The sequence below is a fragment of the Erythrolamprus reginae genome, chromosome 4, assembly GCF_031021105.1.
Source record: "Erythrolamprus reginae isolate rEryReg1 chromosome 4, rEryReg1.hap1, whole genome shotgun sequence".
NCBI lineage: Eukaryota > Metazoa > Chordata > Lepidosauria > Squamata > Dipsadidae > Erythrolamprus > Erythrolamprus reginae.
The window spans coordinates 22,613,230-22,757,408 of record NC_091953.1 but is presented as its reverse complement, the minus strand read 5'-3'; the positions used below and the strand labels follow the sequence as shown (position 1 = coordinate 22,757,408).

At 41.4% G+C, this 144,179-nt stretch overlaps 1 protein-coding gene across 1 annotated transcript; it reads right to left on the bottom strand.

Moving 5' to 3' along the window:
• Window positions 1-69,407: 69,407 nt before the first annotated feature.
• FGF9 (fibroblast growth factor 9) lies at window positions 69,408-138,479 on the bottom strand. The gene is made up of 3 exons (XM_070751687.1): window positions 137,095-138,479; window positions 109,228-109,331; window positions 69,408-70,674 (listed from the first exon to the last, which is right to left on the bottom strand). Exons 1-3 carry the CDS (start codon window positions 137,369-137,371, stop codon window positions 70,429-70,431), a joined length of 627 nt encoding a protein of 208 aa, XP_070607788.1. The 5' UTR covers window positions 137,372-138,479; the 3' UTR covers window positions 69,408-70,428.
• Window positions 138,480-144,179: the final 5,700 nt, after the last annotated feature.

The following is a 144,179-nucleotide window of genomic DNA, read 5'->3' as shown; positions in this document are numbered from 1 at the left end:
TAGCTTTACTAGATAAATGGTCTAAGCAATGGAAACTGCAGTTTAATGTTTCCAAATGTAAAATAATGCACTTGGGGAAAAGGAATCCTCAATCTGAGTATTGTATTGGCAGTTCAGTGTTGGCAAATACTTCAAAAGAAAAGGATTTAGGGGTAGTGATTTCTGACAGTCTCAAAATGGGTGAACAGTGCAGTCAGGCGGTAGGGAAAGCAAGTAGGATGCTTGGCTGCATAGCTAGAGGTATAACAAGCAGGAAGAGGGAGATTATGATCCCACTATATAGAATGATGGTGAGACCACATTTGGAATACTGTGTTCAGTTCTGGAGACCTCACCTACAAAAAGATATTGACAAAATTGAACGGGTCCAAAGATGGGCTACAAGAATGGTGGAAGGTCTTAAGCATAAAACGTATCAGGAAAGACTTAATGAACTCAATCTGTATAGTCTGGAGGACAGAAGGAAAAGGGGGGACATGATCGAAACATTTAAATATATTAAAGGGTTAAATAAGGTCCAGGAGGGAAGTGTTTTTAATAGGAAAGTGAACACAAGAACAAGGGGACACAATCTGAAGTTAGTTGGGGGAAAGATCAAAAGCAACATGAGAAAATATTATTTTACTGAAAGAGTAGTAGATCCTTGGAACAAACTTCCAGCAGATGTGGTAGATAAATCCACAGTAACTTAATTTAAACATGCCTGGGATAAACATATATCCATCCTAAGATAAAATACAGAAAATAGTATAAGGGCAGACTAGATGGACCATGAGGTCTTTTTCTGCCGTCAGACTTCTATGTTTCTATGTTTCTATTCTATCTATTCTATTCTATTTTTTCCAGTCAAGGGCCATCTTTAATATTATTCATGATGTCACAATCTGCAGGTCCAAAGTACATGGAGCCCTCTTTTCTTTTCTTTTTTTAAGGCATTGAAGCACTGGAAAGAGTTACATATTAAGGAATACTTCACTCTCGTCCTTCCCTTTCCCTTATCTCCACCACGAGATGAACTTTGCAAACGATTTCTTTGCCCACACCTTTTAGTCATAAAAAGAAAAACAAGTTACACTTTTTGGATCACTCTGTTCATTTCTTTCCGGACTTCTCTAGTAAAAATCACACTTTGCTAATAATTAAAACTTGAAATCACCTTTGCTAGCAATAAAGGTTTGCTTGTTCTATTTCTTTTTCCAATCCTTACATTTGATTTTCTGCTTCCCAATCTCTCACTTCCTGGTTTTCCACACATTTTTTTCCCCCTTGACAAACAATTTCTGCAACTTGGGTTAAGGTGATATGCCTATGCCTCCGAAGATCAGAATCATGCAATCCATGAATTCCAAGTGACACTCTTTATTTATTTATTTTATTTATTTATTTTATTTATTTTATTTATTTTATTTATTTTATTTATTTTATTTATTTTATTTATTTTATTTATTTTATTTATTTTATTTATTTTATTTATTTTATTTATTTTATTTATTTTATTTATTTATTTTATTTTATTTATTTTATTTATTTTATTTATTTTATTTATTTTATTTATTTTATTTATTTTATTTATTATTTTATTTATTATTTTATTTATTTTATTTATTTTATTTATTTTATTTAGTTTATTTAGTTTATTTAGTTTATTTAGTTTATTTAGTTTATTTAATTTATTTAGTTTATTTAGTTTATTTAGTTTATTTAGTTTATTTAGTTTATTTGTTTATTTATTTATTTAGTTTATTTATTTATTTATTTTGTCCAATACACAATGAGGGTTTTAGTGGGTATATATCTATATACACATAGTAAAATACATGATGAAGGTTATAGAGGAGATACTCATAGTAAAATATAACTAAGAAATAATGGAAAAGAAGGTATAGTAATAGAACATATCAATGAAAGAATAGAAGAGATATAGGAATAGAAGAAAGGGATAGGAGATATAGGAGAGCAATAGGACAGGGGACGGAAGGCACTCTAGTGCACTTGTACTCGCCCCTTACTGACCTCTTAGGAATCTGGAGAGGTCAACCATAGATAATCTAAGGGTAAAGTGTTGGGGTTTTGGGGATGACACTATGGAGTCCGGTAATGAGTTCCACGCTTCGACAACTCGGTTACTGAAGTCATATTTTTTACAGTCAAGTTTGGAGCGGTTAATATTAAGTTTAAATCTGTTGTGTGCTCTTGTGTTGTTGTGTTTGAAGCTGAACAGGCAGGACGTTGCAGCATATGATCTTGTTGGCAATACTTAGATCTTGTTTAAGGCGTCTTAGTTCTAAACTTTCTAGGCCCAGGATTGAAAGTCTAGTCTCATAGGGTATTCTGTTTCGAGTGGAGGAGTGAAGGGTTCTTCTGGTGAAGTATCTTTGGACATTTTCAAGGGTGTTAATGTCTGAAATACGATATGGGTTCCAAACAGATGAGCTGTATTGGAAGTGAAAGTTGGACATAAGATAGAAGCCCTTCAATTTTGATAGCCATTTGGTAGCATGCAACGCATTAGAGTAGGTGTTTTGCAGAACATACTTAGAAACATAGAAGATTGATGGCAGAAAAAGACCTCATGGTCCATCTAGTCTGCCCTTATACTATTTCTTGTATTTTATTTTAGGATGGATCTATGTTTATCCCAGGCATGTTTAAATTCAGTTACTGTGGATTTATCTACCACGTCTGCTGGAAGTTTGTTCCAAGGATCTACTACTCTTTCAGTAAAATAATATTTTCTCACGTTGCTTTTGATCTTTCCCCCAACTAACTTCAGATTGTGCCCCCTTGTTCTTGTGTTCACTTTCCTATGAAAAACACTTCCCTCCTGAACCTTATTTAACCCTTTAACATATTTAAATGTTTCAATCATGTCCCCCTTTTCCCTTCTGTCCTCCAGACTATACAGATTGAGTTCATTAAGTCTTTCCTGATACATTTTATGCTTAAGACCTTCCACCACTCTTATAGCCCATCTTTGGACCCATTCAATTTTGTCAATATCTTTTTGTAGGTGAGGTCTCCAGAACAGAACACAGTATTCCAAATGTGGTCTCAGCACGCCCTATATATCGGGATCACAATCTCCCTCTTCCTGCTTGTTATACCTCTAGCTACGCAGCCATACTGCAGATCACCTCCTCTAATAGCAATAGCACATAGTCTTGTATGCTTTACAGCCCTCTCTGAGCACTTTACAGAGTATATTGCTCCCAACAATCTGGGTCCTCATTTTACCGACCTCAGAAGGATGGAAGGCTGAGTCAACTTTGAGCCCGGTGAGATTCAATCTGCCAAATTGCAGGCAGCCAGCAGTCAGCAGAAGTAGCCCGCAGTACTGCACTCTAACCACTGCGCCACTGCAGATTGCTAATGCATTGCACACAGCACTAGTCCTCACAGTTTTTTCACCAGTAGGTAATAATGGGCTCAGGTATGCAGAACCAGTAGAAAAATTTTGATTTTTTTTTTTTTTCTCTCCTGGGCTCTGGGTATGTTTTTCCTATCGCAGTAAATGAGGTTGAATGTATATAATTTTAAAACAGTTGTGCGTGCGTGTGTGTGCGTGTACATACACATACAGTTTATATAGTAGATAATGTATATTCTTGCGTGCCCATGTGTAATATGTATGTACACATATGGCATATATACATAGAATTAAATAGTATATTTGGGATCTTCAGTAATAGTAAATAGATAGAAAAATTGTATCTCTTTCAGGTGAGGAGAGGCCAGGCACCCTAACCCAAACCTAAATCCTTAATGTGAGTGATGTCAAGCTGGCCATCCTTAAGCTAGTCACATGACCTTTAAGCCACCCCCCAGTCACATGCTCATCAAGCCACTCCCCCCTGGTCACATGGTTGGCAAGCCATGCCCACAAAATAAGCCACGCCCACAGAGTGTTAGTAAAAAATGTGTAGCCCTTCACTGTCAGTAGGAGCTATTTCTTCAGTGCTCTCCAGAAGGTCTCCAGGATTAATGTAATTTAGGCAATGCAAAGCAGATAACACATTATCTCCATATTGCATTTATGTAGCAATATGTCTATTAAGATTCTCAGTCACCCAGATCACGGTTGTCCTAAATGTGCTTTTTCTAAAGGCAACTGAAGCAGGTAGCAGCAGCAGCAGCCACCTTTTGGTCAAAGGAGAGGAGGTTCCCTCCTGTCGCCCGCCTGGGTTTCTCTCTCTGGCACAGTGTATGGGAGACAGCTTTGCGCTGGGTGTATGGGAGGCACATGCTCCTCCTCGCCACCTCAGAGTCCCTCTTTTTTTTTAACCCTTAAAGTTTTGGATGTTTTGATTCCCCTCACCTCACTTTCTTCCTTCGGCAGCAACTGTTCTCCTTTTATTCCTCCTCCTCCTCCTCCAACTCAAATTCAGAGCTTTTATTTCTTTCCTAATGGGTTTGCACGCATTATTTGCTTCTACATTGATTTCTATGGGGAAAAAATGCTTCTACTTACAAACTTTTCTACTTAAGAACCTGGTCAGAGAACGAATTAATTTCGTAAGTAGAGGTACCACTGTATATATTTTTTTTCTTTTCTTATTCCCCTTGCTAGGACTAGGTTATCTAAACAAGCAGATGCAATATATAAGTATACCCAGCAGTAAATTCTTCAAAGAAAGCAACTTTCTACCTCAGCCAAGGCTTATGCAAATAAAACATTTTTGTTTGCTCACAGTTATATATATAGTGCTGATTCAGTGTGATAGGGAAAAACCCCAAGGTCTTTAAAAAGCCAAGCATTTTTGCATTAGGTTTGGGCTCCAGAAGAAGTTTACAAAACAGCTAAAGCCATATCTTCATTTTTACTATTACCTGATTTTGTCATGGACATGACTTGGTATTTTCTAGGTCTGAGACATATACACACACTTTGACAAATGAATAAGGACAAGATAGTAAAAGAGCTTCATCCAAGCTTAACAGAAAAAGCATCTGAATGTCTAAGCTGTAACCTTTAATAGAAATATGAAGGTCGCCCAGAAAGTAATGCATCCCTTTTTTTTTTCTCAGCCTACAGTAATGGTACAAATGCGAAACTTTAGATATACATTATTTGAATTGTCAGGAGTGTGTGTGTAAATTTTGCATTTCTTCAGACAGATTACATAGCTGCAGCAGTGTTTTGAAAAGGCGTTTGTAAGTGATGTACGTTACAAGCAGCGTGTCGACATTGAATTTCTCACTGTGGGGAAAAAAACTGTTTGGAACATTCACAAACATTTGTGTACAGTTTATGGAGAATCTGCAGTCGACAGAAGTACGGTTAGTCACTGGGCACAGAGAATAAAGGTGAAGAGATGATTCACACAGTGCAGAAATGGCTTAGTGACCAGAATAAAGAGTGGTACCAACAGGGCATCCACACCCTTGTGTCTCGCTGGAGGAAGGTCATAGAACTGGATGGAGATTACATGGAAAAATAGGGAGTGTAGAACAACCATCATTCTTTCTTGTGTGTAAGTTTCATTGTGTTCAATAAATAATTGTTGGAGGAATAAAATGTGGTGCATTGCTTTCTGGGCGACCCTCATAGCTTCTGATATTATGTCTTTCTGTTTGACTTCTATCTCACATCTTTCAGAGTCATGGGTCCCCTTCATTTCCACCTGTGTGTGGAAGAGGTAAACGGTTGCAACCAGCAGTGGGTTGCTCCCAGTTTGGCCCAGTTCTGCAAACTGGTAGCGGAGATTCCTCCCAGCCGTCCGGGACACTTCTGCGCATGCAAACTGGTAGCAACAGGGTTTAGGATCCACCATGGTTCAAACAAAACAGATGAGTAATTTCTAAGGAGAATTGCATCACCCAGGAAGAGCTAGAGTTGCTCTGCTTATTAAAAGCAAAAAAATCGGTAAAATCTCATGCGCACATCCCTTCGTGAGATTTTGGTGCATTTTTGCTTCATCTGCATGTGCAAACAAAATCAATCTGGGAGCATGCACTAGCATACAACACAACCTATGTTGTGTGTGCGGCACACCAGTAGCAGCTGGTAACAGCAATCCATCCCATTCAACTCCCTCTTACTGGTGGTTGACCAATCTTAAAAAAAGCTTGGATTGGATAAGTACCAGGTTTTGCAAGCAAAATTAATATTTTCATTGAAATATTTATTTATTTATTTATTTATTTATTTATTTATTTAATTATTGGATTTGTATGCCGCCCCTCTCCGGAGGAGTTGATTACATTTGTATCATTCCTATATGAAATGCACTACATTCCTATATGAAATGCCTGCACTGGTTGCTGATCAATTTCCGGTCACAATTCAAAGTGCTGGTAATGACCTATAAAACCCTACATGGCATCGGACCAGAATACCTCCGGGACCGCCTTCTGCCGCACGAAACCCAGCGGCCAATCAGGTCCTATAGAGTTGGCCTTCTCCGGGTCCCGTCGACTAAACAATGTCATTTGGTGGGATCCAGGGGAAGAGCCTTCTCTGTGGCGGCCCCGGCCCTCTGGAATCAACTCCCCCTGGAGATTCGAACTGCCCCTACTCTTCCCACCTTCCGCAAGATGTTGAAGAGCTATCTATGTCGCCAGGCATGGAGGGAATAACTATCTTGTCCCCCCAACACCACCTTTTTCTGACTGTAATATATGAGAATGATATGATTGTGTAGTAATGATCGTTTTATAATATTTAGGGGTTTAAAATTGCTTTTAACTTATACAGTGATCCCTCGATTAGCACGGTCTCGATTAGTGCGAAACGCTACAACACGGTTTTTCAAAAAATATTAATTAAAAAATACTCCACGGTTTTTTTTGCTATACCACGATTTTTCCCACCCGATGACGTCATACGTCATCACCAAGAGTCACTTCTCTGTCTCTTTCTCTTTCTTTCCTGTCATTCTCTGCTTCAATCATTTTCTTATTTCTCTTTTTTTCTCCACTTTTTTCTATCATTTCTCTCTCTCTTTCTCTCCCTGTTGCCGGCGTGGTATATGAGAGAGAAAGAGAGAGGCAGAGGTCGGGCGCATTACCGGGAGGTGGAGGCGGCGTGGGGACGCTGGGTGCCGGGGACACCGAGGAGGGGGTGGACGTGGCCTCTCAGCTGCAGAGCCGAACAAGGGCGGAGGCAACGGCGGAGTCCGGCGCTGGGGCCATGCGGGGCCGCTCATCCAGGGGGGCGTGGACTGGCAAGTCGCCCTCCTTTCTCTCTCTTTCTCTCTCTTATACCACACCGGTAACAGGGAGAGAAAGAGAGAGAGCGGAGGGCACCTTGCCGGTCCACGCCCCCCTAGATGAGCGGCTCCGCATGGCCCCAGCGCCGCCCAGGCAAAGGGGAAACCCCAAGATCGCTTGCCGCTTGCCGTATTGCAGCGAAGGAGGCGAAGCAAGGCTCCAAGCTGCAATACGGCAAGCGGCAAGCGGCAAGCGATCTTGGGGTTTCCCCTTTGCCTGGGCGGCGAGAAGACCAAGGGAAGGTTCCTTCAGCCGCCCAACACCTGATCCGCTCCGCAGCGCAGCAGCAGCGAGGAGCCGAAGATGGGGTTTCCCCTTTGCCTGGGCAACGGGGAAACCCCATCTTCGGCTCCTCGCTGCTTCCGCGCTGCGGAGCAGATCAGCTGTTGGGCGGCCGAAGGAACCTTCCCTTGGTCTTCCCCGCCGCCCACACGCAAACTCCACCATCTGCGCATGTGCGGCCATGAAAAAAAAAAATGGCGCGCATGCGCAGATGGCGTTTTTTACTTCCGCACCACTATAACGCGGAAATCGATTAGCGCGGGAGGTCTTGGAACGTAACCCCCGCGCTAATCGAGGGATCACTGTATTGGATTTGTACTTTGTATATTGTATTGCTGTTGTTGTGAGCCGCCCCGAGTATTCGGAGAGAGGCGGCATACAAATCTAATAAAACTAAAACTAAACTAATATACAGTTAATATTAATGTAATTGCTCTACTATATATCTTTTTTCCTTACTGCAATGTTTTATTCCTTGCAGAATTTTGCACCTTTTCTTGCACCAAAGCCGGGGTGGGCAACAGGCAGGACGGGGTGGAACACAGTTCCACTGGCGGAAATGAAGATGTGTGCGCAGCTCCAGCTGATTGGGGGCTGTCATTTCCTGGATCATTTGTCTTTGCTCGGCTCTCCTTTTTTTTTTCCCCTGCTGCTGCTGCTGCGTCTGCGCTCCTTGCTTTTTTCTTCTTTTCTCCTTCCTGGCCTTGGACGAGCTTCCCTCTCTCCTGCTTGGCTCCTCTCCAGCTCACGCAGCCACCTCCCGCCTGAGGTGCAAGCAGAAGGCGTGGATGGAAGTGGTGTTGGCAGCATTTATGCTTCTGGCAGCACCCGTTCGCCTAGCTACCCAGCCTGAGGGGGGGTGACCCAGGAAGGAGAGTGTGGGAAACACAAAGCAAATTGTCGCCCCAGCGAGCGACACTGGTAAGGTTATAAGTCGGGGGCTTAACAGTTCACTTGAATGATGATAATCGTTCAAGCCACTCCCACCTGATCACATGTCCAGCAAGCCACTCCTACCCAGTCACATGACCATTAAGCCACACCCACAAAATAAGCCACACCCACAGTGTGGCAGTAAAAAAATTGGCTGCCCATTACTGACCAAAGCTACCATAGAATTCACATAGACAGGGTAGATATGATGGTTAAGTGGAGATGCAGATCAAAGACTAATGAGTAGCAAGAACTATTAAGGGATTATTTGATTTGATTTTGATTTTATTTTATTGGATTTGTTAAAAACCCTTCTTGTAAAACCAAGCATACATACAGACATACCATGCATAAAATTGTAAAGGCCTAGAAGGAAAGAGTATCTCAGTTCCCCCATGCCTGGCAGCAGAGGTGGGTTTTAAGAAGCTTACGAACGGCAAGGAGGGTGGGAGCAATTCTAATCTCTGGGGGGAGTTGGTTCCAGAGGGCCAGGGCCACCACAGAGAAGGCTCTTCCCCTGGGTCCCGCCAAGCGACATTGTTTAGTTGACAGGACCCGGAGAAGACCCACTCTGTGAGACCTAACTAGTCGCTGGGATTCGTGCAGCAGAAGGCGGTCCCTGAGATAGTCTGGTCCGGTGCCATGAAGGGCTTTATAGGTGATTATCCACTACCTCTATTTACCCCATTGAAAACATCAATTCACAGGTCCCTTTTTCAAAAACGAAAGTCACATTCTGTTACGTAACGCAAACACAGAGCCACTTTGAAAGAATAGGCAAGAATGAAATATTTTTAAACTGGATTTATTGTACTAATAATTATAAATTGCAAGCAGATATACATGAGAGATTCTAATACTATTTGTTTTAGATGGGCTTGAAAAGATGTAAACAGCACTTTTGTTGCTAGAAGATGCAAGAAGTGATGTACCTTTTAATTGATTATTAATTTTTAATTTACATATTACAATTCTACCCCAAGGCCCCTTTCCTCCTCCATCATCCAGATAACCTGTAAATTAAGACTGCGTGTGACATAATATATCATAGAATTGGACCAGAGTACCTCTGGAACCGCCTGCTACCGCACGAATCTCAGCGACCGATAAGGTCCCACAGAGTTGGCCTTCTCCGGGTCCCGTCGACTAAACAATGTCGTTTGGCGGGCCCCAGGGGAAGAGCCTTCTCTGTGGCAGTCCTGGCCCTTTGGAACCAACTCCCCCCGGAGATTAGAACTGCCCCCACCCTTCCTGTCTTTCGTAAACTACTTAAGACTCACTTATACCGCCAGGCATGGGGGAGTTGAGACACGTTTCCCCCAAGCTTTTTTATACTTTGTTTTATGTTTGGTATGAATGTGCTGTTTGGTTTTTTTAAATAATGATAGGGTTTTATATGTTTTTAATATTAGATTTGTTCCACTGCTATATTGTTTTTATTGCTGTTGTGAGCCGCCCCGAGTCTTCAGAGAGGGGCGGCATACAAATCTAATAAAAAGGAAAAGAAAGAAAGAAAGAAAGAAAGAAAGAAAGAAAGAAAGAATAGCATAAACACAGGCATGAAATTAATTATTGCTATAATTAAGATTTATAAATATTATAAATTGAATCATTCTCATGTTAAAGGCTAATCTGTAACTAAATTCACTTGTTTAGTCTTGTAGTGTCATATATAAAATATTTACTTTCTTCACCACCACTTGAATTGGGAGAGGGCATTTCAGGGCACTCCGGGTTTTTTGCACTGTGGAAGGTGATCAAGGGAAAGAGGTCAGACTCAAGATTACTTAAGAGGTCACTCAAGAAGTAGTTATGACTGCAGTTTTTGAATAAAACCACAGTTGTTTGTTTTCCCGAGCTAAAATTAGTTAGAGCTATCAGAAAAACGGCCTTGTATACCTGCAAGAAATTGTGTTGGGCTGCCCACACTACCCACATGGAGACAGATCGCAAGTTTAACTAGCAATTTGGAATAATTTCAACATTTGCCCTCATTCCCTTCTCAGGTGATCACATGAGTAATTGAAGATACTTAGAGGAGGACAGTGATGGACTACTGCCCCCACGGGAAGGGGGGGCATAGTGGGGGTACTAAGTTTATGCACTATTTATTGAATACTTAATAGCTTTTTAAATTGTCCTTCCTTCTCTAGTACTTTAATATGTACTAGAGCATATGCCCTTCAATATGATCTTTAATTACTTTTAAAATATGAAATAATTAAATAGTACATTTTACCCATAAATGCTTTAATCATTTTAATCATTATCCATAACTGAACTTTTATAGCAACTAAAGAAAATTGAGCTACTTGCTTAATCTGTTATCATACCGAACCTTGTGGGTTCAGTACAAAACCTTAAAATGTTACTGTGCTCCTCAACAAATAATGCTGTCTATCATTTGTCCTTTTTGTGGCTATTCAAGTAATATGACTTAATCTTTTGCTGCTGCACCTGTGGAGGTAGCAAAATTGAACATGGAGCTGCAGGTTTGCCCGTGTTTCAGCGAGGTTTTACCTATGGCTCCATGCGCGATTTTGCTACTTCCACAGTAGCGATTTTGCTACTTCCTCATAGCCCACCGCTGGTTTACAGGTTCTTTCAGAAAGGGGGGCAATATGAATCTCTGGGGGGAGCTGATTCCAGAGGGCCAGAGCCCCCACAGAGAAGGCTCTTTCCCTAGGCCCCGCCAAGCGACATTGTCTAGTTGACAGGACCTGGAGAACGCGGACTCTGTGGGACCTAACCGGTTGCTGGGACTCATGCGGCAGAAGACGGTCCCACAAGTAATCTGATCCAATACCATGTAGGGCTTTATAGGTCATAACCAACACTTTGAATTGTGTCCAGAAACCAATCGGCAGCCAATGCAGTCTACGGAGTGCTGGAGAGATATGTGCAGTCTACTTTAGATGTAGGGAGATAGATAGATAGATAGATAGATAGATAGATAGATAGATAGATAGATAGATAGATAGATAGATAGATGATAGATAGATAGATAGATAGATGATAGATAGATAGATAGATAGATGATAGATAGATAGATAGATAGATAGATAGATAGATAGATTAGATAGATAGATAGATAGATAGATAGATAGATAGATAGATTAGATTAGATTAGATAGATAGATAGATAGATAGATAGATAGATAGATAGATAGATAGATAGATAGATAGATAGATGATAGATAAGCAAACAACCAAACAAACAACCATATTCCCATATTTAAAGTTGAGGAGTAGTAAATAAACAGAGTGGGGGTCTTTATAAGAGCATCCTAGCATTACCTAAAACAGATTTTTTTTTTGTAGGAGCCATCTTACATTGACCTTTGACACCGAAACCTTCTATGCCCATGTTGTACCCTAGTTTCTACCTCCTTTAGACTAAAAATAGAATATTAAGAAATGAATTTGACAGAAGGACTAATGTGAACCCCCATGCCTGCTAGAAGAGTTGGCAGAAGATCAGCTCAGAATAGACAGCACCCATGTCAAGAGAAATAATGTTATATGTTTGTATGTTTGTATACATGGGGGGGAGGGAAGAGAAAGAGAGAGACCACATAAGGATATGAGATATTTTTTGCTTCAAGTCAATGGTTGTTCTACACGCTCTTACCAAAAGGCGAAGCTTTAAATCTCGGAGGTGGTCTCTTGAGTCTAGGAGTTTCAGGTCCTTAAACAAGTCCTTCTATGTTAACCTGTATATTTGTTTCTTTAAGTGGCCACTTGATCTCAAAAATTCCCCTACATCTAAAGTAGGTGTGGAACTATTTATAAATCAAGGCTGGTTCTGAATTTTTCATAAGGTGGTTTATATTGCATATTTGAAATCTGGAGGTGTTTCAGGAATGCATCGTAAAACCACCTTCCATAAACTCTCTCTTGGGCAGCAGTCACGATAACAGAGGCTGTCAAATCTCACTTTAAACAAGTTACCGCTTACTCCTGATCTTCTAAATTTCTGGAATAGTTTTCTATCCGAGAGCAAAACCCAGGCAATGTTTGAAGTTTTATCAGCTGCGTGTTCAGAAGCATTAACCTTATGTTCACATCTGTAGTCATCTGCTTACAAATGATGCTCTCTTTTTTTTTTGCTGTATCAAATGATAGAGTACCTGGTAGAGAGAGCACTGTTAGTGGGTGCTTCTTCTGCCTTACTTTTATCACTTGTGCTTTAAAAACAGCTTATAAAAAGTTCTATCGTCTCTTATAAACATAGAAGACTGGCGGCAGAAAAAGACCTCATGATCCATCTAGTCTGCCCTTACACTATTTTCTGTATTTTATCTTAGGATGGATATATGTTTATCCCAGGCATGTTTAAATTCAGTACCTGTGGATTTATCTACCATGTCTGCTGGAAGTTTGTTCCAAGGATCTACTACTCTTTCAGTAAAATAATTAAAACTAAGATTGCCTTAATAGAAAACATATGGATCATTCATTGATGCCTAGACCCCTAAATGGGGATATTCTACTTTGACAAAGTTTGCTTTTAGAAACATAGAAACATAGAAGACTGACGGCAGAAAAAGACCTCATGGTCCATCTAGTATGCCCTTATACTATTTTCTGTATTTTATCTTAGGATGGATATATGTTTATCCCAGGCATGTTTAAATTCAGTACCTGTGGATTTATCTACCATGTCTGCTGGAAGTTTGTTCCAAGGATCTACTACTCTTTCAGTAAAATAATTAAAACTAAGATTGCCTTAATAGAAAACATATGGATCATTCATTGATGCCTAGACCCCTAAATGGGGATATTCTACTTTGACAAAGTTTGCTTTTAGAAACATAGAAACATAGAAGACTGACGGCAGAAAAAGACCTCATGGTCCATCTAGTATGCCCTTATACTATTTTCTGTATTTTATCTTAGGATGGATATATGTTTATCCCAGGCATGTTTAAATTCAGTTCCTGTGGATTTATCTACCACGTCTGCTGGAAGTTTGTTCCAAGGATCTACTACTCTTTCAGTAAAATAATATTTTCTCATGTTGCTTTTGATCTTTCCCCCAACTAACTTCAGATTGTGTCCCCTTGTTCTTGGGTTCACTTTCCTATTAAAAACACTTCCCTCCTGGACCTTATTTAACCCTTTAACATATTTGAATGTTTCGATCATGCCCCCCCTTTTCCTTCTGTCCTCCAGACTATACAGATTGAGTTCATGAAGTCTTTCCTGATACGTTTTATGCTTAAGACCTTCCACCATTCTTGTAGCCCGTCTTTGGACCCGTTCAATTTTGTCAATATCTTTTTGTAGGTGAGGTCTCCAGAACTGAACAAATTTTAGTTTCAATGTTCCATACATCTCTCAATGCTTGTGGATGAGTAGCACTTTCAATGGCTTATGTGATCTTCACAACTCAAAGTACCTTTTCTCACTTTAGGTTGATAGGTTAGTTGTGACTATACTAAGATGGAGAAAGTTCCTACAAATCACTAAATATAATTCAATGTAGAATAAAAAAGAAGAATATGTTTAATGACATATTTCCATATAAATTTCCATATAAGAATCAATTTTGTTTTGATGCCTCTGCATACTATTATGTCTCTCAGTTGTTACTCATATTGTATATTCCAATGTGAGCAAACAAAATGAGTTACATAAAAATATGTAGATATTGCATTATTGAAAGAAAACTGGAAAATAGGTTCTTTGGAGACTAAAGATATGTTCAGAGGAGGGCATAAAATCCTTTATAAAATTGTGCAGTATTTCAAAATTGATACAGTACTGTAGTTTCCTTTTGATGAAATGCTTGAAGGTATCCCAAGACCCATAGGAGGCATCATACCTCTTGCTTTTTGGTCAGGGAGAAAATCTTACTTTGGAAATCCAGCTGGCACAATGACAGTTCCTGTTCTTTCGAGCTCTCTGGTAGAATCCTACCGAAAATGCACAGATACAATTTCAGACACACACACGTTTGAAAATTCAAAACAATGTTCTTTATATCGAAAATGCAAATTAACCAAGCACTCTTTTTTTATAGCAAAGAGCACTCATCTCCAAACAAACTGGTAATTTGTACAAGTCCCTTATCAGTTCTGTGATACTTAGCTTGCAGCTGTGAGGCAATTCACAGTCCTTCTTCTTTCACAAAGTGAAACACCCTTTGCTCTGGTTTAGTTTCAAAACGGGGAAAAATCAGCACACAAAGGTCAAAGCCAGCAAAGCAGGCACGAAACACAATGATCAGATAATCCTCCACAAAGGCCAAACCCACAGGCTGCTTTCACTAATTACCACAGCCCCACCCAACCACAGGTGGCCTCATTTTCTTTGATAATAATCTCTCAGTTGTTGCTGCCTATGCATCGCTCTCCGCATGCGTGGCTTTATCATTAACTCTTGTTCCGAATCCAAGGAGGAGCTAGATAATTGATCTCCTTCTGAGCTGTCTGCCACACTCTCCTCCTCCCTGTCACTCATGTCTTCTTGGTGAGAGGAGCCTTCATCAGCAGAGTCCACCGGGAGCAAAACAGGCCTGCAGCATGTGGATGTCTCCCCCACATCCACAGTCCTTGGGACAGGAGCTGGGCCAGAGCTAACCACAACAGTTCCCAAGTCCAATTCCGTCCATCAGGAAAAATAAAAGACCAATAAAGGCCAGAAAGAGAGATTAAATACAGGCCAGGGAATTAAATATAGTGGTCCCCTAGGCTTCTAACAGCATGAAATGTATTTATGGATTCGTTGTGAATTAGCCATACATCTCACATAATAACCGTGGGTGACTTCCAGTGGATAAATCCGTACTAGCCATGAAAGGCATGGGTAAATCCCTGTTTAATACTTGCAGGGGAAGTGAAATTCTGCTTATGAAAACAAAAGAAAAATAATAATAATAATCAGGAGATTATTTGCTATGTTATGCGAAACAGAATTTCTTGATGCAGAGGAGAATCCAGAGGAAAGATATCAGACATTTAAATAATTGGAACGATAACATGGCCTCATCAGTTTATCATTAGCAATTTCCTCTGTCTATGCAAAACTACAGAAGGTAAACAGAGATGTCTCATGAATTTGTGAGAGCAACTGACTAAAGTACTGTAACTGCACATTTGTGACACAACATATGGTATTTGTTTTGCAACATTCATACTGAGCACTAACCTCTGCTCTCTGAACAGCTTACGATAAAAATCAAGATGATAAAAATCTCTATATTAACAACAGCATAAACCAAGGTGAAAAGAATATAAATACATCGGGATTTGCGCATTTGCAAAGGAAAAAAACTAGTCAATTATTTCTAAGGCTAACCGCTTGCAGGGAAGTCTTCTTTTGGTACTAAAAGCAACATTATATGGTGCACAAGTAAATCCCACCGGAGAGAACGTTTCATAATTAGAAACTACCTCTGGGGAGATTATCTTGCTAGTGCCAGCCAGTCAAGACCTGATTAAAAAATCCAGGCATACATACAGGGGAAGAAAATGTCTTTGCTTGTTTCAGCTGATTCCTTATTATTTAGGATTTATAGATCAATAGATGCACTTCAGATGGATCTGGAAATAAGTTTATTTAAGAGCTGTGGTGGTGCAATGATCAGGAAGCAGTATTGGAGGCTAACTCTGCTCACTGGCAGGAGTTCAATCCTGACCAGCTGAAAGTTGACTCAGCCTTCCATCCTTCCGAGGTTGATGAAATGAGGATGCAGATTGTTGGAGGCAATTTGCACTGCAAAGCAGTATATAATAATAATAATAATAATAATAATAATAATAATAATAATAGTAATAATAATAATAGTAATAATAATAATAGTAATAATAATAATAGTAATAATAATAGTAATAATAATAGTAATAATAATAGTAATAATAATAGTAATAATAATAATAGTAATAATAATAGTAATAATAATAGTAATAATAATAATAATAGTAATAATAATAATAATTTATTAGATTTGTATGCCGCCCCTCTACGAAGACTCGGCTCACAACAACAATAAAAACAATATTATAATGGCACAAATCTAATATTAAAAAACTAAAAACCCTATCATAATTAAAAACCAAACAGCACATACACACCAAACATAAATTATAATAAGCCTGGGGGAAAGATGTCTCAAATCCCCCATGCCTGGCGGTATAGGTGGGTTTTAAGGTAGTTTACGGAAGACAAGGAGGGTGGGAGCAGTTCTAATCTCCAGGGGGAGTTGATTCCAGAGGGCCGGGGCCGCCACAGAGAAAGCTCTTTCCCTGGGGCCCGCCAGATGACATTGTTTAGTCAATGGGACCCGGAGAAGGCCAACTCTGTGGGACCTTATCGGCCACTGGGATTCGTGCGGTAGCAGGCGGTTCCGGAGGTACACTGGTCCAATGCCATGTAGGGCTTTAAAGGTCATGACCAACACTTTGAATTGTGACCGGAAACTGATCGACAGCCAATCGGCAGCCAATATAAGTTTAGTACTATTGCTATTACCCATGCTTCCCCAAAAATGAGACCCTGTATTATATTTTTTTAACCTTGACATACCGTATTTTTCAGAGTATGAGATGCACATTTTTCCTCCCTAATAGAGGCTGAAAATTTGGGTGCGTCTTATACTCTGAATGTAGCTTTTTTCAAAGCTTTTTTTTCCCCAGCCCAAACTAGGTGCTAACAATCTTCCCAGCAATTACCTTGCAGGCTCTTATATTATTACTCTCTGCAAGGAATATTTTCGAAGGCCTTAGTCTTTACAGGCTTTTTTTCATTGCTCTATTTGCTCTGAATGTTTCTTTCCAGCCCTAACGAGGTGCTAACACTGTTCTCAGCTCTTACCAGCTTGCAAGCTCTTTCATTGTTACTCTCTCCAAATAAGGTTTTTTTAAAGCCCTAACCAGAGGATAAAATAAGGTGCTGAAGCTAAACAGTCTAAGGATGCTAGAGAGATGAATATCTGGTAGGCAGATGTTTTTTTCTCTATTTTCCTTCCCCAAAACTAAGGTGTGCCTTATACTCCAGTGCGTCTTATACTCCAAAAAAATGTGATAAGCACTTGGTCTTATTGCCATGCACTCAAAATGTATTATTTTGGGGAAAAGAGGGTATTTGTTTGCTTGTTTGTTTAATTTTTCTGCCACCCATCTCCCCTATAAGGTGATTTTTATTTTACATGAAAATAAATCAAAATAGTCAAGAAAGAAATGGATCAGTCCAGACTCCAGAAAACTGAAGGAGTAATCATAATATATAATAGTAGGATGTATGAAAATATTTCACTATATACCCCATTGTTCTATGGTCAATTAAATATTCCACTGACTTCAATTGTGCTTACTCCTGATCTGTGTCCAATTAATCCTAAATCTTATCCAATCCATTTTTAATTCATATGGAAATTAAAGGAAAAGGTATGAAAATTTACTTTTATATTTTCATATTCATCTTCAAAACATACATATTTTGTAATTATTGGGGAGTGGAGAACTCTTTGAAAAACAATTTAGAAGCATACACAATCTGAAAGAAAATTGTTTTGGTCTGCATGTTAATTTAGAAAGTTCTATTTCATCAATTTGTTTAAAAGATGCAGGCCCAATGAAATTATGTCCATTTTTATTCTAGAAAAATGAATCCCTGGCTCTACCGGTATTAATATTTCCCACTGTTCAGAAATTCATACCAGGAATGAGCAATTCCTGACTTCATTCATTTATTCGTCTTTGTTGTGATTATTATTCATAGTCATTTATGCAGCTTTCAGTATGGACTTACAATCTCCAAACAATTCTCAAGTCCTGCTTTACAGAATTACACGATAAGGAAAGATGGGAATTCCTTTCCCCAAGGAATTTACAACCAATATTTCAGCAGTGGAGGAGATAAAGGAACACGGAGGGAGTGGCGAGGGTCATAAACAACAGAATTAGAGACAAATTGAGAGAAAATATGTCTTCAATACCTTCACTGATGTTTCGGTTGGAGAGAAAGAGGACTTAGGAGCTAATCTAAATGGACACAGAAGCAGTAAGGCAAGGTGCTAAGTGATAGAACAATGGCTTAAGTGAGACTTAACCTAGAAGGATGTTCATGGCTAGGCCCACGTCATGCAACTTATTTATAATATGTCATCCAAAACAAACTTCATGTCTTACTGACTCACCCTAATGGGATCTAGGATTTAGAGGTGAAACTAAAGTCTTGTACTTTGAATTGCATCATGCTTGTACCTGGTAAACAGCAACTGAAGTGTTCCAGATTATAGTAGCCCAGATAGTTGCTCACTGATATCCACTATTTCACTGTTGTAAGACACAGGGGCAGAGCAGCCTACACTATTCTGTGGGAATCCCCAACACTGGAGACTCCAAATAATCAAGTGACATCCTCCTACCCTTACTTTGTTTTCCTTTTGATTTCATTTTTTTGAGGGGGGGGGGGGGAGTTTTCCAGGAAAATGTTGAACCTTGTGGTCTCAAAATTTTAGATGGCACGCAGATTTGAATTTGTCTGTCCCTAATCAGACATACGGTATTTTGGTTGCCGATCAATTTCCGGTCACAATTCAAAGTGTTGGTTATGATCTATAAAGCCCTTCATGGCATTGGACCAGAATATCTCTGGGACCGCCTTCTGCCGCACGAATCCCAGCGACCAGTCAGGTCCCACAGAGTTTGCCTTCTCCGGGTCCCGTCGACTAAACAATGTCATCTTGCTGGGACCCAGGGAAAGAGCCTTCTCTGTGGTGGCCCCGACCCTCTGAAACCAGCTCCCCCCAGAGATTAGGATTGCCCCCACCCTCCTTGCCTTTCATAAACTTCTTAAAACCCACCTCTGCTGTCAGGCATGGGGGAACTGAGACATCTTCCCCAGGCCTATATAGTTTATGTATGGTATGTTGTGTGCATGTTTTTTAAATTATGGGTTTTTAACTTTGTAAAATTAGATTTGTATTGCATATTGTTTTCTATTGCTGCTGTGAGCCGCCCCGAGTCTGCGGAGAGGGGCGGCATACAAATTTAATTAATAATAATAATAATAATAATAATAATAATAATAATAATAATTTTTCAGAGTATAAGACACACCATAGTTTTGGGGGATCAAAATGGGGAAAAGAATCTAATTACCAGGTATTCATCTGGCTAGCATCCTTAGCCAGCACATTATTTTATCCCCTGGTTAGGGCTTTTAAAAAACTTTATTCGGAGAGAGTAACAATGAAAGAGCTTGCAATCCAGTAAGAGCTGGGATCATCATTAGCACCTGGAAAGAAACATTAGGAGCAAGTAAAGCAATAGGGAAAAAAACCTGCAAAGACTTAGGGCTTGGAAAACATTCTTCGCAGAGAGTAACAATGAAAGAGCCTGCAAGGTAAGAACTGGAAAGATCGTTAGCACCTAGTTAGGACTGGGGGGGGGGGGGAAGCTACATTCAGAGAATAAGACACACACTAATTATCAGCCTCTTTTAGGGAGGAAAAGGGGGTGTCTTATACTCCGAAAAATATGGTACACACCCTTTGTCATTGTAAAAAGGAATTCAATCAATCATATTATGGTCCCCGGTGGAATGATACTGTTGTGGTTAGCTCTGGCCCAGCTCCTGCCCCAAGGACTGTGGATGTGGGGGAGACATCCACATGCTGCAGGCCGGTTTTGCTCCCGGTGGAATCTGCTGATGAAGGCTCCTCTGGCCAAGAAGACATGAGTGATAGGGAGGAGGACAGCTCAGAAGGAGATCAATTATCTAGCTCCTCCTTGGATTCGGAACAAGAGTTAATGATACAGCCACGCATGCAGAGAGCGATGCATAGGCAGCAACAACTGAGAGATTATTATCAAAGAAAATGAGGCCACCTGTGGTTGGGCGGGGCTGTGGTAATTAGTGGCCTGTGGCTTTGGCCATTGTGGAGGATTATCTGATCCTTCTGTTTCATGCCTGCGTTGCTGACTTTGACCTTTGTGTGCTGATTTTTCCCCGCTTTGAAACTAAACCAGAGCAAAGTGTGTTTCACTTTGTGAAAGAAGGAGGACTGTGAATTGCCTCACAGCTGCAAGCTAAGTATCTTAGAACTGATAAGGGACTTGTACAAATTACCAGTTTGTTTGGAGACAAGTGCTCTTTGCTATACAAAAAGAGGGCTTAGTTTATTTGCATTTTCGGTATAAAGAACATTGTTTTGAATTTTCAAACATGTGTGTGTCTGAAATTGTATCTGTGCATTTTCGGGGGGATTCTACCAGAGAACTCGACAGAACAGATACCAGCATGGCTCATATCATGCTAACCAATAATGTGGTTCCAATTTTGCCTTAGCAAGGTGCTTGAACTCATGGTAAACCATAGTTTATAGCTTAGTTTGGAATGTAACTGAGACCACTATGGCTTGTTCAGCAAGCCATATTTAAACAAACCAGTTTTGTGTGATAAATTCAGCCAGTGTGGATTTTTGGAGACAAAGAAAGGAATGTCTGTATATGCTCCGAAAGAATCTATCTTAATTTAATAAAATATATTGCTTATATTAATTTGGAAGTGCTGTATTAATTACTAAAACAGAATATATGAAACACGTGGATCTCCCTCATAGATCATAGATTTCAACTTAATAAGAGGGGATATATTTATTCTTGAGTAATTCTGCCCTGCCATCTTGCCTTAAAAGTTCTCAGATCTTTGATAATATATCACTGAAGCTGCAAGAATAAATTGGAGAAAGATTTCTGAACTGTAAACAAAGAGATTAAAATCTCTAATCTGAAGGAAAACATAAGCATTTTTTATCCAAGACACAAATCCATTTCTTTTGTCTGCCTTATTTTTCCTTTTCATTTTCTGACATGTCTAACCAACTATTCTCTGTTTAGAAGAAAGAGGTGGGGTGAGGGAGATTTTTTTTTCTTTAGTTCCTGCATCCTGCATTTAAATTATGGTGATGAATTTTGTTTTAATGTCTGCAAACATCTGCATACATAGTAATTTGACAATAAAGAAAGTTGGGGTACTACATTTGAAGCCTACACAAGTTACTATCATTAGAAGTAACACAATTATTTCTAATATAATTTTCAGGAAAATTCCTCAACAATCAGAACCAGTACATCAGAATATAAATAACATAATAGAAGCATATTCTTGTAAAAACTTAGGCAGTCTGCAACACTTGTTCACTCTAAATGGCTTATTTTTGAGTGTCATTATAGGGCAAACTAGTGATACCCTTTTTGACCAGTAGGTGATGCCAAGGAGCAAATTGGAAGGGCTACCGCCAATGGTAGGTTAGGTCTGCCTAAATAAAGTAGTCTTTACTGGAACCTGTCCATAACGGCCACAACTCATGATGGTCATAAAACAATTTTTGCAATTTTTTTAAATGATGATTGTTAAGTGAAAATCATGGTCATTAAGCAAACCAATGGTTTTCTATGGACCAGTATTGCCAAAAATGGTGGTCTCTCACAAAATTGTTGTAAAATGCTTTGTGTGATTGCAGGATGCTGCAAATGGCCATAAATGTTGGCTGGTAGCTGAGCGCCTGAAACAGAGCCTGAAATGTGATCATGTGACCATGGGGGAGGGGCAACATGGATACTTTGAAACCAGGTTGTAAGTATTCTATTACAGGTCCATCATAACTTCAACCAGTCTCTAAACAACTGATCATAAGTCAAGAACTACTGTACCTGTCCTGTATCTACATACCTACCCAAACACAGACCTACACAACTACAAAAAGTTGCTTTCCTACTGCTGTGGTCAGCTCGGCCCAGCTCCTGCCCCAAGGACTGTGGATGTGGGGGAGGCATCCACATGCCACGGGCCTGTTTTGCTCCCGGTGGAATCTGATGATGAAGGCTCCTCTGACCAAGAAGACATGAGTGACAGGGAGGAGGAGAGTGTGGCAGACAGCTCAGAAGAAGATCAATTATCTAGCTCCTCCTTGGATTCAGAACAAGAGTTAATGATACAGCCACGCATGCGGAGAGCGATGCATAGGCAGCAACAACGGAGAGATTATCAAAGAAAATGAGGCCACCTGTGGTTGGGTGGGGCTGTAGTAATTAGTGAGGCTGCTATAAATAGCAGCCTGTGGGTTTGGCCATTGTGGAGGATTATCTGATCGTTGTGTTTCGTGACTGCTTTGCTGACTTTGACTTTTTGTGTGCTGATTTTCCCCCGCTTTGAAACTAAACCAGGGCAAAGTGTGTTTCACTTTGTGAAAGGAGAAGGACTGTGAATTACCTCACAGCTGCAAGCTAAGTATCTCAGAACTGATAAGGGACTTGTATAACTTACCAGTTTGTTTGGAGACAAGTGCTCTTTGCTATACAAAAAGAATGCTTAGTTTATTTGAATTTTCGGTATAAAGAACATTGCTTTGAATTTTCAAACGTGTGTGTGTCTGAAATTTGTATCTGTGAATTTTCGGGAGGAGTGTACCAGAGAGCTCGACAGAACACCTAGTGAGGAAGCCAAAATGAGTTCTGAGTTTTGCTACCTTTCCTGATGAGAAAAATGATGAGATATGGAACCGATCATGGGAGAAATATCATGCAATCGTTAGGCAAAAGTCTAACTCTCTGGATAAGCTGTAATGTTAGGAAGATTGCAGATTTTTGCTTCTGCACATGCGTGGAAGCACAAATGCCGCCAAAAATCGCCAAAATCTCACTCATGCGTGCATCCTTACATAAGATTTCACTTGATGCACATGCACAGAAGCCAAATCTCGCACCGACGGGCATGCACACACCAAATGGGCACGTGCGGGCCCGCAATGGCTTCGAAGGGCACTCCGGTAGGAGATAAGACGAGCAGCCCTTCACTGGGCCCAATCAATTGGGTTTTGTAATGCACAACAAAGCCCTTCCTCCATGACCAGGGGTGGGCTACTGCCCGGATGAGAGGCAACTCAGTGGGGTAGCGAAAATGGAGCTCCACCCCAGAACACCCAATTTGCACTATATTGAAAGAAAATGCAGGGCGTCCTGCATAAGCCATGCCCACAGTGTGGTAGTAAAAATTTTGGTAGCCTTTCCCTGTCCATGACCCACCTAATTGCGTGGTGTAAGTAGACCAGGCTGTTCTTTTTTTAAAAAAAAAATTTTTTTAATTAAATTTCTTCATTAAAAAACATATAACATACAATAAAAAAGAGATCTCATACAATACACAAATATATTACATAAGTATATATAATCAAAAAGAAACATAATTAAAAAAAAGAAAAAAAGAGAAATAAAAAATAAAAAAAATAAGGGCAACAAATACTAAAGAAGAAGAAAAAAATCTAATCACAACAAGTATTAAATAACAATATATTAACTTATATTTATTTCATTTATTTATTTATTTATTTATTGGATTTGTATGCCGCCCCTCTCCGCAGACTCAGGGCGGCTAACAACAGTGGTAAAACAACATGAACAATCCAATTAATAAAAACAACTTAAAAACCCTTATTATAAAAAACCAAACATACACACAAACATACCATACCATGGGGAAAGGATAACTTAACTCCCCCATGCCTGGCGACAAAGGTGGGTCTTAAGTAATTTGCGAAAGACAAGGAGGGTGGGGCCGTTCTAATCTCTGGGGGGAGTTGGTTCCAGAGGGCCGGGGCCGCCACAGAGAAGGCTCTTCCCCTGGGGCCCGCCAAACTACATTGTTTGGTCGACGGGACCCGGAGAAGGCCAACTCTGTGGGGCCTTATCGGCCGCTGGGATTTGTGCGGTAGAAGGCGTTTCCGGATGTATTCTGGCCCAATATCATGTAGGGCTTTAAAGGTCATTACCAACACTTTGAATTGTGACCAGAAACCGATCGGCAGCCAGTGCAGGCCGCGGAGTGTTGCAGAAACGTGGGCGAATCTAGGAAGCCCCACGATGGCTCTCGCGGCCGCATTCTGCATGATCTAAAGTTTCCGAACACTTTTCAAAGGTAGCCCTCTGCAGAGAGCGTTGCAGTAATCGAACCTCGAGGTGATGAGGGCATGAGCGACTGTGAGCAATGACTCCCTGTCCAAGTAGGGCTTTGTGAGGAGAAAGGGGAAAAAAACAACCTAAGTTTAATCTTGTCTTTCATCTGGCATTGGGTTATCGGTGTTCAATCATTCATCTAGGTTTATTAAGAATTTGTCCATAAGTTCATTATTTGCTTACCGCCTTATGTTAAGTTTATATTTAACATTAGTAACTTAAAAATTATTATTTCTATAAATAAATTAGAAATATATAAATAATGAAGTCCATTGTAACTTTCAAAACGAAACAATAAAAAGAAAATATATATTAGAAGATATCTTAGACCAGGCTGTCCTTAATATTTTTTCCTTTCTCTCTCTGAGGCATTTCTACCATGCCTTAGGGAAACAGCAGTTATTTTGTACCCAAGTTAGAAATTACACCCAATGTTGTTGTTGGTTTGTTTTAAAAATGTGTCAAATAAATATGCCTTAACATCTAAAAATATTTTTCTGAGGAGCAGGAAAAAAAGAATCCCCCGCCCTTTTTTTTTTTCATGCCTTCCATTTTCTGTTAAATTCTGACAAGTGATCTAACAATAAATAATAAAAGAGCCCACTCAAAAATGATTTACAAGAATAAGCTCACACTGCTGGGCTTTGGACTTCTTTAAGTAAGGCGGGAGCCCAAATGGAAGAGACTTGAAATACAAGAGTTGCCATGGCGATTATCTATGTTTAGAGAGCAGTGGAGAGTAAAGTTATGTGTAAGTAATCACACCGAGAACCCATTAAACAAGTTTTTTCCCCCCTTCTTTTGTAGATCCGAACTACAGTCTATCATGGTTTCTCTTCCTCTCGACAGCATTTTCCTGAGAACAGTTAGTTACTCTTCTCAAAGAACTCATATTACAGATCAGCAATATACATCCAGAACTTGGTAGGTGTTCTGCCGGGCTCTCTGGTAGGAGCCTCCCGAAAATTCAAGGGTACAAATTTCAGACACACACACGTTTGAAAATTCAAAACAATGTTCTTTATCACAAAATTCAAAATAAACTAAGCACTCTTTTTGTATTGCAAAGAGCACTTGTCCCAAAACAACCAGGTAGTCTGTACACTTTCCCTTAAGCAGTCAACAAACTGAAGAAGAATCTGAACTCCAAAGACGAACTGAATAATCAAATTATCACAGATAATCCCCACTCGGTTAAAGACCTTGGTATACTAATAACAAAAGATTTAAGTGCCAAAGCCCACTGCAACAATATAGCCAAGAAGGCTTCAAGAGTTGTAAACCTAATCCTACGTAGCTTCTGCTCTGTCAATCTCACACTACTTACCACCAGAGCTTACAAAACTTTTCCAGACCCATCCTCGAATACAGCTCATCTGTTTGGAACCCATATCGCATCTCAGACATTAACACCCTTGAAAATGTCCAAAGATACTTAACCAGAAGAGCCCTCCACTCGAAATAGAATACCCTATGAGATTAGACTTTCAATCCTGGGCCTAGAAAGTTTAGAACTAAGATGCCTTAAACAAGATCTAAGTATTGTACACAAGATCATATGCTGCAACGTCCTGCCTGTCGGCGACTACTTCAGGTTCAACCACAACAACACAAGAGCACACAACAGATTTAAACTTAATATTAACCGCTCCAAACTTGACTGTAAAAAATATGACTTCAGTAACCGAGTTGTCGAAACGTGGAACTCATTACCGGACTCCATAGTGTCATCCACAAACTCCCAACACTTTACCCTTAGATTATCTACGGTTGACCTATCCAGATTCCTAAGAGGTCAGTAAGGGGCGAGTACAAGTGCACTAGAGTGCCTTCCGTCCCCTGTCCTACTGCTCTCCTATATCTCCTATACCTTTCTTCTATTCCTATATCTCTTCTTCTTTTCTTTCATTGATATGTTCTATTACTTTATCTTCTTTTCTATTATTTCTTAGATATATTTTACTATGAGTATCTCCTCTATAACCTTCATCATGTATTTTATTATGTATATATAGATATATACCCACTAAAACCCTCATTGTGCATTGGACAAAATAAATAAATTAATAAAATAAACCATTGGTATACGTGCCATAGGTTCGCCATCACTGATCTAGGCATAGCATAGCAAATTTTTTCAAGGATCACTGACAATGTCACCCTATTCCTACACGATAACCATGTGAAAGGATTATTTTTTAGCAATTATTACTGAAACCTGGCTGGGCCCGGAGGGAGGTGTTCCTCTCTCCGGAATTTGCCCAGCTGGGTTTCAGATATGGCATCAACCTCGACCCCAGGGAAGGGGGGGAGGAGTGGCTATTATAGCCAGGGAGAGCCTTTGCCTGCGCAGACTCATTGCTCCGGAAATTGCAGGTTGCGAGTCTCTCTTGCTGAAGTTGGACTTAGGGGTTCAGGTGGGCTTATTTCGCACGTACCTGCCTCCCAGCTGCGTGTCAAAAGCCCTGCCTGTGCTACTCGAGGAGGTAGCCGGGTTGGCGGTGGAGTTCCCCGGACTCATTGTCCTAGGGGACTTCAACCTGCCGTCACTCGGCGAAACCTCTGGGCTGGCACAGGAGTTCATGGCCACCATGACAGCCATGGACCTGACTCAAGTAGTACAGGGTCCGACTCACGAGGGAGGGCACGCACCTGACATGGTATTCCTTTCCGAGCAATTGAGAAATGGTCTGAGACTAAGGGGCTTAGAAGCATTGCCTTTGTCATGGTCAGACCATTTTCTACTACGGCTTGACTTCCTGGCTCCAATCCTTCCCCGCAGGGAGGCGGAACTGTAGTGAAGGAACTGAGCAGTCACAGCTGGTATAACTCAACTTTATTTAAACACAGAACTGAGGTAACAAAACACAACGACAGGGTTTTATACTTCCCAATTAACCAATCAGAACACAAGACTACTCCCGCCAAAAGTCTCCCCCTGCTGGTAGCCTAGAACATGACACTCCTTTCCCCTAGGGGGGGGAGCATACAAAATCATCCAGGTATGCCGGCCTACGTCTGGTGCGCCCCGAACAACGAGGCATGCTCTGGTGCCCTTTGATTTCTCTAGATAACACTTGTGGGCCCTTTAACTCCACTGTTCCTTCGGCCAAACCCTCGGCTTCGACTGTTGGGACCTTTGGGGGTTTCCCATCGTTCCCCGTAAACATCTGGGGAGGACCCATGTGTAACTCATCCCTCTCTAGGACGGAATACTCCAAACAAGGAATGCCCTCCCCATGGCCAGGACCTTCTTCCTCTATCCCTGGGTCAAGTACATCAGCTGACCTGGCTCTTAATTGGTCCACATGACGATGCCACTCTCGCCCATCAGACAACAACACTGTATATGCTCGAGGCCCCCGGGTACCGCTAACAGTGCCGGCAACCCATCTAGGCGAACCCATGAAGTTTTGGGCAAAAACCAAGTCCCCGGCTCTAAAACATCGAGCAGCTGTAATTTCTCGTTCAGGTTTAGTGTACAAAGGATGAAGTCTGTCTAACACAATTCGCAATTTCCGTCCCATTAAAAGTTCAGAGGGGGCCTTTGATGTTGAAGTGCAAGGGGTGGTGTGTTGAGCCAATAACATCTCATCTACTCTCTCCTGCAGCGTACCTCGGGTGATTTTAGACAGCATCTCTTTAGTGCTGCGCACCATTCTCTCCGCCATGCCGTTGCTGGCCGGATGCCACGGGGCAGTCCTAGCGTGACGAATACCTAACCCCGCGAGGTAGGCCTCAAAACCCCCAGAAACAAATTGTGGACCGTTATCGGAAACGATAACGTCAGGGTACCCGTGAGTTGCAAATAGAGCTGATAGCCCCCTGATAATGTCTCTTGTTGTTGTAGATGACATAATCTTGACCTCTACCCACTTCGAGTACGCATCAACCACTATCAAAAGCATCCTTCCTTCCATCGGACCCGCAAGGTCGATGTGAATCCTGGACCAAGGCATATTGGGATTTTCCCACTGAAGGGGGGCGGCTGCAGGAGGGGCTGTATGATTTTGTTGACAAGGTTGACAACTGGCAACCTTATTTTCCACTGCCTTGTCTAACCCTGGCCACCAGATGTAGCCTCTCGCTAACGCTTTCATCCGGACTATTCCGGGGTGGCCAATGTGTACTAACTCCAACACTCTAGACTGTAAATAAGGGGGAATAACCACCCTTGAACCCCATAACACACATCCCCGTAACACAGACAGTTCCTTTCGGCGGACCCAGTACGGTACAAAAGAAGGCTCACTGCAAGAAGAGGGCCAACCGCGTAAAATCCATGACGTCACCACAGAGAGAACAGGGTCTTTTGCTGATTCGGAAGCAATTGTGGCAGCAGATACTTTGATAGGGCACGACTCTATGGCTAATACGGTGGAAATGGGAGCAGGGTCTGTAACAGGAATAGATAACGGGCATCGGCTCAACGCATCCGCGTGAGGAATGGTGCGACCTGGTCGGTACATCAGATCATATGAATAGTTAGCTAAAAACAGGGCCCAACGATTTAAACGAGGAGAAAGAATTTCGGGCGTTTGTCTATTTCCCGCCAGTATTCCCAGGAGGGGTTGATGGTCCGTAACTAACTTAAATTTGCGGCCATATAAATAATGATGGAAACGCTTGACTCCCGCCACCAGAGCCAAGGCTTCTTTATCCAATTGCCCATAATTACGTTCAGGGCGGCCTAATGTTCTTGAATAATATGCTATAGGAGCTTCCTTTCCTGAAGGTAGAATGTGACCCAGAACTGCGCCCACCCCATAAGGGGATGCATCACACGTTAATATCAATGGCAAGTGTGAGCTATATTGTACTAAAATATCATGAGATACCAACACCTCTTTAATGGCCGTGAATGCGTTGGCCTCCGCTCTACCCCAATGCCATGGAATCCCTTTAGCCAATAATTTATGCAGTGGTTCTACAATTGAAGCCTTGTGAGGGAGGAACATTGCATAAAAATTCAATAAACCCAAAAAAGATTGTAGTTCGGTTTTGGATCTTGGTTCCGGAGCCTCTGTGATAGCTCTTATTTTAGCAGGGGTAGGATGAATTCCTTTGCTATCTATGAGGAAACCTAAAAACTCAACACTTTGAGAAGCAAAAATACATTTTTCCGATTTAACTCGCAACCCCACGTCTTGGAACTTCTGAAGCACGGCTCTGACTCGCTCTAATAACTCTTGGCGGGATGAGGCGGCTATGATCACATCATCGAAATATGGCAAGGTGCCAGGGATTCCATATAGTAGGCGCTCCATAAGCCCCTGGAATATTCCAGGGGCAGAGCTTATTCCAAATTGTAACCTAGTACAACGGAACGCCCCCCGATGGGTAATGATTGTTTGTATATCAGCTGTCTCAGTGTCCACTGCTAACTGTTGGTATGCACGAGACAGGTCAATTTTCGCGAATACCTTTCCTCCCTCCAATGAATGTAATAGATGGGCAACCATGGGTACAGGGTAGGAATGGTGTGCTAATGCTCGGTTAACCGTGCACTTATAGTCCCCACATAAACGCACAGATCCATCTTGTTTAATTGCTACCACTAAAGGGGTTTCCCATTTGGCTTGGTCAACCGGCTCTAAAATTCCCAGGCTAATCAAACGATCTAATTCTGAATCCACGTTACCCTTAATAGCTAAAGGCACTCGCCGGGGCTTCAGGCGAACTGGAGGAACTAATGGATCGAGGGTCAAAGAAACTGGTGTGCCCAAATATTTCCCTAGAGTACCATCAAAAACTGTAGGAAACTCTTTTGCTAACTGTTGAGACATGGTTAAATCATTAACAACATTTATACCCTCTATAGTGAACCCCAATGCTGAAAACCAATCCAATCCCAGTAAACTTATAAAAGGGCCATTTACAATAACAATGGGTAACCGCCCCTTAAAACCTTTGTACTGCACAGGAAAATGACCTTGTCCCACAGTGGGAATGACGTTGCCTTGATAGTCCTTTAAGAAAACAGTGCACGGGCCCAAACGACTTTTAGACAAGCGGGGAAACAATCGCTTGATAGTGCTCCAAGACATCAACGAGACAGAGGACCCTGTGTCGAGTTCCATAGGACACAAAGATCCACCAATTCGCACGTACACAGAGATTTTCGAAGACTTCGCTGCTTTTCCTTGCTGAGATGACAGCTGCGGAGCTTGGAGAGTGTTGATTGGAGTCGCAATTTGAATGACGTTGCAGGAGTCACGGCGGCCGAACGGTTCCCTCTGCCACGCCCTCTGCTGTTGAAAAAATGGCTCTCTGACAGGAAAAGGCTGCGTGCTGGCATTCCTTCGCATACGACAGACCCTTGCTATATGACCTTGCTTTCCACAACGGCGGCAGTAAGCCTCGCGGAATCCACAGAGTGCTCGGGGGTGATCTCCGCCACAACCCCCACACGAGGAACGCGATGCCCCCAGGGAACGGGGATCTCCCGAAGGTGCTTGCCTTTGCCTGGATGAGGTGGCTAATTTATTAATTTCTTCTTCCTCTTCTTGCCTCAAATTTTTTTCTATTTCTGGTGGTAAAATTGCAGCAGCTGCAGTGCTATGCGTAGTGGCTGTGTCTGCAGGCAGATCCATCTCTGCCAATGACTGTGTAGACATCTCTACAGCCCTAGCCTCTTTTAACGCAGCCGCTAGTGTCACTTCAGACATTGTTAAAAGCCTGCGCCGAAGTCTGGCATCCCTCACCCCATAAATTAAACGATCCAAAAGATAATCATCCAAATCTTGAAACTCACAGGATTTTGCTGCGCGCCGGAGGGCTGCCATGTATTGGTTAATTGTCTCCCCCTCTGCTTGATTTCTGTGATAAAATAAATATCTACGAGCGCTGCGAGACGGTGGGGGGGCATAATGGTTTTGTAGAGTTGTGAGGAATTCCCCCCATGGCACATCATGAATAGATCGAGGGGCAAATAATGACAGGGAAGTCTCTAACATGTCTGTCCCACAAAAACTCAAGAAATAAGCCCTTTTTCTGTCTCCAGAAAGATCTTTGTAATCATTTGAAATCAAGAAGCACTCAAATCGGGCGAGATAAGCTTCCCAAGATTCCCCTTGAGGATTAAACGGAGGAAAAACTATTTGTGTTGACATTCTGATTTACCGGTTCTTTTTTCCTCACGACGGCAGCTAGAAATGTGGATTCTGATCCAACTTTCCTTCGTCGCCAGTGTAGTGAAGGAACTGAGCAGTCACAGCTGGTATAACTCAACTTTATTTAAACACAGAACTGAGGTAACAAAACACAACGACAGGGTTTTATACTTCCCAATTAACCAATCAGAACACAAGACTACTCCCGCCAAAAGTCTCCCCCTGCTGGTAGCCTAGAACATGACAGGAACCAATTAAGATGTTCCGCCCCAGACGCCTGATGGACCCAGAGGGCTTTCAGACGGCGCTTGGGGTTATTCCAGAGGCACTCATCCACAGTTCGGCGGAGTCTCTCGCGGAGGCCTGGAACATGGCTGCTGCAGAGGCTCTTGACCGGATTGTGCCTTTGCGACCTCTCCGTGGCGCTAGACCCCGTAGAGCCCCATGGTTCAACGAGGAGCTCCGGGAGTTGAAACGCCAAAAGAGACGTCTAGAGAAGCGATGGAGGAAGAGTAGGTCTGAATCTGATCGAACACTTGTAAGAGCTTTTATTAAGACTTACAAAGTGGCGCTCAAGGCGGCAAGATGCGCGTACCATGCCGCCTTGATTGCATCAGCGGAATCCCGCCCGGCCGCTCTGTTTAGGGTGACCCGCTCCCTTCTTAACCAGGGGGGAGTTGGGGAGCCCTTGCAGAGTAGTGCCGAGGATTTTAACACGTTTTTCGCTGATAAAGTCGCTCAGATCCGGGCCGACCTCAACTCCAATTGTAAAACAGAGTCGACTGACAATGAGTCAGTCGAGGTGACTGGGGCACGTACTTGTCCACCTGTCTGGGAAGAGTTTGATCTGGTGACACCTGATGAAGTGGACAAGGCCATTGGAGCTGTGAGTTCCGCCACCTGTCTACTGGATCCGTGTCCCTCCTGGTTGGTCTCGGCCAGCAGGGAGGTGACACGGAGCTGGGCCCAGGAGATTACCAACGCTTCCTTGGGGAGGGGAGTTTTTCCAACACTCTATAAAGAAGCGCTCGTGCGCCCCCTCCTCAAGAAGCCTTCCCTGGACCCAGCCGTACTTAATAACTATCGTCCAGTTTCCAACCTTCCCTTTATGGGGAAGGTTGTTGAGAAGGTGGTGGCACTCCAGCTCCAGTGGTCCTTGGAAGAAGCCGATTATCTAGGTTCCCAGCAGTCGGGTTTCAGGCCCGGTTACAGCATGGAAACCGCTTTGGTCGCGTTGATGGATGATCTCTGGCGGGCCCGGGACAGGGGTTTATCCTCTGTCCTGGTGCTCCTCGATCTCTCAGCGGCTTTCGATACCATCGACCATGGTATCCTTCTGCACTGGTTGGAGGGGTTGGGGGTGGGAGGCACTGTTCTCCAGTGGTTCTCCTCCTACCTCTCTGGCCGGTCGCAGTCGGTGTTAGTGGGGGGTCAGAGGTCGGCTCCGAGGTCTCTCCCTTGTGGGGTGCCTCAGGGGTCGGTCCTCTCCCCCTTGCTATTTAACATCTACATGAAACCGCTGGGAGAGATCATCCAAGGACATGGGATGAGGTATCATCAATATGCCGATGATACCCAGCTTTACATCTCCACCCCATGCCCAGTCAACGAAGCGGTGGAAGTGATGTGCCGGTGCCTGGAGGCTGTTAGGGCCTGGATGGGTGTCAACAGACTCAAGCTCAACCCGGATAAGACAGAGTGGCTATGGGTTTTGCCTCCCAAGGACAATCTTATCTGTCTGTCCATTACCCTGGGGGGGGAATTACTGACCCCCTCAGAGAGGGTCCGCAACTTGGGCATCCTCCTCGATCCACAGCTCACATTAGAAAACCATCTCTCAGCTGTGGCGAGGGGGGCGTTTGCCCAGGTTCGCCTGGTGCACCAGTTGCGGCCCTATCTGGACCGGGACTCATTGCTCACAGTCACTCATGCCCTCATCACCTCGAGGTTCGACTACTGTAATGCTCTCTACATGGGGCTACCTTTGAAAAGTGTTCGGAAACTTCAGATCGTGCAGAATGCAGCTGCGAGAGCAGTCATGGGCTTACCTAGGTATGCCCATGTTTCACCATCACTCCGCAGTCTGCATTGGCTGCCGATCAATTTCCGGTCACAATTCAAAGTGTTGGTTATGATCTTTAAAGCCCTTCATGGCATTGGACCAGAATATCTCCGAGACCGCCTCCTGCCGCACGAATCCCAGCAACTGATTAGGTCCCACAGAGTGGGCCTTCTCCGGGTCCCGTCAACTAAACAATGTCGGTTGGCGGGCCCCAGGGGAAGAGCCTTTTCTGTGGCGGCACCAGCTCTCTGGAACCAACTCCCCCTGGAGATTAGAACTGCCCCTACTCTTCCTGCCTTCCGTAAACTCCTTAAAACCCACCTTTGCCGTCAGGCATGGGGGAATTGAAACATCCCCCCCTGGGCACGTTTAATTTATACATGGTATGCTTGTGTGTGTGTCTGTTAGTATATGGGGTTTTTTAAATCTTTAAATATTTTAATTAATTGGATTACTTATGATTTGTTTCACTTGTTGTGAGCCGCCCCGAGTCTTCAGAGAGGGGCGGCATACAAATCCAAATAATAAATAATAAATAAATAAATAAATGTGCCAACAATTTTTTTTTTGCTCCTAATGACCTCATAGTTAGTTTTTTTTAAAAAAAAATTGAAATACTGGGAGAGAAATAGAGGAGGTGCTGAAAGCAGAGGAAGATGCCAGGAAAACGGGAGTGACAAAAGTGTCACCTTTTTACAAATATTTTAACAACTAGCTCAGCCTCCATATTTCTCTCAAACAGGTACATTTGGAACAAGACGGAATGATGATGCTGTGAGCAGGGGTGAAATTCAAAATTTTACCCTACCCTATGATTCTTGGCAAATGTATCTTTTTCTTTTATGTACACTGAGAGCATATGCACCAAGCCAGATTCTTTGTGTGTCCAATCACACTTGGCAAATACAGAATTCTTTCTTTCTTTCTATCTATCTATCTATCTATCTATCTATCTATCTATCTATCTATCTATCTATCTATCATCTATCTATCTATCATCTATCTATCAATCTATCTATCTATCATCTATCTATCTATCTATCTATCTATCTACCTATCTATCATCTATCTATCTATCATCTATCTTCTATCTATCTATCTATCATCTATCTATCATCTATCTATCTATCTATCATCTATCTATCTATCTATCTATCTATCTATCTATCATCTATCTATCTATCTACCTATCTATCATCTATCTATCTATCATCTATCTTCTTTCTATCTATCTATCTATCTATCTATCTATCATCTATCTATCATCTATCTATCTATCTATCTATCATCTATCTATCATCTATCTATCTATCTACCTACCTATCTATCATCTATCTATCTATCTATCTATCTATCTATCTATCTATCATCTATCTATCTATCTATCTATCATCTATCTATCTATCTATCTATCTATCTATCTATCTACCTATCTATCATCTATCTATCTATCGATCTATCATCTATCTTCTATCTATCTATCTATCTATCTATCATCTATCTATCTATCTATCTATCATCTATCTATCTATTTATCTATCATCTATCTATCTATCATCTATCTTCTATCTATCTATCTATCTATCTATCTATCTACCTACTCTACTCTATCTATCTATCTATCTATCTATCTATCTATCTATCTATCTGTCTGTCTATCTATGGGCATAGCTTTTTAGGCATGGCAGGGGAAGGATACTGCAAAATCTCCATTCCCATCTCACTCTGGGGCCAATCAGAGGTGGTATTTGCCGGTTCTCCCAACTACTCAAAATTTATAAATAAGAAAACAATCTGCATGCACCGAAGCAAAAAAGTGCCCAAAATCACCCAAATCTTGTGCGCCCATGCGTTCTCTCATGAGATTTTGATTCCCGCACATGTGCAGAAGCCAAATCTTGCTACCGACACGTGTGCCTGTCTGTCAGTCACCTGAAGCTGCACTCACAGCTCCATTTTCACTACTGGAACGCCAGTGAAGAGCTACCAAAATTTTTACCACCACACTGTGGGTGTGGCTTATGCAGGACGCCCTGCATTTTCTTTCAACATCTTTCAGTGCAAATTGAGTGCTCTGGGGTGGAGCTCCATTTTTGCCACCCTACTGCATGTCCCCTCCAGTCCGGGCAGTAGCCCACCCCTGCAAAACAGTATATCCTCTCCCCCATTCCGGTAGGAACCTGATACTGTGTCAAAGTTTCCAAACTACAGTGCCCAATATACAGTATTTTGCTATCATCAAGTTATAGTTCCCTATTTGGGGGGGGGGGGGGATTTTACCCACCATGTTAGAATTCCTCACCTCGGTTTCTGTAAAAGGAAGATCTGTCCCTACCTTGTCATTATTAATAAATTTCCTGATTTTTTCTCAAATTTTATTAAAATTCCTAAAAAATATAAAATACACAAAAAGGGGGTGGAGAAGAGGTGGAGAAACAGAGGAAGTTGCTTTTTTCTGTCCCTTTCTCTTTTTCCTCTAAGCACAAGATCATATGCTGCAATGTCCTACCGGTCAATGACTACTTCAGCTTCAACCGCAACAACACAAGAGCACGCAACAGATTCAAACTTAATATTAACTGCTCCAAACTTGACTGTAAAAAATATGACTTTAACAATCAAGTTGTCGAAGCGTGGAACTCATTACCGGACTCAATAGTGTCAACCCCTAACCCCCAACATTTCTCCCTTAGACTATCCACGATTGACCTCTCCAGGTTTCTAAGAGGTCAGTAAGGGGCGTACATAAGTGCACTAGTGTGCCTTTCGTCCCCTGTCCAATTGTCTTTCCTTTATCTCATATATCATATATATTTTCTTCCTTTCATATATCTTCTCCTCTATTTCTACATATTATCTTTATATATATTACTTCATGTCTATTCTCTTCCATATGTATTGTGTATTGGACAAATGAATAAATAAAAAAATAAAATAAATTGAAAGTGCACTATTTGCCCACAGGCTTTGAAGAGTTTCCACATTACATGGCTTGGTTTCTGGCATCATACAAATTTAATATTGGTTTCTTTCTCTAATATAAATTATTTTCTACATTTGTTTTATGTTAACAGTTTGAACCATTTTATATTGATACAACGTATAGTAACATAATAAATCATATTTCTATTCCTGCTGTAGTAATACAGAAGCACACTGTATTACTGTATTGAAAGTGGGACAATTTTTCATATATATTTCATTTATTTGTGAGCACATGTTAGATTTGCGTTAGATGAATTAGTGTGAGCCTTCCCTAGTGTTTTAGCAGAGTTAGATTTTGCATTGAAATCTTGAAGGTTAGATTTGGTTTAATGTCTTAATGTCATGACGGGCAATGGTGTTAAAAGGAATGGAGGAATTCATAAAAGATTGGTGTCATGGCTTCAACATAAACAACGATGAGTTCATTGGTTCAAAAAGGAACTTGTTTGTTTGTTTGTTTGTTCGTTTGTTTATTTGTTTGTTTGTTTGTTAGATTTGTATGCCGCCCCTCTCCGTAGACTCAGGGCGGCTCACAACAACAATAGAACAATTCAAAACAAAACTAATAATTTAAAAACATTTTAAAAACGCGTTATTAAAGCAGATATACACACACACATACCATACATGAATTGTATAGGCCTGGGGGAGATGTCTCAATTCCCCCAAGCCTGACGGCAGAGGTGGGTTTTAAGGAGTTTACGAAAGGCAAGGAGGGTGGGGGCAGTTATAATCTCAGGGGGGAGCTGGTTCCAGAGGGTCGGGGCCACCACAGAGAAGGCTCTTCCCCTGGGACCCACCAAACGACATTGTTTAGTCGACGGGACCCGGAGAAGGCCAACTCTGTGGGACCTAATCGGTCGCTGAGATTCGTGCGGCAGAAGGCGGTCCCGGAGATGCAATGTATGCATGGGCAATTTATGGGAGTAAAATAGTTTAATAGGTTTGACTAAAAGGCAAAGGGCTCAGAATAGATTCCAGATGCCACAATGGCTAGTCACTTCTGGCAAAATGTAATGGTTCCAAAAGTTTGAAATTATTTCTCACATTCTACGGAGAGGGGCGGCATACAAATCCAATAAATAATAATAATAATAATAATAATAATAATAATAATAATAATAATAATAATTCTCTTATAAAGATCTGAACACTGTTACTACATCTGGAATATGTGTGCAAAAAATAAGTAAATATTTAATACCATATATGAAAAGAAAATCGTAATCTGTGATGAATCATTTTAAGCATTTTTTTAAATCTGCCAAAGTACTAAATAATGTCAGTTTGGTATGGAAAAGCAACATTTTTAATGCATTTGTTGCAAGACTATCCCGGCATCTGCTGTCTAACAGGTTATTGTATGCTGATATCACGTATATATTTGGCCTTAAAATGTTTTAACACTTCCTGCAGATCATGGAAGCAATAAATTATACTGTAATGATGGATGACTGATGGTCTGATGTCAGAAGGCTAGAAATACATGATAATGAATCTGGAGCACTTAGAATGTTCTGAAACTTCATTAAGATTTTCAGTTTTACTCCAGCAATAACCCAACCATAATATACTACATTAAGTGGAAACATGCTTTATTGATTTCCAACAGAATCCACTTGCTAGTCATCCAAAGGGATCAGTAGGTCTTAAACTCTTGAATATCATTTCATATTACCTTACACAGTTTTTGTTGGCGACTATTCTAGGGAAATGCATCTTTTTTTTACGGTGCATCAGAACTACCACTTTTGTTCCAGTTCAAAACCTCCCTCAGTTTTAGTTTAGTTGGACCTAGTTGTTGGATTTCTTCCCCCCCCCCCCAAAGCTGGGATGTAAAGTGGATCATGTATTCCTGAAGTTATGCCGGGCTTCACGTTACAAGCCCCAATTAAATCAGAAATGTAAATTCAAAAACACATGCTGTTGTAAAGTAAACAGAAAAGCCATTTATCCAAAATAAAGCTGTGCAGACACTTTAAACCAGTGGTCCCCAAACTACGGCCCGCGGGCCACATGCGGCCCGCTGAGGCCATTTATCTGGCCCACGGGTGAGTGACAGGAGCACATCTAATTTTCCATGAATAAAATGCGGTATTTTGTTAGCAACTAATATCAATCATCAAAAAAGTTGCAAAAGGTTTTTTTCTAATTTTGTCATCCAGTTACATTCATTTTCTTTTAATTAAATTCCCTCCTCAAAAAAGTACAACACCAATTATATTTCTAACTTATTAACCATTATACCAAAGTGCTTCCTTCTTTCTTTATACATTTTTCTATGAGCCAAGAAAACCTTGTATAGCCAATCAGATGTTAGCAAAAGAAAATTAAAAACAAAACATAAACATATATGAATTTCAAACTTATTTCCCCCCCCCCTCTAAATAGTATGTTCCCATTTTGTTTTTTACTTTAAAATAAGGTATGTGCAGTGTGCATATGGATTTGTTCATAGGGTTTTTTTATAGTCCGGCCCTCCAACAGTACGAGGGACAGTAAACTGGCCCCCTGTATAAAAAGTTTGGGGATCCCTGCTTTAAACTGAGCAAATTACAGTTAACAGTCCTTGAAAGTTGCAAGAACAAAAACAAGCAAAGCAGATAAGAGCAGCTGTGGAAGCGTCACAGCCAGACCTCTTCTAGTCAGTTCCCAAGTTTTTACTTAGCTGTGAAATATCCCCAAGAGTCTGTGAAAAACCAGGAACAAAATGCAAACACGACGTCTCCTTCTCCAAACGGATAATCTCCCACACACGCTCTCTGCAATGCTGGCAATTTATCAGCAGCCCCATTAGCCTAATTGCCTCAGCCACAGGTGTTCTCCCTTATCTCTGACGATACCTACACAGTTGGTCCCTTCTAGCCATGAGCCTGCGCATTCTGGCATCTATCCACCGATCATCCTCCTCCGAGTCCGATGAGCCGCTAATGGGGTCATTAACTAATGGGCTGGCTGCATCCATCTCTCTATCTGATTATTCTTCTTCTTCCCCAGCGTCTAACCTTGGCAAGGAATCCTCATTGTCCAAAGCTGATGGCAGTAAGACAAGTCTCTGGAAACCTGAGGACTCTCCTAAGCCAACATCTAAATTCCCTGTTGCGGGAGCTGGCCCAGAGCCAACCACAACACATGAGTTCAACCTTCTTCCTTGTTTTCCATGCTTACAACTTTTCCCACCATGAGGAGGTATCTCTTATTATTAAAAATTAAAAATTAATAAAATTTATTTTAAAAAAATAATGGAGAAGTAATGTCTGAGGCCCCATAACCAAATGAGTTTTTCCTAAGATCTACTTATTTGCATGCACATTTTGAGTTTATGAAGCAGTTCCTAAGCATGTGAGTTATTTACAAATTCAAAGTTTCAGCCACTAATAACTTGTTAATTATGGATGCACCAGAGATGGGTTTAGACCGGTTCACCCGAACTGGTAGCAAGCCGCTGGTAATGTCATAATGACTTCATAGCACTAGATCTGTCAGTGCCAGTCTGTGGATGCTATCATCTCTTTTTTAAAATTTGTATTTATTATTTTTATTTGGGGGGGTCCCCTCGGTTTTTTGGGGGGGTTGTGCATGTGCAGAAGGCGAGTTTTCAGCACTCTACATGTCTTACTATCATACATTCTGCATGTTCCATACTCTCCATCACACTGCAGAAATAAAGCAAAATTAAAACAAACAAAAAATCTTCAGGATACCATTTGCAGTTATATACTATTGACACTCACTCCCTATATGTACTCTTACCAAGAACAATTCCTAATGTCATTTTTTTCTTGGAGAATTCTGGGCAATGTGCTAGAGACAAAACATTTTAATTTTTGCCTCAGCATTAACAGGCAAGCACTTACATAATCACCTTAAATATAATATAAAATACTAGGTCAAACTCAAAGAAATAAACAGCTATTCATGTCCCTAGAGTAGTAAACCCGAACTAGAGTGCTAAGAGTTTTAATTTGGAGCTAATGCAGTAAAATGATTAAAAGTATATTCACTTTAAGGATGGTTGTTGCCATTTTTATTTCCATCATATCTTACTTATTCCTTCCTTAGCCAATGCCAGTTTTTCCTGCCTCAATCTTTTAATCTTTTTCCAAAGTGCTACAATTACTTTAACAGACTGTGGCTGAGAAGGTGATATGCTAAAATGTTTTTCTACAGTGTATGATTTTACTTTATTATAACAGAGATGTATAATGTATTTTTTGGAATATAAAATGCACCTTTTTCCTCCCTAAAAGAGGCTGATAATTTGGGTTAGTCTTATACTCTGAATGTAGCTTTTTTTTTCCAGCCCTAACTAGCTGCTAATGATCTTCCTAACTCTTACCTTGCAAGCTCTTTCACTGTTACTCTCTGTGAAGAATGTTTTACAAACATTCTTCATATTTCCCCCTTTTCCTACTTGCTTCCAGTGTTTCTTTTTAGCCCTAACCAGATGCTAACAATGTTCCTAACTCTTACCAATTGCAAGCTCTTTCATTGTTACTTTCTGCAAAGAATGTTTTCCAAGCCCTAAGTCTTTGCAGATTTCCCCCCCCATTGGTCTAACTTGCTCCAAATGTTTCTTTCCAGCCCTAACCAGGTGCCAACGATGTTCCCAGCTCTTACCTGCTTGCAAGCTCTTTCATTGTTATTCTTTGCAAAGAATGTTTTCCAAACCTGGTCTTTGAGGTGGGGAGGTCATTGCTTTACTTGCTCCAAATGTTTCTTTCCAGGTGATGTTCCCAGCTCTTACTGGCTTGCAAGCTTTACTCTCTCCAAATAAAGTTTTTTTAAAGCTCTAACCAGGGGATAAAATAATGTGCTGGCTAAGGATGCTAGCCAGATGAATACCTGTTAAGCAGATTATTTCCCTCATTTTCCTCCCCAAAAACCAAGGTGCGTCTTATACCCCAGTGCGTCTTATACTCAGAAAAATACGGTATATTGAACATGAACCCTTCTGAATAGTAATGCATTATAACAGAGTATGGTATCCAACGGTAGGGAACAAAGGCCTTACATTTCTTGTCTTTATGGTGCATGTTAAATAGGGTGAATGGAAGAGACGGATAGAAGTCTGTCAAAACAACAGCTCTTTATTTGGCAATTATTTATAACCCAGCAAAGGCTCTGACAGAGAGACCTTTTATAGGGAGCTGCCAGACAGTCTAGCCAATCAGCAGCCAGTACAGGTAGTCTCCGACTTACAATGTCGATCCGCTCCTACGGGGCGTCATAAGCTGAATTTCCGTGTAAGTCGGAATACTGTATTCCGATTTACACGAACGGAGGCAGCGGCGGCGGCTTCAAGGGACCAACAGCCAGTCCTTCTCAGCGCTGCATTGCTGCAGTCTCCGAGGCCACTCACCGCGAAGATCCCCTCACCCGAACAGAGGCAGCAATGCAGCGCTGAGAAGGACCGGCTATTGGTCCCTTGAAGAAGACGACGACGATGCCATTCGGGCAAAGGGATCTCCATGGTGGGTGGCGGCGGTGGCTCCAAGGCCACATACCGCAGAGATCCCCTTGCCCGAATGGAGGCAGTGGCGGTGGCGGCAGCAGCAGCAGCTTCAAGGGACCAACAGCCTGTCCTTCTTGGTGCCGCATTGCCACCTCCGTTTGTGCGAGGGGATCTCCACGGTGGGTGGTGGCGGTGGCTCCGAGGCTGCCCACCACAGAGATCCCCTCACCCGCACGGTTTCTGAACTTCTGAACATAATATAGCTTCTGATATTATGTCTCTCTTTCTGGAGACTTCTGTTTGACTTCTACCTCACCTCTTTCGGAGTCATGGGTCCCCTTCATTTCCATCTGTGTGTGGAAGATATAAACTGTTGCAACCAACGGTGGGTTACTCCCAGTTTGGCCCAGTTCTGCAAACTGGTAGTGGAGATTCCACCCACTACCCACAGAATAATGTACAATAAATGACCATAGAATAATGTTCAATAAATGTTGAAGAAAAAAATGTGGTGCATTACTTTCTGGGCGACCCTCGTATATCTGGTGCCAGACATTGCAAAGTTCAGGGTCACCTTCTCACAGGTCCCAAAGACAAAGCCATGTTTCCCACCAAAAAAATATTCTGCAGACAGTCACACTTCCCAGATTGCTGATACAAAAGTTTATAAAAGCCATGTTTCATTATTTTAAGAGCATATAATGACCCATATTGCATCAGATCAGCCTAGCACTTTGTATATTCAATGGATTATTGGATACCTGTAAGAAATCTGTAAGTAAGACATGTGAATGTACTTTTTTCCATGTAGAAACATAGAAACATAGAAGACTGACGGCAGAAAAAGACCTCATGATCCATCTAGTCTGCCCTTATACTATTTTCTGTATTTTATCTTAGGATGGATATATGTTTATCCCAGGCATGTTTAAATTCAGTTACTGTGGATTTACCAACCACGTCTTCTGGAAGTTTGTTCCAAGGATCTACTACTCTTTCAGTAAAATAATATTTTCTCATGTTGCTTTTGATCTTTCCCCCAACTAACTTCAGATTGTGTCCCGTTGTTCTTGTGTTCAATTTCCTATTAAAAACACTTCCCTCCTGGACCTTATTTAACCCTTTAACATATTTAAATGTTTCGATCATGTCCCCCCTTTTCCTTCTGTCCTCCAGACTATACAGATTGAGTTCATTAAGTCTTTCCTGATACGTTTTATGCTTAAGACCTTCCACCATTCTTGTAGCCCGTCTTTGGACCCGTTCAATTTTGTCAATATCTTTTTGTAGGTGAGGTGTCCAGAACTGAACACAGTATTCCAAATGTGGTCTCACCAGCACTCTATATAGCGGGATCATAATCTCCCTCTTCCTGCTTGTTATACCTCTAGCTATGCAGCCAAGCATCCTACTTGCTTTCCCTACCACCTGACTGCACTGTTCACCCATTTTGAGACTGTCAGAAATCACTACCCCTAAATCCTTCTCTTCTGAAGTTTTTGCTAACACAGAACTGCCAATACAATACTCAGATTCAGGATTCCTTTTCCCCAAGTGCATTATTTTACATTTGGAAACATTAAACTGCAGTTTCCATTGCTTTGACCATTTATCTAGGTAAAGCTAAATCATTTACCATATTACAGACGCCTCCAGGAATATCAACCCTATTGCACACTTTAGAGTCATCGGCAAATAGGCAAACCTTCCCTACCAAACCTTCCCCTATGTCACTCACAAACATATTAAAAAGAATAGGACCCAGAACAGACCCTTGTCGCACACTGCTTGTAACCTGTCTCTGCTTAGAATACTCACCATTAACAATAACTGTATGTTATGACTACATGCTATTTTCAGACCAACTACATCAGGGGTGTCAAACTCGAGTTGTCATGGCAATATTTGGTCACGTATTGGGACTCCCCCCCCTTCGTGGGTGTGGGCGGAGCCAGCACATAGCGCAACCAACCCGCAGGCCACAAGTTTAACTTCCCTGAGTTACATGAACCAACAAGCAAAACCATCCCCAAACCCCCAACACTTTACCCTTAGATTATCTATGGTTGACCTATCCAGATTCCTAAGAGGTCAGTAAGGGGCGAGTACAAGTGCACTAGAGTGCCTTCCGTCCCCTGTCCTATTGCTCTCCTATATCTCCTATACCTTTCTTCTATTCCTATATCTCTTCTTCTATTCTTTCATTGATATGTTCTATTCCTATATCTTCTTTTCTATTATTTCTTAGATATATTTTACTATGAGTATCTCCTCTATAACCTTCATCATGTATTTTACTATGTGTATATTGATATATACCCACTAAAACCCTCATTGTGTATTGGACAAAATAAACAAACAAACAAACAAACAAACAAACAAATAAATAAATAAATAAATAAATAAATAAATAAAAATGCACCAAACCAACCAATGTTTTTCACCTTGCATTCATCAGCCTATATTCTCTCAAAGAACTTCTGTGTGTCAATATTTGTATCCACTAATCAGGCAATTTTCTTCAGCATATATGCTAATTCTTTTCAATTGAACAATGAAAAGAAATTATATAGATGAAGTTGCTATGCATGTAGTGTTTCTGTAAATTTCACAATCCAATATTAGATTGCCAAAGGCACTGCACTAATATTTTGCCTTCTCATTGCTTCTTCTTTTTGACTCTGGCATATAATAAGTGGAAAAGAGCCAATTACCTAAGCGTTAATTTTTCAGTAATGCTTACGTTAAATGTCTGTCTACTCACACTGTAATTACATCTATTATGCCAACAAATACCTACATACAGGACCAGGTGTACCTAATGTGTAGTTGCTTTATCTCTCAGGAAAGATACACAGAGGTGCAGAGGAATTTGACGGGCTTTGAAGTGATTACTTAAAGCATTTCAGTAAAACCAAATGTACATTTCAGTTCCTCAGTTCACATCATTCCATTTAGTATTAATAAACATCTGCTGCTATCATTTTAAATATCAAATAGCTATGGGAAAGTCACTTTTACTTGTTTGATAATTCCCATAATTACAGTCACCTCAGAAACTAGTTTTTAAGTTCTGTGGTGTTCTTCACTTGAGATTATTCCACTTCAATTCCTAACATCAAAATAAACTTTAAAATGGCTTCTTGATATTATCTTCACATCAGATATTTCCCCATTAAAAACTAAGATTGAGTTAAGGATGTGAGTTTGCCTTGTTGTGTGACATGCAATATAGAGGGAAGGCATTCTTGCTTAAATTTCCTACAGGGTTAGAGTTAGGGATGGGGATAGGATTTACAGGATTTACAAATTGTAAATCATAGAAACATAGAAGACTGACGGCAGAAAAAGACCTCATGATCCATCTAGTCTGCCCTTATACTATTTCCTGTATTTTTAACTTAGGATGGATATATGTTTATCCCTGGCATAGTTCCCTCTAAGCTGAGCAGTGAGCAATCGCTCACTTAAAAATCATCATCAACTCAGAGTTTTCCAAACCTGCCCAGAAGCCGAGAGGGAAAGAGTGAGAGGGAAGGAGAGAGAGAGGAAGAGAGGAAGAGAGAGAAACAGATAGAAAAAAGAGAGGAAGGAAAAGAGAAAGAAAAAGAATGGGAGTAAGGAAGAGAGAAAGAAAATCAAAATCTAGTTTGAAACTAGCTCAACTATTTAAGTGGCATTTTGATATTGATAGAGTTGCCCTATTATGAGCTCACTGTTATAGACACACAGTATTTATTTGTTTGTTTGTTTGTTTGTTTGTTTGTTTGTTTGTTTGTTTGTTTGTTTATTATTTCTGTGCCGTACATTCCCGAAGGGACTGCCGCTCAGACACTATACTTTTCCGCCCACCCCCAAAAAAAATTAGAGGGAACACTGATCCCAGGCATGTTTAAATTCAGTTACTGTGGATTTACCAACCACATCTACTGGAAGTTTGTTCCAAGGATCTACTACTCTTTTAGTAAAATAATATTTATTTTATTTTATTTTATTATTTTATTTTATTATTTTATTTTATTATTTTATTTTATTTTATTATTTATTTTTTATTTATTTATTTATTTATTTATTTTTATTTGACTTCTATGCCGCCCTTCTCAAACGATTCAGGGCAGTGTACAACATTATAAATACAGTATAATACACATGTATAAAAATCTAATATTAAAAATTAGTATAAAATTAATTTTTTTTTAAAAAAAACCATTTATCTCAACACAAGCATCCACATTTGCCTAATCAGTCACTCATGGCAACGGCCAGAATTGATCTCAATACACACGCCCCCCCCCCATGCCTGCCGGCAGAGATGGGTCTTCAGAAGTTTGCGAAAGGCCAGGAGGGAGGGGGAGTTCATTCCAAAGGGCTGGGGCCACCACAGAGAAGGCCCTTCCCCTAGGTTCCCCCAGACGACATTGTCTGGCCGATGGGACCTGGAGAAGGCCAACTCTGTGAGACCTAATCGGCCGCTGAAGTACATTAGGCAGAACATGTTCCCACAGGTAATCTGGTCCTAAGCGATGTAGGGCTTTATAGGTTATAACCAGCAGTTTGAATTGTGACCAGAGACCAATAGGCAACCAATGCAGAAAGTTTGCTATTTCTGTCTTGCACTAAAGCAGTAACCAGAAATAAAGCCATAACAATTATGATAGCCCAGTCCTTGAGGGAGATGTCTACAATATTATTATTATTATTATTATTATTATTATTATTATTATTATTATTATTATTGATTAGATTTGTATGCTGCCCCTCTCCGAGGACTCGGGGCGTCTCACAACAGCATAAACTGTGTACAAATCCAATTTTAAAATGCAATTTAAAACCCTCATAATAAAATAAAATAATCACACAACCAATCAAACCATACACCAGCCTTGACAATTGTGTGTGTGTGTGTAAAGATGAGTTTTTAATAACTTACGAAAAGCGAGGAGGGTGGTGGCAGTCCTAATCTCTGGCGGGAGTTGGTTCCTTAGGGCCGAGGCCGCCACAGAGAAGGCTCTCCCCCTGGGTCCCGCCAGACGACATTGTTTAGTCAACAGGACTCGGAGAAGGCCCACTCTGTGGGACCTAATCAGCTGCTGGGATTCGTGCAGCAGAAGGCGGTCTCAGAGGTATTCTGGTCCGATGCCATGTAGGGCTTTGCAGGTCATAACTGAATTGTGACCGGAAATTGATCGGCAGCCAGTACATGCTAATGCCCAGAAACACATCCAAGTTTTGAATTTTCTTTAAAAAAGAATTATTGGGAGTTGGGCAGTATGTATATTTAATGAATAAATAAGAGGGCAGAGCAGAAAACAGATGTTGTCCATTAAATACATATGGAGAAACAGTCTTAGATTAGTTGTGAGTTACTGTAAATTAAATCACACTTATTTGACTATTATCACAAAAAATATCAAGAGGTTGGGTTTATCAAGATATTTTGAGGAAAGGTAAATTTTCTATGCCCGCTTATTATCTGTAAATGCTTTTGACTTCGCATTCAAATAAAAATTACTTCTACACACAGTCCACTACTAATTTAAATTCAAATAGAGCGATTGCTTGCCATGTATTGTGCTTCACTCATGTTTTATTTCTAAGAACCAGAGTTGCTTTTTTAAAAAAAAAATGTTGAAATATATCTAATGAGGAATGCCATGAGGTGGAATTACCATTGGCTGACTCCAGCTAAATTCCTAAAACTGCACAATTAATCCAATATGCATGAACCCAGAGTATTTATTCCAACTTGTAAAATTCCTTTAAGTGGTATAAAAGTTATGTTTGAGCAAATTGGGGATTTTGCATCTCTTTGATGTCAAAGTTTACATCTTAATTAAAAACAGGAAAACTCAGTGTTGAGAGTCTTTCATATGTTGTGGAACTGGATATGTTATGCTTGTCATGTGGTCCTTATTAAATGAATTTAGTTGCTTCCTATCCTAGGCTCGACATTATTCTGAGAACTTCATAACACATGCCATTCCAAATTTTGCACCGATGTAGCTGCCTTTCCACTTGTATAATAGATGGCAGACTGCTGCTAAATCGTCCAGATGAAAGATAATCCAAATGAACTCTCCTGTAGTAAGAGATTCATATCTATGGTTGTCAAGTCTACAGCAGTGCTTCTTAAAATGTAGCTGCAGGTGAGGTCACATATTTATGTGGTTAGGAACACAAACTGGCTCCCTCACAGTAATATTTCACATTAAATCCAGACTAATGCTTTACAGTTGCTATATCGCAATCTCAATCAGCTTTAGAAGAGATAACTAAAAACAAAACACATGTATGCATGTGCAAACAAAAAAGATAACTATTCACTTAAATGTAGTAGTAGCATGTAGGATTACAATCAGCAAAATTGCAATTCAGAATTCCGGTTAGACATAAAGCTTTGGCTTTATCCTTTATGTCCAAAGATACTTCACCAGAAGAGCCCTTCACTCCTCCACTCGAAATAGAATACCCTATGAGACTAGACTTTCAATCCTGGGCCTAGAAAGTTTAGAACTAAGACGCCTTAAACAAGATCTAAGTATTGCCCACAAGATCATATGCTGCAACGTCCTGCCTGTCGGCGACTACTTCAGCTTCAACCACAACAACACAAGAGCACACAACAGATTTAAACTTAATATTAACCGCTCCAAACTTGACTGTAAAAAATATGACTTCAGTAACCGAGTTGTCGAAGCGTGGAACTCATTACCGGACTCCATACTGTCATCCCCAAACCCCCAACATTTTTCCCTTAGATTATCTATGGTTGACCTATCCAGATTCCTAAGAGGTCAGTAAGGGGCGAGTACAAGTGCACTAGAGTGCCTTCCGTCCCCTGTCCTATTGCTCTGCTATATCTCCTATATCTTTCTTCTATTCCTATATCTCTTCTTCTATACTTTCATTGATATATTCTATTCCTATATCTTCTTTTCTATTATTTCTTAGATATATTTTACTGTGAGTATCTCCTCTATAACCTTCATCATGTATTTTACTATGTGTATATTGATATATACCCACTAAAACCCTCATTGTGTATTGGACAAAATAAATAAATAAAATAAATAAATAAATCAGTATCATTATTGCTATGTGTGCATTCATAGCTACAAATATTAAAGTAATTTGATGAGATGCTGTTTAAGAGCCATGGTGGCGCAGTGGTTAGAATACAGTACTACAGGCTATTTCTCTGCTGACTGCTGGCTACCAGAAGTTTGGCAGTTTTAATTTCATCTGCTCAAGCTTGACTCAGCCTCTATGATAAAAGTTGCTCATACAAATATTTATTTATTTATTTATTGGATTTGTATGCCGCCCCTCTCCGGAGACTTGGGGCGGCTAACAGCAACAATAAAACAGTGTACAATAGTAATTTGGTATTAGAAATGATTAAAAATCCATTAATATAAAAACCAAACATGCATACATACCATGCATAGAATTGTAAAGGCCTAGGGGGAAAGAGGATCTCAATTCCCCCATGCCTGGCGGCAGAGGTGGGTTTTAAGTTGTTTACGAAAGGCAAGGAGGGTGGGGGCAGTTCTAATCTCTGGGGGGAGTTGGTTCCAGAGGGCCGGGGCCACCACAGAGAAGGCTCTTCCCCCGGGTCCCACCAGGTGACGTTGCTTAGCTGACGGGACCCGGAGAAGATCCACTCTGTGTGACCTAACTGGTCGCTGGGATTCGTGCAGCAGAAGGCGGTCCCTGAGGTAATCTGGTCCGGTGCCATGAAGGGCTTTATAGGTCATAACCAACACTTTGAATTGTGACCGGAAACTGATCGGCAACCAATACAGACTACGGAGTGTTGGTGTAACATGGGCATATTTGGGAAAGCCCATGTTTGCTTTCGCAGCTGCATTCTGCACGATCTGAAGTTTCCGAACATTTTTCAAAGGTAGCCCCATGTAGAGAGCTTTACAGTAGTCGAGCCTCGAGGTGATGAGGGCATGAGTGACCGTGAGCAGTGACTCCCGGTCCAAGTAGGGTCGCAACTGGTGCACAAGGCGAACCTGGGCGAACGTCCCCCTCGCCACAGCTGAAAGATGTTTCTCTAATGTGAGCTGTGGATCAAGGAGCTTTCAGCCACAGCTGAAAGATGTTTCTCTAATGTGAGCTGTGGATCAAGTTGTGATCCTTCTCTGAGGGGGCCAGTGATTCTCCCCCCAGGGTAATGGACGGACAGATGGAGTTGTCCTTGGGAGGTAAGATCCACAGCCACTCTGCCTTGCCTGGGTTGAGTTTGAGCTTGTTGACACTCATCCAGGCCCTAGCATTCTCCAGGCACCGGCACATCACTTCCACAATAGTATATAGTTGGAAGGATAAAAGTAAACAGATACTAAAATGATGGAACTATTATATATTTGGACAAATACAAATGGAAATAACTCATATTATCTCAGTGAACTGTTTATGGGAAGAAAAAGCTAAAAGAAAAAATGGAAACTTTATTTTGCATGGGTGGAAAGGATAAGGCCAATGAAGACTTAAAGAAGAAATTGTCTACAACTCTGACTTGGCTGGGGCTATAAGAAAGAACTGAGGGAAGGGAGGGGGAGGGTTAAGGGTGAAAAGTATGAAAATTATAAAAATAAATACAGTGTTCCCTCGATTTCCACGTGGGATGCGTTCCGAGACCGCCCGTGAAAGTCGAATTTCCGTGAAGTAGAGATGCAGAAGTAAATACACCATTTTTGGCTATGGACAGTATCACAAGCCATCCCTTAACACTTTAAACCCCTAAATTACCATTTCCCATTCCCTTAACAACCATTTACTTACCATTATTACTGGTACTCACCATTGAATAAGACACTTAGTGATCCTGATATTTATAAACATAATTATTTATTAAAAATAATTTAAAAAAAAAAATTGCAAAAATTATTAGTTTGGCGATGGTGTATGATGTCATCAGGCGGGAAAAATCGTGGTATAGGGAAAAAACCGCGAAGTATTTTTTAATTAATATTTTTTGAAAAACTGTGGTATAGGCTATTCGCGAAGTTCGAACCCGCGAAAATCGAGGAAACGCTGTATTTTTTTTTTAAAAGCTTGACTCAGCCTTCCATCATTCCAAGGTGGGTAAAATGACGACCCAGATAATTGAGGGCAATATGCTGATCGTGTAAACTGCTTAGAGTGAAGCAGTATATAAGTCTATTTCATGAAATAAATGTCAACTCTTAATCTACATTACTTCGTATAAGGTTGTGATGATAAAATAGGGAATGGGAAACCATGTAATTTTGATAGGAAGCATGTTATAAAATCAGTCATTGCCCAATAAAATAAATACTGAGTACTTTATTTGTTTGTTTGTTTGTTTGTTTGTTTGTTTGTTTGTATGTATGTATGTATGTATGCCGCCCCTTTCCGTAGACTCCGTATAAGTCAAAAGGTAGTCAGTAACTGATGATGGCTTGCTAAGCTATGCTGGCTGGAAAATTCTGAGAGTTGAAGTCCACAAGTCTTAAAGTTTCCAAGTTTGAAGACCTCTGCTAACCACTACATCACACAGTTCTTAATAGAAGGTGGTAGGTTGTTTTTTTTTCAGGGGAACCCGATTGCTGCGAGCTTCCGAAACTCAAAAAAGAAACTGCACTATGAAGTTGTAATGTCCTCTGCCACAAATTAATTAAATTACACACAGCTTGGATACACAAATTGGTAACTAGTGATTAGTGCATCACCAATTAGATACGGCATTTTAGAAGTACATTGGGCTACAACTGTACAATTGGCTATATTTCAAAATGGCTGTGCTTCTTTTTGCTCCTGCTATCAAAAAACGGCTGCTTTCATTAAAGAAAGGATATGACATTCAATTCAGCAATCTCTTCTTGACATCAGTTGGAAATTACTTGACAGATTGACAGTTCTCTCATTTTTCTCCTAATCCCTTCAGCCAACCATAAGGCATACAAGCTGTGAAGGGAAACAACTCCTCCTTCACCACATTTTGAAATCTTTATTTTTACAATGCCTAGCTGTGCCAAGAAGCTATTCTTGGCCTTTTAATATATTATACATTGATCCATTAATTCCAATACATTAATTTTGACCCATCAAGATTCAATACGTGACTTTATTGCAAAGAGTCAAGGTGATAACTAAGGACTTTTGTTCTTTTCACAGCAATGCCTTTTTTAAAAGCTATTTAATTTTTAAAAATGATTATTTACAGCAGTCCTGTTATAGTGTTTCTTCTCTTGAGTAAACTGAAGGCAGGGGTGGGTTCTAACCAGTAAAGGGCGGCAAAAACATTTACTACCACACTGTGGGCGTGGCTTATTTTGTGGGTGTGGCTTGCCAACCATATGACCAGCGGGAGTGGCTTGACAATCATGTGACCAGCAGGTGGCTTAAAGGTCATATGACTGCCAAAAACAAGATGGTGGTGTCTGCTCAATGATGCACAGAAGAAGAAAAAAATGCACAGAAGAAGAAGAAAAATCATTTTAAAATTCCCCCTCCAAAAAATCCAAAAAAAATATGGTGCTTTCCATGGACCAACACCGACCAAACTGGCTTTGTGACTTCACCAGCTGTTTACTACCATTTTGAGTGAACTGGTCCACACCAGGAGGAATCCACCTTTGTCTGATGAGGTTTTTTGGTGAAACAACCTTACATTTGTTTGTTTGTTTGTTTGTTTGTTTGTTTGTTTGTTTGTTTAGTCCAATACACAATGAGGGTTTTAGTGGGTATATATCTATATACACATAGTAAAATACATGATGAAGGTTATAGAGGAGATACTCATAGTAAAATATATTTAAGAGATAATAGAAAAGAAGTTATAATAATAGAACGTATCAATGAAAGAATAGAAGAGATATAGGAATAGAAGAAAGGTATAGGAGATATAGGAGAGCAATAGGACAGGGGACGGAAGGCACTCTAGTGCACTTGTACTCGCCCCTTACTGACCTCTTAGGAATCTGGATAGGTCAACCGTGGATAATCTAAGGGTAAAGTGTTGGGGGTTGGGGGATGACACTACTTCCTAAACTGCCATATAATAAATGCTCATTTTAGTATGTTCTCTTGCAATTACACCCCTGGACATTCTGGTTCAAAATAATTATTAGAGAATTTTATTCTGGTTCTGTTTCATACTCATTTATGAATTGAAATTGGATACTTTTTATAAGGCACCTGATTTGTTTCTAACTTTGTCGTTTACCGTCATGAAAGCAGCAGCATTTGAATCCCTTGACAGACACCTCAAATGGTCTCCAACTATTTTATTTTATTTTATTTTTGTTTGTTTGTTTGTTTGTTTTGTCAACTATGTATTGGTGGTATACAGAGATATAATACACCAGGGTGATTTGACACAAAAATATGTAACCCTTCCCTGGTGCAGAGCTGAAGGGATTGGATACTGTAGCCTAGAGGATAATTCTCTGCCTTACAAGGCAAAGGTTGCAGGTTCAAGTCCCAGTGGGTATGGCTAGCTGATGAGGCCAAAATAAGGCCGAAATAGATCTATCCTAGTCTCCCTTAATTTTCAAATTCAGCAAAAAAATATGTGACACATACAGATAGAATTGTCGGCTATCAATAAAATTTAACTGCCTTGGGTTGGGCTGAGAGGCAAATAAGGAGCTGTGATATTCCTTCAATACACCAGGATGATTCGACACAAAAATATGTAACCCTTCCCTGGTGAAAAGCTGAAGGGATTGGATACTGTAGCCTAGAAGATAATTCTCTGCCTTACAAGGCAAAGGTTGCAGGTTCAAGTCCCAGTGGGTATGGCTAGCTGATGAGGCCAAAATAAGGCCGAAATAGATCTATCCTAGTCTCCCTTAATTTTCAAATTCAGCAAAAAAACATGTGACAGATATAACAATGTTTATACACATGATACTAGTAAGAGAGAAACCATAGGACAGGAGATGGAAGGCACTTTGGTGCACTTATGCACGCCCCTTACTGACCTGTTAGGAATTGTGAGAGGTCGATAGTGGAAAGTCTAAGGGTAAAGTTTTGGGGGTTAGGTGATGATACTTCAGAGCCTGGTAGTGAGTTCCATGCATAAACTACCCTGTTGCTACAGTTGTATTTCCTGCAGTCGAGTTTGGCGCGGTTTACTTTAAGTTTGTATCTGTTGTGTGCTCATGTGTTTTTGTGGTTAAAGCTGAAGTAGTCATTGACAGGAAGGACACTGTAGCAAATGATTTTATGGGCTATGCTTAGGTTGTGTTTAAGGCGTCGTAGTGCTAAGCTTTCTAAGCCTAGGTCTAGTTGCATAGGGTATTCTGTTGCGAGTGGAGGAGTGGAGGGCTCTTCTAGTAAAGTATCTCTGGAGGTTTTCTAGAGTGTTTATGTCCGAAATGTGGTGTGGGTTCCAGACAGAGGAACTGTATTCAAGGATTGGTCTGGCGAAAGTTTTGTATGCTCTGGTTAGTAGTGTGAGATTACTGGAGCAGAAGCTACATAGGATTAGGTTAACAACTCTTGAAGCCCTTTTGGCGATGTTGTCGCAGCGGTCTTTGTTGTTGCAGTGGGCTTTCTCTTCAATGCCCACTTTCTTTGCCTCCGTGTTCAATTTAGCGCTACCAAAGATGATCAGAAGAAAAAGAGCAGCAGCTGTTTCTTCTTGCTCCATTTATTCATTCATGCTTTTTTCCTCTAGGCCAATGACCTAGAAAAAGAAGAGTGGCAATACAAGCAAAATGCTGCCTAATATTACCAGTCCTTGACTTCTACCTTTTATGCAAGCATATCACCAAATAAATTATTATGATTTTCTTCCCTTTCTGTGGTGGACTTCCATCTTCCTGACTTGTATACACAGGAGTTCTTGATGTATTCTTTCTTTCTCCCTCTTTCTCTCTCTCCCCACACCCACCTTTGCTCAAGTGGTCTACTTGCTTTTTGTTCAAGTCCTTGCATGTTTACCCAATCACATTTCTGACACTTTATTATTTTTTTTAAAGAAAACAGGTTTATGCACTTGGAAAAAAAATTCCAAGAGGGAAAGGAAGTAACCTCCAGAACCGTCTTCTGCTGCACGAATCCCAGTGGCCAATAAGGTCCCACAGAGTTTCTCCAGGTCCCGTCGACTAAACAATGTTGTCTGGCGTGCCCCAGGGGAAGAGCCTTCTCTGTGGTGGCCCCGGCCCTCTGGAATCAACTCCCCCCAGAGATCAGAACTGCCCCCACCCTCCTTGTCTTTCGTAAATTGCTTAAGACCCACCTGTATCGCCAGGCATGGGGGAATTGAGATACATCCCCCAGGCTTATATAGTTTTATGTATGGTATGCTTGTGTTGTATGGTTTTAAATGATGGGTTTTTTAGATGTTTTTAGATTTGTTACATTGTCATATTGTTATTATTATTGTTGTGAGCCACCCCGAGTTCTGCGGAGAGGGGCAGCGTACAAATCTAATAAATTATTATTATTATTATTATTATTATTATTATTATTATTATTATTATTTCAGTGCAACACAGCAAACGAGATCACCATGCTAGATTTCGTATTTCATCACCAGTCGGGCGCTTTCCAAGCACCTAGGACTGCGTGATGTAGCGGCGAATTATGTTTGCCGATCCCAGTAAAGCGGCCTTTTGCAATTGACAGATGGAGATTTTGTCAATTCCAATGGTTTTCAAATGTCCGCTGAGATCCTTTGGTACTGCGCCCAGCGTGCCAAGTACCACTGGGACCACTTTCACTGCCTTATGCCAGAGTCGTTGCAGCTTTATTATTATTATTATTATTATTATTATTATTATTATTATTATTATTATTATTATTATTAAACTATTTGATTTAGCACTTTGTGGACTTATCCCTGACTAGCCTGGATTTTTCCTAAAGGGGATGACTTTCCAGGCAAGTGACATCACTGCCTCATGCGTTTTCAACCATGACTGTCAAATTGTTCAGTTGCAAAATTTACTGAGCGATAAGCCTGCAAATAATACATAGTTGTGGTCCTATCGATAGCATTGCAACACTGGACGCTGAGAAAACAAGTGAGAGAAAATAAGCATTTTTGAACGTAAGCTATTCTTGCGGCTGTTATGATGTATAATATCTTTTTCAGATTTTCAACTCTGTGTACAACAGTAAGCATAATGCTTCACTGAATTTGGGAGTCAGCAGGCAGGCACAGTTGCTGGCATAAAAATGTGAAATACTCTCTCCTGCAAACTGACAGATGTTGCTGCAAGATTTTCTTGCACTTTTGCTGACTCATTGCAGTACTGATTTTTTTTTAATTTAAAAAAATGTGCATAAAAAAGCCATTAGCACATTAGATAAAACTCAAGATCTGCCAAAATGACTTGTGAATCAGCTTTTTTAATGCATAAATTTACATATTTATAACACAGGGAATCGGATCTCCATTAATTCGATGCTGCCATCTCTATCCCTATATCATCCTTGCATTGGTTGCCTATCAGTTTCCGGTCAAAATTCAAAGTGTTGGTTATGACCTATAAAGCCCTTCATGGCATCGGACCAGAATATATCCGGGACCGCCTTCTGCCCCACGAATCCCAGCAACCGGTTAGGTCCCACAGAGTCGGTCTTCTTCGGGTCCCGTCAACTAAACAATGTCGTCTGGCGGGACCCAGGGGAAAAGCCTTCTCTGTGGCGGCCCCGACCCTCTGGAACCAGCTCCCCCCGGAGATCAGAATTGCCCCCAACCTCCTTGCCTTTCGTAAGCTCCTCAAAACCCACCTCTGTCGTCAGGCTTGGGGAAACTGAACTACCCTTTTCCCCCCTAGGCCTATACAATTTATGCATGGTATGTTTGTGTGTATGTTAGGTTTTAATAAAGGTTTTTTAATTATTTTAAACATTAGATTTGCTACATGCTGTTTATTACTGTCGTTAGCCGCCCCGAGTCTACGGAGAGGGGCGGCATCCAAATAGATAGATAGATAGATAGATAGATAGATAGATAGATAGATAGATAGATAGATAGATAGATGATAGATAGATAAATAGATAAATAGATAAATAGATAAATAATAGATAAGGAAAAGAAAAAAGCTAAGGGTTAGCTGAAAGATCCACATGCCGCAGGCCTGTTTTGCTCCCGATGGAATCTGCCGATGAAGCCTCCTCTGACCAAGGAAGCGTGAGTGACAGGGCAGAGGGGAGTTTGGCAGACAGCCCAGAAGGAGATCAATCATCTGTATCATCCCTGGATTCTGAACAAGAATTAATGACACATCCACACATGCGTAGAGTGATGCATAGGAGACAACAACTGAAGGATTATTACAAGAGAAAATGAGGCCATCTGTGGTTGGGTGGGGCTGCTGTAATTAGTGCTACAGATAAAAGTGCAGCCTGGTGTTTTAGCCTCATGGCAGTTTATCTGATTCATTGTTTCGTCAAGATCGTGGTTTTTCTGCTGTTCAGGATTGTGTGTGTGGACTCTCTGGACTTTAGAATTGGACTCCATTTCCCAGTTATTGGGTGAGCAATTGCATTGCATTTAATCTGTGCCTTGTGTGTATCAGAAAATCCCCTTGACATTTAAAAAGGGAGCTGTTTCTGTTTTTCTGTTTATAAAAACTTTTGGGTTTTCCTTTTATCATGTGGTGTGTGTCTTCCTGGACTAATTACCCTGTAATTACAGGCGGTTGAAACACGCCAGCAGAACAGGTTTTTATTTTTTCAGTTGTTGACAAGTTGCTCTGAGAATACGTTTTATTATATGTGAAATTAAAGCCTGCAGTGAGAACTTATCAGTACAATGCTTTATGATTTTTGACTACTGAAGACATCTCCAGAATTTAAATTCATTGCCAAATGTAGATTATTTATGGTAATGACTGTTGACATGACTGGGGCAAAAATATAATAAAATAAGGAAGAGCTGATTCATATGATCAAGAATGAAGTCGATGGCCTGTGACAGCAACTACCGGTAGCGGTTTTTACATGAGAAAAGGTTGGTGATCAGAATAAGGACAATTGCAGAATTACTCAAAGGGAAATTATTTCAAGTCTCACATCTTCTAGAATGTATGAGTCACATTGCCTTTTTTTTCAAGAGTTGTACAACATGGGTTTCTTACATGCTGATGGCGCAGATTTAAGTATCGAAATAGGCCAGGAATAGTTGTCATGCTATAAGAAGTTGAGGAATCTTTTCATACCATTGTTATAGCCAGTGAAACATTGCTTCATCATTATGACCCAAAAATCTGTATAGTCTATGGGATATCATCACCAAGTTTTAACTGCGGAAGGGGATTCAAAACTATACTTTGTCAGGAAAAATCAGGATTACTCTTTTCTGGGCTCAAGATAGTGGTATTTACACAGACTTCGGACAATAGGACAGTAGGATAGGGATGGAAGACACGATGACACCCTTATGCATGCCCCTTAGAGGCCTCTTAGGATTGTCAGGATCTGTCAGGACTAGGCCCAGCCTGATGTAATATTCCAAATGAAGAAATCAAGGAAGGAAGGAAGGAAGGAAGGAAAGAAGGAAGGAAGGAAGGAAGGAAGGAGGAAAGAAGGAAAGAAGGAAAGAAGGGAAGGAAGGAAGGAAAGAAGAAAGAAAGAAGGAAAGAAGGAAAGGAAGGAAGAAAGGAAGAAAATAAAGAAAGAAAGAAGGAAAGAATGAAAGGAAGGAAGGAAGGAAAGAAGGAAGGAAGGAAGGAAGGAAGAATGAAAGGAAGGAAGGAAGGAAAGAAGGAAGAAGGAAAGAAGGAAAGGAAGGGAGGGAGGGAGGAAGGATGTAATTACCGTAATGAATGTAACATTGAAAGAATGCTTAGTCATGATGACTCTACAGAGTGAACTATAACCTGATAGGTTGACTAATGTATATAACATGATACACCTTTGCATAGGTGTGGCTTGCAGGTATCGTGGCTTAAAGGTTGGTTTGGCTTGAAGTAGTAGTTATCGTGTGGCTTGTGATTGTTGTATATAGTAGAATCATCTTGTGAGATAGCTACAGTGCAAATATATAAAATAGTTTTGCTAAGAAGAAGTATTTTCTTAAAGAACTTTCTGCTGTGTTTGTCTTCAATTATCTTCAAAGACTTCAGTTCCTGGTAACCTGGTCTATCACTGGCCTATTTGAGTTGGGCAGCTTCTTTAAACGCAACTCTAACAATGAGGTCGACTGTAGACAGTCTAAGGTTAAGTTTTTTGGGGTTTGGGGAAGAAACCACATAGTCACTGACAGTGTTTCCTCTAATTTTTTTTTGGGGGGGGGGGGGCGGAAAAGTATAGTGTCTGAGCGGCAGTCCCTTCGGGACTGGGCGGCACAGAAATAATAAATAAATAAACTAGATTTTGATTTTCTTTCTCTCTTCCTTACTCCCATTCTTTTTCTTTCTCTTTTCCTTCCTCTCTTTTTTCTATCTGTTTCTCTCTCTTCCTCTCTTCCTCTCTCTCTCCTTCCCTCTCACTCTTTCCCTCTCGGCTTCTGGGCAGGTTTGGAAAACTCTGAGTTGATGATGATTTTTAAGTGAGCGATTGCTCACTGCTCAGCTTAGAGGGAACTATGGTCACTGATCACTCTGTTGATGAAGTCATATATTCTGCAATCGAGTTGAATTTGGCACCACTGCAGAAGTGAGTTCCTACTGGTTCAGACCAGTTCTATAGAACCATTAGTAACTTGGGCTGAGTCGCTGGAATTGGCAGCAACCCAGGCCTGCCACACCCCTGCCACACCCCTGAGTTGTTCCTCTCAATGGTGCTAAAGGCGCCACCATCTTGTTTTTTTGCTTCTGCGCAGGCACAGCTTTTTAAAGAAATGACATGCACAGGGGACCATTTCTGGGAATGGTTGCGTGCATGCAAAAAATGCACTTCCATCGCGATACGAACCGGTGGGGAAGGTAAGTAGAACCCACCCTTGCACCACTGTCAAGTCTGAATGCTAGATCGCAACACTCCAGACTTTGAAACAATGATTAAGTTCAGAAGCACAAGAAGGAAATTTAGTCTCCTTCTTGCATAAAGAGAGAAAAACTCTAGGGGACTCCACAAATTAATCCCTTGGGAAAAAAAGTACTAAGTAGATCAGGGAAAAAATCTTTTTGGAAAACTACTTGTCTTCTTTACTTCTGGTAGCGAACTTAAAGAGATATAAATTAGTTTAACAGCCTCTGAATAGGAGACTAAAAACTTAAATAGGGCCAGGCCTGCATAATTTTTTAGATAATTAGGGACTTACTGGGATCTAGCTAACCTCTTAGAAACAGCAGGAGTGAAGTTTCTGTCTGCTACGCTATCAGACTTAAACTGAATTTACTGGTTTAAGTACTATGTTGACAAAGATCAGTTAATGACATATACAGTTTCACCTACCTAGAGAAAGCAATGCAGTTGACTTTTTCTCACGTTTAAGAGATGTACTCAATGATATAATAATGCTCCAGTGTTGTAGTTCTTAAGATCTGAATTGCCTTAAACTGAAATTGGGATGGTTGTCATAGTTCCCTCTAAGCTGAGCAGTGAGCAATCGCTCACTTAAAAATCATCATCAACTCAGAGTTTTCCAAACCTGCCCAGAAGCCGAGAGGGAAAGAGTGAGAGGGAAGAAGAGAGAGAGGAAGAGAGAGAAACAGATAGAAAAAAGAGAGGAAGGAAAAGAGAAAGAAAAAGAATGGGAGTAAGGAAGAGAGAAAGAAAATCAAAATCTAGTTTGAAACTAGCTCACCTATTTAAGTGGCATTTTGATATTGATAGAGTTGCCCTATTATGAGCTCACTGTTATAGACACACAGTACAGTATTTTATTTTGAAATTCTCTGAGGCAAAACAGGGTGGGTTTTTTATTTGTTTGTTTGTTTGTTTGTTTGTTTGTTTGTTTATTATTTCTGTGCCGTCCAGTCCCGAAGGGACTGCGGCTCAGACACTATACTTTTCCGCCCCCCCCCCCCCAAAAAAAAATTAGAGGGAACACTGATGGTTGTTATGGAATTCTAACAATGTTTAATATTTTAATTATGCTACTGTCCCTTAGTAATTTTATAACTGTAAACTATAAAGTGCTTTTGTATGAATGGGACAGAAAGGGGAGGAGAAATTTACTACATTCAGTGACTATTAAAAAATTGGTTTTTGTGAAATCCAAAAACTAGGGTAGCTCTGAATAAAACGTTGTTACAGAACATTGTTCAAAAACTTCTTTGCTTTCATGAGTGAATTCAAGGCAACCCTGCCTATCTTATAAGATGAGATTAATCAGTGTTCTATATGCAAGAATTTATCTCCAAAGTGATGACAGAGAGATGAATCAAGGAGATTTTAGTCAGTAACAGCTGAAAAGGTGAATCTCCAGAACAGGGGTCTCCAACTTTGGTGACTTAAAACTTGTGGACTTCAAGTCCCAGAATTCCTCAGCCAGCTTTACCCTTTGCACTTAGCACTGGGTTAAATGCTACCCTGTTTCCTCCAAAATAAGACATCCCCTGATAATAAGCCCAATGGAGCTTTTAAGGGCATGGCAATATGGCCAAGTGCTTATTTCAGGTTCAAAAAAATATAAGACAGGGTCTTACTGTCGGGGAAACACAGGTATTACCCATAATTATAATGGAGGTAGAGTAAATGTGAATGTGAAATCTGCCTATCTTATCAAAGAGAGTTTTGAATGCAGGACACAATTTTACCCTTTAGATAAAGACTGCGTTGAATACAAAGGCAGCTCTCAATCTAGCAGTTGAAATGAGAATAAGAATATGCATCCTTAAAACAAAAATACCAAAAAAGGGAGGATGAAGTAAGAATTCATCTGTTCTAAATATAGCATATAGATTCTTTACTTAAATGGCATGTTGAAGAATTTACTATGTCAGTTAGCTTTGTCTGTGTTTTGAAGAAATAGTCCAAATATTTTTGCCATAAGGCTGGTCCGTTAATGGAAAATGAGAAAATCTCATTGATTTCAATAGATTGGTCCTTGAAATATCTGATAAATAACATATAGAAACTAAAGTTAGGCATCAGGAGTAGCTCCATGGATTCCAAAGTATTTCTGAAATACACAAAATTGTCCTGCAAAATTTAAGGGGTTTCATATGACTCACTCACAGGCAATTCTGTGAGTACAATTTTATGGCCAACTGTAAATCCTAAAAATAAATATGTACAAAGTGCAAATCTTTTCTGTCTTCATAGTTTCATGTAATCAGGTAACATTAATGGATTTGGCATTTTTTGTCTGTGTGAATTATTAAGAAGTGCCAGTGTTGTATTTACTTGTGTATATAAGTGAATGGCAACAATAAATGCTTCTTCATATTACAAATGTCTCTCTAAAATCAGGAGGTTATAGTAAAATCAACAAGATACTGACTGTGGTGGTATGATTAAAGTTTGCTCTTTATACACAATATATCCTTGGCTAGAAACCAGGAGATTGATGGCTATGGAGATTCTAAGTCATTCAGGTCAACATTGTCAGTTCTTTTTTAAAAAGCCCAACTGCAAAGAATATAAATCCATCCATTCTCCACCATTTAGTCAGAACAGAAGAAGTTTCTTGGATGAGAAACAAAACGTCTTCAAGGAAAAACAAAGAAAATCTAGTTGCCTTTTGAAAAAGCTCCTTTGGGACTAGAGACCTGTGAATGCTACTCATGTCTTAGGCACAAAGACAGTAGGATGACCTTGGGCCATTCATTCAACTTCCAGCTCTAGGAAGAAGACTAGGGCAAACTACGGTAAGTGCACTTCCGAAATTTAGCCAAAAAAATTACTGGGGCTACTTCAAGCAGTGGTGATGTAATGTATCCAGGTTTTTTGCCAGAGGAGCAAAAAATGAAGAGAGTTAAAACCACTTATCCCTAGTTGTTCTCAGAGTATAATAATGGAAGTAGTCTATAGGAAAAGAACCTATAGGGCTGCAACTTCTAGCCCTTGTTCTCAGAGCATGAGTGTAATGGTGGAAGTAGTCTATAGGCAAAGAACCATTAAAAAAACCTGCTTAGAAAAATCTCATCATCTCTTTGTTTTTAGAGCTCAACGGGCAGCCAAAAAGAGCCAACACGAACTTTCAATCCCCCAAAATCATATACCCATTTTGATATTTTTTTTCTCCCATACTTGGAGAACACCCTCTAATACAGTGATTTTCAACCTTTTTTGAGCCACAGCACATTTTTTACATTTACAAAATCCTGGGGCACACCACCAACCAAAATGACACAAAATGACACTCTAAGACAGTGGTCCCCAACGTTTTTTCCACCAGGGACCAGTTTCAGCAAGACAATTTTTCTATGGCCCAGTGGGGGTGGAAAGGGGCGTGGTTGGGGGCGGGATTAAGCATGGGGGTGCTGGTCCTCCCCGCCCCTCTTTCCCGCCATCGTCCTGTGGCCGGCAGAACCTGCCTCCCAAGCCCTCTTGCCCAGCGGGAGCTAAGCGCTGGAGAGAGGGGGTCAGGCTGGCCCTCCTGCCTCCCCCCAGCCAAAAACACAAAAGCGCCCCGCGGCAGAAGCCAAAAGAGGCTTGAGCCTCTCGGTCCTTCCCGCCCCTCTGTCCTATCCATCGTCCTGTGGCCGGCAGAACCTGCCTCCCGAGGCCTCTTGCCCGGCGGGAGGCGAAGCGCTGGAGGGAGGGGGTGGCGGCATGAGGGCCGGCAGCTGCTGACTCCACGGACCGGTGCAACATGCCCCGCGGCCCGGTACTGGTCCGCGGCCCGGTGGTTGGGGACCCCTGCTCTAAGACACTCTCCTCTCTTTTTCCATCCGTCTCCTCCCCCACTTGTGTGTGTGTGTGTGTGTGTGTGTGTGTGTACACTCTTGAACCATTTCCAAAACCAAGTGAGGGCTGGGGTTTCTTTCTCTCTTATTCTTTGGGTGCTTTTTATCATGTTTTAAATCAAGAGTCACTTCCCTCTCTCTTTTGTTTCTCACTCTTTCCTCTCATTCTCTGCCTCAATCATTTTCTCATTTATCTTTTTTCCTCCCCTTTTTGCTAATTTCTTTCTCTCTCTCCCCCCCCCCTTCCCTCTCATTTTCTCTCTCTCTTGCTTTCTTTCTCTTGTACTCTTTCTCTCTCTCTCTCTCTCTCTCTCTCTCTCTCTTTCTCTCTCTTGCTCTCAGCAAAAAGTTGCAAAACTGGAACCTGAGCTTCCTTCTTCACAGCACACCTGACCATGTCTCGCGGCACACTGGTTGAAAAACACTGCTCTAATAGAAGGCACTTTCTTTGCCTTTTCTAAATGCATAAGGGTTAGATGTAGCCGTGTTGAGTCCTCTTCAGAATAAGCAATCATCTGTAAGGCCACACAATTAATATAAAAACAAATATCTATGTACCAAGGGTCAGTAAAGGGTGTAATCCCTGATAGGGTATTTAATTGCTGATGCCTTATGGGAAGAAGATAAAATTGATTTTAAGTCCTATTTGGAATTATTGTATTCTGCTTAGAGAAATGAATGAAAAAGATACATGAAAAACAGTGTCTTGTTGAACATAAATTGTTAGTCATTGGTGCAATTTGTTTTATTTGTTTTCTATATGGTATAAAAAGCTCTGGAGTCTGCTGCTGCGAGTCAAAATACCCATGTCTAAGAAAGTATCTCTGATAATTCCGCATCTCTAAATATTCAAATATCCAACACAACACTATGGGTTATTTGAATATATTGGTTATAGTTTATTGTATCAACTGCCACAAAGTCATAACATTTTTTCTTGCTTATTTTTAGTCCTTTCTTTAAAAAATACAAAAAAATAAATTAAAACACATTAAGTAATATTAATGATCTGTCTGTGATCAAACCCTCCCCCCAGCAAATTCCACATTAAGGCTAAAAATATGGACTTATTTATTCTGGTCAGTTGTGGCAAAGCTGACCTTGCTTAATAATGGATGTACTTAATATTTTTGTGGACATAGTGCAAATCTGGATGCTTATTGCTCCTTGAATCCATCTTTATGCAACTACACAGGTAGACATACATACATACACACATACCTATATCTATCATACATATAGATATACATACTTTTATCCATATAGATATACATGTGTACATCTTTCTGCTACTAGATGTTGAACATGCTGTCGTTTATTCCTCTTCCTCGTAAGATGATTAATTTACCGTCCAAATTTTAAAGATACAGTTGAAAGGTAATTTATATTTAAAGTCATCTTAAAAACTCTTTAATCGTTTTTTTTTCAGTGAAAGTGGTTTGACCATTAAAACAGGAGGTCTGTACAACTTGCGAACCATCAAGTTGAATACAGACCAGCATTAAGGCTTATCAGGTGCTTAACATGCCACCTCTGTCTGCAGTCTCTGGCAGGCAATTTTATAAAGCTGTAGATGGATTGCTCATGCACTGTCAGTGAGCTTTGATCTTGCTACTTAATACTGTATTGCATGTGCCTACTTTATAGATAAAGATGCAACTGATTCATTATTTCAATGTGAAGCAAAGGTTTAAAAAAGATTAACTGACAAGTGGTGATAAAAAAAATGTTATTACAAAATAGAATAAACTTCTTAAATAATTGGCTCTGTGCAAAAATGAACAGTTCAATCCTGGTCGTACTTATTAAAGAATAAGTCATGCTAGATTTCAAAGGGTTGATTCTCAGTTCAGTATTCAAGATACAGTGATACCTTGTCTTACAAACTTAATTGATTCCGGGACGAGGTTCTTAAGGTGAAAAGTTTGTAAGACGAAACAATGTTTCCCATAGGAATCAATGGAAAAACAATTAATACGTGCAAGCCCAAAATTCACCCCTTTTGCCAGCCGAAGCACCTGTTTTTGCGCTGCTGGGATTCCCCTGAGGCTCCCCTCCATGGAAAACCCCACCTCTGGACTTCTGTGTTTTTGCGATGCTGCAGGGAAATCCCAGCATCACAAAAACGAGCATTTCGCTGGCAATGGAAGTCCGGAGCTAGGGTTTCCCAGCGAAGGGAGCATCAGTGAAATCGCAGCATCTCCGGACCTCTGTGTTTTTGCGATGCTGCGATTTCACTGAGGCTCCCCTCGCTGGGAAACCCCACCTCCGGACTTCCGTTGCCAGCGAAGCGCCCGTTTTTGCGCTGCTGGGATTCTCCTGCAGCATCACAAAAACACGGAAGTCCGGAGGTGGGGTTTCCCATGGAGGGGAGCCTCAGGGGAATCCCAACAGTGCAAAAATGGGTGCTTCACTGGCAATGGAAGTCCAGAGGCAGGGCATCCCAGTGGCGGCGGTGGGTTTGTAAGGTGAAAATCGTTTGTAAGAAGAGGTAAAAAAATCTTAAACCCCGGGTTTGTATCTCGAAAGGTTTGTATGATGAGGCGTTTGTAAGACAAGGTATCACTGTACTTACTCAAGCTATATTTATATAGTTTATAGATTTAATTGTTCTATAATTATGTCTGGCATTTCTTGGGGTCAATCTAGGTGTCAGTTTGAAAGGATTGATCCCAGTTTAATTTTCTTAGCAATTCAGACTAAATTCAGAAAGTCTTCCATTTGATTATAATATGAACTGAAAATAGATTGATAATAGCTTTTTTTCATTTTAATGTCATGGGGAGCTCTCATTGATCCTAATACAATGAACTTTTTTTGTGTGCTAAACCAGCAATGGATAATGTACATATTATGACATTCAGCAATGTCTTGGGAGAGGGCGGAGGCAGTTTTTAAAAAAGGCAAGATGGCATCAAGGCATTACAAGAGACACATGCAAATTCATAGAGGGTTAGAGTTCCTACTGTGCTATCATGACCTCATCTTGACTTTTCTGATGGCCTTCTCCCTTGTGGATGCTGCTTATGGCATTCACACCAATACAGCTAATAATGATATGCGACAGCTCTCCAACAAACTCATCATGAATAAGCTGCATCTTATCACATCTAGACATTATCCAAGACTAGGTGTTGTAGATTAGCTAACACTATGGATACATTTGATACAAGCTTATTCCTAAAACAATAGTCCCATATTTGTTTTCCATCTCCCATAGTATGTGTGTCCATGTTTTCATAACTACAGCCTTGCATCATTATTTTAGAAATGTTTAACTCGTTGACTTCAAGGGTAGAGATGGTTTAATATTTCAGCAGAACAAGTAGAAAATAAATTGTTCTGACGATCGTATGAATTCACTGCATTTTCTTATCATTTTTCAGTATATTCGTTAACACATACATCAAGATTTATTCCTAATTAATTGCTACTTCGGACCTGAAACTGCTTGTTGTTTGAGAAGACCTTGTGGAAAGTCAGGGTATAAACATGTGGTTCTGAAATTGCTTCAATGGCAATAGAAATATCAGTTAGACCAGTGTTTCCCAACCTTGGCATCTTGAAGATATCTGGACTTCAACTCCCAGAATTCCCCAGCCAGCGAATGCTGAAGTCCAGATATCTTCAAGTTGCCAAGGTTGGGAAACACTGATTTAGACTACAGTATATGCCGCTTCAAAGCACTCGCTGAGTAGTTTACAATGTCAGCATATTGCAGTCTGGGTTCTCATGTTTACCAACCTTGGTAGGATGGAGTGCTAAGTCAGCCTTGAGCCCCAGCAGGATTGAAGTCCAGACTGTGGTCCAGAGTTAGCCTGCAATTGCATTCAAACGACTGTATTACAAGGCCTCCTAGTAGCTTCCAGTAAAAAAAAACCCCTGTCCTGGTTTTCACAGAGGTTGAGATGGACAATGAGCAACTCTTTACTTTTTAGGAAACTATTTTTGCATTGTCGCCCAATCAATGCATATGCTAGTATCCTCTTACAATTCCTTTAGGCTTGGCTATAATGCAAAGCACATATTTCTTATGCATGCTACTTTTGCATCTAATTCTAATCCAGAATTTTTAACCATTCTTTATTAAACATCAATCAGTTTTGCAGCTGAAAAGTATATAATAAGGATTTGTTTCCCAACTACTGGTTTGTTCTCTACATTTTTTTCATGATTAAAAAAAATAAAGACCAAAACAACCCCCCCCCCAAAAAAGGAGTATTTTGGTATATGACGAAGTACAGCGGTACCTCTACTTATGAACTTAATCCATTCTGTGGCCAGATTCTTAAGTAGAAACGTTTGTAAGAAGAAGCAATGTAAAAGCAAATAATGTGTGCATTTGGGGAAACCACAGGGAGGGTGGAGGCCCTGTTTCCTCCTATGAGATTCCTAGAGAGGCCCCACGGAGGCTTCTCCCCACCTTTTCCGGCCCTGTTTCCTCCCAGGAAATTCCTAGAGAGGCCCCACAGAGGCTTCTCCCTGCCTTTTCCTACCCTGTTTCTTCCCAGCAGATTCCTGGAGAGGCCCCACGGGGGCTTCTCCCTGCCTTTTTCGGTTACAGTTTCGGAGGCTCGGGTTTGTAAGTGGAAAATGGTTCTTGGGAAGAGGCAAAAAAACCCTCTTGAACTTTTCTTATCTAAGTAGAGGTGTTCGTAGGTAGAGGTACCACTGTATAATGAACAGAAGCCAGGTCTTCAGCAACAATATTAATTTTAGGCTGAGGGTTGCTGCCTCCAAATAAAACATTTTCTTTATTTTTGGGGGCCATTCTGCATATTATACATTATGCATGTTATTTACTAATCTTTATTGTATGGCATGATGTTCTGTGCAAATCCTGCTACAGAGAACAAAAGAGCACTCCATTTTACATAGAACCCAGGCTATAACTAGAGCCATGTTGAGCTGGCTGTATTACTGTAGTCTAAACTCTCTACATTTCCTCTGCCAACTTTTATTGAAATGGTATGCACATGTAAGTGCATGAACTGCAGTCATTGTCAAGGTTTCTGCGGCCTCTGTTGATCTTAGGGCTTTGTGACAAAGCCTCTCCTCTATGGGTAAGCCCAAATTATAGCTACTAACAAAAGGTATGCTTGCACTCATTATGTTACACAATCCTCACTGCTACACATTATGCAGTGCAGCCAGCACAATATGCTTTAAGAACATTTGAAACATAATTTAAGTATAGTACTTTCACCCACATTGTAATTCTCAATAGAAATGTACTCTTGTCATCTGCAACAGCACTATATGTATTATGATAGACCACAATGAAAGCATTTTTCCCATGAAAGATAATAACCCCCATGGAACTTGTGTAATTTCAAAGTAGATAATCAAGTGCACAATTAAACAGCTTTACAAGAGAGAGGGCCTTGTCTCTGGCCTTTGTTTCTACTTGTGTGAGAGACCTTTAATTGGTACAAAAATATCCTAATAGACATTAGAATGCTTCTGATATTCTGCTTAAGTAAAAAAACAAAAACAAACCCATACATATTTATGATGTAGCTTTGGTATTATCTGCAGTAGGTTTAACAGGTAGAATATATCATATACCAACCCTTCTTTTATTTTCTTGCGTTTTATATTCCACAATTGGGAAGTTTGTAGATTTAAGTTGGATAAGTTGCTTATCAAAGAGGAAATACTACAGACACAGAATTAAAGTTTTTGAAGACCCAGTTTTATCTTTAATCCTCAATAAGAGAGGGAGAGGAAAGGGGGAGATTTTAAGCTATGAAACAAGCAGTCAGAAGAATAAGCACTCAAGAGTCATGAGTGGTGTGCATAATTTTACAATAATATGGGCACAAAAAAATATTGTTGCCTTTAGTACATTAGGATCCCTAGATTCCTCCTTGCCTCCGTGCATCTTCATGTTTGACTTGTATGAATTTAATCACACGGCCGTAGCGGTCTTTGCTGTCGAAATGTTTCCCAGAGCCTATAGCTTCCAATCTGCCTATCTGGCCTGTACATATGTCATTAAAAATAAACTCTATATAATAAATAAATATATAAAATAAATAAAATGTTGCCTTTGGATTTCTATAAATAAATTTAACTTTTCTTTAAAAAAAAAAAAATCCTGTATCGCTAAGAGGTCTTTACTTGAAATTCATTAAGGGGTGACTCTCAACTGAGCCGTCGAACTGAAAATAAGTCTCTCTCTCTTTTTTTTTCCCTGTGTGGATTTTAGACAGACGATACCCTCCATGCCTTTGCTTTTTAAAAAAATGCAGCGTACACTTGAGCAGGCCACCAGCCAAAATTCTTCATGAGTCAAAGTATGGCAGCAATGCTGATCTAGGATGAAGTATACAACAGACCAAAAAATTTAAAAGCGTGTCTATTTTCCCAGCATGCATCAGGCCTTCCCCACCTTCCTTCTTTCTTCAGCGTCTGCTTTCACTCTCAAAAACATTCTCACTCTTTCTTTCTTTCTTTCTCACTCAATAAATCAAGCGACGGGCATAGGCTCTCCTCCAGAAGACAAACCTTTTTAAGTGCAGAACACCATCAGCAAGTTTCATCCAAGCCTCCATCATATATTATGCATGCGACATAGTTTGGCAACAGTGGAGCTGATGTGATGACCCAGCTAATCAATTAAGAACCCACCGCATGAAACCTTTATAGTGGTTGTTGGTTTTTAAGGGCTCAAGTGAAGGAAATGTCTTTGTCAACTTTGGCTTAAGATATCCTTATATAGTTCAGGGACTTTCTCAGGGTCCACTGGCCTAGGTAAAAAATGCGTGAATTTCTGATGCCGTTTAGTCCTGGTCCCTTCTCTGGGAGTTCCGTCTTTATTTAATGCGACATAATATCGTCTTCCAGTGTCCACATGCTTATAAAGATTTGATGAGTATGTGTTATACCAGTTCTCTTCAAATTGCTCTTTGAACTCACACTCCTGGGTTAATTTATCCTGTAAATAGAAAAGAGAGAAAAAGTCATGATTGTTTTCCTACAAGGGTGTTGCATTTGGAACAAAGATGAATAATAGTTTTATTTTCCCCTTTATTATTTTTAACTCAAAGTGATGAATACACTCTATACTCCTTTCTCCTCCTGTTTTCCCCCAAAACAGCTTTCTGAAATTGAGTTGGGCTGCAAGTAACTATCCTAAATATTTTATTGCCTCCTATTGGTTTCTAATTCATTTGTTTCTTAAGCATTGAATCTTTGACCAGCTCATAGCTCTACATTATTATGATACTCTTTCTCAGCCTACTGCCCTTCAAATCTTAGTTTGAAGTTAGGTGAGTTAGGGAAAAGATCAGACGCAACGTGAGAAAATATTATTTTACTGGAAAAGTAGTAGATGCTTGGAACAAACTTCCAGCAGACGTGGTAGATAAATCCTCAGTAACTGAATTTAAACATGCCTGGGATAAACATATATCCATCCTAAGATAAAATACAGAAAATAGTATAAGGGCAGACTAGATGGACCAGGAGGTCTTTTTCTGCCATCATTCTTCTATGTTTCGGTCTATTAAATTACAGCATTTCTCATTCAGCAATCTCCCAGGAAAAATCACATCTAAAAGCCTCATGAGTGGGAAGGCTAAAGTATTAGAATGCATAATTAACTAGGACTTCATTGTTTTCTAAATGCTAAACATTTGCAAATTAAAACATGTTTTACTTAAAAAAAAATAGGATTGTCCCATTTGAACAGTGTTGCTACAATTATAAAGACATACATTAAAAATGCTTAGCATATATACGGCTCAAAAATAAAATAAAGGGAGCACTCAAATAACACATCCTAGATCTGAACAAATGAAATATTCTCCTTGAATACTTTGTTCTGTAAAAAGTTGAATGTGCACAACAGCATGTGAAATTGATTGTCAATCAGTGTTGCTTCCTAAGTGGACAGTTTGATTTTCACAGAAGTTTGATTTACTTGGGAGTTACATTGTGTTGTTTAAGTGTTCCCTTTATTTTTTTGAGCAGTGTATTTCTGCCAGTATTGTCCGAAGATATTTCCATGGTTATGTAGCCAGCATGACTATATACACTGAGACATATGGAACACTGTTACCTTCCCACCAATATAGTACAGTGATACCTTGTCTTACAAACTTAATTGGTTCGGGACGAGGTTCTTAAGGTGAAAAGTTTGTAAGACGAAACAATGTTTCCCATAGGAATCAATGGAAAAGCGATTAATGCGTGCAAGCCCAAAATTCACCCCTTTTGCCAGCTGAAGTGCCCGTTTTTGCACTGCTGGGATTCCCCTGAAGCTCCCCTCCATGGGAAACCCCACCTCTGGACTTCTGTGTTTTTGTGATGCTGCAGGGGAATCCCAGCAGGGGAATCCCAGCATCGCAAAAACAAGTGCTTCGCTGGCAACAGAAGTCTGGGAGGTGGGGTTTCCCAGCGAAGGGAGCATAAGTGAAATCGCAGCATTGCAAAAACACTGAAGTCCTCGAAACCCCACCTCCGGACCTCTGTGCGATGCTGCGATTTCACTGAGGCTCCCTTTGCTGGGAAACCCCACCTCCGGACTTCCATCGCCAGCAAAGCACCTGTTTTTGCGCTGCTGGGATTCCTCTGCTGGGATTCCCCTGCAGCATCACAAAAACACAGAAGTCCGGAGGTGGTGTTTCCCATGGAGGGGAGCCTCAGGAGAATCCCAGCAGTGCAAAAACGGGTGCTTCATTGGCAACGGAAGTTCGGAGCCGCGGCATCCCAGCGGCAGCGGTGAGTTTATAAGGTGAAAATAGTTTGTAAGAAGAGACAAAAAAATCTTAAACCCCGGGTTTGTATCTCAAAAAGTTTGTATGATGAGGCGTTTGTAAGATGAGGTATCACTGTATCTATTTATCTATTCTAAATTGCATTGGTTGAGGGCTAGGTAGGCAGGAGCTGAAGCAAGTAACGGGAGCTCACACGTTGCACAGCACACCGGTCTTGAACTCAGGCTTTCACTTTCCAGCTGACAACTCAGCATCCTTAACTGCTGAGCCACCACCATACCCTTCAGGATAAATTAACAGCATATGATGATGCAATATCGTAACAGGGTGGGTAGCATATAATCTAGCAGTTTGTAAAATAGCAAGTTGTAGGGCCCTTAAACCAACACAATTATTGAGAACTGATTTGTCTGCTGTGGCCTAGAGGTGGAGCTCTTGCCTCACAATCAGGAGATTGTGAGTTCAATCCCAGATAGAGGCAGATGTAGGTTCTCCTGTTTGGGCAGGGGGTTGGACTAGATGACCTGCAGGTCCCTTCCGACTCTGTTAGATCTGTTAAATATACTCTTTAAGAGGAGGTATATACACTGCTCAAAAAAATAAGGGGAACACTTAAACAATACAATATAACTCTAAGTAAATCAAACTTCGGTGAAATCAAACTGTCCACTTAGGAAGCAACACTGATTGACAATCTATTTCATATGCTGTTGTGCACATTCAACTTTGTACAGAACAAAAGTGTTCAATGAGAATATTTCATTCATTCAGATCTAGGATGTGTTATTTGAGTGTTCCCTTTATTTTTTTGAGCAGTATACTTTCAAGATTCCTGCTCCCTAAAGTTGGCTTAAAATAGACATTTTAAAAATCCATTGAATGACAATGAAAAAACAAGAAAACACTTTTACATTCATTAAGTGTTTGCTCTTAAGAACAACATGTAGCAACTAAAAGAAACCTCTACTATCAAGGAATTAAGAATGTAATGGGAAGAAAGGTTAATGAAGTGAAAAGAAGAAAACAAAATTAAAATTACTCTTTAGCTCAAATGCTCCACAGATAACTAATATGCTCCACAGATAACTTCTTAAAAGCAAGACAATGCTTTGCCTGATGACTCATTGGCTGCAAACAAAGAAAAACTATTTAAAATAAACTCAGATGCCCAGTATCACAGAATTTGATCGGCTATGTTTAATTTTTAAAAAATTAGAATTGTTGAAGTAGCTATGATTGTGCCCAGGAGTAAGCATTTCTTATTTATTTACAGCATTACTATACTAGGCCTTTACAATTTTATGCATGGTATGTCTGTCTGTATGTTTGGTTTTTATAATAATGGGTTTTTAATTGTTTTTAGTATTGGATTATTATTGTATTCTGTCTTGTTATTGTTGTTAGCCGCCCAGAGTCTCCAGAGAGGGGTGATATACAAATCCAATAAATAATAATAATATACTACATCCCATCAAAAAAATATCAAGTGGTTTCCAATACATTGCCATATGAAATGTACAGTGCAACAACACTTATAATCCATATATTTTCTTTTCAGGTCAGTTTCATTTATAGCAACTGTATACAGCTTTCAAGGTAATCTCTGATGGCTGTAATTATTTCAGTATCTATATATGCTCCTTCAAGCTGGTCACGAAACCTCTGCTTTGAAATTTTGAAGAAAGGAAAAGCAATGTAGAAATTTTATACCTAAAATGATGAATAAAAATGTTTATATTGCATTGCAGATGGTGAACATATGGGCTTATCTGAAGGGAAACATCCACTTACAATGAATTCAAGAGCTGTTTAGGCAGTGATATTTACAAACTGAATATATTTAAGTGAGAATGACTATATCATTCCCACCACACACAGAGATTATCTAGCAAGAGGACTAGAAATTTCAATACAACAACCAAATGGAAGATAGCATTCTCCTCGTACCTTGTAGATAAATTTCATGTAGGTTATTTATTGAAGGAAGACAGTTTTATTGAATGATATTTGGTCTGATCCAGGAATATTCTTGGATTATTATGGATTGTTCTTGGATTATTAAGGATTTCTCTTTCCCGATGATATTAAACTATTTAATACCACCGACAATGCTGCTACCCTTCAAAAGGATCTTGACCATGTAGCAGAATGGTCTAACAACTGGCAACTTCAAATCTCAAACAGTAAATGCTCTGTCTTACACATTGGTAAAAAGAATCAGAATATTAAATATATACTTGGAGGAAATGAATTTGTAAACAACCCTCACTCTGTCAAAGACCTTGGAGTACTCATATCCAATTACCTAAGTCCTAGAGCCCATTGTAACAACATTGCCAAAAAAGCATTGAGTTGTCAATCTAACCTGACCTAGTTTCTGCTCTGGTAACATCGAACTGCTAACCAGAGCTTACAAAACATTTGTCTGACCAATTCTAGAATACAGCTCACCTGTATGAAACCCACGGTGCATATCAGACATTAATACAAGTGAGAAGGTCCAGAAATATTTCACAAGAAGAGTCCTTCCACTCCTCCTCTCGCAACAAAATACCTTATTCCACCAGACTTGAAATACTGAAATTAGACTATTTACAACTACGTCGCCTCCGAACTGATCTAACCAGAGTACACAAAATCATATACTAAAATGTCCTTCCTATTAATGACTACTTTAGCTTCAACTGCAACAACACACAAGCATGCAATAGACTCAAACTAAATTAAAACTGCTCCAACAGAAAATATGACTGGAATTCACTACCTGACTTTGTTGTTTCTTCCCCAAACCCCAAAATATTTAACCTTAGATTGTCTACAGTTGATCTCTCTCCTTTTCTAAGAGGTCTGTAAGGGTCGTGCATAAGCGCATCACTACGCCTACCATCCCTGTCCTATTGTCTTCTTTTATCATTACTTTCTATGTTATGTTTATATAAATTACTATCCTATACATGACTGACAAATAAAATAAGTAAATAAGAAAGTAAGAAAGTAAGAAAGTGAATGAATGAATGAATGAATGAATGAATGAATGAACGAACAAATACATAAATAAAAACACACTGCCTTTTCAGTGGTGGGAAATGTCCTTCAAAGATCCAATGAAAGACAAATGTTCTCAGTTCCAGATATGACCTTATAGTATACCCAAAACTTTTTATACTCTTATTTTTATAGTGCTCTTAAGTTTAAAGTAGGTTTTTGTTAAAGAAGATTTGCCACCTCATATCTTTCTTTCACTCCCCCCCCCCCCGGCTTCCTAGCAAGCTTGGCTGACCTTAACAATAATAACAACATAATTGGAAGAGACCTTGGAGGTCTTCTAGTCCAGTGTTTTTCAACCAGTGTGCCGTGGCACACTAGTGTGCCGCGAGACATGGTCAGGTGTGCCGCGAAGCTCAGCAAGAGAGAGAGAGAGAAAGAAAGAAAGCAAGAGAGAGAGAAAAAGAGAGAGAAAGAAAGCAAGAGAGAGAGAAAAAGAGAGAGAAAGCAAGCAAGAGAGAAAGCAAGAGAGAGAGAGAGAAAGAAAGCAAGAGAGAGAAAAAGAAAGAGAGAAAGCAAGCAAGAGAGAAAGAGAAAGAGAAAGAAAGCAAGAGAGAGAGAGAGAGAGAGAAAGAGAGGCAGGGAAGGAGGGAGAGATAGAAAGAGCAAAAGAGAGAGGAAGGAAGGAAGAGAAAGGAAGAGGGATGGAGAGAGGAAGGAAGGAAGAGAGAGAAAGAGGGAGAGAAACAGAGCGAAAGGGAGGAAGAGAGAGAGAGAGAATTTTTTTGTCCAAACTTTTTTTAGCCCCCACCCACTCCCCCCCGCTCAATGTGCCCCATGATTTTGTATATGTAAAAAATGTGCCGCAGCTCAAAAAAGGTTGAAAATCACTGTTCTAGTCCAACCCCCTGTTTAGGCAGTGTTCTGTCAGGCTCTCTGGTAGGAGCCTCCCGAAAATTCAAGGGTACAAATTTCAGACACACACACACACACACACACGTTTGGAAATTCAAAACAATGTTCTTTATCACAAAATTCAAAATAAACTAAGCACTCTTTTTGTATTGCAAAGAGCACTCTTCCCAAAAACAACCAGGTAGTCTGTACAATGTCCCTTAAGCAGTCATTAAGTACTTAGCTAGCAGCTGTGAAGACACTTCACACCCCTTCGTCCGAAGTGAGACACACAAACACACACAGACATACACACGTTGCTCTGCTTTGTTTTCAAAGGCGTGCAAAAGCAACAGCAACCCAGGATTCCTGATGAACTGCGATCAGATACTCTTCAACAACGGCCAAACCCACATTACTGGAGCCCCACCCAAACACAGGTGGTCGCTCTTATCTCCTGTAATATGTCCTTACTTAGTCTCTTCTATGCATAATTCTGTACTTGCGTGGGTCCAAAACGTCTTCATCCGAATCAATGGAAGATAAGGGAGATTGACTGTCTGGGCTGTGTGCCAAGCCACCCTCTGACGAGTCACTCCCACCTTCTTCTTCGTCCGAGGAAACTAAACTCTGAACTGACTCTGTCGGCAATAACACAGGCCTGTGACATGTTGAAGTTTCCCCTGCATCCACCTCCACATTCCCTGGGGCAGGAGCTGGGCCAGAGCCAACCACAACAGGTAGGAAACCTGACACTACTTCAGACAAATGGTTGTCCAACAGCTTGTTAAAAACTCGCAGTGTTGGAGCATTCGCAACTTCTGGAGGCAAGCTCTTCCACAGATTAATTGTCAGGAAATTTTTCCTTAGTTCTAAGTTGCTTCTCTCCTTGTTTAGTTTCCATCCTTTGCTTCTGTTCTAGACTCAGGTGCTTTTGAGAATAGGTTGACTATTTCTTCTTTGTGGCAACCCTTGAGATATTGGAACACTGCTGTCCTGTGTCCCCTGGTCCTTCTTATCATTGAAAGAAACTAAGGAGAGGGAGGTTATTCGAATAAAATCACAGAACTGTAGGCTCAACTGAAAAATTAAAAAAAAACACAGACACAAAGGACATGGTAAATCTCTTCCACATTGTACCCAAAGAAAGCAACACTTCATTGTGATATCCATGTAATCACAGATGAGTTTGAGTTTAGGATGTTTTACGTTTATATTACTGTAAATACTTTTTATTGTTCCTGAATTTTAACTATTGAAATAGTTCTTCATATAATCACTTAATCACTGTAACTCTCACCATGGATTTCTCAAAACAACCTTAACATCATATGCTATAAATAAAAATACATATTAATCAGTATAGATGTGGAAGATCCTTACAAAGGCTTAGATGGAGAACCACTTTATCCATAGTAATTTTTACATTTCCTTCAACCAAAAAAAATTTATAGAAAAAGGACCAACTCTGATGTTTCAACCTCATTGTGCAGAATTAATGTTACTGAATTCTACAATAGGTAAGAGTTGAATGTGTTTCTAATAGCCTCCCACAGCTTATCTAAGAAGAAGAATGCAAACAGCTTTGTAATCAATCTCTTCTTTTTATTTGCTGAATAGTCTTTAAATACAGCACTTGTTGTCTTAACGTTTCTTTGAACAATTTTAAAAATTACTTTGAGTTCTTTCAATTGTAAATCCAGATGCTGTATAGAAGTCAAATGCACTATAAAAGAAACTGGCAAGAAACTTAATGGGTTTTTTTATTCTTATTTTCTTCAAGGCAAATTAGATCATATAGAGTTACATTGCAAAACACTCTTAATATTAAAAAGAGGCATGATATTAAATGCCTTTCAGCCTATTCTTGAGTAGGTTATTCATTTTTCCATACATTTTTGATGCCATGATTTGAAAATAAGTTGCATCTGTAAGATTATTTATTTGTGCTTCTGGAAAATTTAAATGAATTATAAACACCACCATAGGATAATAGCATTTTCAAAATTGTAACAGAATACACAATAGGATGGTCCATGATAAGACATAGCATCATATGGAGAGGTTAGTTTATTATTATCCAATCTTTTGACTTGCCTGGGCCACACTGAGGGAAGAAGAATTGCCTTGGGATGCATATAAAATATACTGTGTAGCATAGTTACTGTATATATATAACATACATTTTTAAAATTATTATTATGGAGCCATATTACTAGCTATATCTAGAGCCACATATGGTCCACAGGATGGACATGCCTAGGTTAGTTTACATGTCATAATAAATATGAGATATAACCATAATAAAGATTTACAAAATTAAAGCTTAAGAGAAAAATAACTTTGAATTCCATGTTTGCTTTCCAGATGGAAAGCAAAATATGGAATTCAAATCCATTTTTGTCAGTTCCCCCAAAAATATTAGAATTATACAATAATCACACGGGGTATAATATTTTTTTTAAATATTTGCAGCCCAATGTTTTGTTCCAAAACATTTATTTATTTATTTATTTATTTATTTATTTATTTATTTATTTATTTATTTATTTATTTATTTATTTATTTATTATTTAGATTTGTATGCCGCCCCTCTCCGCAGACTCGGGGCGGCTCACAGCATAACACAACAATTTATAACAAATCCAAATATAATTTAACATATTTAAAAGAACCCCATTTTGCTAACAAACACACACACACTCAAACATACCATACATAAAATGTACATGCCCGGGGGAAGTGTTTCAGTTCCCCCATGCCTGACGACAAAGGTGGGTTTTAAGGAGTTTACGGAAGGCAGGGAAAGTAGGGGCAGTTCTAATCTCTGGGGGGAGTTGGTTCCTGAGGGTCAGGGCCGCCACAGAGAAGGCTCTTCCCCTGGGGCCCACCAACCGACATTGTTTAGTTGACGGGACCCGGAGAAGGCCCACTCTGTGGGACCTAATCGGTCGCTGGGATTCGTGCGGCAGAAGGCGGTCTCGGAGATATTCTGGTCCAGTGCCATGAAGGGCTTTAAAGGTCATAACCAACACTTTGAATTGTGACCGGAAATTGATCGGCAGCCAATGCAGACTGCAGAGTGATGGTGAAACATAGGCATACCTAGGTAAGCCCATGACCGCTCTCGCAGCTGCATTCTGCACGATCTGAAGTTTCCGAATACTTTTCAAAGGTAGCCCCATGTAGAGAGCATTACAGTAGTCGAACCTCGAGGTGATGAGGGCATGAGTGACTGTGAGCAATGAGTCCCGGTCCAGATAGGGCCGCAACTGGTGCACCAGGCGAACCTGGGCAAACGCCCCCCTCGCCACAGCTGAAAGATGGTTCTCTAATGTGAGCTGTGGATCGAGGAGGACGCCCAAGTTGCGGACCCTCTCCGAGGGGGTCAATGATTCCCCCCCTCCAGGGTAATGGACGGACAGATGGGATTGTCCTTGGGAGGCAAAACCCACAGCCACTCCGTCTTATCCGGGTTGAGTTTGAGTCTGTTGACACCCATCCAGGCCCCAACAGCCTCTAGTCACCGGCACATCACTTCCACTGCTTCGTTGACTGGACATGGGGTGGGGATGTAAAGCTGGGTATCATCAGCGTACTGATGATACCTCACCCCATGCCCTTGGATGATCTCACCCAGCGGTTTCATGTAGATATTAAATAGCAGGGGGGAGAGGACCGACCCCTGAGGCACCCCACAAGGGAGAGACCTCGGAGTCGACCTCTGACCCCCCACTAACACCGACTGCGACCGACCGGAGAGGTAGGAGGAGAACCACTGTAGAACAGTGCCTCCCACCTCCAACCCCTCCAGCCGGTGCAGAAGGATACCATGGTCGATGGTATCGAAAGCCGCTGAGAGGTCAAGAAGCACCAGGACAGAGGATAACCCCCTGTCCCGGGCCCGCCAGAGATCATCCATCAACGCGACCAAAGCAGTTTCCGTGCTGTAACTGGGCCTGAAACCCGACTGCTGGGGACCTAGATAGACATTCCTACTTGCACTATCACCAATGAGCTGCAACACTGTGCCCCTATTTCTCTATATACTGCAGAAATACTACAGTAGTAGGAAATTGGATGGATGACTGCTATTTTTCTATGCTCACAACATTTTACTTTAGTCAGTCCAAGTACAACATCTTCCACATATTGACAATTCTTTTAATGCTATGAATGTCCAGAATATGGATATTTTTAAAGGTGCATTAATCAATATGCTATATAAAAGAAATTAATGCATTCTATTTAGATTATGCAGTAAGAAAACATCCTTTCTTTAGAGACATATGATAGCTTCTGGATTTTATGAGCTAGATAACCACATCATCAAATCAAAGACTTTAGTTCACCAATACAGAATCACTCAGCAGAATGAATAGCTTGAGAGTGGTTTATCCTATTTTTAATTAAATGGACTAATACAATCTAAGAAAACCTTTCATCCCATTAATGCCATTAGCATCTAAACTGAAAGAAAATCTATCACAAGAACTATTCCTCTTTAAAACTTCTTCCTGTTTTAAAAACCATCATTTACACATGGAGATTATTATGTTGGAGAAGAAATTTAATGTCTAAAGTGGAAGACACTGAAATATATATATGCTCATGCACACACACACACACAGATACATACAACCTTGAGCCGGTGATGAGATTTGAACTGCTGACCTACTGGCCTGCAGTACAGCACTCTACCTACTGTGGCCACCCTGGCTCATATAAACTAGATTACCTGAGCATTTATTGATAGCAATAGCATTCCTCTGCAATCTGGGAGATGGATAACTTAGGATCAATTTCTACCTCCTTTTATTTTCTTTAGAACAGTGGTTCTCAACCTTTCTAATGCCGTGAACCCTTAATACAGTTCCTCCTGTTGTGGTGACCCCCTACCATAAGTCTAGCGCCAATTCTCCCAACAGAGCTTTAAGCTGATTGGCAGGAAGGCCAGAGGGACAACCCTACTGTAAATGCCTGATTGGTCGGAATGTAAAAATATGTTCCAAGGCGCCAGAAAAGAAGCTTTAGTTCCTAACACCATGGGAAATTTGTCTTTTCTCATGGTCTTAAGCAACCCCTGTGAAATTGGTCATTCGACCCCCAAAGGGGTCCTGACCCCTGTTCTGTCGGGCTGTCTGGTAGAATCCTCCCAAAAATTCACAGGTACAAATTTCAGACACACACACGTTTGAAAATCCAAAACAATGTTCTTTATAATGAAAGTTCACTTAAACCAAGCCCTCTTTTGGTATAGCCAAGAGCACTCGTCTCCAAACAAACTGGTAATTTGTACAAGTCCCTTATCAGTTCTGTGATACTTAGCTTGCAGCTGTGAGGCAATTCACAGTCCTTCTTCTTTCACAAAGTGAAACACACTTTGCCCTGGTTTAGTTTCAAAGCGGGGAAAAATCAGCACACAAAAAGTCAAAGTCAGTAAAGCAGTCACGAAACACAACGATCAGATAATCCTCCACAATGGCCAAACCCACAGGCTGCTATTTACAGCAGCCTCACTAATTACCACAGCCCCACCCAACCACAGGTGGCCTCATTTTCTTTGATAATAATCTCTCAGTTGTTGCTGCCTATGCATCGCTCTCCACATGCGTGGCTGTATCATTAACTCTTGTTCTGAATCCAAGGAGGAGCTAGATAATTGATCTCCTTCTGAGCTGTCTGCCACACTCTCCTCCTCCCTGTCACTCATGTCTTCTTGGTCAGAGGAGCCTTCATCATCAGATTCCACCGGGGGCAAAACAGGCCTGCAGCATGTGGATGTCTCCCCCACATCCACAGTCCTTGGGGCAGGAGCTGGGCCAGAGCTAACCACAACAACCCCCAGGTTGAGAATCACTACATTAGACCCTGGTTAGTCTGCTGACTAATGAGACAAGTGAGCACACATCACGCCACATTAAGAAGCATGGGTGTTTCCCTCTCAGGAAGAGATGCTTGGTGGAAAGGGAGATGAAGCCAGGGGCCACATGATCACAATTCAGGTGCTTGGCAATCAGCTCAAAGTTATAACATGTGAGTGGCCTGAGGTCACATAATCACGAGTTGCAATCTTTAGAGTTGATTTTTGGCCAAGTAAAAAGAAAAACTGGCAAAAAAAATCCATTAGGGAAGCTTCTGATTCACTTAATGACCACCATTGGTCATTAAGTTGTAAAAAAATGTTGTAAAATCAGGTTTGACTCACTTTACCACATCAATGACTTATGACACCAATTATGGCTGTAAGATCAGAACTACCTGTATCGCCAAGCCAGATCCCCCGCATCTTAGACTTTGTGATGCAAACTTTACATTTCTATTGTAAAATTCCAGTCTGTTCATATTAGTGCATGAGTGAAGCTTATCTCAGTCTTTAACCTCAAAAGTACAGTGATAACTTGTCTTACAAACTTAATTTGTTCCGGGACGAGGTTCTTAAGGTGAAAAGTTTGTAAGACAAAACAATGTTTCCCATAAGAATCAATGGAAAAGCGATTAATGCGTGCAAGCCCAAAACTCACCCCTTTTGCCAGCCGAAGCGCCTGTTTTTGCGCTGATGGGATTCCCCTGAGGCTCCCCTCCATGGGAAACCCCACTTCTGTGTTTTTGTGATGCTGCAGGGGAATCCCAGTAGGGGATTCCCAGTAGTGTAAAAACGGACGCTTCGCTGGCAACAGAAGTCCGGAGGTGGGGTTTCCCAGCGAGGGGAGCCTCAGTGAAATTGCAGCATCGCAAAAACACAGAGGTCCGGAGGTGGGGTTTCGAGGACTTCGGTGTTTTTGCGATGCTGCCATTTCACTGATGCTCCCTTCGGTGGGAAACCCCACCTCCGGACTTCCGTTGCCAGTGAAGCACTCGTTTTTGCGATGCTGGGATTCCCCTGCAGCATCACAAAAACATGGAAGTCCGGGGAGCCTCAGGAGAATCCCAGCAGCGCAAAAACAGTTGCTTCGCTGGCAACGGAAGACCAGAGGCGGGGCATCCCAGCAGCGGCGGTGAGTTTGTAAGGTGAAAATCGTTTGTAAGAAGAGGCAAAAAAATCTTAAACCCCGGGTTTGTATCTCGAAAAGTTTGTATGACGAGGCATTTGTAAGATGAGGTATCACTGTATTAACTATCTCTTCCAGCTCTATGTCATCTGCAAATAACTGCCAGCGTCCTGTCATATCCAAGTGTAGTCCCCAGAATATTAAAGTAACCTACTTTTACGGTCATATATTTCCTGAGGCTGTTCTATTCTCACCCAGAATGATTCAGCAAATCTTTTGAAAAAGGTGTGAAAAGAGAAACTAGATACTATAGACAGCACAGAACTGCAGATTTTACAGGACGCAGTTATAGAACTTTAGAATAATTTCATAATCTAGCAACTATTTTAATACTTCAATGTATTTACTTACTGTAATATATCTATCTAATCTTTCCCACTTGTTGGAATATTCAAGACAAGGCCAAGTTACACTAAAATTGGACAATTTGTGGCTTTTCATAAATACTCTGAGCAAAAATGAATCCAAAATAAGAAAAATAAGGAAGTGTATAAATGACATATTCTGTTTTGGATATATCTAGCAACAGGCTGCAATGATATCTGGGAGTTGGGTTGAAGAGATTAGAAATGGTCAGTTAGCCCAGAGTGGAGAAAGAAGCAAGCAGTTCAGAAGGGACCTTCCCAGTTTGTTGAGCTACAAAGGAGACAACAGAATACAGTATATGTATTTTCAGACATGCAAGATTATGTTAACCTAATCCTACGCAGCTTCTGCTCCGGCAATCTCACACTACTCACCAGAGCCTACAAAACTTTTGCCAGACCAATCCTTGAATACAGTTCATCTATCTGGAACCCATACCACATCTCGGACATCAACACCCTAGAAAATGTCCAAAGATACTTCACCAGAAGAGCCCTTCACTCCTCCACTCGAAACAGAATGCCCTACGTAAGCAGACTATCAATCCTAGGTCTTGAAAGCTTAGAACTACGACGCCTAAAACACGATCTAAGTATTGCCCACAAAATCATATGCTGCAACGTCCTGCCTGTCAATGACTACTTCAGCTTCAACCGCAACAACACAAGAGCACGCAAACAGATTCAAACTTAATATTAACCGCTCCAAGCTTGACTGTAAAAAATATGACTTTAGCAATCGAGTTGTCGAAGCGTGGAACTCATTACCGGACTCAGTAGTGTCAACCCCTAACCCCCAACATTTCTCCCTTAGACTATCTCCGATTGACCTCTCCAGGTTCCTAAGAGGTCAGTAAGGGGCGTACATAAGTGCACTAGCCTGCCTTTCGTCCCCTGTCCAATTGTCTCTCCTTATCTCATATATCTTTTCTTCCTTTCATATATCTTCTCCTCTACTTTTATATCCTTTCTTTATATATAATACCTCATGTCTATCCTCTTCCAATATGTATTGTGTATTGGACAAAATAAATAAATAAAATAAATAAATAAATAAACCATCATTAAACAGACCATCATAACTTGAAGAATATGGGTACAGGAAGAGATAATATAGTCCTTAAAATTACGTGTGATGGTATCTTTTCATCTGCATTTTAAAACAAATTATCTTTTAAAATCAGTTTCATGCAGAGAGTATTACAATTGCTGGCCTGAGACAAAGCTTTTCCTTCTTCAAATGCATGACAGTACAGCAAGGTCTTAGATTTGTGACGTGTTTAAGGTTTCTTGAAATTTAATGCTGGCTAATCTAGCAACTGTCAACAATTAATTTTCAGAATTGCCTTGTCCTGAGAAAAATCCATACCCGTTTCGTAATTTATGCACAGGAGCTAAGCAGATAACACTAGGCTAGCGATGTTGGTAGCTTCGTATCCTCTACCGATTTTAATCTTGGCCAGTAAATCAAGCCTGTAAACCTAATTTTAGATATCATCAAACAGAAAGTCATCTCCAATTTAAGAATAACTGTTGATGCATTGCCTGGAAGCAAAAATAAGATTCTGGGAAAGATATTTGAACTGTTTTTACAGTTGAGATTTCCCCACAGCTATATTTAAAATAGCTACTTCTTCAAATAAGGTAACTCTTTACTATCTAGTGATGCTGCATTGGTTTTGACCCATAACACTTTCTGGGCTGCAGATTCTCTTAAGGCCTTTTAAGGTGCAAAGAAAAAGCAAGTAAAAGTTCCATGTGTAATGTTTTAGTTTTTCCTCCATGCATCTCTCATATTTAAACAGACAATATATCAAGAACTCTTGCAGACCCCCAGGCTTTCTGCTTTCCACTTCCTGTCAAGTCTGTTTAAAACCCACTAAAGATTGATCTGAATTGTCTTTATTATTTGCAGCTTTATTCTTATATTGAAATGGTTTAGACATCATCATATCTCTGTATTTTCAAATCGGGAGCGCACAGAGAAAATGAATCTCACGCTACTCACCAGGGCCTACAAATCTTTTGCCAGACCCATCCTTGAATACAGCTCATCTTTCTGGAACCCATACCACATCTCGGACATCAACACCCTTGAAAATGTCCAAAGATACTTCACTTAAGAGCCCTTCACTCCTCCACTCGAAACAGAATACCCTACGAAAGCAGACTATCAATCCTAGGTCTAGAAAGCTTAGAACTACATCGCCTAAAACACGATCTAAGTATTGCCCACAAGATCATATGCTGCAACGTTCTACCTGTCAATGACTACTTCAGCTTCAACCGCAACAACACAAGAGCACGCAACAGATTCAAACTTAATATTAACCGCTCCAAACTTGACTGTAAAAAATATGACTTCAGCAACCGAGTTGTCGAAGCGTGGAACTCATTACCTGACTCAGTAGTGTCAACCCCTAACCCCCAACATTTTCCCCTTAGACTATCCACGATTGACCTCTCCAGGTTCCTTAGAGGTCAGTAAGGGGCGTGCATAAGTGCACCAGTGTGCCTTCCGTCCCCTGTCCAATTGTCTCTCCTTATCTCATTTATGTTTTCTTCCTTTCTAATATGTTCACCTATACTTTTATATCTTTTCTTCTATTCTTTTCTTTACTTATATTATTACATATCTTTCTCTTCAATTATGTATTGGACAAAATAAATAAATAAATAATAAATTTGTTTTCCACCCATCTTTGACTCAGCAGGAAAGTACATCTATATATGAAAAAGGACTGCCTCAGCCTACAAAATCAACAATCAGGTCAGTTAATGTTGCTACCGACACACAATTTAAGTCAGGGTGATTTCAGGGCAGTAGCTGGTAGGTTGCTTGCTATTTTTAATCTGTCATTCATTAGCGATGAGCAGGAAAAGTAGCCATCAGCTGATGAGCATGGATCATCATAATTTTCTGCCTTATTTACCTTGTAAAATCCCTCATCAACCAATTTTCATGTGAGCTGGGACTACAATGGCTATAACTGATACACAATTCCCAGCATTTCTAATACCAGGGAGGAAAATGCTATTTTTAAGCCATAATTATAGTGAGATGAGTTGCTTTCTGCAAGTTTTAGTTTAACAATCATCTCTATTCAAGCAAGTTTTCGGAAACTTCAGGTCGTGCAGAATGCAGCTGCGAGAGCAATCATGGGCTTTCCCAAATATGCCCATGTTACACCAACACTCCGCAGTCTGCATTGGTTGCCGATCAGTTTCCGGTCACAATTCAAAGTGTTGGTTATGACCTATAAAGCCCTTCATGGCACCAGACCAGATTATCTCAGGGACCGCCTTCCGCTGCACGAATCCCAGCGACCAGTTAGGTCCCACAGAGTGGGTCTTCTCTGTGTCCCATCAACTAAACAATGTTGAGTTTTCGGAGAGGGGCGGCATATAAATCCAATAAATTGAATTGAATTGACCCAGGAGAAGAGCCTTCTCTGTGGCGGCCCCAGCCCTCTGGAACCATCTCTCCCCAGAGATTAGAATTGCCCCCACCCTCCTTGCCTTTCGTAAGCTTCTTAAAAGCCACCTCTGCCGCCAGGCATGGGGGGACTGAGATACTCTTTCCCCCTAGGCCTTTACAATTTTATGCATGGTATGTCTGTATGTATGTTTGGTTTTATAACAAGGGTTTTTAACTGCTTTAATATTGGATTGTTATATGCTGTTTTTATTACTGTTGTTAGCCACCCCGAGTCTACGGAGAGGGGAGGCATACAAATCCAATAAATAAATAAATAAATAAAACCCCACGAAAAAGCCAATATCCACAGAACTAAAAACCAGGCTGGGAACAATTACCAGCTTTATTTCTCAATTCAGGAATAACTAAATTTAAAGATACCAATGCTTTGCTGCATATGTCTCTCTCGCATGCAAATTCATCTTCTGCACAGTTAATTTCAACTTGGATGACATGTTATGTCAATTATTTAATAATTTGTATGCATTCAATTTACAAGTGAACTGGTGAGTGAAGATATCACAGAATAGGCAGTCAGTCAACTTCCTGGAAATCACGTTAGATTTTCCTGAGCTTAGAAGTGTTTAGAGCTCAGCCTCTGAATAGCAACATATATTGTAATTACTGCACTATTTCTCAAAGCTAAAAGGGCAGATAGGAGAAATTTTCATTTTTTTGTTGAGAGCAGTAGCCATATATGATTATGATTTGATTATGATTTATTAGACTTGTATGCCACCCCTCTCCGGAGACTTGGGGCGGCTCACAACAGTGATAAAAACAGTACATGATGACAAATCTAATAATTAAAATCTAAAAGTAACGATAATACATTTAAAAGTCTAAAAACAAGGAACCCCAATATATTAAAAACATGCATACAATCCTATCATACACAAATACTACATAGGCAGGGGGATATGTCTCAGTTCCTCCACACTTGACGACAGAGGTGGGTTTTGGGGAGTTTACGAAAGGCAGGGAGGGTGGGGGCAGTCCTAATCTCTGGAGGGAGCTGATTCCAGCGGTTTGGAGCCGCCACAGAAAAGACTCTTCCCCTGGGTCCCGCCAGACAGCAATGTTTAGTCGACGGGACCCGGAGAAGACCAACTCTGTGGGACCTAACCGGTCACTGGGATTCGTGCGGCAGAAGGCGGTCTCGCAGGTATCCTGGTCCGGTGCCATGAAGGGCTTTATAAATATACACATAGGCACACACAGATCAAACCCTGCAATTCCTCATTGAACAGTCTTTAGGATTTACTCAAGGTCCGAGGCAAGCACTTCAATGTAGATCCAGTGTTTATGAATCAAATAGAAAATCTTTATTTAATAATCATATGAAATGCAAGAAAAGGATCAGAAAGGTATGGAAAATCAATCAAATGAAAATAAATCTAATGCTATTCTAATTTCTATCACTTACCCCAAATGCCTGATGAGGAAGTGAACTTCACCATACCCTCCACCATTATCGTACACTCTGACCGTCACACTGATATTGGTATTTGAGAATGGTCAAGTTTGCAACTTAAAAGCAAAACCAATTCAAGCAGATTTATTTTTAGAGCCTTTGACCTATAAATTATATATGGGCAGAGCTACCAATGATGTGGTTAGCATGTGTTATTCCAATCCCTACCATGCGTGGTGGACATGTGAAGGGCAATTCATCTAAGGCAAAGGTCTTCAAACTTGGCGACTTCAAGACTTGTGGACTTCGACTCCCAGAATTCTCCAGAAAGCGGCTGGAGAATTCTGGGAGTTGAAGTCCACAAGTCTTAAAGTTGCCAAGTTGGGGAACCCCGATCTAAAGAATCCTTACGTTGGTGGCAAAAGAGTGATCTGAACAAGAGATGGCCTTTTCACAGCAACTCTATTACAGCACAATAAAAATGTTGCCAATATCTTATTAGGCACCAGTAATAAAATTTATGCATGAGCAATTTAATTCAGGTCAAGGTAAGGCAGAATGTACATATTCAGGAATGTTGATTTCCTGGTTCTGCTATGAAAAAAGGCCCAGGGTTAATAAAAGTGCATTCCCACCTGAAAGGTGAGATTTGGGGGAGGGGGGTGACTATTTCATCTCACGTTGCCTTTAATATAGTTCTGGTGCACCAGTTGCGGCCCTATCTGGATCGGGACTCACTACTCACAGTCACTCATGCCCTCATCACCTTGAGATTCGATTACTGTAATGCTCTCTACATGGGGCTACCTTTGAAAAGTGTCCGGAAACTTCAGATCGTGCAGAATGCAGCTGCGAGAACAATCATGGGCTTCCCTAGGTATGCCCATGTTACACCAACACTCCGCAGTCTGCATTGGTTGCCGATCAATTTCCGGTCACAATTCGAAATGTTGGTTATGACCTATAAAGCCCTTCATGGCATCGGACCAGAATATCTCCAGGACCGCCTTCTGCCGCACGAATCCCAGCGACCAATTAGGTCCCACAGAGTTGGCCTTCTCCTGGTCCCGTCGACTAAACAATGTTGTTTGGCAGGTCCCAGGGGAAGAGCCTTCTCTGTGGAGGCCCCGACCCTCTGGAACCAGCTCCCCCCTGAGATTAGAACTGCCCCCAGCCTCCTTGCCTTTCGTAAACTCCTTAAAACCCACCTCTGCCGTCAGGCATCGGGGAACTGACATAACTTCCCCAGGCCTATATTGTTTATGTATGGTATGTTGTCTGCATGTTTTTTAAAATATGGGTTTTTAGTTTTAATTATTAGATCTGTATTATACCGTATATACTCGAGTATAAGCCGAGTTTTTCAGCCCCAAAAATGGGCTGAAAAACCCGACCTCGGCTTATACTCGGGTCACCACAAGAGGGCGCCGGGTGACCACAAGAGGGCGCACCGCGGGAGCCCGGCAGCTGCCCTACCCTTCCCACAGCCGCGGAGCCCCCTTTTACTTCCTGCTTGGAGCTCGTGTCGGCGCCTTGCAGCTACGTTCCCTTCTCCGTTCCAGCAAAGTTGCCAGCCAACTGCTCCGACGGCGCGAGAGAGGAACAGACGATGCGAATGTGGGGGGGGGACTCATGAAGCAGGAATCCCCCCCCCCCACCTTCGCATCGTCTGTTCCTCTCTCGCGCCGTCGGAGCAGTTGGCTGGCAACTTTGCTGGAACGGAGAAGGGAACGTAGCTGCAAGGCACCGACACGAGCTCCAAGCAGGAAGTAAAAGGGGGCTCCGAGTGACGCGGCTGTGGGAAGGGTAGGGCAGCTACGTTCCCTTCTCCGTTCCAGCAAAGTTGCCAGCCAACTGCTCCGACGGCGCGAGAGAGGAACAGACGATGCGAAGGTGGGTGGGGGGGGGGACTCATGAAGCAGGAATCCCCCCCACCTTCGCATCGTTTGTTCCTCTCTCGCGCCGTCGGAGCAGTTGGCTGCCAACTTTGCTGGAACGGAGAAGGGAACGTAGCTGCAAGGCACCGACACGAGCTCCAAGCAGGAAGTAAAAGGGGGCTCCGAGTGACGCGGCTGTGGGAAGGGTAGGGCAGCTACATTCCCTTCTCCGTTCCAGCAAAGTTGCCAGCCAACTGCTCCGACGGCGCGAGAGAGGAACAGACGATGCGAATGTGGGGGGGGGGACTCATGAAGCAGGAATCCCCCCCCCCACCTTCGCATCGTCTGTTCCTCTCTCGCGCCGTCGGAGCAGTTGGCTGGCAACTTTGCTGGAACGGAGAAGGGAACGTAGCTGCAAGGCACCGACACGAGCTCCAAGCAGGAAGTAAAAGGGGGCTCCGAGTGACGCGGCTGTGGGAAGGGTAGGGCAGCTACGTTCCCTTCTCCGTTCCAGCAAAGTTGCCAGCCAACTGCTCCGACGGCGCGAGAGAGGAACAGACGATGCGAAGGTGGGTGGGGGGGGGACTCATGAAGCAGGAATCCCCCCCCACCTTCGCATCGTCTGTTCCTCTCTCGCGCCGTCGGAGCAGTTGGCTGGCAACTTTGCTGGAACGGAGAAGGGAACGTAGCTGCCCTACCCTTCCCACAGCCGCGTCTAGCCTGATAATCTGATAGTCTAACCCAGCAGGCCTTTTCTGCTCCGCCCCCCCTTAAAGTCTTGCCTACTGCTCCTTTTACCGCTAGCGACGACCAGTTGAATACTTACAGCCTTTTCTACGACCCTGCGGTCTTAGCGGGTGCAATGCAATGCAATACAATACAGTACTGTTCTGTGACTACATTTCCTAGAGACTCTTCCCCCCCCCCCCCCCCACTATCCCTGACGCAGCAGCTTTCTGAGGTTTCGGGCGATTTGTCCAATCACGGCTCGGGAAAGTTTTTAACGGCAGCACGATGACGAGATGGCCGGTCTGGCACGCTGGGAATTGTAGTCCACTCGACTTCCACCTTCCAGTCCGGAGAAGAGATGTTCCTCTGTAGAAAAATCCACGTTTCCCAGAAGTCCAATCGCTGTTGGGGTGGGAGGGGCGAAGGAGTGCGTGGCGGGCAAGGGAGGGAAAAAAAAGAGCTCGACGAGAATTAACCCGGTGGGCAACCGTCTGAAGAAGCGAGTCGTGAGGGAAATGGCGGTCGATAAAGAACTGCTGGAGTTGGACCTCTACGCGCTTTTGGGAGTAGTGGACAAAGCGACGGATAAAGAGGTTAGGGAGGCCCAACCTGGGGGGGGGGAGAGAGAAGGAAACCATCCTTCGCAACCCAGTTTCTTTTTTTAAAATCTTTTTTTTTTAAACTTGATTTTGAGTAACAAACGTTTTGGTCCAGTTAGATAACAAAATTATATAGGAACATGTTAGTTTGAATAGTTTACTGGTGTGTTGTGGGTTGGTTTTTTGTTTTATTTTTTGCATTGTGTTGGGTTGTGGGTGAAAATGGGGCTTTGTTGTCGGTATTGCGTGATTGTTTTCTTAGGTTTTTCAGGTGAAACTGTTGTTAAAATCAAGTGAGGGGGGAGAAAAAAGGAGAGGGGGGAGAATACTTCTCTTCTGCATGGATGTGTCTTTGAAATTGCATCACGAAGCACATGCTGACCGGGATCAACCCTCGCCCGAAATTTGGACGGGTTGATTGGCGTGCGGGATTTTTGTTCTTTTTTTGTGTGTGGAAATACCCTGTTAGTGACTCCTGATTTTTATTAGATGAATCTCTGCTTGAATAGGAAAAAAAACCCCGAAAAATCAATGTTCAAAAAACCCTTTGCGGTGGCTCAGAAGACAAAAAGGAGGGTCCCAGCCAGGGTTTCTTCCGACCCCTTTCCTCATTTCCCTGGCCCGAATATTATTCATTTTCATTAAATTCCTAGGAAAAGCAAAATACAGGAAACAGAATATAAAGGTCTGTGACCGGCCGGGGGGGGGGGGGGGCAAATGGGGATGGCAGTCTAATGTGCGCGGGAACGGTCCTCGGAGTGAAAAAGAGGCCCTGAGTAAGCATTACTACTAGGAGTAAAGGGTTATTCTGCAAAAGGGTTTCAAAAGTGCCAGGAGTCGTATATCTACCTCAAGGCCTGTCCATTCACCGGGGTAGGGATTCTTTGTTGGTTATTGGTTGGAAGTAGTGTAGGGTCTCCTGCCCAAGCAGGGGGTTGGAAGACCTCCAATAATAATAGTAATAATAATATAATAATAACAACAACAATTTATTACATTTGTATGCCGCTGCTCTCCAAGGACTCAGAGTGGCTCACAACAAGCAATACATCTACAAATCCAATATTAAAAAAACAATTTAAAAAACCCCTTATAAAAACAATCATACAATCCGGACAAACCATACAGAAATCATAGCAGCTAAGGGTATGTCAGTTTCCCCATGCCTGGCGACATAGGTGTGTTTTCAGGACTTTGCGAAAGGCAAGGAGGGTGGGAGCAGTCCTACTCTCCAGGGGGAGTTGATTCCATATTCTCTACTTTATCATTGGATTATAGAGAGAAAAATTAAGTCTCTAAAATCCTGTTTTGAGGGATTTTGACTCATAGGTTTTAGCTTGGTTGCTGATTGAACTACTTTTTTTACTTTTTAATTTATTTAATTTTATTTAATTTATTGTAAATATCAGATTGCTTTTATTTACCCACTTTGAAATAAATATTGTTTACCCTCTTTAAAATAAATATTCTAAAACATTTAATCTACTGATGTCTCATTTAATGTAATTTTATTGGTTTCCATTTTTATAAGTTACCAGTAACCACTGCATTTTCTAACCTCGGCTTATACTCGGGTCAATAAGTTTTCCCAGTTTTTGTGCCAAAAAATGGTGCCTCGGCTTATACTCGGGTCGGCTTATACTCGAGTATATACGGTATATTGTTTTCTATTACTGTTGTGAGCCGCCCCGAGTCTACACAGAGGAGTGGCATACAAAATAAATAAATGAATGAATGAATGAATAAATAAATAAATAAATAAAAGATGAATTTGACAAGCATCTGATAATAAAGATCAAAGAGACTTGTTATTGCTGGGTAACTCATTTGGCTTCATAGCATAGAAACATAGAAACATAGAAGTCTGACGGCAGAAAAAGACCTCCTGGTCCATCTAGTCTGCCCTTATACTATTTCCTGTATTTTATCTTAGGATGGATATATGTTTATCCCAGGCATGTTTAAATTCAGTTACTGTGGATTTATCTACCACGTCTGCTGGAAGTTTGTTCCAAGGATCTACTACTCTTTCAGTAAAATAATATTTTCTCATGTTGCTTTTGATCTTTCCCCCAACTAACTTCAGATTGTGTCCCCTTGTTCTTGTGTTCACTTTCCTATTAAAAACACTTCCCTCCTGGACCTTATTTAACCCTTTAATATATTTAAATGTTTCGATCATGTCCCCCCTTTTCCTTCTGTCCTCCAGACTATACAGATTGAGTTCATTAAGTCTTTCCTGATATGTTTTATGCTTAAGACCTTCCACCATTCTTGTAGCCCGTCTTTGGACCCGTTCAATTTTGTCAATATCTTTTTGTAGGTGAGGTCTCCAGAACTGAACACAGTATTCCAAATGTGGTCTCACCAGCATTCTATATAGCGGGATCATAATCTCCCTCTTCCTGCTTGTTATACCTCTAGCTTCTTTTCTGAACCTCAGATTCTGACAAAAACAAAACACCTTGTGGGATATTACCTGTAAATACAGTACTGCTGGCTATGGTATTCAGTATAGGTTTAGTATGAACTATATCTGTTAAAATACGGTGCTGATGAAACTCTACAAGACAGTCTTAAAAACACTGCTATCAAAGCTAACAACCTGATCATCACGTTTCTGTCCTCTTAAGGCTTCATTATATACTGAAATCTAAGTTTCATAATACAAATGAAATCCATCAAACACATGGGGGAAAGCTTCCCCCCAAAAATCTAAGGCCTGGGATCTGGAATTCTGCTCTTAAAATAGAGAATAAAAAGATTCCGTCCTTATTACGTAAAAAGGCTCCTAATTGCTCCCGTTTCCAAACGTGTGCATGCTTACTAGGAAATAAACCCAATGAAGACTGTTGAATTCAATTAAAATAAATGTAACCAGCCTGTGAAAGGAACTTTTGGCTGTCTACCTTTCTGGGTACTCCTTGATTTTTCCATGTATCCAGCAGATTCAACACAAATTAAGCTTAAATATTTTATTATAGGAACCTACTGAAGTCTATCCTCTTTCTCTAATATGATAGGTCATATATTTTCATTTCTATTTTTGAATTGCAATTATTTGTTGCATCAAAATCGTCCTTTGGTTGGCTTCAAAAACTATAATTTCAGAGGTTGAAGTTTAGCCAGCTTTAGACCACTGAACATTGTCATCCTGCATAATATTCTGGTTTGAGGCCAGTATTTTTCCTCTTTTATAAACATGCCAATACTCTGCAGTCATCTGAGGTCCTGTTGTATGTCTTGCCTATTAAAAACACGACACTGCTGAAGATACACAAAATACAGCTTGGCTGTATTGTGTATCCACCAGACTCATGCTTAATTGCTTTGAATGATACATCACTTTTAAATCTGCCTGAGCATTATAATACAACTAAGATACAGAAATATAGCGTTTTTGCTTGACAATGTAAGAAATTAGGGAAGAGGTATTTTCAATATCATTTATTTTTTCATTTTTAACTCTATACCTCACCATACTTGACTGGAGATTTTGAAATAATTATGTTTTAAAATATTCCTCCCATAGGTTTTATGAATATTGATTATATTGACTGGAGATTTTAAAATAATTGTGTTTTAAAATATTCCTCCCATAAATTTTATGAATACTGGTGAGACTGGTCTTTGGGTGCCACAGGACTTTCGTTGCCAATGACAATTCGTTGTTTTGACAATGACAATAAATTTATTATTATTATTATTATTATTATTATTATTATTATTATTATTATTATATTAGTTTTCATGCAATTCAAGGTCAGTTTTCAAGTAGTCACATGCATTTTGTGTAGTTCATATGCACACTGCATATTATCACATACAACAGACCTGGGCAAGGGGCGGCCCATGGGCCACATCCGGCCCGCCTGCTGTCTGTGACCGGCCCGCCGGCTATCTGTGACCGGTCAGCGGAAGTAGGGGTCTGCTCCAGTGTGAGGATGAAAGAGCTCACCGCATCTGCCGGGACTCCTCCGGTTCCTGCTCTCCTGATGATGAAAGCAGGAACTGGAGAAGTCCCGGCAGACGCGGTGAGCTCTTTCATCCTTGCACTGGAGCAGGCTCCAGCCGCCTACCGAGACCAGCTGAGCACAGAAACCACGCAAACACTCCAGCGCAGTGACTGTGCTGCACAGTGTTGCCATAAAGCAAACAATTAGGGGTCTGTAGAGTGAGTCTGAGTGTATAGGTCAGGCCAGAGTCTAGGTCTTTACAGTATTGGGTAGAACTGAGTTAATTATATTAGTCTGGCCCTCTAAAGCCATCCCAATTTCTCATGCGGCCCCATGGCAAAATTAATTGCCCACCCCTGACATACAATATTATTCTACATACCCAAAAAAAGAGCATTCAAAAATAATGTTATAATGAAAATGGAGAATAGAGGATGATAAAAACTATTCTTATTTATAAATAATTGAATTTCTTCTTGAGTATTCTGCAAGTTAAGGACTGGAAGAGAAGCCTGCCTCCTGGGGTCATAGATGCTCTTTTTGGTGGAGGCTTTCAAGCAAAGGTTGGATAATCCTTTCCCTGGAATGATCAGAGCATTCCTACCTGCTCATTCATAAGAATAAAGACTCAGCTATAGTCCATGATGGGCTTTAAGAAATCCGGGATGTTTTTTGACTGTTTATTATTATCAATTTCAAGGGGCTACAAATTGAGATGCTTGGGTGTCTCTTTTTATACCTGCCCTTTGAGGCTGTCCAGAACATAAAAGACTCCAGGGGTCCTTGGTTCTCTTTGAGCTTGTTTTGGTTCCTTGCAGACATTTAATTATTCAAAATGATGAGTCCTAGTAAGGAATGTGGATTGCGGTCAGTTTATAAGTCTTGTCCTTTCACTGCTGGTGGGTTTTTTTTGTAGATTCTTTGATTGGGCTGTTTACTGTTTTCTTAGCTTATTTGGTCATTCCTTGATTGGGGTATTGATTTCCCCAATAATAGAAGATGGAATAATAGAGTTGGTCTGATGGTAATTTTGGAGTTAATATAGGCTGATCTAGGTGCTGATTGCTGTTAAAGAGGTGCTTGGGGTTTTTTTGTTCCTTTTTGGCTGGTTGGTTGTCTCTTTTGCATATTTATAGAAGTTGTTAATGACTATGTGTCTCTTGTTGGCTAATTTGTCAAGAGGACCAGGCTTCTAGAAATGCAATGACTTTTTTGGACTTGACTTGGCCTATGATGTCACAACTTCCCAATTGAAACTAGAATAGAATAGAATAGAATTCTTTATTGGCCAAGTGTGATTGGACACACAAGGAATTTGTCTTGCTGCATATGTTCTCAGTGTACATAAAAGAATATAGATTTGTCAAGAATTATGTGGTACAACTCAATGATTGTCATAGGGGTCAAATAAGCCATGAAGAAACAAATCAATATTAATAAAAATCTTAGGATACAAACAACAAGTTACAGTCATACAGTCCTAAGTGGGAGGAAAAGAGTGATAGGAATGTTGAGAAAAATACTAGTAGAAACAGAAGTACAGACTTAATAAAACGTTTGACAGTGTTGAGGGAATTATTTGTTATTAATTATTTGATTAAGTATGTCTGTATGTTGCGCAATTAAATAGTTATTTGATTGCTAGTTGGCATTCATGGCTGAGTTCTGCTAGTCTTTTGCCTGTTTGTCCTACATAGTGGTTGTTGAAGACATTTATTTATTTATTTATTCATTCATTCATTCATTCATTCATTCATTCATTCATTCAATGCTTATGCCGCCCTTCTCCTTAGACTCAGGGCGGCTTACAACATGTTAGCAATAGCACTTTTTTAACAGAGCTAGGCTATTGCCCCCACAATAAATATCTCTATCCACCACTCTCACACTTGACCATGAGAATTATCTGAGCACCCAATAGCAGTGACTGCGAGAGAGATGTTGGAAAACCAACTAAATATGAGTCAGCAATGTGCAGCGACAGCCAAAAAGGCCAATACAATCCTAAATTGCAGTAAGAAAGGGATACATTCTAGGACCTGGGGGGTACTAATACCACTCTATAAAGCCCTAGTTAAACCACACCTAGAGTACTTCATTCAGTTTTGGTCACCACGCCTCAAAAAAGATTTGAAACTCTAGAGAAAGTGCAGAAGAGAGCAACCAGGATGATAAGGAGACTGGAAACTAAAACATATGAAGAGAGGTTGCAAGAACTGGGGATGGATAGTCCAGCGAAGAGAAGGACCAGGGGAGATATGATAGCAGTCTTGCAATATTTGAGGGGCTGCCACAGAGAGGTCAGGCTGTTTTCTAAAGCACAAGAGAGCCAAACAAGGTACCTGCACGACAATAGAAAGCAGGGAGGCTTTGGACTCATTGACTTTGAGCTCTATTATCAAGCGTCAATAATAAATTGGCTGAGGGATTGGGTCAGGATAAAAAATAAAAGATTACTCTTGCTACAGGGACATGATTTACTTGTGGGGTGGCATGCATTCCTTTGGGATGGGAAGGATAAAGCAGATGGAAGCTGACAAAGAGAGATTCAACCTGGAAATAAGGAGGAACTTTCTGATGGTGAGAGCGATCAACCAATGGAACAGCTTGCCTGTGGAGGTTGTGAACGCTCCAACACTTGAAACTTTCAAGGCGAGTGTGGACTGCCATTTGCCTGAGGAGGCAGGGGATTGGTCTAGATGACCTACAAGGTCCCTTCCAACAGGAAGGAAGGAAGGAAGGAAGGAAGGAAGGAAGGAAGGAAGGAAGGAAGGAAGGAAGGAAGGAAGGAATTAATTTATTTCTGAAATGCTGTTTGCTTTTGAGTAGACCATATGGATGGATGTCCTATCTTTAGTAGATGAGTCTTACGCAGTCTACAAATTTATGAACTTTCAGGAAAACCATAAAAAGTATAGATCCTCCACATTTTCAGGCAAGTGCTGTGAAAGCATGGCTTGTAGTTCTAAAGGAACCATTTCTATGTATTCAGCAGAAATCCTGCAACTGAATTCACCCATTCGTTGTAGACCAAACACACATTTCTACAACGTAGCAAAAAGCTTGTGTTTGTGGAGTCTTTTAAAGATCCTTCTAGCATGTTTCAAGAAGGATCCCCCCAAAAAAGAATAATCAGTTTGTCATCCAACAGATTTGCCCAAAATATCAAAAGCGTTTAATTCATAAATCTGAGTCATAAATCATAAAATTCTACTTTAATGAAAAAGCCATAGCAACAGACTCTTGCAAGACTGTTTCATCCCTCCCTCTTATACCTCTCGGAATCAGGGAACAGCCAGTGTGAGTCTTTTCCTTTTTTTTTTTCTTTTAAAAAAAATATTTTTATTAATTTTCATAGACAAACATGACATACATAACATGCAACACTTAGTGGAGCTACAGTCGCTCCGCTCAGAGTAGAAGTCATCTTTATATTTAAGCATTAAAAAAATGAAAAGAAAAAATCTTGTCGTTGTTTAACACCGTCTATAAAATATTTGAAAATATCAATTATAAAGTTGTAACTAAGAACATATCTAAAATATTTAGCAACATATGTAAAAAATTTAAAATTCTAACTTAAATTGAGCTAAAATAAAAGGAAGAAAAGGAAGAAAAAAAAGACGAAAGAAGAAAAAAGGAGTTCACATTTATATTGTGAATAATCATCATCTACTACAATATAACTACTAAATGCTGATATATTTAAAGTAAAATAACAATAAAATTATCTCTTTTTCTTTGTATCCCACCAAATATATACCTTTTGCCAAACATCATAGAATTCTGATTCTTCTTGGTTATTTAACCTTCTCGTCATCATATCAAGCTCAGTCTTTTCCTAATAATTTCTCTCCCCCCCCCCTCTAACATTGTCTTTTTGCAGTGGCTTCTGAATCTTTTTACCCAAGGTCATCTCCATGGCTCCGTACATTTTACATGACTTTACTAACCACATTCTCTGAGTGTCTGTAGGTCTTTAAAAGTCTAGCATGGCTGTCACCCTGGAGGAGGGAATTTACAACAATAAACTATTTCGGCACAGTCTATATTTGCTAATGGACACATGTGTCATTTGCGAATCTCAGTACTGCAGTGTCAGCATCCAGCATCGCTTCTGCAGCTTTGGCACCCAGTATACCACCAGCCCCCAGCCTTTTAACCCTGTACCACTATAGTAGTTGAAATAAGCCAGTACTTTCAGCACTATTTGTTGGCATGGGCTTCAAGAACCCAGGAGTATAGGAAAATATACACTGATTCAAGATCGGGGGTAAATTCCAGCAGGTTCTGACAGGTTCTGGAGAACCAGAAGCGGAAATTTTGAGTACAGTGGTACCTCTACTTACGAACTTAACTCATTCCGTGACCAGGTTCTTAAGTAGAAAGGTTTGTAAGAAGTTAGTTTTCCCATAGGAATCAATGTAAAAGCAAATAATGTGTGCGATTGGGGAAAACACAGGGAGGGTGGAGGCCCTGTTTCCTCCCAGGAGATTCCTAGAGAGGCCCCATGGAGGCTTCTCCCTGCCTTTTCCGGCCCTGTTTCCTCCCAGGAGATTCCTAGAGAGGCCCCATGGAGGCTTCTCCCTGCCTTTTCCAGCCCTGTTTCCTCCCAGGAGATTCCTAGAGAGGCCCCACGGAGGCTTCTCCCTGCCTTTTCCAGCCCTGTTTCCTCCCAGGAGATTCCTAGAGAGGCCCCACGGAGGCTTCTCCCTGCCTTTTCCAGCCCTGTTTCCTCCCAGGAGATTCCTAGAGAGGCCCCATGGAGGCTTCTCCCTGCCTTTTCCAGCCCTGTTTCCTCCCAGGAGATTCCTAGAGAGGCCCCACGGAGGCTTCTCCCTGCCTTTTCCAGTTACAGTTTCGGAGGCTCAGGTTTGTAAGTGGAAAATGGTTCTTGAGAAGAGGCAAAAAAATCTTGAACACCCGATTCTTATCTAGAAAGGTTTGTAAGTAAGTAGAGGCGTTCTTGGGTAGAAGTACCAATGTACAGTGTTCCCTCGTTTATCGTGGATGTTACATACCAGGACCACCCGCGATAAATGGAAATCCATGAAGTAGGGACGCAATATTTATTTAAGTATTTATACACTATTCTAAGGCTTTATAAACCCTCCTCCTTTACACTTACTATAAAATATTTTGAATTCCTAAAACTACGCGATGAAACGATGCTCTACATGAAATGGCCGAGGATAGGAGCTGACTCAGAGATGGGGAAGCTGCGCACAGACAAAAAGTAAACAATGTACTACTGTACTGAGCCAATCAGGCTCTGGGATACAAAGCAGCACTCTCTGGTTGGTCACTTCTCCATCAATCAACCAATCGTGTGTTGTTTACATGTAGGCAAGTAGCGTCTCAGGCGGGCGAGTTCCGCAGCAAACCCGTGAAGTAGCGAAAATCCGTGATATATTTTTTCCATTGATATTTTATAAAATATGGGATAAAGTATATGATTGGTGGAATGTTAAAAATAGTATTAAAAATTAAATATATAAGAACAAATGACTATTTGAAGAATTATAAGATAGAATGAAATAGTTTACATTATAACTAACTTAGAAGTATTTATTTTCTCTTTTCTCTGTATTACTAATAATTTGTTTATTTCTCTTTTTAAATATATATACATATATAAGTATATAACTTTTTGAAATACAAAGAAATTTAATTAACAAGTTTAATATTAAAAATATAGAATTAAATTTAACAAGAATGTAACTCACAAATGTGGTACTTCTGCATAGATCTGGTAACAGTCAGATTTTTTTATATTCTGTATTAGTTAGACTTCTACAACAAACGGAGCAATGGCAGCTCCTTAAATGTTTAATGTTGTATGTCTTTGTTTGTCCTTTTTTGAAAATAATAAAAAATATTTTTTAAATTTTTTTTTATAAAAACCCACGATGCACCGAGTCCGGGAAAGGTGAACCGCGAAGTGGCACGAGAACACTGTAGTCCAGAGAACCGGCAGTGGACATTTTGAGTAGTTTGGACAACTGGCAAATGTCACCTCTAGCTGCCCCAGAGTAGGGAGGGAATGGGGATTTTGCAGTATTTTACCCACCAAGCTACACCACGCACACAAAATCACGCCCATGAAACCACGCCCACAGAAACGATAGTAAAAAAACCTGGATTTCACCACTGCTCCAAACCATAACCAGACTATTTGCGCCCCTGTTCACAGTTAATAAAATGTAGGTATTAATGATGCCAATGTCAACAAGACTCTAAAGGATCATGAATATTAGATGATACATTTCATTGAAATTAATGGAATTACATTACAACCACTTTTCATTGCATTGCAGTTTAGAAGTAAAGCCCATCTTCTATTAGCAGCATTTCAAGCCAATTCTTGAAGCCTTGGGGGACAATACCCCAGGCATTTTTCCTATGCAAGCCCCACCAGTGGAAATAGGAATTTCCACAGCATATGGCCCAAACACATCATTGCCAAGTATTTAATTAAGCTTTGTATACATTTCATCGTCAACAACAACAAAAAGCTTCTGTACTTCAACATGGTATTAAAATGTCCATAAGGTACCTTTTGCAAAATTAACTGAGGAAGGAAAGATACCAACTCAGATTTAAAACGTACTGAACCAATTTCATTAGTAAAATAATCCAGTTGCAAGCATTTGGTTTCAATGCATTTAAAGATTTGTTTAACACTGCAGTAGCTATTAAGCAACATTGACTTTATAAATTTGAGTGCTAGCTTGTTTTGCTAGCTTTGTTTTAATTTGAGTAACTTGATTTCAGAGTTAAAATACTTCAGATAGCCAATAGTTGTTTTCAATCTTGTCACACAATTAGGAAACAATATGGCCAATTTACACATTTTTCCTATGTTATGTTGTAAAAGCAATTTATACTATGAAACAATGAATATATTACATAAGTACAGCTGTATTTCTCAATGGCACCGTTTTGTTTTGGCAGGACTCTTGGACCTAATAGGTTCTAGAGAACTGGTAATTTGAGAAAATTTGAGTGGTTCAGAGAGAATCAGCAAATACCACCTCTGGCTGGCTGCAGAGTGGGGTGGGAATGGAGATTTTGCAATATCCTTCCCCCGCCATGCCCACCAAGCCATGCCCACGGAACCGGTAGGGGAAAATTTAGAATTTCACCCCTGGGTATTTATTTTATTTATTTATTTATTTATTAGATTTGTATGCCACTCCTCTCCGCAGACTCGGGGCGGCTCACAACAATAACAAAAAATAATGTATCACAAATCTAATATTAAAAAGTCTCTAAAAACCCCTTATTTAAAAAAAACAAGGCACACACACAAACATACCATTCATAAATTATATAGGCCAGGGGGAGAAGTCTCAGTTCCCCCATGCCTGATGGCATAGGTGGTTTTTAAGAAGTTTGCGAAAGGCAAGGAGGGTGGGGGCAATCCTAATCTCTGGGGGGAGCTGGTTCCAGAGGGTCGGGGCCGCCACAGAGAAGGCTCTTCCCCTGGGTCCTGCCAGACGACATTGTTTAGTGCCTCCATGCGTGCCTCCAAGCGAGATTTATTTATTTATTTATTTATTTATTCAAACAATTATAGGGTGGTAATTTGTACAAATAAAACATTAGATAAGTAATGATAAAAAGAAACAAAAGAAGACAATAGGACAGGGACGGTAGGCACAGTGGTGCGCTTATGCACGCCCCTTACAGACCTCTTAGAAAGGGCGAGAGGTCAATTGTAGATAGTCTAAGGTTAAAGGTTTTGGAGTTAAAAGTAGAAACCACAGAATCAGGTAGTGCATTCCAGGCATTGATTACTCTGTTGCTGAAGTCGTATTTTTTGCAGTCAAGTTTGGAGCGGTTGACATTTAATTTAAATCGATTTCGTGCTCGTGTGTTGTTGTGGTTGAAGGTGAAGTAGTCGTTAACAGGTAGGACATTTTGGTATATGATTTTATGAACTATAATTAAGTTGGAACGGAGGAGTTGTAAGTTGTCTAAACTTCTGCACACAGGAACAGAAGCTGAATCTCGGGCCAGATGCGTGAGCACCCGCCGCCACAACCGGACTGGTAGCACAGGGGGCAGGCAGCCTCTCGCTGGATCACATGACACTGCAACCGTCATAAATATGAACCAGTTGTCAAGTGTCTGAATTTCTTTGGGGGGGGGGGTTGGTAATTTTTTTTTTATTTTTCATCATACAAACTTTTTCAATACATTTGGAAATATTTTCATATTATAATAAAAACAGTATCGAGTTAGTACATTATAATTAATCTCCCCCCAAAATTTATTAGTTCCAAATTAATTATTTCCAGTGTCAATCCAAACCCCCCCCAACCTTGACCTCTAATTTTGTCATCTAGGTATCTAATTTTCTTCTAATTGAATTCAAGCTTAATTTCCTTTAAGACCTTATTAAATTAATATCCTTCTCCTTTAGCACTTCAGGTATGCCATAGTGTCTAGTGTATGAATTTTGATAACATGATCGTGGGGATGATGCAAAGGTTGTAATTCTGAAAAACACTGCTAAGTCACTTTTCCCAGTGTCGTCGTAACTTTGAACAGTCACTAAATGAACTGCTGTAAGTCGAAGAATCAGAGACTAAGTGTGGTCTTTAATTGATTTAGTTCTCCTTACTTGATTGAATGCTACTGTACTTCTTTTGATAACACAATTACGTAACTTCATGCCAGCACAAAGCAATTTCTCCTCTGCCTGCCTGCCTGTACTAATTCCTATTGAATAAGGAATGAGGCAAACGTGCATTCTAGCCCCACATTTTCCGTTTTAACTCCACGAGTCAAACTTTTAATAATGAACTTCATCCCACTAAACTGGCGGTCCTTCTTTATACTAATGACACAACATCTTATCTACAACACAAGTAGAATTAAGGCAGAGCATCTAAGCCTTGGTCCACGTAAGATAGACATTGCTACTTAAGAATCATGTCCTAACACGCTGCAAGAATAATATTCGCTCAAAATTGGAAAAATAAACATATGCCATCAGAAGAAAATTGGATTAGAAAAGACTATGCCGAAATGGACAAACTTACAAAGGAAATACAAGAAAAAGAGCAAACAGAATACTATAAATTATGGGGAAAGTGGTATGAGTTGTTAAAGAAGAGAGATAGAAAATAAGAGAACAAAGTAACAGAAACAACAAAGAAGTTACTAAATGGCACCAAACATAAATAATTATAAGGGAAATAGAAATAATAATAATAATAATTATTATTATTATTATTATTATTATTATTATTATTATTATTATTATTTATTGGATTTGTATGCCGCCCCTCTCCGTAGACTCGGGGCGGCTAACAACAATAATAAACACAACATGTACAATCCAATAATAAAAAAACAACTAAAAACCCTTATTATAAAACCAAACATACACATAAACATACCATGCATAACTTGTAATGGCCTAGGGGGAAGAGCTATCTCAACTCCCCCATGCCTGGCGGTATAAATGAGTCTTGAGTAGTTTACGAAAGACAGGGAGGGTGGGGGCAGTTCTAATCTCCGGGGGGAGTTGGTTCCAGAGGGCCGGGGCCGCCACAGAGAAGGCTCTTCCTCTGGGGCCCGCCAAACGACATTGTTTAGTCGACGGGACCCGGAGAGGAAAAAAATAAGTACAATACTATAGGATGCATATAAATAGAAGTGAATTATATGTATGTAATAAAAATGTATAGAAATAGAACTATATGTGGGATATTTCTATACAGAAATGTATAGAAATAGAAATAATGGTAAGAGGACTAGATCTCAGAGTTCCTCAAATATAGTTTTCAGTTATTGTGGGGGGAAAACACTGAATCGGACCTCAGGCCTTTCAGCCCAATTTTTGGTTTCAACTGGACACAAGAGCACAAATCTGGAGCTGAAACAATGCATCTTTTATTCTGGTCTCCAGAATAACCAGAACACAATCCATGCTATTCCACAGTTGGTCTATGGAAGACCCACAATTCAGCCAGCTGCTTTTCCAAATGTCCCTTCCATGCCACATCAATTTCTCCCAACTTACATTTGTATTTCCTTGCCACCTATACTAGTTTTCTAGAATTGTGTTTCCCTATTTGAGAAACATTGTTCTCCAAGACTTTTGGACTTCAACTCCCAGGATTCCTCAGCCAGCAAAGCTGTCAGCAAAGCAAAGCTGGCTCAGGAATTCTGGGAGTTGAAGTCCACAAGTCTTAAAAGTTCATCATCATAATGTATTTTACTATGTATATATATATACCCACTAAAACCCTCATTGTGTATTGGACTAACTAACTAACTAACTTTTACAACCCGTTTTATCTACAGAAACATCATGGTACATAATGACATCACGGACTCCATAGTGTCATCCCCAAATCCCCAACACTTTACCCTTAGATTATCTACGGTTGGCCTATCCAGGTTCCTAAGAGGTCAGTAAGGGGCGAGTACAAGTGCCCTACAGTGCCTTCCGTCCCCTGTCCTATTGCTCTCCTATATCTCCTATACCTTTCTTCTATTCCTATATCTCTTCTTATATTCTTTCATTGATATGTTCTATTACTATACAGTGATCCCCCGATCATTGCGAGGGTTCCGTTCCAGGACCCCTAGCAATGATCGGGTTTTCGCGAAGTAGCGCTGCGGAAGTAAAAACACCATCTGCGCTCGCTCGCGCCGCTTCCCAGCTGAGTCCTGAAGCCAATTCGCTTCAGGACTCAGCTGGGAAGCAGCGCGAGCGAACGGCGTGGGCGGGCGAAGGGCGGGCGAGCGGCGGGCGTGCGGGCAGGCAGGCGGCGGACAAGCCGTTCGCTCGCGCCGCTCACTCGCGCCGCTTCCCAGCTGAGTCCTGAAGCCAATTCGCTTCAGGACTCAGCTGGGAAGTGGCGCGAGTGAACGGCGTGGGCGGGCGAAGGGCGGGCGAGCGGCGGGCGAGCGGGCAGGCAGGCGGCGGACAAGACAAGCGGCGGGCGTGGCAGCAGCGAGGAGTTTGCGTGGGCGGTGGGGAAACTCCTCGCTGATGCCCGCCGCTCGCCCTCCCGCCAGCAAGAGGGGGAAGACCCAGGGAAGCCGCCCAGCAGCTGATCTGCCCGGCGCCATCTACGCATGGGTGCCCATAGAAAAAAGGGCGCGCATGCGCAGATGGTGTTTTTACTTCCGGGTTCAAAAATCGCCATATAGCCGTTTCGCAATGATCGGGATCGCAATACCCGGGGGATCACTGTATCTTCTTTTCTATTCTTTCATAGATATATTTTACTATGAGTATCTCCTCTATAACCTTCATCATGTATTTTACTATGTGTATATAGATATATACCCACTAAACCCTCTTTGTGTATTGGACTAACTAACTAACTAACTAACTAACTAACTAACTAACTAACTAACTAAATAAATAAATAAATAAATAAATAAATATTCCGGGCTAATAGCTTGCACTCTTCATAGTGTGTGTGAGAGAGTGGGAAGGAGGGGATAGAAAGAAAGAGGTTTTTCACCCACACCAGTAGTAAGTAATTTGCTTCAGCATTCTGCTCCCTCCCCCCCCCCACCGCCCATTGTGCCTTTCTGATATGTAATAAGCACTGACAGTTCATCTTCAACTATAAATATTTACTAACTTTCTAAAGCAGAGGAAGAAAAAGATACAAGGTGAAGTGGGACCCTTTTTTTTCTGAATAAAAGAGCATTATTCCCCCCAAGGATCGTTTATTATGGCTGTATGCCAGTGACATCACTTGCTTTATCTGGTTATGAAGCTTTGAAAGGAGGACAGATAGCTCTAACAGAAATATTAAGCAACTGCTTATGTAAGGCTTTGGAAGTTAAGATTATGGTCCTGATGGGATTCTGGAGATGCAGTTTCCATTTACCATGTCCCCCAAATGCAACAGGCTCCTGCATAGCTATTAGGTGCCATTCAACTTATAATTGTTCCATAGGGATTGGAATGACTTAGAATTTCTAAATATTCTGCTGTATCAAATCCTACCAATGTTTATTTATATGCCATGTAAAAGCTTTGCAAACAGTGCAGGAATTATAAATCTAGTGTATTCCTCACCTGTTTTTGAAAAAGCAAACAAGATTGAGTCTGGTTTTCCTGATATATCAATCATTAGCAAATTTTAGGCTTATAGGCAAATATTGGGAAATTGGAAAAACAGCTCAGAAATGGAATGGAATATAAATCTTTATTATTTTTGAGAATTGCAGGAATATTTTCAGGTAATCACCAGGAATTAATTTTGATTTATAGAAGTTTTTATCTACACCTAAGAAAGATAGCTGCGATGTGATACTATCCAAGTGATATACCAGTATAACCCTATAGATGAAATAACACAAACAGCAGCTCATGACAGTGCAAATACAACCTGATTATCATATTTATCAATCACTAATAGCAATAGTTACTAGTAAGATCTTATTTATTAATGTATTTATTACTTTTATATACCCCATTTCCTCCAGAGTTCAAAGCAGCCTATATTTTTGTGTTCTGCCGCACGAATGCCAGCGGCCGATTAGGTTCCAGAGAGTTGGCCTTCTCCAGGTCCCGTCGACTAAACATTGACGTCTGGCGGGACTCAGAAGGGCCTTCTCTGTGGCAGCCCCGGCCCTCTGGAACCAACTCCCCCCAGAGATTAGGACTGCCCCCACCCTCCTTGCCTTTCGTAACTTATTAAAAACTCATCTTTGCCGCCAGGCATGGGGAAATTAACACACACCCCAATTGTCAAGGTTGGTGTATGGTTTGATTGGATTGTGTGATTATTTTATTATAAGGGTTTTAAATTGTATTTTTTTAAAATTGGATTTGTACACTGTTTATGTTGTTGTGAGCCGCCCCGAGTCTTCGGAGATGGGTGGCATACAAATCAAATAAATTATTATTATTATTATTATTATTATTATTATTATTATTATTATTATATCCATATAAAATTGTCATGGCAGAAATATTGAGTGGTAGAAAGAAACAAAGTTAACTAGTACATTTTATGTCTTGATAAAGATTTAAAATAAAATTCAATTATTCCTTTTATAATTCAGTTCTCCTACCCCAATACCTAGTTTTACAGCATAATAATAGTAATAATAGTCTTGAATTGTTAAATTTCCAGCAGTCTTAGACTGTGAATTTAACTGTAGATTACCTACACATAAAGCAGATTACATTAATATTGCTTAAAAATCAAATTCTGAGCACAGAAGTGCATACAAAAATGTGTACCTTTCTTTAAATAAAATCTAAGATTCACCAAAACTGAATTAAATAAAATTGGAAATATTGATAGATTTGGGTTTCTTCCTAATGATGTTACATAATTGCTGATGATATGGTGGAGTAATATATTTTAAAAGAAGCCCATTAGACACAAAAATAATCAAAACTGACGAGGTAACTGCAAAATACTTACCGAGCCGTATAATTCTCCTTTTTCATTCATTCCCAAATAAAGTCCACTGTCTACCCCTCGAATGCTGACCAGGCCGACTGCTATACTGATAAATTCCAGGATACCTGAAAAATATATAAAGCAACGCGTATTAACATAGCTTTCATTCTCCTGTTTTAATATTTATTTATTTATTTTGTCCAATACATAATACACATTGAAGAGAAAGATATGTAATAATATAAGTAAAGAAAAGAATAGAAGAAAAGATATAAAAGTATAGGTGAACATATTTGAAAGGAAGAAAAGATAAATGAGATAAGGAGAGACAATTGGACGGGACGGAAGGCACACTGGTGCACTTATGCATGGCCCTTACTGACCTCTAAGGAACCTGGAGAGGTCAATCGTGGATAGTCTAAGTGAAAAATGTTGGGGGTTAGGCGTTGACACTACTGAGTCAGGTAATGAGTTCCACGCTTCGACAACTCGGTTGCTGAAGTCATATTTTTTACAGTCAAGTTTGGAGCGGTTAATATTAAGTTTGAATCTGTTGCGTGCTCCTGTGGTGTTGCGGTTGAAGCCGAAGTAGTCAGACAGGTAGAACGTTGCAGCATATGATCTTGTGGGCAATACTTAGATCGTGTTTTAGGCGACGTAGTTCTAAGCTTTCTAGACCTAGGATTTTTGTTGACTTTTAATTGATTTTTTTTTAAACTTTTGTTGACTTTTAATTGACTCAGATATATTGTTAAAATTGCAGCTGTTTTTCTGCCAAAAGGAAGAATGTCAACACATCGGCAGTTATTAGAGTTTCAGATAGTTCTACTGCAGGGTTGTCAAACTCCCAGCCTATGGGCCTGATGCGTTATGTGCTGACCATGTCCATGCCCGATTTAGCGAAGGGGGAGAAATCATGATATGTCACATGATGCTGCTGTGATGACGGTGAGTTTGACAGCCCATTCTAATGCGTCAGGCAAGCAGTGCTGAGATTTTCCTTAACTTATTTGGAAGAACAACAAATCATTACCCAAGGATAAAGACAAGGGGTTTTAGCACAGATAGCTGTTAATTGACAAGGATATTTGACCTGCATCTGCATAGCCAACCCATCTTCCTCTCCTCACCCCCCATTTTATCCCAATTTAAATTCTTCATCAATCTACCCACCCTATGCATCTAATGAATGAATGTGAGCTGTAGCTGATGAAAACTTAGGTCCATTAATAAAATCTATTAGTCAGAAATGAGGCTACCTGACTCGTCCTTATTTTCTGAAATTATGCAACTCGGGCTTCATACGAACGTCAAACCAAAAGATGAGTCCTTCAAAAAAAAGTTACTTGTTCAAAGATATTTTTATAAGTCCTTCTAATGAAGTGCCTCAGCAGATCCAATGACTCAGCTGACTGCTCATATGCCAGAACCTACAGATTGGTTGGAAACAACACTTGAGGGCTATTTTAAAGGGCAAAGGCACAACAATATTTATGTGACAGCTATGAAAGACTATTCAGAATCTGGTTAAACACATGACAGAATTTAACCCAAAATGACTAAGCGAACTATTTCATGAACATCAATTTTTAATGACTAAATGTTGAATTTTTTTAATATAAAATTGTTATAGCAAAGGTACAGGCTTAAAATGCATATGAGAATAGGCAAGGGTTGAATAGAATGAAAGAGAGAATTTTAATGGATGGGAATAAAGTCATAATCTCTACTAATGTATACGGAAAATGTGGCTAATAGAAAAGTACACAGTAGATTCTGTAAAATAATAACAACTACACATCTTTCAAAAAAAGTTATTGCAGGATGCAATAACCTATCTCAGCATCATAATCCAGCAACCAGGAAAAAAATTGACAGGTGAAGTTCTGTAACTTGTCATGTAAAGTTCTATGCAACTATCATTGAGCTTTGCTTGATATATTATCCATCACTGCAAAGGTATCCGATTTACAACTTGGATGATAGTGGCCTACTGGAGTCCAGACATTTAAAATTACTACCGGTGGAATAATGGCTTTATCAAATAATAAACAAACCAAAATAATCTATAGAACAATCCATGCAAAAGTATGCAAAATTATGCAAAAAATATGCAAAAAGCAAGGACAGCGAAATTGCCCAGATAAAAATGCAATCAGCTTGTTCTGAATATCCAGTTGATGTTCTAATGCTAGGCCTTGTGAAGCCATGACTTTAATGACAAAAGGTATAAGACCAATTATGACTTTTGCATAATTTTGCATGGATTGTTCTGAACGGCAGCTGACCATCAGGATAGAGAAACCCAGCTCTCTTTCTGATGCTTCAAAATAAAAATCAGTTTTTGATTGGACTATTTTCAAACCATTCCAAGGAAGCAGTCTGGAGGACAGAAGGAAAAGGGGGGACTTGATTGTAAAACATTTAAATATGTTAAAGGGATAAATAAGGTCCAGGAGGGAAGTGTTTTTAATAGGAAAGTGAACACAAGAACAAGGGGACACAATCTGAAGTTAGTCGGGGGGAAAGATCAAAAGCAACATGAGAAAATATTATTTTACTGAAAGAGTAGTAGATCCTTGGAACAAACTTCCAGCAGACGTGGTTGGTAAATCCACAGTAACTGAATTTAAACATGCCTGGGATAAACATAGATCCATCCTAAGATAAAATGCAGAAAATAGTATAAGGGCAGACTAGATGGACCAGGAGGTCTTTTTCTGCCGTCAGTCTTCTATGTTTCTATACTCATAAAAAACATTTGCGGAATGAGTATGAACAATGATTAAACTTGCTAGTTTAGCCCTCTGTCAAAATTTACCTCTTGCCCCACCTATCCTATTAGAATTACAGAATATCACCAATTTGGTGATATTGGATGGAATGGAAGAAAAATGAAACTAAGAGAATCCTCACCCCCAACCCCACCGTGTCCTCTATGGCAGTGTTTCCCAACCTTGTCAACTTGAAGATATCTGGACTTCAACTCCCAGAATTCCCCAGCCAGTGAATGCTGGCTGGGGAATTCTGGGAGTTGAAGTCCAAATATCTTTAAGTTGCCAAGGTTGGGAAACACTGCTCTATGGTATATATACTGCTCAAAAAAATAAAGGGGACACTCAAATAACACATCCTAGATCTGAATGAATGAAATATTCTCATTGAATACTTTGTTCCGTACAAAGTTGAATGTGCACAACAGCATGTGAAATTGATTGTCAGTGTTGCTTCCTAAGTGGACAGTTTGATTTCACAGAAGTTTGATTTACTTGGAGTTATATTGTGTTGTTTAAGTGTTCCCTTTATTTTTTTGAGCAGTATAGATAGCAATGTTTGCTAAGCCAAGGATCACCAATGAGATAGCGAGTTATACTATTATACATTAAACTATGAGCGTAGTGCTAAAATATTAGATAGCACTTTATCTATGACGAATAGCACTGAATTACTGATCTGCAATACACACAACCTGTGTATCGGAATGTAATGATATTTATATGTTCATGCTAGCTGCATATGACCATTTCCTATTGGATATAATGCAACATTCTTTTAAAGCTGCATTCAACTATTTTCATTCTGCTATTGAATGTATGTAATTTACTGCAATTCTACTTGAGATCTTTAAAAGGTAGGTGACCAAACGTATTTTTCATCAGCAAAAAGTATTTACAAAACACGTTAAGCTGTGGTCTGTTTAATAATTATTTATTGACTATAACCAGAATAGCTGGGTTCATATGATATGCTAAGCCATTTATAAGCATAAGTGGTGGATCTTTAAAATAAGGAAGTCTACATTCTGATTTATGCTTACGTAGCTCTACCCAGAATCAGAAGTAAAATTTAACCCAAGCTTTTCTTCAATCCAGAATCTGCAACTGAGGTCTGAATTAAGGCTTCCTTGAAATAAAACTGTTGTGCATCTGTTCTATTCTCCACAACAGCAGAACTAAACACTTTGCAATGCAATCTATCCCATTGTAACTTACTTTATTGTTTAGTCCCATAGAAGGGTGTTCCTCCTTCTCTTTATTCTCCTGGAATAAATATGACATCATCCTTAATGTTTAAATCTCCCTCAATACCTGCTGTGCCACCTTACAGGTAGTCTTCTGTTTATGAGCTGTTTATGACTGGAACTTCCATTACTAAGCAATGCAGTAAATTCTCTGGGATATCCTGACACCTGAACAGGTGTCAGGTACCTGAGAATTCCCTCTAGCACTGAAGGAATTAACATGTTATTAACAAAATAATAAACCTATAACTACTATTTATATGCAATTCACTAAACCACTATAGATTTAAAATTACAATTGCAGCCATAAAAGTATTGCTTTGTTTGTATTAAATACTTATGTTCTTCACCCCATTGGCAAAGGTAGCACCCGTCAATAGAGGTGATGCCTTCACAGCTTGATGTCAAAGAATCTATAAGAATGCCTCCCCTGCTCAAAAAATAAAGGGAACATTCAAATAACACATCCCAGATCTGAATGAATGAAATATTCTCAATGAATACTTTGTTCTGTACAAAGATGAATGTGCTGACAACAAAATGAAATTGATTGTCAAATCAGTGTTGCTTCCTAAGTGGACAGTTTGATTTCACAGAAGTTTGATTTACTTGGAGTTATATTCTGTTATTTAAGAGTACCCTTTATTTTTTTAGCAGTATATGTTCCTACCAATATTTTAAGGTCATCTTCATCATCTCATCCACAATCTATAACTGAGGCTACTTAAAACCATCTTCACTCATCCCAGTTCTAACTCAGCCTTCCATCTTTCAGAGGTGGGTAAAATGAGGACCCAGATTATTGGGGAAAATATGCTGACTCTGTAAACTGCTTAGAGAGGACTAGAAAGCACTGGAAAGTGGCGTGGCGTGGTGGGCAATAGCATTTAGATTTATATGCCGCTTCATAGTGCTTTTACTGCCGTCAAAGCGGTTTACAGAATCAGCATATTGCCCCTAACAATCTGGGTCCTCATTTTACCCACCTCAGAAGGATGGAAGGCTGAGTCAACCTTGAGCGAGTGGTGAGATTTGAACTGCTGAACTACAGTTAATAATAATAATTTAATAATAATAATTTATTAGATTTGTATGCCGCCCCTCTCCACAGACTCGGGGCGGCTCACAACAATAATAATACCAATGTGCAATGGAACAAATCTAATATTTAAAAGAAAGTATCTAAAAACCTGTCATTTAAAAATCATACATCACAAGCATACCATACATAAAACTATATAAGCCTGGGGGAGATGTCTCAATTCCCCCATGCCTGGCCATCTAGGTTGGTCTTAATCAATTTACGAAAAACAAGGAGTGTGGGGGCAGTTCTGATCTCTGGGGGGAGTTGATTCCAGAGGGCTGGGGCTGCCACAGAGAAGGCTCTTCCCCTGGGGCCGGCCAGACAATATTGTTTTGTCGACAGGACCGGGAGATGGCCAACTCTGTGGGACCGTATCAGCCGCTGGGATTCGTGCGGCAGAAATCGGTCCTGGAGGTATTCCGGTCAGCTAGCTGAAGTAGCTTGCAGTGCTGCACTATAGCCACTGTGCCACCACGGCTCTGATGTTGTTTGGTGGGCATCACTAGCTGGGTATGGCAGGGGAAGGATACTGCAAAGTTTCCATTCCCACCCCATTCCAGGGGAAGGATACTACAAAATCTCCATTCCGTCCCCACTGCTGGGGGGAAGGATATTGCAAAATCTTCATTCCCACCCCACTCTGGGGCCAGCCAAAGGTGATATTTGACGGTTCTTCAAACTCCTCAAAACTTCCACTATCGGTTCTCCAAATTATACAAAATATCTGCTTCTGGTTCTCCAGAACCTGTCAGAACCTGCTGGATTTCATACCTGTAAAGTGGTATACCAGTCTAAGTGCTATTGCTATCTATATAATTCTGGTTCTATCCTCCATAGAGATATTATAGGTTTTCTGATGTTTCTGGCTGACAAGGTTTCCACATGGCCATATCATCTGTGGTTTTGATGGGGTGGAGGAGAAACAGCTACACTTGGTGACATCTTAGAACTAGCTGAGGATGAAACTCTCATATTCCTGGCTGCTCCCTCCTGTTCTATGTTGAGCCAAAAATATCACATTAGCTTGTGAGCCACGTTCTTCTGACATAGGTCCATAGCAGTGGTTCTCAACCTTTCTAATGCTGCGACCCCTTAATACAGTCCCTCATGTTGTGGTGACCCCCAACCATAAGTCTAGCGCCAGAGCTTTAAGCTGATTGGCAGGAAGGTCAGAGCAATACCCCCACTGTAAACGCCTGATTGGTCAGATTGTAAATATATGTTCTAAGGTACCAGAATAGAAGCTTTAGTTCCCAACACCATGGGAAATTTGTCTTTTCCCAGGGTCTTAGGCGAACCCTGTGAAATGGTTGTTCGACCCCCAAAGGGGTCCCAACGCCAGGTTGTGAACCACTGGTCTATATCATTTTTTTTCAAAGAGTGCTAGAGCATTTCAGAAAAAGCTTGACTTCCAGGACACTAGCAAAGAGGACACTAGCAAAGAATGCCTCTATTTACGAAGGTTTTAGAGAAGAACCGGGTGTTCCAAGATTTTTTGCCTCTTCTCAAGAACCATTTTCTACTTACAAACCCCGAGCCTCTGATACTGTAACCAGGAAAGGCAGGGAGAAGCATCCATGGGGTCTCTCTAGGAATCTCCTGGCAAGAAACAGGGCCTCTACCCTCCCTGTGGTTTCCCCAATCACACACATTATTTGCTTTTACATTGATTCCTATGGGAAAAAATGCTTCTTCTTACAAACTTTTCTACTTAAGAACCTGGTCACAGAACTAATTAAGTTCGTAAGTAGAGGTACCACTGTACCAGGGGTGTCAAACTCGCGGCCTACAGGGCGGATGTGTCATGTACTAGCCCTGTCCCTGCCCAGTTTAGCAAAGGAGGGAGGGAAGTCCCAATACATCACGTGATACCACCAATGATGATGTGAGTTTGGCACCCCTGGTCTATACTGAGCAGAACCTTCAGGAAAACTCCTTTCCTTTCCCACTTCACCCTGTGGCTCTCCTCCATGACTGCAATCTGTCAGTTCAGCTGTTTTGAGAAATGGATTTAGTGTTTTCCCAGAAGATGCTCAGACCCACGGTCAGAATTAGAGTGCCTAAGAGATAGCAGGTGAGAGGCATCACTATACCTATGATGCATTAAATGAGCAACGGGATGCCGCGACCCCTTAATACAGTTCCTCATGTTGTGGTGACCCTCAACCATAAGTCTAGCACCAATTCTCCCAACAGAGCTTTAAGCTGATTGACAGAAAGGTCAGAGGGGCACCCCCAATGTAAACGCCCGATTGGTCGGATTATAAAGATATGTTCCAAGGCTCCAGAATAGAAGCTTTAGTTCCTAACACCATGGGAAATTTGTCTTCTCCCATGGTCTTAGGCGACCCCTGTAAAATGGTCGTTCGACCACCAAAGGGACCCTGACCCCCAGGTTGAGAACCACTGCCCTAAACTAACATCCAAATTCCCTGTTGCAGGAGCTGGCCCAGAGCCAACCACAAAAAAAAACACTATCTAACTGCACTCTTGAAAGAATTGCTAAAAGTTGAAATAATTCCAAGTTCCAAGCAGAAATTTCAGACTCAGAAATACAATCATTACATCATGGCAGTGAGAGATATCCAAGGTAAAGCTGTGACATTGTGCTTTCTAAAACAGAGACTGACAATGCTTAAATCGTTAAATTATGACCATCAGCATTTTTACAAATGTTGGTTTGGAAGACATATGCTGGATACTCTTATCAACTTAAGGGGGGGGGGTCCTGTAAAATATCAATAGCAATAGCATTTAAATTTATATATAGCTTCATTCGTTCGTTTATTTATTTATTTATGTATTTATGTATGTATTTATTTATTTATTGGATTTGTATGCCGCTCCTCTCCGCATACTCGGGGCGGCTAACAACAGTGATAAAAAACAGCATGTAACAATCCAATACTAAACAACTAAAAAACCCCTTATTATAAAACCAAACATACATACAAACATACCATGCGTAAATTGTAAGGCCTAGGGGGAAGGAATATCTCAGTTCCCCCATGCCTGACGGTAGAGGTGGGTTTTAAGAAGCTTACGAAAGGCAAGGAGGGTGGGGGCAATTCTAATCTCTGGGGGGAGTTGGTTCCAAAGGGCCAGGGCCGCCACAGAGAAGGCTCTTCCCCTGGGTCCCGCCAAACGACATTGTTTAGTTGACGGGACCCAGAGAAGGCCCACTCTGTGGGACCTAACTGATCACTGGGATTCGTGCAGCAGAAGGCGGTCCCTGAGATAATCTGGTCCGGTGCCATGAAGGGCATTATAGGTCATAACCAACACTTTGAATTGTGACGGGAAACTGATCGGCAACCAATGCAGACTGCGGAGTGTTGGTGTAACATGGGCATATTTGGGAAAGCCCATGATTGCTCTCGCAGCTGCATTCATAGTGCTTTACAGCCCTAAGTGGCTTACAAAGAGTAAGCATATTGCCCCCAGCCCTCAGGGCCCCCATTTTACCAACTTTGGAAGGATGGAAGGCTGAGTCAACCTTGAGCCTACTGAGATTTGATCTGCCAGGTGATCAGCAGAAGTAGCTTACATTACTGTATTCTAACCACAGCAGCACTGAGGGTCCTAAACTACCAAGTCATAACTCTTTCTTTAAAAATCACAAGGCAAAATGAGCAGCAAAGAAATCTAATAAATAAATAAAAACTGACAAGCACATATCATGCTAAGCCAATGCCAAACAAACCCCATTACGGTTTTCTACATAGCTGAACCAGTGAAGGGCTGCAAAAAATTTTACTACCACGCTGTGGCCGTGGTTATTTTGTGGGGGTGGCTTGCCGGCCACGTGACCAAGTGGGAGTGGCTTGACAATCATGTGACTGGGGTGGCTTAAAGGTCATGTGACTGGCTTAAAGGGGGCCAACTTGACATCACTCACATCAAGGGTTTGGGTGCCTGGCCTCTCCTCGCCTCAGAGATACAATTTCTCTATCTATTTACTATTACTGAACATTCAAAATATAATATTCTATGTATATATGCCTTATGTGTACACACATATTACACACCGGCACAAAAAAGTATACATAATTTACCATATAAACTGTATGCGTATGTACACACCTACACACACACACAGCTCTTCTAAAATTATACACATTCAACCTCATTTACTGCGATAGGAAAAACATACCCAAAGCCCAGAAGGGGAAAAAGAAAAAAATTCAAAATTTTTCTACTGGTTCTGCGTACTTGATCAAAATGTTTCTCTTGTTTTTGCGTACCTGACCAAAATTTTTCTACCAGTTCTGTGTACCTGACCATACCTGTAAGAGCCCATCACTGAGCTGAACCCCTAAAAGAGGTGATACTCAGGGGTGGGCAGCAGGCAGGATGGGGTGGAACGCAGTTCCACCGGGGGAAATGAACTGTGTGCCCAGCTCCAGCTGACTATCCCATCCTCTTCCTCTTCCTCGGAAAGCGGCAGGGAGACCAGCACCGGCAGGAGTTGCAGAAGGCCCATTTCCTCCCCCCCCCTTTTCTCAATAGCTGATCGGCACCCATTCCAGCCTGAGGTGGGGGGGGGTGACCTAGGAAGGAGAGTGCGGGAAACGCGAAGCAAATTGTCACCCCAGAGAGCGACACTGGTGAGGTTGTAAGTCGAGGACTTAACAGTTCACTTGAACATTGATGATCGTTCAAGCCACTCCCACCTGGTCACATGATCAGCAAGCCACTCCTACCCAGTCACATGACTATCAAACCACACCCACAAAATAAGCCACACCCACAGTGTGGCAGTAAACGTTTTGGCTGTCCATTACTGGTGATACTTTCATACCAAACTGTTTCCAGTTTTACACTCCCTCCAAGGCAGTTGAACTGCTGAGCCTGAAAAAAGTAGGGAACTCATACTAATTTGACTCATATTCCCTGCAACTGACCAACGAGGAAATGCAAAAGCACAATTTGAGAGCAAACCCCTATTTTAGTTGTTGCAGGCATTAGAGAAGCTAGAAATTAAATCCCTTCCCCCAACTCCACACACAGAAAAAAGAAATCAAGACAAATTGTGTCCTCCCATACACAAACAATGGGAAAAACCCTGAGAAGGGGAGGATATCTAAATCTTCCTTATAACCTACATTGTTCATAACAGCATCTGAAGGTATTTATTAAATTCGATTCATAATTAGCTTCCATTCAATCCATTCATTTTGCCTCACTTATTCAAAAGCAATACTTGCATCAGTCAGATGCGCCCAAAGAACTAATGAAAACATCTAGTTTCAAGGGAATTAATACAGTGGTACCTCTACTTACGAACTTAATTCATTCCATGAATTAAGTAGAAAAGTTTGAAAGAAGAAGCAATTTTCCCATAGGAATCAATGTAAAAACAAATAATGCGTGCAATTGGGGAAACCATGGGGAGGGTGGAGGCCCTGTTTCCTCCCAGGAGATTCCTACAGAGGCCTCAGATGCTTCTCCCTGCCTTTTCTGGCCCTGTTTCCTCCCAGGAGATTCCTAGAGAGGCCTCAGATGCTTCTCCCTGCCTTTTCTGGCCCTGTTTCCTCCCAGGAGATTCCTACAGAGGCCTCAGATGCTTCTCCCTGCCTTTTCTGGCCCTGTTTCCTCCCAGGAGATTCCTAGAGAGACCCCACGGAGGCTTCTCCCTTTTCCGGTTACAGATTCGGAAGCTCAGGTTTCTAAGTGGAAAATGGTTCTTGAGAAGAGGCAAAAAAAATATTGAACACCTGGTTCTTATCTAGAAAAGTTCTTAAGTGGAGGCGTTTGTAGGTAGAGGTACCACTGTATATCAGGCCACTAGGATTATGTAGGTTTGTGTATCAGCTTAATGAGTACCATCTTCTATCTGTTGAACTGAAAATTAGCTCGCCATTGCAATTGTCTCATCAGATTCTATAAAAACATCTGGCAATATAGTTGAATGTAGCACATGCAGTTACTGCATTTCATCTGCAGTCTTTCTGACAATGCAAACTGTGTTACAGCTGCAGCTTTTCCTGGTCTTTGCAAAGATCTGGCTGCTGCATCATCACCAATGTGAGCTGGAGTCACAAGCTATGCATGGAAGGTCACAGATTGCAGAAGAATGGGGGTATGGGGAGGGACCAGGGACTCTTCAGACCTTCCCCAGAAACATGCATGTTTTTGCTTTATTTTTTAAAAAAATTCCCTGTCCTTCCATCTAAGAGGATTAATTATCTCCTATTCAGAAATTGTTTTTGCCTGGGGAAGTGTGTAAAGAAAACTCCCTAAAGGTAATGGGAAACGTATTTGCCAAATGCCTTCCCATTTCAAAGTGTTGGCTCTGCTTCCAGAACGGCATAAATAATAAAAGTTAACAGGCATCTTTTATTTAAGGAATCTATAACTATGTGGAAAAGGGAAAATCCACACACCTGCCAAATGTTTCATTTTTTAAAAATGCCCATCATTAAAATAGGCAGGTGTGTATGTGACAGGAAGGCTTAGGAGGAGGAAGAGGAGGAGAAGAAGGAGAATGAGGAGGAGGAGAAGAAGGAGGAGGAGGAGGAGGAGGAGGAAGAGGAGGAGGAAGAGGAGGAGAAGAAGGAGAATGAGGAGGAGGAGAAGAAGAAGGAGGAGGAGGAGGAGGAGGAGGAGGAAGAGGAGGAGGAAGAGGAGGAGAAGAAGGAGAATGAGGAGGAGGAGAAGAAGGAGGAGGAGGAGGAAGAGGAGGAGGAAGAGGAGGAGAAGAAGGAGAATGAGGAGGAGGAGGAAGAGGAGGAGGAAGAGGAGGAGAAGAAGGAGAATGAGGAGGAGGAGAAGAAGGAGGAGGAGGAGGAGGAGGAAGAGGAGGAGAAGAAGAAGGAGGAGGAGGAAGAGGAGGAGGAAGAGGAGGAGAAGAAGGAGGAGGAGGAGGAGGAGGAGGAGGAGGAGGAGGAAGAGGAGAATTTTATTTGTATGCCACCCAACTTTGGCTCACAGAATATAAAAACAAAGCGTACAAGACAAATCTAATACAGTATTACCTCATGATACGAACTTAATTGGTGCAAGGAGGAGGTTCGTAAGACGAAACATTGTTTCCCATAGGAAACAATGTAAAGTCAATTAATCCGTGCAACCAAAACCCCCCCTGCAAAAAACGGCTTTCGGCGACTGCTGGGAAGCCGCGGGGCTGTTTTAAAAGGTGACAGCCGGCCTGGGAGGCTTCCCAGCACCGCCCGAACCCGGGTTCAGGGGGTGCTGGCAAGCCCCCCAGGCCGGCTGCGACCTTTTAAAACACCCGCACCGCTTCCCAGCTGTCTCCCGAAGCCGAACGCGGAAGTTCGGCTTTAGCGTTCGGCTTCAGGAGACAGCTGGGAAGCGGCGCAGGTGTTTTAAAAGGTCGCAGACGGCCTGGGGGGCTTGCCAGCACAACCCCGAACCCGGGTTCGGGGGGGTGCTGGCAAGCCCCCCAGGCCGGATGCGACCTTTTAAAACACCCGCGCCGCTTCCCAGCTGTCTCCTGAAGCCAAACGCGGAAGTTCGGCTTTGGCGTTCGGCTTCGGGAGACAGCTGGGAAGCGGCGCGGCTGTTTTAAAAGGTCGCAGCCGGCCTGGGGGGCTTGCCAGCAACCTCCCGAACCGAACCCGGGGTTCAGCAAAATTTTGCCTCTTCTTACGAACTTTGTTCAAGTTATGAACCGGCATTTGGGAGGCTTCTGGGAAGCCCTGCCGCCCGGCTGTCACCTTTTAAAACTGCCGCGCGGCTTCCCAGCAGTCTCCGAACGCCGGTTCGTAACTCGAAAAAAGTTCGTAAGAAGAGGCAAAATTTTTCTGAACCCCGGGTTCGTATCACGAGTTGTTCGTAAGACGAGGGGTTCGTATCTTGAGGTACCACTGTACATTAAAAAACTACAGCTAAAAAACCAATGTATTATATATCTATTATATACTGCAGGAAACTCTTTAAGAATCAAGACATGTGATTCAATTTCCATCTCATTTTTCCATTCAACAATCCCAGGGCAACGAACTGTAAGTACTGTTTACTGTTTCATACATTTATTGTGAGAAGTTAGGAAAGAATTTTTAATACAAAGGGAATACCCTACTTCTGCAATTTGACAACATAGTCTGTTGATAAATATCATGGGTACCGAAAACTAATATAGCATAAAATCTTACATCACTAATGTCAGCCTCACTATGTTTCATGTCTCCACACGCTTCGGCTGCCATGAGGCATGGGAGGTGGGATATGGGACATTTGGGAGGGGGAGATTCTGGAGGACCCTGATAAATTTCGTTTTCCAAGCAAAGGCCAGGATAACTTTTGATTTCCTGAAAAGGAGGTGAGAAGAAAGTCCCTTAGAAGATGTACAGTGATCCCTCTATTATCGCGAGGGTTCCGTTCCAAGACCCCTCGCGATAATCGATTTTTCGCGATGTAGGGTTGCGGAAGTAAAAACACCATCTGCGCATGCGCGCCCTTTTTTTCTATGGCCGCGCATGCGTAGATGGTGGTTTGCGTTCCCCGCCGCCCACGCAAAGGGGAAACCCCGGCTCCTCGCTGATGCCCCCGCCCGCCCGCCCGCCGCCTGCCAGCAAGAGGGGGAGAGATAGAGAAAGAGAGAGAAGGAAAGAAAGAGATGAGAGAAGGAGGAAGAGAGTGTGAGAGAGGAAGAAGCAAGATAGAGAAAGAGAGAGAGAAAGAAAGATGAGAAAGGAAGGAAGAGAGTGACGTCATCGGGTGGAAAAATCGCGATATAGCGTTTCGCGAAGATCGAGATCACGAAACTCGAGGGATCACTGTATTCCATTAAGTACAACATGGGGATGAAGATGTGTCCACCTGACAAAGATGGACAATGGGGATTGGTATTTCCCAAAGGGGGGCAAGTGGGCTTTTTTGATATGAGCTACTGTCTGTCACACCTTTTTCTTTAGTCTTTGGCTTTGCTCTTGATACTTACTACATACTGATTTGAGTAAAATTCACTTTTGAAGTTCAAAATAGACTCTGGGTTTTATTTTTCTTAAATTCCGATTGAAGCTATCTGACAACTTCCTTGGGGTCTTTGAAAGATATACAAGTAATCTCAACTTACGACCACAACTGAACCCAACATTTCTAAGCAAAATAGTTGAGTGTTGCTCTTTTTTTTCGTGCAGTTGATGTGAATCTGGCTTCTCCCAGGGACTTTGTTGGAAGTTGGCTGGGAAGATTACAAATGGTGATCACATGATCCCAGGACAATGCAACCATCATAATTACATGCCACTTGAGCAAGTGCCTGAATTTTGATCATAGGAATGCTGCAATGGTTGTTAAGTATGAAACCGGTCCTAAGTCACTGTTTCAGTGGTGTTCTAATTTTGAACAGTCAGTAACTGAATGGTTAAATCCAGGATGACCTTTACTTGGAAAATTAAAAATTGTAGTTTGCAATGGCCCACAGCCTAGTTTATATCTCTGCACACTTGCCCAGGGGGGGGGGGGAAACAACATAAATAGTAGAAAGTTTTTGAGAGACTTAAAGAGGCAAGACAAAGCAATTGCAACAACGTCCTTTACATAAATGGAAAAGTTGTCATTAGTCAGGACATTATGGTAGCCATTTTGAGTAATAGATAAACTATCCTGTATTCCAGCTATTTGAGAGATGCAAAAATGCCAAAAGGACTATTAGGTCTAAAGGCAGGCTACCACTCAAATACAGAAAAGACAACAGAACAAAGAGTTGTTTGAAGCTCTGATTCCAATGACTTGCTCAGATCAAGAATCCAAATTAAAGCACTCTTGACAGATGATAACTCAACCTTCACCTCAATATATTCAATAGATGGGAGCTTACCACTTCTCTAGTTACTTGATTTTACTGAGAGCTAGTTTGGTGCAGAGGTTAAGATACCAGGCTTGTTGTTAGTTGTGGTCATGTCTGACCCATCGTGACCCTTTGGGCAACATCCCTCCAGGCCTTCCTGTCTTCTACCATCCCAGAGTCCATTTAAGTTCACCCTGACTGCTTCAGTAACTCAGTCAAGCCACCTCATTCTTTGCTGTCCTCTTCTTTTGCCCTCAATCTTTTCTAGCATTAGGCTCTTCTCCAGTGAGCCCTTCCTTCTCATTAGGTGGCTTTCCAAAGAGTAGTCAAGGTTGATCTTTTAGAAACATAGAAACATAGAAGACTGACGGCAGAAAAAGACATCATGGTCCATCTAGTCTGCCCTTATACTATTTCTTGTATTTTATCTTAGGATGGATATATGTTTATCCCAGGCATGTTTCAATTCAGTTACTGTGGATTTACCAACCATGTCTGCTGGAAGTTTGTTCCAAGCATCTACTGCTCTTTCCGTAAAATATTTTCTCACGTTTCTTCTAATTATTCCCACAACTAATCTCAGATTGCGCTCCCTTGTTCTTGTATTCACTTTCCTATTAAAAACACTTCTCTCCTGAACCTTATTTAACCCTTTAACATATTTAAATGTTTCGATCATGCCCCCCCTTTCCCTTCTGTCCTCCAGACTATACAGATTGAGGACTGATGGGTTTGATCACTCGCAGGAGACTTCTACAGCATTGTTTCCCAACCTTGGCAACTTGAAGATATCTGGACTTCAACTCCCAGAATTTCCCAGCCAGCATTCGCTGGCTGGGGAATTCTAGGAGTTGAAGTCCAAATATCTTCAAGTTGCCAAGGTTGGGAAACACTGTTCTACAGCACCATAGTTCAAAGGCCTCAATTCTTTAGCGCTCAGCCTTTCTTATGGCCCAACTTTTCACAGCCATACATTGATGCCAGCTAGAAACTGGGAAATTGAATTCTAGTCCCACCTTAGGCATGAAGTCAGCTGGGTGACCATGAGCCAGTCACACACTCTAAACCAGGGCTGTCAAACTCCCAGCCGGTGGGCCAGATGTGCAGCCCACGCCCAGTTTAGCAAAGGGGTAAAAAGTCCCGATACGTCACATGACGACGTGAGTTTGGCACCTCTGCTCTAAACTCTGGAAGGAGGCAATGGCAAACCACTTTTGAAAAATCTTGGAAAGAAAACTCCATGGGCTGCAGTTTCCAGGAATCAACACTAATTCAAAGGTGTGCACACACACAAAAACATCCCCTTTGAATTGCTCTTATTACAAGGAAAATAACTTGTAATATTCAGCTGGAACCTGCTCTCCTCAAATGCATTATTCCAGTGATGGCGAACCTTTTTTCCCTCGGGTGCCGAAAGAGCGTGTGCGCGCATTATTGTGCATGCGTAAGTGCCTACCCCCATAATTCAATGCATGGGAGGGGCAGAAACAGCTTCCCCCAGCCCCCATGGAGACCCTTTGGAGGCCAGAAATGGACTGTTTCCCAACTTCTGGTGGGCCTAGTAGGCTTGTATTCCACCCTCCCCAGGGCTCCAAAGGCTTCCCTGGAGTGGGGGAGGGTAAAATTGCCCTCCCCCATCCTCCGGAGGCTCTCTGGAAGCCAAAAACACCCTCCCAGAGCCTCTGTGTGAGCCAACAACACATATGCATGTTGGAGTTGAGCTAGGGCAAAGGCTCGCATGCCAGCAAATATGGCTTCGTGTGCTACCTGTGGCACCCATGTCATAGGTTCGCCATCACTGCATTATTCTGTGTCATTTCCTAAGAAAATGGGAAACCATCTAAGCAATATCTTTTCAGGTATTTACCAACTGCCCCATATGCTCCTACCCTAGTGTCTTCTCAGGGCTAAACATGCCCTGTTCCTTCCCCCTGTTTTCAGAGAACTTAATTCCTTAGACTCCTAATTCTCCTGTTGTCTAAATCGTTTTATAATATGGTAAGCAGAGTAAATTGGAACATTATTTTGTGTAATTTAGAAGCTCTACTTCTGCACCCTAAAAATGCATTTATTCTTTCGGCATCGGCTTATATTTAGTTTTCAATAAGCTATTACGTATTCCTATTTCACCAGAATCATTACCAAGCCAGTACGCTCCTGTCTTATACATGGAGATTACATTTATTTTTCTTAAGACTATTTTACGTTTTTCTCTGCTAAATTTCATCTTATTCAGCCAACTTTTATTTAATATTTCAAGCTTATCAGCAAAAGTTATGACAGTCTCTACTAACTTACATACTGTACTGCCAGAAAAGCACAACTCTGACAAAACTGAGTTCTGCCACTGATCAGCATTTCTTCTCAGCAGATGCCAATCTTGTCAGCTAGCATGCAATCCATCCACCTGACAGTTCATGGGCAATCATAGAATCATAGTTGGAAGGGACCTCCAGGGTCATCGGTCCAACCCCCTGCTCAATGCAAGATTCACTAAACCATCCCAGAAAGATGACTGTCCAGTCTCTGTTTGAAGACCTCCAGTGAAGGCGAGCCCACCACCTCCTGTGGCAAACTGTTCCATGGTTTATCACCCTTACTGTTAGAAAGCTTTTTCTGATATCTAATCTAAACCTACTCCCTTGCAGTCTCCCTTGCAAAATATACAATTACATTCTACTCAAAAAATAAAGGGCACACTTAAACAGCACAATATAACTCCAAGTAAATCAAATTTCTGTGAAATCAAACAGTCCACTTAGGAAGCAACACTGATTGACAATCCATTTCACATGTTGTCAGCACATTTAACTTTGAACAGAACAAAGTATTCAATGAGAATATTTCATTCATTCAGATCTAGGATGTGTTCTTTGAGTTTCCTTTATTTTTTGAGCTGTGTGTGTGTGTGTGTGTGTATGTATATATACTGTATATATATATAACTCCATCCATCCCACTGAACAAGGTCACATTAATAGGTATTATTTCCAAATTATGTCAGAAGTCAAACTTTTCCAATAGGTCCTGCATAATCTAACACATTGTCAAATCTAGCAATGAAACAGTTCTGGGATGGGGCCATGGGTTGGAGATGGAGCAGCCTTACTCTCAGCTATTAAATGGTCATAGCTAATTAAGTGTCAAGTACTCCAACCAACTTTTCAAAAGCTTGCTAACTAGAATGTCAGAAGATATATTGCCAAATAGTTTGTTATAAATAAGATAAATTATGTCTATAGCAGTGATGGCGAACCTATGGCATGGATGCTACAGGTGGCACGCTGAGCCATGTCTGCTGGCAGGGGAGCTGTTGCCCTCGCTCAGCTCCAACACGCATGTGTGTGCCGACCAGCTGATTTTTGGCTTGCACAGAGGTTATGGGAGGGCATTTTTGGCTTCCAGAGAGCCTCCAGGGGGAAGGGGGAGGGCATTTTTACCGTCCCCCACTCCAGGGAAGCCTTTGGAGCCTGGGGAGGAGAAAACATGAGCATACTGCCCCCCCACCCCCCCGAGAAGTTAGAAAACAGGCCATTTCCGGCGTCCAATAGTCTACTATGCAGGAAGTTTTAAGATTTGCCTGAGTGAGGAAGCAACTGAAAATTCCAGAGATATTTATTAGATCATGTTGAAAAAATATTTGAAGAAGTACATGATAAGCCAAGTCCCCAAATCCTTGCATGGATGCAGTCACATCACCTCCTAGAGTTCTATTCCATTTTGAGGGCTTCTTCTCCCCCCCCCCTCAAGATTTTTGAGCAGGTATAGATACTCCTAACATAACTTCTCCTCCCTTTCTATTGTTTCTGTTCTTTTGAATAAATTGCATCCTCAGCTGCTAAATCCCTGTTTGGAGAATCAGTCAAATATCCTCTACATGTTTGATTAAACACTTCAGATATGGAGCATAGATTAATGGATAGATCTGGGCTTCCATTAAACTATGAAAGTTGGGACATATGTGGGAAATTGTCTTAATAAATGAATAGATGGACCCAAGCATTCTGTATTGCTTAACTTGCCCCATAGGCTGATTTTTACAATGTACTAAAGTGTAAATTTGAATTCAACACTTTTCCTAAAGTCACATTAGATTTGACTGATTACAGACCATGAAGACGTTACTTAGTGACTACAGATATATTCTTGTCATGATGATCTATCCCTAACATGGTCCTTTAGCTTTTCTAACAGTGAACTCACCACCATGATAACCAAGTCTATTGGCCTTGCTGCTGCTGCTGCTATTCTTTTCTTCTATCTCTTTTACCATTAGACCCTTCTCCAGTGCTCACAGGAGAAAAATTATTTGCCCAAATAATAATCTGTATAATACCTTAACCAGATGTTCTGGTTCACCCAACATGTTAAGAGAATCACCCAACTTCCATACAAAACCACATACTGTCCAACTCTACCTTAGCCTAGCATGCTGTACAAAACCAACCGCAGGACCATAATGTTGGATACAACTACACCTAAACCCTTGTTTAAAGCATGATCTGCCCAGGGCTTCTCCATTACCCACTTCCCTGGTAAATGGGGCATCACAGTCTCCATTTAAATCTAATTGTGTAAAGGGCAGCTTCCCAACCAGATGTTCCAATGTCAATGTCAAGTGGATGCAGAAGTTGGTAATAATTTAATGGCTTGCCACACTATCTATAGAAGACCAAATTTGAGAGAGGTGGTTTTCAGGAGGGAACAGATGCACCTACAAAGCATTTTTTGAGTGGTTCAAGGACATCCTAAGACCAACCACTGGAGTGGAAGCAAAGAAAGGATTGGCCACTTTGGCACAATCTTAGAATAGAATTCTTTATTGGCCAAGTGTGATTGGACACACAAGGAATTTGTCTTTAGGATACAAGCAACAAGTTACAGTCATACAGTCCTAAGTGGGAGGAAAAGGATGATAGGAATGATGAGAAAAAACTAGTAGAAATAGAAGTGCACACTTAGTAAAGTTTGACAGTGTTGAGGGAATTATTATTTAGTAAAGTGAAAAAATTGTTCTTGTGTCTAGTTGTCTTGGTATGCAATGTTTTGAGGGTAGGAGTTGAAATAATTTGTGTCCAGGATGTGAGGGGTCAGTAAATATTTTCCCCGCCCTCTTTTTGACTCCTGTATTATACAGGTCCTCAATGGAAGGCAGGTTGGCAGCCATTGTTTTTCCTTCAGTTCTGATTATCCTCTGAAGTCTGTGTTGGTCTTGTTGGATTGCAGAACCAAACCAGACAGTTATAGAGGTGCAGATGACAGACTCAATGGCCAATGTGACAAGATTGTGGGTGGGGGACAAGGGATGTGAGTGGGAAACTCAGATCCAGTTTTCCCTGTGCAGGTGTCAGGATGGCTCTGGAAATAAATTGGAACTTTGAGGAGTACTTTAACTAAGACTCTGATTTAGTTAAGATGCTACCTGCAACCTTGACAGTCAAAAGCTTTTACCTACAGAGTGTTACCTCACAAAGGCCCTGAGCATTTTTGCTACCATTATATTTTCTAACCCTGCTTTCTGAACAGTAGAAGACAATGTGATCTCCTTCTGAAGGGGCAAGTCCTGGATGCTTCTAAACAGTGATGGGCTGCCAAAATTTTTACTGCCACTGTAGGTGTGGCTTATTTTGTGGGTGTGGCTTGATGGTCATGTGACCAGGTAGGAGTGGCTTGCCATCCATATGACCAGGTGGGAGTGGTTTGACAACCATGTGACAGGGCACTTAAAGGTCATGTGACTGGATGGGAGTGGCTTACTGACCAAGATAAGTTTTCAAATAGCTGCTTGGACTCTTTTTTCGTTGATCAAGTCACATTATTTGAATAGCCACAAAAAGGACAAATGATAAACAGCATGATTTGTTGATGAGCACAGTAACATTTTACGGTTTTGTACTGAACCGACAAGGTTCAGGATGATAACAGATTAGGCAAGTAACTCAATTTTCTTTAATTCCTATAAAAATTCAGTTCTAGATTATGATTAAAATGGTTAAAGGGTTTATGGGTAAAAACATACTATTTATTTATTTCCTATTTTAAAAGTAATTAAGGATCATACTAAGGTACAGTAGTAGAGAAGGAAGGACAATAAAATAGCTATTAAGTATTCAATGAATAGTGCATAAGTGTGACTGAGTTGACTGCTTTTTAACGTAGTGGGATTTTAGCTGATAGTTTTAACAAATTAGATTTGTATCCATATTGTTTTATATTTATCCTGTGAGCCGCCCCGAGTCTTTGGAGAAGGACGGCATACAAGTCTAAATAATAATAATAATAATAATAATAATAATAATAATAACAACAACAACAACAACAACAACAACAATCCTCCCACTTAGGACTCTATGACTGTAACTTGTTGCTTGTATCCTAAGATTTTTATTAATATTGATTGTTTCTTTATTGCTTATTTGACCCCTATGACAATCATTAAGTGTTGTACCACATGATTCTTGACAAATGTATGCTGAGAGCATATGCACCAAGACAAATTCCTTGTGTGTCCAATCACACCTGGCCAATAAAATTCTATTCTATTCTATTCAATAATAATACTAATAATAATAATAATAAACAACTTACTACCCCCACTCCCTCCCCCAGCAGCAGCCCATTATTGCTGCTAAACCACCTTTTGAACAAGCCCATTAGGGGCAGGGAGGAAAAAACCATAAACAAGGAAGTCAGATATATAACACCTAACCATCAGTTTTACATGGGAGTCACAAACTTTAAAAAAACGAGCCCGGCGGCTGGATTTCAGTTTTTGGCTCTGCGGCTTTGCATGAAGGAAAAGAAAGGGCGAGAAAAAGGACCAAAAATAGCTCCCGAAAAGCAGGAAGCTGGGTTTTAAGCAGCCGCAGGGCAGCGAGGGAAATAAAAAGCCGGCCGCGAGGCGAGGTCAGTCCTCCAGAGAGGCTCGCGCGTCTCTCTCTTTCTTTCTCACTCTCTCTCTCTCTCTCCTCAGGCACCTTGCTCTGGCTCTTCAAAGGCCTCAAACCGGGAAGCGCGGCGGAAAGCCCCGGGCTAGAGAGAAGGGCTCCCCCCCCCCGCACACCATCCCCCGAAAGTGTCACTGCGGGGTCCCCCTTCTCCCATTTTTCCGAGCGGTTTCTCTGCCATTGGGTTTCCTATGTCATAACGAACGGCGGGGGAAGAGAGCGCACGTCTGCAGTAGTTGAGGCTCCCCATCTTTGCGCTGCACAATTCCGGACGGGCAGTGGGGGGGGGGGGGCGTCTCCAAGAGTTAGCGCTTTCTTTCCTTTACCACACGCATACCCCTACACCTGAAAGCCGTTTGGAGCCGCCAGAACAAGGCTCCCATCTTTGCGCTGCACAATTCCGGGCGACCAGTGTGTGGGGGGACGCCTCCAACATTTAGCGCTTTTTCCCCCTTTACCATACAAACACACACAGCCCCCTGAAAACCGTTTGGGGCCCTGAAAACGAGGCTCTCCAACTTTACGCTGCACAATTCCGGATGACCAGTATGTGTGTGGGGACGCCTCCAACATTTAGCGCCTTTTTCCCCTTTACCACACACACACGAGAAGGCTCCCCCTCTTTGCGCTGCACAATTCCGGACAACCAGTGGGGGGGGGGGGGGGGGACACCTCCAACAGTCAGCGCTTTCTTTCCACACACACACACACGAGAACAAGACTTCCCATCTTTGCGCTGCACAATTCCGGAAGACCACTGTGTTGCGGGGGGCGCCTCCAAGAGTTAGCGCTTTCTTTACACACACACTCCCTTGGCAGCCTTCCCGGATTCCTTGTGGCCCACCTCCCCACAGGTCGCACCAGTCTTGCCAGGCGCTTTGGAATGGAAGGAACCTTGCCCGAGGACGTTCCGCGCTTCACGGAGAGGCGCGCGCGCGCCCACGGCTCCCACCCGGGCACGTAACCTTGCCGCCACCGTTTCCCTCACGCCAGAATTGCCTCGCCGACCATTATCCGGGAGGCGCGAAACCCGTCGCGTAACTCTATCGGGTTCTCCCCCTCGCTCGGCTATTGCGTAGGGCTGAGGGGAATAAGAGCGCGCCTCTCCAAATGGCGCGCGCACGCACTGCCTGGGTTCCGCGGCCTTTTAATTTACTCGGCCTGGATTTATTGGGCAACTAAACCGTGAGGTGGTTACTTTGCGGTTTAGTCTTATTTTTCTCTCTCCTGCTTTTGCCAGAAGCTAACTGCGGAAAGGGGAGGGGCGGTAAGAGAAAACCACGAGGAATGCGTGTAGTAGTAAGAGAGCAGGGCCAATGCAATAGGCACGCCTATCTATCCACCACACGCTTTCCAGAGATCATGGTGGCCAAATTTGGGGAGACTGATATTTCGCATAGTGACAGGTGACCAAAAAAAGCTTGGCCATACAGAATCGCAAGTTACAGGGTTTTCAAGTCCAGAAGACTAAAAATGTTGCAGAAAAGGTTTAAACTTTACAGCAAGATCAAACTGGCACATAGGGGTCTTTTTCATAGCTGGACACATTTACTAATGGGAGGAGGGTGTAAACATCACAGTGAATCGATATTCTCATTTATGTAAGCAGCCCTGAGTCTGAAGGGTGGCATAGAAATCCATCCATCCAACCAACCAACCAACTAATAAGTAAGTAAATAAGTAAGTAAAGATTCTTTGGCATGAAGCTACAATGGACTTTAAACCAAAAATCGATAAAATTGCTAGAAGATGGCAGCTTTTTCTATATTTCTTGACTAGTAACCACTAATAGCCTGATTTTTTTCCAGTACAGATCTTGTAGTAGCCTAAATAAATGGGTAATCTAAAAACTATATTTTGTGGGTTGAATAGAAATAGCTACTTTGAGAAGAGTGAGTCCAAGTATAAGTTGAGGATGAGTTAACCTCTTCCATTTTTGTGGTAATGAATTCCTGTTGCTAATCTTAATAAAAGGGCAAGCTTTTTAAAAAGCATATTCCACAACTTTTATATAACTGCATGACTATCCTGCTCTCTGTACAATCTAGAAACCAAGCTAGGTATAAAAGAAGTCAAGACATACAAAGCTTGATGTCTTGCCAGGGATATTCAGAGAGGCTCAGTCCTAAGTTTCCCGCACTCTAAAAGATATAACTATACCACAGGTGGTTTTTATTCTTTTGGAATCACCTGTGCTCTGCAGGTGCCATTTCAGGAATCTGAACTGTGTATGTAGCTTTTCTCTCTTTCATGTTTATCGCTCTATTAATCTAGTTCATCTACAATCAGGATTCCTTTACAACAGCTGGACATACTGTAAGTCAGCTTGCAGGCTGCACAGCTTCAGAAATAGCACCTGTGGATTTGCTTCACACAATAAGCATGCTGAAAATATGGCCTATCAACTCAGAAAGTTGAATTTATTCAGCTAATGATACAGCAACAAGTTATATGTAAATAGCTGCTGAATGCAGTGGAATCTGCCCTAAATGGGCGGTCATGGGGTTTGCAGCCATATAATTTTCACTGCATGATTTGCTGTGATGAAGCAAAACCCATATTTATTACTTTTACTAATAGATGTTGACCACACTGGCACTTTCTATACATTTTGGATTTCTGCCACCACTATTGCCAAGCCCAAAATTACTGGATCTGAATTCCAATACCAATAGAAAACAAGGATGTTGGCATGGGGTGTCAAAAAATTAAAGGTGGTGTTCATGGCTATTGCTGCAATCTAAGCACCACCTTTTTTCAGGGTACTTTGTGATGAACATTTAAAAGGTAAGAAAGGTGTGCTGGATGCCCCTTGACCTTATTTTTTTTGACAATTCCGCAAACATCCTGCTAGAAAAGAGGATATCACCACACCTAGCTCTATAATTTTACCTAATCTTCCAAATTTTGTTGTGCACCACTCCAAAGCTATTATTTTCAAGGGAAGAAAACAGCTGAATTTTTGTTACATTCAAAGAAGCAAATAAAACCAAAACCCCAGCATTTCTGATTTATAGAAATAATATTATCTGGCATAATTTCCCCATTCTGTGTAATAAAAAATGGTCCCCTAATTAAATTTTCCTTGAGTCAAAGTCAACTCTACCTTGACAGTCCATAGGGTTTCCTTGATAACAATACAGAAGTGATTTGCCACTAGTCTCAGCCATCTCTGTCTGCTGTCCTGGGATTTTCTGCATGCTTCCCCTCCCAACTACTACTTAACTCTCACTTTTCTTAAGATTGCCACCATTCACAAGGTCTTTCTTCTTCACTTTTAACAGCCCCCTAGTCTAAGGGTAGATAAAGTTGGCTCTTCTAGGATGACCTACAAGAGCCAACTTTGTGGACTTCAACTCCCAGAATTCCTGAGCCAGTCATGCTAGCTCAGGAATTCTGGGAGTTGAAGTCCATATATCATAGAAGAGCCAACTTTGCCTAGCCCTGCCCTAGTCATAAGTAGGTAAAATGGATAGCCATTTAAATCAAATGAAGGATCTTGAATTTTATTTATTTATTTATTGTTAGAGTTGAAAGGGACCATGTAGGTCATCAAGTCCAACCCCCTGCCTTAGCAGGAAATCCTATAGCACCCCAGCCAAATGGCAGTCCAATCTCCTCTTGAAAGTGTCCAGAGTTGGGCAGTTCACAACCTCCGCAGGCAGGCTTGACTGCAAACGATGCATTGCTCTGAACCGGTGGCATAAGGCAGTGGCCCTTCGATTATTATTTTTTTAAGGAACTATCCTCTGTAAAGAGGGTGGGATATTTAATTCAAAGAGCCAGTTCAAACCGAGTGGAGAGGGAGGGAGAGATGGCGGAGTTTAGGACCCCGCGGCATTGTCTTCCAGCCGCTGTTGCAGCCGCGCAAACGCGCGAGGGAGCAGGAGCTTCAGCTCGGCCACCGTACACCTGCTACCGGCTAAGCCGGCGGAATGGGCGCTGAGCGTTAAGACCCGATTGCAGACCTCGCATTTTTTTTAATACACCGCAGGCTTTCCCACCTCGTAGCCGAAAATGCACCGCGCCGCCTCTAGCCCCGGTCTTTTGAGCGCGCGCGTTGCATGCATTTACATGCACGCAGCCACGCTCACACCGTGCTGCACCAGATCGCCAACCGGGTGCAAGAAGGGGGCTTGCGGAAGACGGGAATTCATGTCCGATCGCCCAACTTTCTTTCTTCCTTCCCTCCGGGAATTGCTACCGCCTCTTTTAGAGATTCCTTTCACTGTCACACGCCCCCCGCGTCTAACACTTCGAGCAACCTTTTATTAAGTTAAAAGGGGCTCCTAGGGCGCTTCGCAAGGCTGATTCTCTTCGAAAACCGCGATGGGTTTGGGGGGGAGCTGAAAAGCGGGTGGGTGTCCTCCAAGCTAAGGAAAGCTAATTCGGGCGAGAATAAAAGGGGGAGTGGGTTGTAACAAGATCTGGTTCCCGTTTTCCCCTTCGAAGGAGGTCATCCTTTCGTTACAGAACTGCGGCATTTCCAAAACGGCTCTCGAAAGCAGTCAAAGGCACGAAATGGAGCTTTTGGGGGGGGTTTGGTCCAGTAAGGCAGTGTTTCCCAACCTTGGCAACTTGAAGGTATTTGGACTTCAACTCCCAGAATTCCCTAGCCAGCGAATGCTGGCTGGGGAATTCTGGGAGCTGAAGTCCAAATATCTTCAAGTTGCCAAGGTTGGGAAACACTGCAGTAAGGGGAAGGGCAATCACCAACTGAACTTTTTTCTCTTTTACGATCTGGGTCAAGTGCAGTCAGGTGGACTTCCCCCGCGAGTCAAGTCCGTCCAAACCAGCAGTCGGGAGGCCCGGCTCTCCAGAAGTGGGATTGCATTCATTCTCTCCCATTTTCCAAAAAAAGTTCAGTCCGCAGTAAAATTAAAAATCACGACCCGCGGGCTTAAACCCAGCGAAATAAAATCAAAACGCGTGGACCCTTTGAATGCGTGGCATCCTCCCTTGCACCAAGAGCTAAGGACTGCAACTCCCATCGTTCCCAAATCTTGGGGGGGGGGGACACACACAAAAGCCTTTTCTATGCCAGGATTTCTTCTGGAGCGCACGCGAGTTGGGGAGAAAGGCTGAACAAGTTCGCCGGCTGTCTATGCTGAGTCACAGATAAGATTTTTTGGGGGGGGGGAGAAAGGGTTTTTTTTTAAAAAAAAAAACTTTAAGCCAAGTCTGCGTTCAGCTGCTAAATCAGCGCGGGTCTTTTTCATTTGACGCTGGGATTGCTAAACAGGCTGGCATCCATCCACCCACCCATGCAACAGAAAGGCGAAGATGATCAGCAAAGGTTTCCCCCTTCCTCCTTTTGTGCTAGAATTATTTCGGGACCGAAAGGTCTTGCCTTGATTTGTAACGCCGCTCCCGACAGAGAGCGGGGCTGGCTGTGTGCGGACAGCCCTTCTCTCTTGACTTTCTCTTCCCTTCAGCAGCGAAGAGCCGGCTCTCCAAGACGCTCTGCTGCGGTTTAAGCAGGTGGATGGGAGCCGATAGGAAAGAAAAGGAAGACAGGGAAGAACAGATCGCCCAAACAGAACGATGAAAGTGCAAAGAATAGAATAGAATAGAATTCAATTCTTTATTGGCCAGGTGTGATTGGACACACAAGGAATTTGTCTTTGCTGCAGATGCTCTCAGTGTACATGAAAGAAATGATACATTCAAAGCCCAATTCTCTGCACGTCTTACTTAAGAGTTTAAAGATGCGACCGGGCTAAACAGGCAAGAGAATCTCTCCTGCCCTGGTTGGAAAACGGATTCACTGAAAGCCTAGCTGCGCCTCTGCGGAGAAGGAAACCCCTTCTCGTTATTTAACGCTTGCAAAGGAAAGGAGAGCGAGCGCGGGCCGCATCTATAGCGCTTTCCTCTCCAAACGCACGCACACACACACTCTCTCTCTCTTACTTGGGCACTTTGCAGGGGTGTGCAAATTCGGGAGGATTCACAATGCCGGAGCGCCCTCTCTCCTTTTCCTCCCCACCCCATCCTCAACCTTGCGCACCCACCCACCTTGCGCAGTTTAAAGGGGGTCAGGGTGACTCCTTAGCGCAACCCTCCCGCGGCCGCCACCTACCAAATCTGCTGTGGTCCTGCCTGGTGCCTTGGATGGTGCCGTTGGGGAAAATCTCCAAGTGAAATCCAGTCCTGCAATAGAGCTGCCTCCGCCTCAGGATGCCTTTTAAGTGATCCAGGTCCGTGACCGCGGGCCCCCGGGGAAGTCCACCTGCTTCGGACTGGCCCAGGTGGTCGCTCAACAAAACCGGGCTGTCCGCCGGCAACACGGGCACGTTCCCGAAGGGGCCCGAGTCTTGGACCCCGAGGTAGTTCCCAACTTCGCCTAAAGGAGCCATCAGGAGCGGGGGGGGGGAGGAAAAAGGGGGGGGAAGCTTTTTTTTGACGGGGCGAGGGCAGCAAGTAATTGCCGGTGCCCGGTCTAAGATATATATTTCTTCCTTTAATTAATTTTTTTTTAAAAAAATAATGTGTTTCCACTCCACTTCCCCCTTATTACATCGAGGGGAAAGGTGGGGAGGGAAGGGAAAAAAAGATTTTTTTTCTGTTTTAATCCATCAATAATCGCCAACGGGTTCCAAAAACTAAAAATAAAAAATAAAAATGTATATATGACCACCAGAATAAGGTAAGCCCCGCTGGTTTTTGGCTGACTTGGGGGGGGGGGGGGTGTTCAAGGTCAAACCTGCCAACTCGATCTGCAAAAAGCAGCGCGCTCGCTCCGCACCGGGGACATAGCTCTCCTCCTCTCTCTTTCTCTCGGGTTGCGGGTCTTTGTAGCCACGGACTCTAAAGGTCTCCGTTCCCGGGGCTCTTAAAGCAGGCGGCGAGGTCTTCTTGCCCGGTCTCAGCCGTAAAAAGAATTAAACATCCGTAGTTTCTCCATTGGGTTGAGGAGCGGAATGACCATAGCAACTTGGGCGCCTTAGGCGTTTACAGAGCGCAGTGGGGATACGCATGGTCGATAGATGGCATCTCAAATGCCCGGCTTCTTTATATATATATATAGAGAGAGAGAGGTTCTGCTTTTTTCCGCTCTTTTTTAGTCTATACCAGACTGCATCTTATCAGCGTGAATCCTAAAAAAAAAATAAAGGAGATGGGGAGAAGAATGAGGGTGGGGGGACGTTCACATTGGCTGGCTGAGGTTAAATCCTGCCCGTCTCCGAAAGGAGAAGGGGATTTCTTTGGGGGGGGGGAATCAGAATATTGGGGGGGGAAACTTTTGGGACGTCCAGATCGATTTCTCCAGGATCCTACGCGGGTGCTCCTCGGTTACAGTCCGGCCGACGTTGCAAGCCTCGAACCACCCACAGGCGAGAAGGAAGACAGCTCCATCCAAGTTGCTGGGAGATCTGCCGGGTTTTTCCCTACGAACAGGTGTAAGCTGCTGACCGGGCGGCCGTTTGTACTCCCTCCGGCCCCGAGCTGCTGCGGCTCTCGTCTGTGGCTCTCCCCAGCCGAGCACGCAGGGAAAAGTGGCGCAGGAAGAGGCATTGGGCTGGGTTTAAGGTAGTCCAGCTTGCGGGGCTCGGCGGAGGGGCTCCTCCCAGGTCCTAGCGCTCGAGCGTTACCTGCTTGCAAGGAGAAGCTCTACCACCCTCCACCCCACCCCCTCCGCACCCGGCCTGGCTCCAGGCAATTGAATCGCCGCTCTCTCACCAGGACCGGCGCGCGCGCGCGCTACACACACACATTTCTTTCTCTTTTTTTTACTGGTCTGCGACACTCCTGGGTCTGTGTGGGTATGCAGCAGGGCAGAAAACGATGCGGACCAGAAACTTGGAAGCCGCAATTGAGTCAGGAGCTCACACAGGGGGGGGGGGGGAGAGAAAGGGAGATAGAGAGGGAGAGAGAAAGGGAAGGAGGGAAAGAGAGGGAGGGAGGAAAGGAGAGAGGGAGGCAGAGAGAAAGGGAGATAGAGGGAGAGGGAAGGAGGGAGAAAGGGAGATAGAGAGGGAGGCAGGGAGAAAGAGGGGGGAGGGAGAGGGAGGGAGGCAGAGAGAGAAACGGAGATGGAGAGAGAAAGCGAGGGAGAAAGGAAAGGAGAGAAAGGGAGATAGGGAGGAGAGGGAGGCAGAGAGAAAGGGAGATAGGGAGGGAAGCAGGGAGAAAGAGGGGGAGGAAAGGAGGGAGAGAGAAAGGGAGGGAGAGGGGAGGGAGGGGAGAAAGAGGGGGAAGTGAGGAAGATGGAGGGAGAGGAGAGGTGGGTTAGATCAATCTGGTTGGGATTGATTTGATTTATTTCTTTTCTTTTTTCCTTTTTTTTGCTTTGGGTTAAGGGGATTGGTCACCCGAGTATGTAAAAGGAAGAGCCCTCCCCCCTCTCATAATGTAGTAGATGTTCTGCATTCAACCCGGCTCCAAGTTTTCCCAAGTGGCTTAAAGTGGTATTTTTAAAACCAAAAGCTGGCACTTTCGAGCTTTTACTTTGGGACTTCGGGTGGGAGAAACACGCGCGCTTTCCAACCCACGCGCTTCCTCTCCCCGCCCCCTTCTCTTTTTCTTTCTTCAAGCGGCAGCTCCGCCTTCACAACTTCCCTGGGAAGCAAATTCCATGCGTCCCACGAAAGAGTCCTTTGGGGTTCCTCCCCCCCAAAGAGAGACAGAGAGAGAGCAAGGGAGAGACAGAGAGAGAAAGAAAAAAGAGACAGAGAGAACGAAAGACAAAAAAAGAAGAGGAAACAGAAACAGGGAAAGAGAGAAAGCAAGAGAGACAGAGAAAAAGAGTCTAAGACAGAGATAGAGAAACAGAAAAAGAGAGACAGAGACAAAGAGAGAAACAAAGAAAGAGAAACAGAAAGAGCAAGAGACAGACAGAAAAAAGAAACAGACCGAGGGGAAAAAGAAAAAGAAAGAAAAAGACAGACAGAAAAAGAGAGAATGAGAGAAACAGAAAAAGAGGGAGCTAGAGACAAAGAAAAAAGGAAAGAGAGACAGGGAGAAAGAATGAGGGAGAGAAACAGACAGAGACAGAAAAAATAGGGAAAGAGAAAAAAGAAAGAAAAAGAGAGAGAATGAGAGAGAAAAATAGAGGGACAAAAAAGAGAAACAGAAAGAGAAAGAATCCCAATGAGGCTCTGAGGCTTTTTTTATTTTTTGCTAGCCGGAAGTCCAACCACCAGAAGACCGGGAGGGGGGAAGCGCGGGTGGATCTGGAGTGATCCAGTGGCTGCAAAACTTAGGGACGCTCCCTAAGAATGTGGAGGGAGCGTGGTTTTTTTCCCCTGAGGGCACCTGAGGTGGGTTTGTCCTTCTTTTGAGAATCCTTGGCAGTCCTTCTGCCACAGGTCCTCAAACTTGGCAACTTTAAAACTTGTGGACTTCAACTCCCAGAATTCTCCAGCCAGCATGGCTGGCTGGAGAATTCTGGGAGTTGAAGTCCACAAGTCTTAAAGTTGCCAAGTTTGAAGACCTCTCCCCTCAGTTGCCCGTCCTTTTTTCTAGCCTCTTTCAACCATTCCCACTCCAGCAGCTCCGAATTCCCGCGGGCGTCCCTCGCTTCTGCCGCAAAGCAGGCTGCCGAAGAACCCACGCGGGAGGAAAGCAGGAAAAAAACCCCGGTGGCCCAGGCGAGACGGGGCGGCCTTGATATAGTCGCCAGGTGCTTGCGTGTTTTTTTATTATTGTTATTTGCGGGGGCGCAAAGCTGTTTAAGGAAACCCGGCCTAGAGGCCGGGATGACGTTTTCCACGTGGAATCTGGAACCTGCGTGGCTTATTTTTGGTAAACGGCTGGCTGAACGTTTGAATGCAACCAAACGTTTTGAGGAAAAGCCAATGCATGAGACACACTTGGAGCTCTCTTTTTTTGTGACCCCCCTGAAAATGTTCCCGGAGGGGGGGGTTCCGTTGTGAAGAAGACCCCCCCCCCCTTTTCAGGCAGCAAATTCTTTATTTTTATTTTTATTTTATTTTTTATCTTTCATCCTTTCTTTATTCTTTATTGGCCAAGTGTGATTGGGCACACAAGGAATTTGTCATTGGTTCACATGCTCTCAGTGTACATAAAAGAAAATACACATTTGTCAAGGATCATGAGGTAAAACACTTAATGGTTGTCATAGGGGTCAAATAAACAATCAGGAAACAATATTAATAAAAATCTTAAGGATACAAGCAACAAGTTACAGTCATATAGTCATAATAGCCCCTACCCTCCTTGCCTTTTGCAAACTCCTTACCAACTCTGCCTTCAGGCATGGGGGAATTGAGACATTTTCCCCTAGGCCTACATAGTTTTATGTATGGTATGCTTGTGTTGTATGTTCTTTTAAATAAGGGGTTTTTAGATTTTAAATATAAGATTTGTTCTCTGTATATTTTTTAAAATCTAATAAATAACTGGGAGGAGATGCGTGATAGGAATGATGAGGAAAAAACTATTAGTAATAGTAGTTCAGACAGTAAACATTTTGACAGTGTTGAGGGAATTATTTGTTTAGCAGAGTGATGGCGTTTGGGGGGGAACTGTTCTTGTGTCTAGTTGTCTTGGTGTGCGGTGCTCTATAGGGATGTTTTGAGGGTCCCTATCATCAACGTTTAGCCTCAGGATTGCTTTTCTGTATACAGTTTTCAACCATGTAGTAAGAATCAAGGTTTTGCTAGGACTAGTTTGCAGCCAGCATGGAGTTGTCCTCTAAGAATGCCACCTTTAATTTGATGGCAAGATGGATGTTGGACATTTTTAAAGTTGCCTTGAAATATATGAAAGGTGAGATTGCCAGTATATTTAGTATTTCAGTTCCTCTCAAATACCTAATAAGATCACCACTATCCTGCGCAACTATGTATATGATAATAACAACAACAACAACAACAAAGTTGGAAGGTACCTTGGAGGTTTTTCTAGTCAAACCCCCTGCTTGGGCAGAAAACCCTACACTACTTCAGACAAATGGTTATCCAACATCTTCTTAAACATTTCCAGTGTTGGAGCATTCACAACTTTTGGAGGCAAGCTGATCCACTGATCAATTGTTCTGTCAGGAACTTTCTCCTTAGTTCTAATTTGCTTCTCTCCTTGATTAATTTCCATCCATTGCTTTCTGTCCTACCTTCAGGTGTTTTGAAGAATTTGACTCCCTCTTCTTTGGGCAAACCCCTCAGATCCTGGAACACTGGTATCAGGTCTCCCCTTGTCCTTTCTTTTCATTAAAGTAGACATACCCAGTTCCTGCAACTGTTCTTCATACGTTTTAGCCTCCAGTCCCCTAATCATCTTTGTTGCTCTTCTCTTCTCTTTTCTCCTCTCCCCTCCCCTCCTCTCTGCTTTTTCTATAAGTACATCCTCTTAAACTAGGATAATATATGCAGCATCTTAAGATGCAAGGGGAGATGCTAAACTAGGTTTGTTGATTGAATTTCTATTGATTGTATTCATACCTAACTTTTAAGCATAATGTTGTGTCCGCACAATATCCAAAGCCAATTTAGAATGGTGTTCAAAACCTATCAGTGATGTTATTGTGAAACAGAAATTCAGCTAAAATAGCTTGCAATGTGTTTTTTGAGGACTGCAAGATGCAGCAAGATTACTCTCAAAAAGGTAAGCAAAGACAGGAGTAGGAAAGTTCTAAGACTTTGGCTGGACTCCTAGACCTGACTCCTAGTCCTAACTAGACTCCTAATCCTTAATATCTTAAATCAAAAAGTTCTGGAAGAAGCCGTTGGCAAATAGAGTTAAATATCCTGTTTTTGCCTGTAAGAATTCATGTGGTCACAAATGTAAACACAAATGATAGAATCATAAGTTAATAATCAGAAGGCATTTTGAAGATGATATGTTTCAACTATGTGGATTTCAACTTCCAGAATTCCTGAGCTAGCATGATTTGCCCAGGAATTCTGGGAGTTGTAATCCATAAGTCATAGAAGAGCCAACTTTGCCTACCAGCCAATGCCCACAGCCACAGCATCCCCCACAGATGGCCACCCAGTCTCTCATTAAAAACTTCTATTAAAGGAGAATTCAACACCTCCTAAAAAAAAGCTCATGTCATTGTTGAACAGCTCTTATCATTAGGATATTTTTTTCCTGATAGCCAACTAAAAATCTACTTCTTTGCCATTTAAATAAGTTGGCTTTAAATTACTTCAAAGGTGTTTTGTTTGTATCATTGAGCTAAAAGTCTCACATGAGCTTCTTAAAGTTATTTTTGTATTCTGATTTTGAGCATCATTTGTGAAAACGTCCTGACAGTAGGTTCTCAGTAGAAGTCACATAATATATTAGCCCAGAAGAAAATTGAGTTTTGGAGATCACACACACACACACACACACACACACGAACACCAATGAATGTTTTAAAGTGACTGTCTGACTTGTAGGTAGCAGTTCAGTCAAATTCTTCATGAAATTCTGTATTCAGTATCTTTAATCATGTTTTTAAAAGAGTGCTTTGGAACCACAAGTCTAAGTTTCATTGTGGCCTATTTCATTTTCAAAGAAATTCAGAAAAATGAAGATTTATTCTTTTTAGTCCCATGCTTCAGTATCTGCTTTAACTATGAAAAAACAACACCATGCTCTTTCAAATGAAATCTCCATAACAGGAAATTTGAAAGAATTGGCTACATAGGCATCTGTCAAGATACTGCTTCATTTTCCTGCCTGTAGGCAATGGGTTGGACTGGGGGTGCTTCCTTTGGTTATTTCTATGGTTGTGTTCACCTGAACAAAGGAAGAGCATCAGGTAATTCTGTAAGAATTAATCAAAATCTCTTTTTCTTGCTTTGTTCCATAAGATTATACACAGCTTGCTTTGTCATCCTGATTCCAAGAATCATGTTAAGCAAGGCACTTTATATTGACTTTCCTTCTTGTTTTTTTAATCCCACTGAAGACATCTAAATCGTTTAATATATCAGACTAAGGAGATGTTTAAAAACCGATAAAGACATAATTAAAAACAACAATGCATTGTAGAATACCTTGATTTGCTTGACAAGTTAAAGCTACAATTACAGTTTCTACTTGAAATGTGCAAAATTCATTGATCCAGAAAAAAACCCTCTGTTTTACTCCAGACCACACTATTCCAGAGGGAGAGGGGGCATTTTGGTATTTTCTAAAAACAAATCCTTCAAAACACTAGTAGTTCAAGTTATTATGAAGGGTGGTCTGAGCCTCACAGGCTTGCTTCAT

Excerpts from the sequence above, each read along its gene's own strand:
- FGF9 (XM_070751687.1), bottom strand. The coding sequence starts at position 137,371 with ATGGCTCCTTTAGGCGAAGTTGGGAACTACCTCGGGGTCCAAGACTCG. Across the intron at positions 109,332-137,094 it reads GCAGGACCACAGCAGATTTG|GTATCCTGGAATTTATCAGT; the intron begins GTAGGTGGCGGC and ends TATATTTTTCAG. Across the intron at positions 70,675-109,227 it reads AAGGAGAATTATACGGCTCG|GATAAATTAACCCAGGAGTG; the intron begins GTAAGTATTTTG and ends TTCTATTTACAG.